The 143,549-nt window shown below is 44.5% G+C and overlaps 4 protein-coding genes and 1 long non-coding RNA gene across 12 annotated transcripts in view; 3 read left to right on the top strand and 2 right to left on the bottom strand.

Annotated features, from left to right (window-relative positions):
* LOC143839630 (beta-1,4-galactosyltransferase 3-like) overlaps positions 1-11,469 on the top strand; it is a 19,458-nt gene extending 7,989 nt beyond the window's left edge. For all 3 annotated transcript variants that reach the window (XM_077341905.1, XM_077341906.1, XM_077341907.1), the window contains exons 3-7: positions 2,527-2,762; positions 3,747-3,937; positions 4,654-4,776; positions 9,138-9,242; positions 9,911-11,469. In XM_077341905.1, coding sequence (XP_077198020.1) covers positions 2,527-2,762; positions 3,747-3,937; positions 4,654-4,776; positions 9,138-9,242; positions 9,911-10,067 — 812 coding nt within the window. In that variant the 3' untranslated portion in view covers positions 10,068-11,469. The remainder of the gene's footprint in view (positions 1-2,526; positions 2,763-3,746; positions 3,938-4,653; positions 4,777-9,137; positions 9,243-9,910) is intronic.
* An 856-nt stretch (positions 11,470-12,325) lies between these two features.
* Positions 12,326-53,542, bottom strand: B4GALT4 (beta-1,4-galactosyltransferase 4). Of its 3 annotated transcripts, XM_077341904.1 has the most exons (9): positions 53,396-53,479; positions 47,356-47,473; positions 40,539-40,719; positions 31,948-32,398; positions 29,613-29,845; positions 26,112-26,299; positions 22,663-22,785; positions 13,451-13,555; positions 12,326-13,020 (listed from the first exon to the last, which is right to left on the bottom strand). In XM_077341904.1, the coding sequence occupies exons 4-9, from the start codon at positions 32,231-32,233 to the stop codon at positions 12,879-12,881; spliced, it is 1,077 nt and encodes a 358-aa protein (XP_077198019.1). In that variant the 5' UTR covers positions 32,234-32,398; positions 40,539-40,719; positions 47,356-47,473; positions 53,396-53,479; the 3' UTR covers positions 12,326-12,878. The 3 variants fall into 3 exon arrangements, with proteins under 3 accessions (XP_077198019.1, XP_077198016.1, XP_077198017.1); XM_077341901.1 differs by lacking the exon at positions 47,356-47,473 and having other exon boundaries at positions 53,396-53,542; XM_077341902.1 differs by lacking the exons at positions 47,356-47,473; positions 53,396-53,479 and adding an exon at positions 41,000-41,178.
* Positions 53,543-83,470: 29,928 nt separating this feature from the next.
* SMAD9 (SMAD family member 9) lies at positions 83,471-119,362 on the top strand. 4 transcript variants are annotated; one of them, XM_077341898.1, is made up of 7 exons: positions 83,471-83,799; positions 105,611-106,199; positions 109,344-109,589; positions 111,668-111,805; positions 113,990-114,211; positions 115,320-115,576; positions 119,094-119,362. In XM_077341898.1, the coding sequence occupies exons 2-7, from the start codon at positions 105,788-105,790 to the stop codon at positions 119,235-119,237; spliced, it is 1,419 nt and encodes a 472-aa protein (XP_077198013.1). In that variant the 5' UTR covers positions 83,471-83,799; positions 105,611-105,787; the 3' UTR covers positions 119,238-119,362. The 4 variants fall into 4 exon arrangements, with proteins under 4 accessions (XP_077198013.1, XP_077198012.1, XP_077198015.1 ...); XM_077341897.1 differs by having other exon boundaries at positions 83,471-83,803; XM_077341900.1 differs by having other exon boundaries at positions 83,475-83,803; positions 111,668-111,778.
* Positions 119,363-120,062: 700 nt separating this feature from the next.
* LOC143839627 (uncharacterized) lies at positions 120,063-126,111 on the top strand. The gene is made up of 2 exons (XR_013231804.1): positions 120,063-120,997; positions 121,115-126,111. It is a non-coding gene; the product is annotated as an uncharacterized LOC143839627 (long non-coding RNA).
* Positions 126,112-130,978: 4,867 nt separating this feature from the next.
* Positions 130,979-134,633, bottom strand: RFXAP (regulatory factor X associated protein). The gene is made up of 3 exons (XM_077341896.1): positions 133,986-134,633; positions 133,081-133,188; positions 130,979-132,637 (listed from the first exon to the last, which is right to left on the bottom strand). The coding sequence occupies exons 1-3, from the start codon at positions 134,493-134,495 to the stop codon at positions 132,527-132,529; spliced, it is 729 nt and encodes a 242-aa protein (XP_077198011.1). The 5' UTR covers positions 134,496-134,633; the 3' UTR covers positions 130,979-132,526.
* Between the last annotated feature and the right edge of the window lie 8,916 nt (positions 134,634-143,549).

The following is a 143,549-nucleotide window of genomic DNA, read 5'->3' as shown; positions in this document are numbered from 1 at the left end:
TAATAAAGGGATTACACTTTGTAAATATATAAAGATTTGGTTTTGGAAACCTGGACTGTCTGTTTTGGGATGAGGATTTGGGATGGGACTTGATTTAGAGGGCTTTTCTGTCCTCAGACTACTAGAAAAAATTATCCCTTGTGGATCCTCTGGAATCTTTATGTAGTTTATCATCTATCTTAATCTCTGTTTTAGTTAATGCAAGAACTACCTCATTTCACCTCTGCCCTTTGCTTAACTGTGAGTTCTTATATTCTTAACTGCAGGTTGCTACTGTTTTCCCCAGAAGTTTTTGGCACATACTGAAGCCAGTTCTCCTGGCCACTCTCTCTTCTCCTAGCACCAGATATAGTAAATTGAGTCTACAGTACATCTCATGCAAGGTGCAGACAAGGAGCTTTAATATAATAGCCTGAAATATCTTTTTTCTTCTTCTTTTTATTTATTTTTAACATGTAAGATAAATGGCGGCGGTGGTGGGGAGGAATGAAATATATGCAATACTTCCTTGTCAATTTATTTTATTGTTGTTGTTAGTTATGAAGTCGTGTCCGACCCATCACGACCCCAAGGACAATGATCCTCCAGGCCTTCCTGTCCTCTACCATTCCCTGGAGTCCTTTTAAGCTCACACCGATTGCTTCTGTGACTCCATCCAGCCACCTCATTCTCTGTCCCCTTCTTCTTTTGCCCTCAATCGCTCCCAGCATTAGGCTCTTCTCCAGGGAGTCCTTCCTTCTCATGAGATGGCCAAAGTATTTGAGTTTCATCTTCAGGATCTGGCCTTCTAAGGAGCTGTCAGGGTTGATCTCCTATAGGACTGAACGGTTTGTTCACCTTACAGTCCAAGGAACTTTTTATTTATTTATTGCATGTATATACTGCCCTCCCTTGAGGTTCAGGATGCATAATTTATAGCTTGACCAGCATTTAAAATTGTACTGATATTTGTGTTATTTACAAGGGGGAAATGCCTTGGTTTTCTATAAGTGAGTTTGCAAATATACCCAATACTAAGGAGGGAGAGAGGGAGATGTAAACTGCTACACCCTTTGCCACTTTAACACTTGTACCATGGTTTTTGCCATTTGTGGAATGAAAAATTCAAATTGACTACAGAACAGATATGAATTGCTAGTATCTAATGCTGTAATTGCTTACATTGTAGGCATTCTGGGTGACTAAAACCTTGTTTTGAAAATTGTTTCATTTCTTCTAAGACAGAAAAGGTTTCATAGCTGTTACTTTTTTTAGTGCTCTCCAAAAAGTCCCTCGGGATTTTTTCCTGGAGTTGTAGGTTGTATAACTTATAACATAAATGCCTGCATGTATAGATACTTTGAAGTTTTAAATTCAGACAGCGGAATTATTTTGGAGTTGAATTTTAAGTGCTATTTTAGCCATGATTTTGAAATGCTGCCCTTCATTTCATATTCTGCAAGTGAAAGTGGTTTTCCCCTCTTCCCATGCAGTGTGCTGGGTCTCAAGGTTTCTTTTTCCCATCCTTTTAAAATTGTTCCATGCCTCAAGTTTCTGCATTGAAATATGAGCTACTAGCACTTTGCTCCCTATGGTAAAAAAAAAAAATAAATAATGTGAATCAAACTCTATCCCGCAAAGTGATTCGAAATATTTCTGCACTTATATTGTCCTCTTATAAGTTAGAAGTGGGAAATTACAGCATTTTGTGAGGCCTTCTTCTTGTGCCCTGGCCATCATTAGACCTTTGTAAGGACAGGAGCCACTCTTTGCTCTGTACAAGAATCAAGCTCTTACCTTCAACTGACTGCATTTTACCCCACTTTACTGTAAGCAAAATTGATTCTCATACCAGTTTCTTGCAACTAACTATGAACACAGAATATCATTTAATGACGTGTCGGTCTCTGCAAACTTCATGTGATGTCCTCGCTGCGCTACTTAAATGTCATCTTCAGTGACAATCTGGCATGGCTGCTCTCATGCAAGGAAGATCAGGATAGCAGAGAATTAGTCAGCGTAGGCTTTGTATCGTGCCCCTGGCACCCAGGATTCTCTTGATTGTGAAAATGGGACAGTTTAATTTAAAAATATTAATTGAAGCCCTGTGACCTCACAGACCTCAGGAAGCTGGACTGTATACTTAATAGCTCTTGGTATTCAAAGCAGTCTTCCACTGTAGCACGTTTCCTCCTTGAAGAAATATATATATATATATATATATATGGGAAAACATGCTGAAATTGAAAATATGCATGGATTTCATAAGAGAGCCTGAGGAAAAGAGTAGCCCCTTGCCTGGCTTCTCCTCTGTAATCTGAGCAGTTACACATGGGTTTTCTTTTCATTCTGTAACAGTGTTTTTCACATGTTTGTAAGAACCCTTCCTCAGAAGGAGGGTATTTATGACTAAATACCACCTGTTTGAGGAAAAGGTGTATCTCTCTGAATGTAAGCAGCTATTGCAAGCTTGTTGGTTGTCCCACTTGTCATGGTTGTCTTCTTGTTTTGTTCTATTCCCTGCCCCCACCCCATTTTCAAATGCAGTCGGACCCTTAAGAGTCACCTTTAATGTACTACCCAGTGAAAGAGCAATCATCAGCAAAAATCCTTATGTCCAGCCAGGTGGGCGCTACAGCCCTCCCCACTGCCTGGCTCGTTACAAAACGGCCATCATCATACCACACAGGAACCGTGAAAAAGAGCTGCGCCATTTGCTCTATTACCTCCATCCTTTCCTCCAACGTCAGCAGCTTCAGTACCGCATCTACTTGATTCACCAGGTAAACGAAGACCAAGGACACGTTGCTTGGCTCTTGCTGGGGAGTGTAGATGACTTTTGAATAAAATGTGCCATCCTAAAAGTCTTTGACGTATAGTGGGAGGGGGGGGAATGGACACCTCTTTTTGTGTGCATATGTACACAAGGCTATTCAGGAGCTTTATAAAGGCAAAAGCTGGTTTTATTTGCCACTTCTGCAGAGTGGAAAGATAAAATGTCAGAGATAATGCAGATTTACAAATGGCATGTGAGTTTTTCTTTAAATTAGTTTTACCAGGCAGGGAGAAATGCCATGAACTCAGATTAGTCCAAGATTTCAGCATGTATCTTACTGTGACAATTACATTTTCTACCCATGTGATGTTTGTGTTCCCCCCCCCCCTCTATTTCAAAACACATATCAGAAACTGCAGTAAAGAATGGACACTAGTTGGAAGGAAGCTTCCCCCCTTTAGATCTTAAAAAATGTGTTTTGTATGCATATGTGAAATTGAGGCTCTTGTTAGCAGCCTTGAGTAATTATCTCTATCAATGAGAGCTTCCCAATTTTGTGATGTCTTGCATGTCCTAAAGGAGGCTGAAATCTGAGCAAAATACTGGGTTAAGAGCTCTTCTTAGCCTCAGTCTGCTCCTATCGAGTTTTGTTCTTTATCCTTCATGTTCTCCTTTCACTGTTCATTGCTGCTTCTGTATACTTATTTCAACTTCCTTGGTCCTGAACTTCTCTCTATCCCAGGATCTCTTCCTAGGACTCTGTCTCATTCCTGTGTGAGGAAACCACATTCTGAGGTATTTCCCTCCTTTTGCAGAAGTTGGGCTACAACGTAATTTAATTTCCTCAGTAACAGGTTACTCCACGCTGTCACATAAGATCAGCCAATCAGGCCAGGTTATCGCTGCCACATGCACAATGTAGCCTTGATTTTACGAGATATTTGTCACGTCACTGTTGCATTCAGTAGTGAGTTTCGGATTCTCTTTACAGGCTGGAAACGGTCCATTCAACCAAGCAAAGCTCCTTAATATTGGCGTCCGTGAGGCCATGAAGGATGACGACTGGGACTGCCTGCTGCTCCATAATGTAGACCTTGTTCCAGAGAATGATTATAATCTCTATGTCTGTGATGAATACTACCCCAAACACATGTCCAGTGCCATAGACAAGTTACAGTACAGGTAATTTATTACAACAACAATTCTCAGTCATTTGGGTAAATATATTTAGTGCAAGGCAATGGCTTCCTCATACCAGGAGTAGCCTTAGCAAAGAAGAACGGATTTGTGCTTTGGTATGCCCTCCCATTTTCCCAATTGATACCTGGAAATCATTTCAATTACCTTTCATTTCAAATCCTTCCTTGGCCACCAGGAAGAGACATAGCGGGCCAATAACGTGAAATTTGGGAGAGGGGGTGTAAATCCGTACAGAATAGGAAAAACTCTTAAGTACAATTAGTCACTGTTAGAGTTTTAGATCCACTATATTAAAACCTTTTAACAGAATTGTGGTGAGCATGAGGAAGCACCTCTCAGTCAGTCACCGGGACATTAGCCAGACAGCTGGATGATGGGAACAGGTTTCTTATAGAACAATTAGGTTGGACACTTTCTCTCCATCTCTGTGATGGAAGCATCACCGCTCACAGGAGCTCTGTGGAAAAGTTGTAGCATGGTATTCTTCTGTTTGCCAGTCTTAACCATGTCAGTGTCTTGTGGGAGCTGGGGCTTTGATCCCCCAAAGTGATGCTGATTTTCATGGTGTTTCAAGACAGAGTGCTTGAGTGTGTTGTACAGCCACAACCATGCCAGATCTGTGTAAATATTTCCAACAGTGCAATGCAAAGATAGTTTGCAAAGTGCCTAAGATAAGGTTTTATTCTGCTTGCCTGCAGTTTGCCATATTGGTCCTTCTTTGGCGGAGTGTCTGCTTTAACCCCAGAGCATTACATGAAGATGAATGGGTTTCCAAATACCTACTGGGACCGTGGCGGTGAGCATGATGACATTGCTGAAAGGTACTACCTAAGGCCAGCCAGGAGAGGGCCCTTGAAAAATGTTAGGCCACGCTTTATTCTGACTCTGATGTAATAGCTGGTGGGAAACACGGGGCCATTTCGCACGGCTTCAAAATAGCACAATGGTTGCTAATTGAAAACGCTACTAATTTGCCTTAACGCACGACGTCGCAGACAATCTGCAACACTCAATCAGCAAAAAGCGCTTCGTTGTAGCGCTTTCAGGGGAATCCAGAAAAGTGGATTCACCCTCCGGATAGCGATACACTCCTGCAACCAATCTGCAACACTAGCGCTAAAGACCTGTGCGTTACCATTGTTGCGGGTTCTTCAAAGTCCCTCCTCCTGAGCCTGTCCTCCAAACTTCCGGCGAAGCGATCGCCATTTTTTTTTCTCCGAGCGAGCGGGGATAAACGCACCAGCGAGCCTCTTTCTGTTTAGAGGCTTCCCTGGCTTCAGTCCTTCACCTTTAGTCACTAAGCACAAACCACATAAAAGCCCGTTTGCTGAAATAAAGTCCCTTTATTTTTTACACATAATTCAGCCGAAAATCAGGCCCGTGAGAGGGGGGGGGATTTTTTTTTTATCACTCGAGGCAGCGTGCCAACGATCATACAATCAAACGACAGCTCACATTAGGCAGCTGGATGGGTCTCTCCGTTGCAACGAATCTACCTAGATTCGTTGCTATGGGTCTGTTCTTTTTTTTTAAACCTTTCTTAAAGGGAAAGGGGCTGTTTGGGAGCATGCTAACGGCTGCCCATTGGCTGCTTGACGGCCAGGGGCGGGACGAGCTTGGCAATAGCGCTTCCTTTCTAGCGATTTCTGCCGAGACCGGAAGCCTGTGGGAAACGCTAAAAAACGCAACTGATTCCACTACAAAGGCAGGTATGCATAACGACGAATTCCACTATTTTAAATGGCGATTTTTCATTCCGCAAACAATTTGCAACAAAGATCCCCGTGCGAAAAGGCCCACGGTGTTTGTCTGCTTTAGAAGAAGGCGGGAGAGCTGTCATTCTGTTGCTTATGCTGAATAGAGAGACAAGCAGGGTCAGCAGTTGTATAGGAAGGGCACCATTAGACAAGATATCTGAAATCTCAACTTGCATGTCATTAAAACTTTTCTAAAAAGCCCAAATTATATTGTGACTTCGGACATGGTGTTTTGTGCTTAAATCCTATGTTCGGTGTGGGAGGGTAGTAACCCATTTAAGAAACTTTTAAGAGGGAAAGACCACCGCCTGCATCTGTTTCATTTAGAGCAAAGGACCCCCTTTTCCTTCACAGCTACTGCCACATGCTACTGTCATTTTACCCAAAATAACTAAGCCATCCTGGTTAAACAAAGCAGTTGAAAGTGAGAGCATGTGGTAACACTAAGGAGGTTCAGGAGACACCACAATACGTCAGAGCATTATAGAGACGTGTCATTACAGGTGATACTTACCAGGGGTTTCATAAAGGGGGATAAAACATTATAAGAGCGCACCGTAAGGGAGTACCCAAGGAAGTGACTGCGTAGCAGAATTTCGTAGCAAATGTGGTTTGAACACTTGTCACTTTAACAAGAACCCTTTCTCCACTCTACAACTCTTTTGCACTCTAGATAAAGGATTTCCACCGACCCCCCCCCCATGAGCTCTAGAGGGGTCCATGGAATGTCCCCTTCTTCCTTAATGGACTTGGCCACAAATCAGGGAACTGCCCACCTCTGCCCAGAGGGCTTGATGGGTAGGCCATGTGTGTAACAATCATGTGTGGGGGAATCAGTTGTGGTATGAAGGGTTCAGGCTGTCTTCTCAGCTCCTGCCCTTCTTTCCAGTCCATGAAAGGCAGAGCCACTGTAGCAGAAGTAGGGAGGGAGCAAATGAAGGTGAAGGATTCATGTATTTATGTCACTTCCCAGGGCATGGCAGGGAGGCGTGGCCATTTGACATAACTTCCAGGGGTCCCTGAAGCCTGAAAAATTATTTCAGGGGTTCCTCCACAGTCAAAACGTTGAAAAAAGGCTGCTCTAGATGTAGTAGTGAGTAGTTCATGTTGTGCTTGGTTAATCAGTGCCATCTGAGGAAATTCACTATGTAGTTAATTAGTTGTAGACTTTTATGGCTGTCTTGAGTCTGTTTTTAAGAGGCTTCCACTAACTCCATTGGGTGCCAAAAGTGTAAAAATCAGCCACCCACTCCAGGGCTGCCGTCCAGAAAATTAAACTTCTGACTCTGTTACTTTTTAAAACAAAAAAGAATCCGTTTGCTGTGGATGCTTTTCGAAGCACAGAAGTTTCAAAAGCGGCTTGTGATAAGAGCAGCCGGAGGTGGCTGTTTTGAAACTCGAGATCACACCAGAGGGACTTTGGATTCAGGCTTGAGTAAGAGGATACTGAGTGACGCTACAAAGACATTGTTTCTTTCTGATGGTTTCATTAAAGATTAGCCGGTTGCTAGCTTGATTAAAAGCAACCAAAATTCATGCTGAGGCTGATCCACTGTTGTCACAGTAATCAAAACCTTGAAGGAACTGAACAGAATCTTTGCATGTTTTCCATTATTGGATGTTGTTGACAGATTATAAAAATATAAATGAAATGTTTTGTTCAAACAAAGGGAACCCTACCAAGTATTATGCTGCTGAGCTGGGAAAGGTGAATGAAAAAGCATGACACAAAAAAAGAATGTTAAAGTATGCAGCCTTTGAAATGGGCATTAACTCTTTATGTCAGGAAATATGCCCAGTTTGTTGTCACTTAGCAGAGCAGAAACCATGGCCTCTGTGCAGTCCCACATCTGTTGCAGGTATAGATGCAGCTCCACAAAGGACTAGAACTTGCAGCAAAGAATTCAAAGTAAAATTTCCTTCCTTTGTTCAAAGGAAAATCTTTGCCTCACTCCCCAAGCCTCAGATGGGAAGGGGGTCTGTCCTCCTCTGACCATGTTAGGAGCAGCTCCTTCTCTGGAGAAAGAGAGAAGGAGGTGTTTCTTTTTAAACAAATATTAGAATTGGTAATAGATTTTGGTCATCTTTCTCTTCCCCCCCCTTCAGGTGCCCCCCCCTTTATTCAGCAACATATGGCAGAGCAGCCTTTCATTAAACACTAGTGTAGGTGTGAGGGGGGCACTCACAGTGACAGACATAGTTTTTGTTTACTGTGGTTGGGTGATGTCCATAAAACTGATTACTGCCCTCATTACGTTCACCCAATGGCCAAAAAGAAAGGGTGTGAGCACTTTCCTTTGGGAAAAATTAGTACTGATAGGTTGAGTGGATTCAACTCTGCTTTAGGGTCTTGATTATCAATGCTGTCATCATCAGGAGCTTGAGATGTCATAACAGCTTCAACCTCTCAGGGTGTATTCTGTAGCTGTGTAAGACAACTCTGGAAAATAGAACAAAGGCCATTGAATTTAGTCTGGCCCTTTGATAGCATAGAGGTTTTTCTTCCAACATTTTTCTACCAACATTTGCTTATCTGTAATATTTGAGCCAGAAGTTTTCCAATTCCCTATATCTCGTTTTGGTCCTTTGTTGTTACAGGTCAAATTAATTCTGGAGCATTTGGGGGGGGGAGTTTCCCTTAGCTCAGCTTCTGTGTATTGATCTTTTCTGGTTGAGAGAGATCTCTTTGGCTGAACTGTCACTTCACTTTCCCATAGATGTCTGGCATAATTCTGTGTTATTCCTTTGATCACCAAGAGACTGTCCATTCCACTTGCATAGAGAGGAGGTGGTTTCAATATTGTCTTTTTTGCAAGATAACCACCTTGCTATCTTTCCTTTCACATCCTCAAGATGGGCCATTTCTTTGGCAGGGTTATATTTCTTGTGCTGCTCCTTACTCTGCCTCCGCTTCCCCTAAAATAATGATTTTTAAGGGAGTGCGTTTGAAACTTCAAGGAGCTGATTAAGAAGTCCGGTCAGCGTGCAGAAGATGAACAGCCCTTCCACATCCTATAGCAGCCTGTTCAAAAAGACCGTTCTTGAAACAAGGCTCCTTTTCTCCTCTTGGGCTGGATGCTAGCGGCAAAGGTTCATGCTGCAGTGCACTCTGCGTCACCACTGAAAGCTCACTGTGGGTTTTATGCTGAACAGATATGGACTTGAAGAAAAAGGTTTTCTCTTGTGCTGCTTCCTAAAGCAGCCCAAGGTCAGGGAATCATCATACCTGGTCTAATAACTGCCCCCTAATTTCCCCCCAAAGAGTCCAAACCTTTGCAGACCTTCAGGGTGCAGTGTAAGTCTGAGGAGATGTCTGTAGTCCTTCTGTTTTCCGGCAGAACTGAAATTAAGTCTTGCTTTGGCCATGTTGAGAAATCTTTGGAATCCTTTACTAATGCTCCCTTCCGATTTCTTCGTGTCAAAAGGATTAGGTTAGCAGGACTGAAAATAGTTCGGACCCCACTGCATCTTGGGCGTTACAGGATGATGGACCGTGGACAAATTTCTGCCTATGCTGAGAATGTTAAAAGGCAAGTGTGTGTGTGTGTGTGTGTGGGGGGGGGGGATTCCCCCTTGCCATGGTCACATTCACCTAGAACTAGTCTCCTGTTAGACAGGTCTGCTGATATATGTGGCAACCACATCAACTTTTTCCTACAGTTATCCTTAAATTATGGTGTTCATTTTACATGCTACAGGGGAGCAGCATTAAAGGGCTTGGAAGATCACTGGGTCTTCCCCGCCCCTTTTTTCCCCCTGGATGATCACCATCATAGTCACTGCATCCTTCCCACTTGCAACATGGAGTCTAGCACCTGCCAGGAAAAATGAGTCTTGGCAGCTGGCCCCTGTCTTTGTTAAATTTAATTGTTATTGTATGGGGGGGGGGTAAATTGTGGTTATTATTTTTTTAATTACTGTATTTTTTATGATTGTTAAGTCGCCAAGAGTGGAGACCAATAAATATCTAAATAAATAAATAAATAAAATACATAACTATTCTTTCCAGCGGGAGAGAGAAGTCTTTAAAGTCACTCAGCTAGTTTTAGGGCACCGTAGGGTTCTGCACGTGAGTGGCTTTTGCCTACCACTTGACTTCCCCGGGGAAAATATCTTTGGGGGCTTCATGTACCCGACAAGCTGGTTTGTGGGAAACAAGGCATTAAGATTCACACCTTTCTCTTTTTCTTTTCCTCAGGCCTGCTGTATTACACACTAGAACAACATGGAAAGATGATGGAATGAATTCTCTAGAGTTCAAAGTCGTGGCCAAGAAGCAGCCTCCTCTTTATACTAACATTACTGTGGATATTGGGGACCCGCCAATGCTGCCGTCGCTGAACAAAGGAGAGTGAAGCTTGAGATTGGGACAATATCTGGCTGCTTGGTCATGCCTGCAAACACAAAAGTTATGAAAGCGGATTTCTTCACACTGAACTTCTGTTCACAAGACGGAAATGAGAAGTGGCCAGGAATGGCAACTACAGCTATCAGCTGCTCTGTGAAAAACACTCAAGCATTGTGAAGTGTCATGACTACTGAGGCTCCGCACTCTTCTCTCACTACTTGTACAGCTCTCCTTCTCCAAAAGCACCGTAGAGCATCCAAGCAGCTACACTGTGAAGTGGGTACTTCAGATTACTGTATCCTTTCCACAACTACCTGAGCTGAGAGTAAGATGCTCTTGCCTGCTTGACCTAGAGTAGGAATGTTTTGTTTTTGAGAAGGCTTGCCGGTTAGACAGCCTGTTCTTCTGCACCTTAGTGCCAAGGCTTTAAGGCTGCAGTTAAGTGTTACTATATTCAAAGTGTTAACATTTATTTTTTTAAAAACCCAACCCAATGAAATCAAGCATCTACATAGCGTTATGAAAATGAAAAAGTATATATATATATGTAGTGTTACGAAAAAGTTGAAAAGCAGTGTTTGTAGTAATGTTCCTAAAAAGTTATTTGCACTGTTTCTTTTCACGATTCAGCAGACTCGGTCTGTCCCCAACACCCAACTACCTCCAGAAAGCAACTGCTCACACCCAGTATAGTCACCTTGGGAGTACATCTGAAAACTTCCTGTGACAAGCCATCTGGCAGCATTATATGACTGTTTGCCCCCATAAATTATATATTGCAGCACTTCTGTTGCCAGCTGCTGAGGATTTTGTGAACACCTATAAGATGGTATGTTTATGTACTGCAGTTTCAGAAGAACATGTAGAGAAATGTCAGGTTTTTTTCCTAAGGGATTTTCTAGAGCAGGGGTAGTCAACCTGTGGTCTTCCAGATGCCCATGGACTACAATTCCCATGAGCCCTTGCCAGCAAATGCTGGCAGGGGCTCATGGGAATTGTAGTCCATGGACATCTGGAGGACCACAGGTTGACTACCCCTGCTCTAGAGGACATTACGAAGGTGAGAATTAACGTATAGCCTACTGTAAACAGTGGGAGACTGAACATGTTGTGTTTCAATCTAAAGCAAGAGGGGGGTATTTGCACTGTACACTCAAGAGTTGTCCAGACTTCATGGTGTTACTGAGAATGTGGCAGGCTCAAAACCACTTCTTCCACATGCAAACAGACTTTTTTCTCTCTGTCATATTTAAACCTCTCAATGTATTTACTTGCACTTGTGTTCAAAGCTTGTTCTCTGTATTACAGTGAAAATTAGATATTAACCAAGGAGTTTTTAAAAAACTGGCGACAAATTAAGAACCACAGGTTCAACTGTAATACAAATAAAATAAGCAGGTTTAAACCGGTATGTTTTTCCCTTTTTCAGTTTATCATGGGTTTGTTGATTTCAGTTGCAAGCAGAGTAAAATGTAATGTGAGAAACTAAAAGTAAAGTTGGAAATGGTTTACTGCTTAACAATGGCAGCGAGATATTTTTTTTACAATGCAAACTGTTGCAACACTAGTGAAGTGCTCATGTGGATTTGACAGGTTCTAAAAAAAAAAAAAAACAGCAACCCAGAACTGGCTTGTTTTAAAAAGCAAGTATACTAAAAGCAGACAGTCATAATCATCCCTTAATGATTTCTGCTCAATTGTCAAGGGCACTTCTCTCTTGTGAAGTGATTGCCATCATTTGTGCAGGTTGTACAATGCAGAAACATCTACACTTCACGCTTGTAAATGGTATAAACAAACATCTCTGCCTTTCCCTTACTAATATGTGAAAAGTGCAGTTCTAATGCTAGAGTTCTCTAGTCTGGGCCCCCGGGCTCGCACTGGAAGTAGCCTCCAATGATATGCCTTAAATACTTCTCTGTTGACTATCTGCCTGATGTAAAAACCCTGCAATGTGTTCAGTTCATTCTCCTCAACAAAACAGGTGACACTTTTAACATTAAGTGCTGGGAGGGGCCGTGGCTAAGTGGTAGGGCATCTGCTTTGCATGCAGAAGAACCCACGTTCAAGGCAGTGAAGATAGTCACCGACTCCCCAATGCATAGTCTCTTTCACCACCTCTGACCACATGGATATTTCATTCGTATTTGCTCAGTTCCCACTGATCTCGTATATATGACATCTCCACTTAGATACTGTTAGTCAAAATTAACTACAGAATTCAGTGGGCTTATTTGAGCACCTATTAGCTGACAAGTAACTGGATAGTATAACAGACTGTAGAGATTTTATTTGAGAGAGTTAAACTCTCCCACATCCTTACAGAGGCTGTTACATGATGCTGTCCTGTATCTCCCACTCAACCATTGACGTCTTGTTCAACTGGCTGCAGAAAACCCAGTTTGCCGCATGGTTAATCTGATTTAGAAAAAGGGTTATGTTGGGGGTGAAAAAGCCCTTTGTCTTTGCATCATTGAAAGATGGTGCTGTGTCATCCCTGTATTCCAGTTCCTACTTTTAAAAAAGGTAGAAGTTCAGTATCGGTTAACCAATATTCCCCCCAGGGGAAGGGGTAATGTTTTGTCCTGGAAGAAAAAGACAGTTCCATGTAGACATTCTCCCAAGTCAACCTTAATCACCAGTGCTGTCCTGAAGTCCAAGACAATTTGCTGCAAAACTACCCAGAATGTGGACATTACTCTGTAATGTAGTTCCTACTGGGAAATCTCTGACAAAACAGCCTTTAAAAACCCTGAAGTTCTGCTGACTTGGAAATTCTTTTCCATTCCCACCACATTCACTGTTGCAAGAGAGACTGTTACGATGTCTTGACTGGCATGCCAAAATCCACAGTGATGTTGGTGTACAAAGGATTGTATTCCACTGAGAGCAGCTTATAAGCACAGGAATTTAGACCATCTGTTTTCCATACTCGAGGTACCTGACGCAAGAGATGCATCCTGAGCAAATTGGGAGGGGGGGGGGGGAGAGAGAGAAAAGACAAGTTGAAGACTGAAGCATTTTTAGAACTATGGAAGCAGAGAAGGCTAAATTCTAATCACAGAATGTGCATTAAACTGCAACTTGAAAGGCAACTGACTCCTTTTCTTCACAGGTTTAGGTCTTACCCTTTAAAATGTGCTGACATGGTGGTTTGCCTTGCTCTTCTTTGACTATACATAACATTCCTCCAGTTCCCCCTTCCACATATTCATAATCAAATAAAAGGGCAGGAGTTATGGTCTGATGGTGAAAGTACATGCTTTGCATGCTTAGGAAGGTCACAGGTTAAATCTCTGAATCAAAGATTTCAGACAGAGGCTACAGGAGACCCTGTAATGTAATGTAGGGACCAACAGTTCGACAGGACCATGCCTTGCTCTAACCCACCTCTGTCCGTTTGCCTCATTGCCTCTGTCTCTTGTGTGGAAGATCATGGTGTACTTGGCTACGTTAGGGGATGGTCGGATCACTTTCCACCTCTGCATTTCAACCCTGAAAACAAAGCAGCAGTGAGTGAGCAGGAACCATAAGCATGCCACACAGATAATGGAAAGGAGTTTGGGGGGGGGGGGGCTCATGAAGTAGGAACTGAACCGTGAGCTACTGCCAAAGTTAATACTCATTAGGGACTCCACCGCACATGGCCCTCCAGAGCGACAAGTGCTACGGCCTGCTATTTTCTGATGGAGGGTAAGCAAGGAGCGGAGGCTTTGTACAGAGGCTTTCTGCTTCCACCTCTGCATTTGGACAGGTGACATCAGAAGAAGAAGAGTTGGTTCTTATATGCCACTTTTCCCTACCCGAAGGAGGCTCAAAGCGGCTTACAGTTGCCTTCCCTTTCCTCTCCCTGCAACAGACACCCTGTGGGGTGGGTGAGGATGAGAGAGCCCTGATATCACTGCTCAGTCAGAACAGCTTTATCAGCGCTGTGGGGATGCTCAAGGTCACCCAGCTGGCTGCATGTGGGGGAGTGCAGAATCGAACCTGGCATGCCAGATTAGAAGTCTGCACTCCTAACCACTACACCAAACTGGCTCTCAACTTTCACAGGGTCCTTTAATGGCTGGGCCCATCTATTTGTGCCTTGTGGATTCATTCAGTGCTGCCAATTGGGCTAAGCCACCATCATCACATCGACATAAAGACAATTTGCAGTTCAGCACTTTGCACATAAATTAGGTACTACCATCATTTCCTGTTCCATGTTTTATATTTACACCTTGAATCAAAGAGTTGGAAGGGACCTCCAGGGTCATCTAGTCCAATCCCCTGCACAATACAGGAACTCACAATCACCTGCCTACCTACAGTGACTCCAGTTTCATGCCCAAGTGATACCCCCCTCACCAAAGATCTCCAGAATCCAGCCTAACCTGGAAATTCACCTACCATCCCACAGTGGCGATTAGCAATTCCCTGGGTATGCAAGGAAGGGCCACCAGAGACAAACACTCGCATATCCCTTCCTGCCCACCCACTCACAATCTACCTTACAATCCACAGCCATACTTCACACCTAAGCGTGCACTATTAAGAATCTGTCCCCTTTAATTAAATTTAATTTTGAACACACAAATTTAGATAGGGGAGGTTTCACAGAAGTGCTTGAATGGGAAGGGGTTCTTGGATAGGATAACCTTCCTGGGCACCGATCTGTGCCTCTTCATTGTTTCCCAATGCAAAAGCAACGGTAGCAATACAAAAGCCAGAGACATAAAAACCCCAGCAGAACTTTTAGAGGATTGCATTTAGCTGAAATGCGAAGGTCTGAGCGGTGGTTAATATCCTGTAGTTCTCAGAACAATTAACACATTCTTAAGCTTTGGTCACAGAATATCCCTCTGGGCTGACGGGGAAATGGGCAATGAAACAAGTTATTCCTTAATGCAACTACCTCTCAACAAGTTCCTTGTTTGCCTATTTTCCTTGGTCCACACCCTGAGCAAAAGGAACAGACTCACGCTGTCTGTGCAAGGGCACGTTCTACCAGCTCTAGGAAATGCACACTCCAGGAAGGAGTGCTTTCTAAGTCTCCCAGGTGCCTGCCTTCTTTACCAGAGAGGAGTTACAATTTCCCTCCAGAGTGGACAAGGAGCATTCTGAGGGCCATTCCGCACCAGGATCTATATAGCAAATTGGTTGCAGAACGAAAAAACGCCATTTTAAATAGTGGAATTCGTCGTTATGCATACCTGCCATTGTAGTGGAATCCAGTTGCGTTTCTATCGTTTCCCACAGGGTTCCGGTCTCAGCAAAAATCGCTAGCCAGGAAGCGATATTGCCGAGCTTTATCCCGCCCCTGGCCGTTATCATGCTCCCAAAAAGCCCCTTTCCCTTTAAGGAAGGTTTAAAAAAAAAAAAACACGTTGCAACGAATCTGCGTTGATTCGTTGCAACAGAGAGACCCATCTAGCTAGCAGGTGGTGTTTGAGCTGCCGTTTCATCGTTGCCACGCTCCCCCCGAGTGAAAAAAAAACACCCCCCCGCACAGGCGCGATTTTCGGCCAAAAATACAGTGAAAAATAGGGTAAATAAACCAGCAAACGGGGCTGTGTGTTGCTTCGTGCTTGGTGACTTAAAACAGCTCTGCAGCCAGGGAAGCCTCGCTGGGTGAATGAAAGCTCGCCGGTGCGTTGATCTCCTCTCGCTCAGAAAAAAAAATGGTGATCGCTTCGCCGGAAGATCAGAGGAGAGAGACAGGGGGAGGGACTTTGCAGAAACCACAACAATGGTAACTCACAGAACTTTCCCGCTAGTGTTGCAGATTGGTTGCAAGAGTGTAGCGCTTTCCGGAGGGTGTATCCACTTTTGGGATTTCACTGAAAGCGCTACAACGAAGCGCTTTTCGCGGATCGGTTTCAGGAGTGTTGCAGATTGTCAATGAAGTTGTGCAAAACAGTAGCAGTTTCAATTTGTAACCATTGTGCTATTTTGAACGAGTGCTGAAGACCCCTGAGTTTCCCCAGCGAGATTTAGGGAAGAAGAGAAGGACTCTCCCTTCTGGTAGGGACAATTTCTCCATGAAGCCCATGGCCTCTTTCCAGAAGACCATATGCCAAAGATATCAACAAGGGAAGAAGGGCCGTGGGGACCAGGAAGCTTGAGAAAACCAGCAAAATTACTGATCTCATAGCCAACGGTTCATTTCAGGGTGAAGGGAAATGACTAATACACATGATCTCACACATGAACCCTGAGCTCTCAAAAATTGGGGAAGGCAAGACAAAGGTGTGGAAAGCAGGCCCTAAATCATGGCATGGCTAAGTAGCCCCTCTTTTGTTCAACATGCTCCAGAGACTTCATTCATCCCAAAGTGGTATTTCCACTCTTAGGAGGTGACTGATACTAGCAAAAGAATAAGGGATTCCTTTCCCAAACTGCTTGTGAGGCTGTAATGTCTCATCGATTATTATTATTCATTATACCTTTATACCACTGCTCTCAGCACGATGCAGCAAGGATCCCATGAATACCTTGTTCTTAAGAATACTCAAACTAGAGAGAGCCCCTTCCTGTCACTATAATTCTGGCACTCTCCCACCAGCTTCCAAGAAAGCATGCGACACACAATCCTCTGGATACATGCAGTCCCTGTTCTGTATGGATAGGGCAACATGCATATTTTCCAGCCTTGACACACACCATTGGAAATGCAGATTTCTATAGAGCACACATTTGCACTTAAGGCCAGAGAAATACATGTGCTGCCTTATTCACACAAAACAGTGAATACATCTGGAGAGAATCATGCACAGTTCCCTTTCCATGTATGCTGTGTAGCAACCCCAAAGTCTGATCAGAAAAGGCTCTAGAAGGATGCTGCTGCAAAGCTACAATGCAGACAGTCTAACCCAAACACACCCAACTTGGTGTAGTGGTTAAGAGTAAAAGGTAAAGGTATCCCCCTGTGCAAGCATCGGGTCATGTCTGACCCTTGGGGTGACGCCCTCTAGCGTTTTCATGGCAGACTCAATACGGGGTGGTTTGCCAGTGCCTTCCCCAGTCATTACCGTTTACCCCCCAGCAAGCTGGGTACTCATTTTACCGACCTCGGAAGGATAGAAGGCTGAGTCAACCTTGAGCCGGCTGCTGGGATTGAACTCCCAGCCTCATGGGCAGACACCTTCAGACAGCATTTCTGCTGCCTTACCCACTCTGCGCCACAAGAGGCTCTTCGTGGTTAAGAGTATGGGCTTCTAATCTGGCGAGCCGGGTTCGATTCTGCACTCGCCCACATGCAGCCAGCTGGGTGACCTTGGGCTCACCACAGCACTGGTAAAGCTGTTCTGACCGAGCAGGAATATCAGGGCTCTCTCAACCTCATCCACCTCACAGGGTGTCTGTTGTGGGTGAGGAAAGGGAAGGTAAATGTAAGCCACTTTGAGACTCCTTCAGGTAGAGAAAAGTGGCATACGAGAACCAACTCTTCTTCCCATAGAAAATATGCCAAAAAGATACCAGCGTTGCAGAAGGATCAATGACAGAAGACGGTGGAAGTTGTGCCAGTTTAAGGACTAACAATCCTTTATTCTAGTATCAGTCTTTGTGGGCTGGACTCTCCCTTTGCCAGATGCAGAATCCCAACACAACCCCCCCCCCTCACACACACACATATCCACAAAAGCTTTTGATAGGATAAAAACTTGTTCTCTTCAAGGTGACCTGAGACTCCTGTCTCATCTTCCGGGGGCAGGGGAGGGGGCATAGAGGGCCATCAAGTTGCTTCCAGTTTCTGAAGAGCCTATGTATTAATGCCTTCCAGGGCACCTTATTGTTAACAGCCTTGCTCAGGTCCTGCAGTCTGTCGGCTGTGGCCTCCTTGAGGGAGTCCATCCCCCTCATGTTGGGTCTTCTTTTTTTCCTTCAGCCTTCATTTCCCCACAGTACACTAAAATGGTTATTGCTCAGGAATAAAGTATTCCTTTAGCTATTTATATCCTGCTTTCCTCCAAAGCTGCAGCCCAAATAGAGCAGCTTAGCCCAAGCTTGTGAGAGCTTAAAAAGCTAAGCAGGGTCAGCCACAATGGGAGAAGAAGAGAGCTGGGCTTTTTATACCCTGCTTTTTACTTCCCCAAAAAAGAGTCCCAAAACGGCTTACAAACACTTTCCCCTTCCTCTCCCCACAACAGACTAGGTGGGTCTGAGAGCTCTGAGAGAACTGCTCTGCGAGAACAGCCCCCAAAGAACTGGGACTAGCTCAAGGCGACCCAGCTGGCTGCATGTGGAGGAGTGGGGAATCAAACCCAGTTCTCCAGATTAGAGTCCACTGCTCACAACCACTTTCCCAGGAAGACTGGGGTTGCTACACAGAGGAAGGCAATGGCAAACCACCCCTGCCTGGACAAACACTGAGTCCAGGGGCACTTCAGAGAACACTGGTTTTATTCAAGGCATAAGTTTTCGTGTGCACGCACAGTTCATCAGATACCGGAAGAAGTGCACATGCACACAAAAGCTTATCCCTTGAATACCTTGCTGGTCCCCAAGGTGCTCCTGGCCTCAAACTTTGTTCTGCTGCTTCAAACCAACAGAGCTGCCTGTCTAAGCCCCCCACTGCCTGGGGCCACCATGAATCAGTCGCCACTTGATGGCACATTCTTCTTTTGCTTTTCTCCCCATGGGGGACCCAGAGCAGGCTCTCCCCTCCTTCATCTGATGCTTCCAAGGACCACACTGGGAGTCAAGCTAGACTGGCAGGGCACGAGTGGTCTTTCCCCAGGCTCTGGGCTGGTTGGAATGTCAAAGAAGTGCAATCACTGCTCTGCTGTCTGCATTTTAAGGCTCTTTACACTTAGATGTTAAGTGAAGGGCAATTTGCCTGACAGAGACAAAAAGGCAAAATGAAAACAGACTGCGACTTCTCCTGCCAGACTGTCCATGGAAATTGCTACCCTCTTCTGGATGCACTGAAAAATGCAGCACTGAGGATCTTTCTCTGAGGGTTATTTGGTTTATTTATCATTTACAGGTATTCTGTTAGTACTACTAGCATGCCAAAAAGTCACAGAAGGAGCAGCTGTGTCAGGCAAGGTTGGCATGTCATACTTGCAGGTGGATAGAGACAGTGAGAGAGAGTATACTGCAAATCGAGAAAAGTTTATTTTTTATACTCTGCTTTTAACTTTCCAAAGGAGTTCCAAAGTGGCTTACAAACACCATTCTCTTCCTCTTCCCACAACAGACACACTGTGATGTGGGTGGGGATGAGAGAGCTCTGAGAGAACTGCTCTGTGAGAACAGCTCTAAGAGAACTGTGAATGGCTCAAGGTCACCCAGCAGGCTGCAAGTGGAGGAGTGGGGAATCAAACCCGGCTCTCCAGATTAGCGTCCACCACTCTTAACCCCTACACCTCCTCTAGTGCAGAGGGGTGACAGACAGCTGGGGTTGCCAGATTCATCAGGGTTGCTGGCAGGGTGCTTTCTGGGGGCAACACAAGGTATTTACATCCCCCAAAAGTGATCTCAGCACACTGGAGATATTGGGGGTGATGTTCTGGCTTTGGAGCAAAACTCTATGGTAGAATTTGCTTTTAACCAAAGAGTTTTGCCCCAAAGCCAGGGTGCCATCCCCTGATGTGCCAATGTCACTTCCAGTTGACTCTGGCACGATGCGATAAAATGCGGCATCCTTCTGGCTGGAGGCAAATTGGGGGAACGAGGAGCATCCAGGAAGTGACAAGTCCCTGCCCAGACCAGTGGACCTGGCAATCCTATCGGCAGTAGATTCAGGTCAGACCAACAACATATACAGAACCTGTGGAACTCCCTGATGCAAGAAAAAATGTAGCCACTACTTTAGATGGATTTACAAGAGGGTTATAAAAATCCACGAAGGACAAATTCATCAATGGCTATTGAGGTTCAGAGGCAGCTTCTGCCTGAATACTGGCAATCAGCACTGCCCAGACTCAACCCCTGGGACAGGACAGTTTGCACTGGCTTACAAAAATTAAGCACCATTTCATCAAGCTCCTTCATCTGGCCATCAATGAACAGCAATGTCTCTGATGCTGGAAATCAGCATATACCAGTGTGAATTGTTACTACCTTTGTTTGCAAATGCACAGGCTTTAGTAAAAAGCACTGGGGAGAAAAGAAGCCGAAAATCTAACCCACCCCTCCATATCTAACTGCCAGATTAATTTTTTTTTAAATCACAGCTTTCTAAGTAGTCTCTTAGCTGGGCAAGATGCAAGGGCCACTTGTAATAGCTGAGTAAGAAGAAATCAAAGCATTATCTGGGAAAATTCTAGCTGCGGAAGCAAAGGAGGTGTTAAAAAGCCATAGGGGTTAACTTTTGGGGAAATAATACTACAGCTCAGTATGATCCATTCCAAACATATTTCTGCAGCACCAGGAAGAAGGCTGGTTAAGCAAACAGCCACAAAGGGACAATTGCGCAAATGTCATTGCCCCCTGGTGGCATCAATTCATCACCAGACAATAAAACACACTCCCCAACATGCCCCTTGCTTGCAGCCAGGCAAAAAACCCCAAACAAACAATGCTCCTATCTGTGGGTTTCATCAAGTCTGCAGCATTTGTGTTCTTGCAAATGGCAGCTGTGTTGATTTTCAGGGAGGAGGGCAAACAGGATGGGCAAGCTCTCTGGGGGTGCAATAAAACAGTTCCTGCAAGGAAAAGGCACAGTCCCAATTAAATTGCCAGCTCAGGGGGGAACTAGTTTCCTGAATAGGAGAAGAACAGCGGGCTATCCAGAAACCCAACTTGAAGACACAGGATTACAACACTCGCTTTACCCGAGTCCTAGTATTTTAATATTAAATCTGCTAGAACTACAAATTACCTAGTGGAGAGGGATGAAGCACTAATTATGCACTTATCATTCCCTTGCTTCAGAGTTCATGAAGATGGCACATTATCTTCTTCGGAAGTTGACACTTAGACATTCTGTAAACCCAAACAGCTGCACTTCTGAGCCCTTGCGTGGTTTACTCCAACTGCGCAGCCTTGGGCTAAGTGAGTCTACCTGTCCCATGAATGCATAGAAGGAACTTCATATGACTCTCATTCTACCAGCCTTTCCAGATATGACACCTGACTTGCAAGGACCACACAACTGTCACCACGGCCTCCAGGTCGCATTGCTTTACGTTCCGATGGGCAGCCCTCATTTTACAGGCATGCAAAACTGGTAAGCAAAATAGCTGGTAATTTGCACTCATTTTAGAAAGCACACGTGCTTCAAGAGGGAGCCTATGACTACGGATGTGGAGGCAGATGTGACTGATCCAATAAAATGCCCTGTATTTCAGGTATCAAATCGGCAACATATGTCCCCACTCCGGCTTTCCCAGCACAGCCACCGATCCCAATGTTGCCACTCCTGACAGTACTGAAGCTGGGAATCCTGTTGGGGAGGCAGGAACAGCAAAGGAGGAGGGATGGCTTCCCAGCTGGTTAGCAGCATATCTGCCTGTAAACTTTAAATGGCCTTCATTTTCAATGAGGAGTCCAGGTCCTTCTATCCACTGGGGAAAAATGGCCCTTTCCCTCCTTCCCATCTTAATTCCACATGTGAGAATCAGGAGTTTGAATAAAATATCAGGAATACTCATTCTGTCTCAGAACTGAAATGATATTTTTTTCATTACTTACCTGTACTGTTTTGAATGCTCTGTCGATTCTAGATTTCTTCCTATTCTCACCCCCCCCCACCCCATATTTCTTTAGTGGCTGCATGTTCTAGCACTCAAGGGCATAACTGGTACAAATTTAAGTACTCATCTGCCTTCTGACATCAAAGAGAGCTCCGCCTGCCTCTGTTCTATCAGGATATTGCTCAATAGGACAAGCATTACCAGAGCGTTAAGAAAAAGCAGTATTAATAAGAACAGTACTACACCCTCAGGAGAAAACGTCTAGGTACAAAGAAGAAAACTTCTTTGAACAGTTTATTTGCACCTTGGCATTTAGAGAAAGAATGAGAAGTTTCAACTTGCTAGCTCTAGGGTCAAATGACAAGCCGCAAGACTAACCATCTCACCTGAGCCAGCTGCTTCCAGCTCATGTTCCTTTTTACAGTCTGTACTTTTTGTAAAGGGGGTCTGATGCCCTTCCTTACGGGACTTGTCAAATCTTACACCCTGCCATCTTCAAGCAATAATTGGCTTCCTCTTCACCATTCATTTTAAGGCACCCTTGAGTCATTACCACAAAAGCCATCCACTCCCCCTCAGTCGGTGGTTCTCAACTTTCCTAATGCTGCGACCCTCTAATATAGTTCCTCATGTTGTGGTGACCCCCAACCATAACATTATGCAAGTGTTCTTTCACAGAAATTAAACCAAAACTGACCCATGGCGTGAAGATCCATTGTTCATGGTGGTTTATAAACTTTTTTCCGGGGTTTCTCAGTTCAGTTCTGCTTCTTGTCCCACCATGCCAATCTCACTCTTTTCCAGTGTTCCAGACAGAGGAACGCTCTATCTCGATCTACCCCGCAAGGCTGTTGTGTGGATAGTGCCTCCCCCCACCAAGCTGCTTGCCCTGCCGCGACCCCTGTGAAAGGGTTGCCAGACTCCCAAAGGGGTCCCGAACCCCAGGTTGAGAACCCCTGTCCTAAGGCATTGAATTACCTGAGCCGGAGGTCATCGTCTTCTCCTCCCCAGCCCCAGTAGTTGTTAGAGAAGCCGTTCACTTTGGAAAACTGCTCCCTTGTTAGAGCAGTTACACCTCCAAAGTATCCTTGGTAACGCAACCTGGGAACAGAGGAGCGGGGAGGGGGGAGTTTTTTTAAAAAGCCAGAATACATATTATTTATATCAAAAACATGTTATTTGATTGACCTCCAAACCTCCCTCCCTCTGATGTGGGGGGGGGGAACCTTGGACAAATCTCCAAGGGCCTCTTGAGATGCTGCTTTTTACCAGGAAGATCCATTTGGATCCATCTCTGGCACTTCATGCAAGAAGCACATCCCAGAACCCCCCCCCCCCAGGCCACATGTGCTATTTTTAAACTCCTGCAGAAAAAAACTATTTCCCTGATGCTTTTAATTTCCAAGAATGTATCTTTAGGCTGTCCTGCACCCAACTGCACGCCTCCCAAAACAAAGTGGTTTAGAGCCATGACAGGCGTTAATCTGTTCCCTACACCTGATCCTTGAACCCCAAAGAAGCCCAGTCAGATTACTCTGAATAGCCCTGCATTGTGCCTAGGACAAAAAGAACCTTCCCTAAGGGAACCGGCCTAACTCAGTCACCTCAGAGATGCCACAAAGGCCAAGCAAAGGCAGTAATTCAACATTTTGCTTAATGAGAAGACAGAGGGGACATGTCCTGCCCACACATAAACCTAAAGAGCTGCTAAGTCAACAACCTTGAACACACTTCTGTGTACTGATGGAGATGGGACAGGCAACTGAAAGGGTTCCTTTGATGAAAGGGAAAAATAAGAAAGGGAGCTTCCTTGAAAGATACCAGCTATGTTGAGCCCCAAAAGGGGAGGGGAAAATGTCATTTCTCCCAAGTATGGGAAGGGCTGCCTCTGATCAATGATGAACTGTATGAAAGGTGAGATCAGATCTCATTAGGGCCAGACTTTCTTCTCTGAAATTCTACAACTTTCTCCTAAAACAAATCTAGTCCCTTCCCCTCCCCTCCCCACACAAATACTTTTCATGCTGCTTGTAGGGCCTTCATACTTTGCCTCTTCCCATTATTTCATAGAAGCTTTACTGCTTCTTGATTTTATTTTCTTGTTAAGGGTTCCATCTGAAAACTAAGAAAAGCTATGCAAAGCACTTTAGATACACTGGATAACTTACAGGCCTTATCTGGCTTATTTCATTTCTTTTTATTTGGTATTTTTCATTTATATCTTTCACCTATGGTGTTTTTAACTGTTTGGCTGTTTGAAATACATTGGAAGCTTGGGTTTCTATGCTCCTGCTTTCATGTCTTCTTGTACATTTTTATCCTTTTGGTGTTGGATTGTTCACTGTGCTTAATAAACCATTTCCATTTATGTTGATCAAGTCGTGATTCTCTGTGTTCCCCATTGGCCAGAGCTGGCCCACTGGGCCAAATTATTACCCAAACTTGCAACAAGAAAGCAAAGAAATTTCTTTTCCTTATAAAAGAACAGTTTATTTTTATACCCCGCTTTTCACTACTCAAAGCAGCTTCCAATCGCTATCGCTTTCCCTTCCTCTTCCCACAAACAGACACCCTAGGAGGTAGGTGAGGCTGAGAGCTCTGAAAGGAACTGTGATTGGCCCAAAGCCACTCGACGAGCTGCATGTGGAGGAGTGGGGAATCAAACCTGGCTTTCCAGATTAGATTAACTGATGATACACCACTCTGGCTCTCTGACAGAATACGGGAATTCCACCATGGATAGCCAATGCTGGCTTCCAGGTCAACCACAGGAAGGAAACCACCTGGAAGCACTCTAAGACATCTGAATAGGAGCACCATTTAAGGGCTTGCTCTTCATAGTAGTGATGGCCAATGAGAAGCATAATGGTCAGTTGCAGTGCGAAGAAGCCCACCAGCTGTCTCCTTGTATTCCTGGGCTTCTTAGAGTACAAGAGCCTTTCATCCCCCTTCATAGAGAGATTCAGGAGGGACACCATCAGAATCATCTGGTTGCCTCAACCGCATGTTTCCTGCTGTCTTCTGTTCTTCCACAAATCAAGCCATGTATAGCCTCAGACAGCTCAGAGTACATGAGGAGGAGGCGGCAGGCTCTAACTTGGTCCTGAACTGACTGCAGGATAATCCCCTTGCCAGCCTCAGCATGAACGTTCTTGGAATTACCTTATCGCCTGCTTCAAAGCTTCTAATAAATTAAAAGAGCAAATATGTGCTGCACAAATAAGAGGTGCTTCCAATCTGCACATTATCAGCTATAGGCTCATAAATCTTGGTCAAAAGTCATTATTTCCCAAGTGCTATGGATAGAAAAGGGCAAGGATGGCTAAGCGGGTCAACAAAGAATAATATCCAGGTGGGTAGCCATGTCGGTCTGAAGCAGCAGAACACCATTTGCGTCCAGGGGCACTGGTAAGACCAACAGAGTTCATTCAAGGTATATCCAAGGGTGATTAATGGCAGGGTCTCAGTCAATTATTTCATTTATTTATTTATTCGATTTATTGCCCACAGCTCCCTGGAGGCTTGTGGCACATTACTATCATCTGATAAAAACCCCAATAAAATCTCCTTTAAAACAGATATAAACAGATTACTTACATAAAACCACAAGACAGGGCGGTAAACTCATCCCAGCTCTAACAATACTCAATATTATTTTGGGCCACTTGGAAAGGAGGAAGAGAACAAGGGAGCAGGAAGAATCACAGCCTTGTTTATGTCCCCACAGTTGCAGAGTTGCGACTAGAAACTCTGCTGAGGCTTCTAACTTACTGGGCAGAAGCACCAATAAAAGCATGTCCGGAACGGGGTCCATGGCTCAGTGGCAGAGTATATGTTCAGCAGGCAGAAGGTTCCAGCATCTTCAGATAAAAGGATCAGATTGGCAGTGACATGAAAGACCTCTGCCTAAGACCATGCAGAGCTGCTGCCAGTCAGAACAGGCATCCTGGCCATTATAGATCAGTGTAGGGCATCAGAGAACTTGGAACATCAGTTTCAAGAGAAACAGTGTAAAGTAAAACTTGCTTAACCACAAGTCAGAAAGCCAGGACATTTATTTGGGACCACCATGCTCCTAGTCCCATCAAAAGTGAGGCACATTCTCTTTGAAAATGCCATCCGAGAGAACTCCATACAGCTAGCTAAAATTATTCACATGTTTTAATTGGATCCCACTTCGGTGGAGAGTGCCCCTCCATCCCCATTCCAAAGGCCAGTGAAAGGGCTAGAGGGAAGGCAAGGATGTGCCACGTGCCCCACCCCCACCCCTACATCTGCTTGGGCGAAGAGTTCCCTCCCCAAGGAACTCCTAGACAGAACGTCCACGTCTGGCTTCAATGTCGGGAACGGGCATTAGCACCAAAGTGCAGTGAAAATAAGTAGAAATCGGAGATGCCACAGCTTTCTGCCACCCATCCCTTGCCTACCTGTACCCGGTGCTGTTCCTGCCCACCACCAGGTGTTTGGGTTGACTGCCACACATGTAAGTGTTGTAGTCGTTCTCTGGCACCAGGTCCACATCATGGAATATGAAACAATCCCAGTTCTCATCCTTCAGGCTTTCCAAGTAGCCGACGTTCAGCAATTTTGCTCTGTTAAACTTGGCATCACCAGCCTGCAAACAAGCAACGACAGCAACAATGAAAAAGTGATTTACGGCATGCCCGTCAGGCTAAAAAAGCCCGTTGCCAAGATCCTGTCCTCATCCAACGTTATTTACTAGATCCTTCCCTCCTCATAGCCATTGTGTCCAGACGCAGCAACTGAAGGAACAGGACCTGTGGGGTGGCTAAATGAGGTGGGACAGACATGTCTTAACTAGATGGGCGCAGGCTCCAGTCTGGGCGCAGTCTCAGGCAGGCAGCCGCACAAATCAACTCAAAGTGCTCTGGATAAGGGTGTATGCTGCCAGGTGCGCAAAGCGGGTCCTTGTGGTTGCTGAAGTGTGAATGGAGATGGGCAAGCGGATGTGCATGGCTCACATGTGTTGAGGGTGACTTCTGCACAAAGGTGTTCCTTGCAAGGACCAGATATTGATTGCTTGGGCCTCTCAGGGTTTGCCCATTCACCGTCAAGTGGCTTACGCAAAGCCAAGAACCCCAATAAAGATATGGGATCTGACCTTTCAGGAAAAAAAATACTTGCCGTTGACAGCTCTAAGTTTAACAAAGATATAAATCTGCTCCACTTGAAAAGTATCTGGTATTAATGACTCCGTGTGGAAAAGGGAATCTCTCGATCTTGTGATCAACCCAACAATTAACTAGAATATGAGCATTCAGTTTGCAAAAGGAATGTAAAAATACAGGAAGATAGCATCTTTCCTTTCATGATAATACATTCCTTTCATTATAATACATCACGTAGCATTAAAAAAACAATACAAGCAGAATGGCATCATATACATACACTTCTGATACATTGTTTATTCTTTTGTGCATCATTCTAATGACAACAATGACAACATAATCTTTTTAAAAACTTGGGACCATACTTTCAACCTAGCTGCCCATTTAGAAAAGTTGGTGACGATTGAGAATGAGGGCAGAAACATGAATTCTCCAAAGTGTTCAGAACATGTCCTGTCCCAACCAGCTATTCTCTGCCCAGATAGGAAATGAATAAAAGTCTTCCTGAAAAAAGGTATCATGTTCACTGCTTATTACAAAGCTGGTTTTATAAAACCAAATACTGACGAACAAAAATAAATGCTGGGCCATTCACTGCTTGTGTTTTAAATGAGTCATTATGTATCTTTCTTACTAGGACAGTATGTGCAGGCCTAGACAGCAAGCGGTCAACTTAAAATCAAAACTGAGTTTACATACAAGTTCCTACAATGAACAGATGTAGGGTTAGATCTTGTCCCTGGAAATGAAGATGCCCTTTGCGGCATTACACATAGCCTCAGACCAGGGATCCACTTTGTAACTTCCTGCTGATGTCACCCTCCCATAATCCTCCTTGGCTACAGTATAACCTATATATATATATGTCTTTTCCTTCATAGTCTCCATCAAAACAGCACCCACATGATTACCAGCCCCCACCACCTGCCTTAATACCTTGGGTGCATGGGTGGTATATTTCATATTTTAAGGGGTTGCTGTTTTACTTAGAAATCTTATCATTTTAATCTGTAACCTGTCACAAGCCAGCTTGCCGAGAGCAGCAGGAAATAAATAGGAGATGGGGGGAGGTAGGGATAGATAGATAATAAGAAAGTCAGCCGATTGGTGTCACGCTGCACTTCCTCCCTGCTCATTCACACAAAAACTGGATATGCAAAAGTTCAGGGGAATTCCAAGTTGCGTCTTTGATAAGCACGACTGTAAAACATGAGAAGAATCTCTTAGGCCTCGTAGAACCTCCACCTCATCATCCTCAACCAATTACCAGACACTTAAACAAGCACACAGCACAAACCAAAAATGAACAGGGACCTCCCAGCCTTGTTTATTCAAAGATAATGAATAACTCTCGATTCTCCTCTCCTAGTAACAACGTACAAAGAGCCCTTTTGAGTCAGATGATAAGTCCATATCCTACAACATCCTGCTTCTCACAACAGTTAGCCAGATGTTTCCCTCCCAAAGAGGGCCATGCAAGGAAGAGACCACCACGACTTGTTTCGCCCCCCAGAAATGGGGATTCTGATGCGTGTTTCCTCTGAGCCTGGAAGGCCCATTTACCTACCAAGGCCAATGCCCGTAAGTGATCCCTGATGTGATTCAGAAGTGTGGTCCCTAACATCTATTTGCAGAACGTATAAAGCAGAACTGTTCAGGGTGGCACTTTTAAAAAAGATATAAAGGAATAATAATTATTATTATTAGATAATAATAATTATTATTATTATTATTAGATTTGTTTCCTGCTACTCCCTTGCGGCTCGTGGCAGGTTACAGTATCCTACATCCCCATTAAAAGACAAAACATTAAACATTACCAGCATTACCAAGATGGTGGAGATCGGCAACTCAACTTCCCCCCCTCCCACTACTGGCGGGTGGAGAGGAGGTCCTGATGATGTTCACTTCAGGTCCCAAATTCCTTTAATGATAAAAAGGCAGACTTCTGCAGGACAGCAACTTTCTACAAAGGCAACAGGCTTCTAGCTTCTCTTGACTGTGAAAATTTAAAGCACCCCCCCCCCATTTATACTGCATTAGTTGTTAGATATAATATGTCATTGTTCTCCGATTGCGATAACCAGTTGCTATCTCTGAAGGGAAGGGAAAGGAGAGGATATAAACATTTTAATTAAGAGGTAACCGAATAGATGTTGAGAATTGAGGATTTGCTGTGAAAGTCTGCCTTAAGAGAAAGGGGCAAGGAAAAAGTGTCCAACATAAACATGTATGCTTTAGGCCAGGGGTAGTCAAACTGCGGCCCTCCAGATGTCCATGGACTACAATTCCCATGAGCCCCTTGGGAATTGTAGTCCATGGACATCTGGAGGACGGCAGTTTGACTACCCTTTCTTTAGGCTGATCCTACATTGAGCAGGGGGTCAAACTAGATGGCTTGCCCCAGGACAAAAGCAAGCTATTATATGAGTTAGGCAGACTTTTTTTCAAGGCCACCAGCTCTGAGAATAGCCATGCTTTAGCAACAGTGCATGACATTAATTAGAAAACAGCTTGCTTAATTCATTTGATCTGCTTTAAGCTTTGCAACAGAAGAAACTCATCAGCACTGATATTCACAGGGACTTGTAAGCATTGACAACACACTGAGACAGATTTGTATTAGAGTTGGCCAAAAGAGATGCAGGGCTCGCCTTAGGCAGCATACAGATCTCCAACTGTACACACAGCCACGCCCAGAGAAAGATGCACCCAGGGAGCCTGGTAGACATCCCAACAAGGCAGCAAGATTTGGATCCAGCCCGCCATCCTAGAGGCAGGGCAGGTGTGTTTTCTCACCTGGTGAATCACAAAGATGCCATAGTCCAGCTGCTGCCGTTGTAGAAACGGGTGAAGGTGCTCCAGGAGGTAAAGCAGGTGTCTCTCTCGATTACGGTGTGGAATCAAGATGGCCACTCGCTGCTGGGCTAAGCAGTCTTCTGGATGATGTCGTCCCTTTGACACCCAAGGATTCTCCTTCTGCACCTCTTCCAGGGTGAGAGAGGCCCTGAAGGTGAGCTTACTGGCCCCCCCTATTGGAAAAGGACAGTGATCAGCCTCATTTCTGCAAACCAGAATTCTTTCAGCTTCAAATAGCTAAATTAAGTTAAAGATATTAGCACGAAGATATGGGGGAGGGGCACAGATCATGGTGTTTTACCTCTGAAATTCTCAACTTGCAACAAAACCATTTGAGAATGGAACCCTGGTAAGCAATTAGATTTGCAGGAAATGTTCAGGAGACCCTTTTTATAAGACCACAACTGAGGTTCAATGGAACACTCCTGGAGGGGGCCCAGACCAAGGAATTGGATTGTAGTCGACAGCAATCTTTCCAGTATGTCTCATCTTGCTTTCACAAGACTGTCTTCCACCTTTGTACTATATTGTCTGCACGGTTTGACATATCATGCCTTAACTACAGAGCCAGCTTGGTGTAGTGCTTAGGAGCCAGGTTTGATTCCCTGCTCCCTCACATGCAGCCAGCTGGGTGATAAAGCTGTTCTGACTGAGTCGTAATATCAGGGCTCTCTAAGCCTTACCTATATCTGTTGTGGGAACAGGAAAGGAAAGGCTGCTTTGAGACTCCTTGGAGTAGAGAAAAGCGGCATATAAGAACCAACTCTTCTTCTTCTTAAACTGTTTCCTGTTTGCATGGCTTCTAACACTTCTTCAATCCCAGTCCTATTCCATCATTACTGGATGTCTTGTGTGGACTGTCTGGATTGTTTTCTATATCCTCTAAGCCAGCGGTCCGCAACCTTTTGGCTGCCGCGGACCGCTGCTCCGGAGTGGGGGGAGAGGGCGGCCCGGGGGCCCGCGCGGCAGCCCCAGCGCAAATGCGCGTGTGCCGACTGCTGTGCATGCGCGTTTGTGCGGCAGTCCGCGCATGCGCGTTTGCGCTGCCGCCATACCAGTGGCCGCGGCTCCCCCTCCCGGCCCCTCCGGGCCGCCAGCAAATCGGCCTCCAAAGCGGCCGATGAGCTTGCGGCTCAGCAAGTTTCTCTTCCCCCCCCCCTCCCGAAACAAGAAGCTTGCTGGGCTGCGAGCTAATCGGCCGCTTTGGCGGCCGATTTGCTTGCGGCCTGGTGAGCTTCTCGCTTCGGGGGGGGGGAGGGAAGAAGGAGCTGCGGCCCAGCGCCAAGGCCTTCGCGGCCCGGCATCGGGCCGCTGCCCGCGGGTTGGGGACCACTGCTCTAAGCCACCTTGAGTCTCAGTGAGAAAAGTGGGCTATAAACAAAGTAAATAGATATGCAAAGGTCTCTGCGGAAGAGAAAGAGGCCATACATCCTCCCTCCCACACACACCACTCCCCTCACCACTGTCCCTTATCAAACCCTCATCAACTCCACCAATCAAATTTGATTCAGAGCCAGCCCAGAGCTGCCAGGTGACAGCACAGCCTTTACGACAGGATTCAAGTCCTACACTAAACTGGGAATTGGCAAGTGCGTAACTTGGAAGGCAATGCTGGTAATGGCAGGAACCTGCATGAGTGCCCTTGGCCCCCAGGGACATGCAGTACTGACACATGATCCGGCCACTCCATGCAATTCTGGTAGTCAACCATGACCAGGGCAGTGCACCAACCAGCTTTTGGGTTCCCATGCCGCAGCAATAACATGGATCAGGTTTTAAAAGGAGGATAAAGAGTAAAAGTGCCCTCCCTCATTCCCAGGAGCACCACAACTTTCACGGAAGATCGGTGTGCCCCCAACCATCACTCCAAGAAGCAGAAACCGTGAGGTGTCCTCTCACTCCCTACCAAAAAGAACACTCCAATTGCTCTCTGCAGGCAGGGTGAAAAGGACACTACTCTGGTCTCTGCCACCAGCCACAACCTGCTGCTTGTAGATGCCTCAAGGATCATTTCAGGAAGAAATGGGGTATAAATCTCTAAATATTTAAGACCTCAAACAGAAGGGCCATAACCTAACCCAGGAGGGCAACACCAAGAAGCAGAACGCAGAAAGGAGGAAACGTCATTTCCAAATGCTAATGGAGTTTCAGGCCCACACTAAGCTTGAATCTAACTCAAGCCACAAGCAATGTTCTGAGCAGCCTCTTTACCCCCCGGACCTCTAAAACCAAACTGATATTCTACTCACAACAAAAAAATAGTTGAGCCACTTACGTAGGTAGGGAGACAGAGCAGGACAAAGGGACTTTGCAGTGGGCAGTTTCACAGTTGGTGGCTTCACAGTATAACCAGCTTGCCCATCCAGATCTTCCTTCTGCTCACTGGCACTAGTGGTGGGTTTCCTGAAGCTTGGCACTGCGCTTTTCGCTCGCGGTGTTTCATGCACAGCATTGACCAGGTAAGAGGAGGTGGCCCAGCCCACCACTAAAATGCATGCGGTGAAGAGCATCAGCAGCTTGAGCTTGGAGGAGACGTGAAAGCAGGCATAGCTGCAGCCCATGGCCTGTCTGGGGTTACAGTCTTCTCCCTCGGCACGGACCCCGGTGTAGCCCTGGAGCAGGATGCTTTGAGGAGAGCGGGGGAGTCAAAACAACACAGCGAGTTCTCTGGCGACACATTCTGACTGGGCTCCTCCAGCTTCTGCGCGCATGGCTTTCTAGCCCAACTAGAAACAGAAAGCAGGCATTACAAAAGCTCAACCTGTTCAGAGACCAGGGCAATACAAAAAAAAGGGAAGAAAGGTTCAAAACATAAAGAGATAAAAGCAGAACCTTTCCAAGGCAATTGGTACAATAAATTTTATATATTGATAATTTTTTAAGGACCAACCAAAACGGTTTCTAGATATACTCCTTTTTCACAATTTTTCTTCAGTGGTTGATCCCTTATACTCTTATCAAACAATTTATATATATAAATAGGCCACCGGCTCTGTAAAGTATTGTGGGGAATGTCAGTCAAAAAACAGGGGAATGTGAAAACAGAGTATATCTAGAAACCGTTTTGGTTGGTCCTTAAAAAATTATCAATATATAACATTTATTGTACCAATTGCCTTGGAAAGGTTCTGCTTTTCTGAGATCAGGGCAGGCAAGAAAGTATCATTTCCTACTTCTACTCATCAGCATTGAGACCCTCTCACCCCAGGATAATTCCACAAGCACACAGAATACCAATGTTGGGTACAGACTGTGAGGAAACATGGGGCACAAGAGGGGCAGGCATTGGTCCTTGTGCTGTTACCAAGATGTTATTCCTTACCACACCACTTCCTTCAGTCCGCCTTCTGCTTTGTGAGTCAAGGTCAGTGGTGAACTGTTGGAGGACAGCTATTTTATCTGCTGACGGGGGGGGGGGGGGGGGGCTACCTTTAAAGTCTGGATTTGTGCCACAAGTCTACTGCACCCTGATGCAATATAGCCTCAGAAATTGCATCAGCTAAAGCAGTGGTTCTCAGCCTTCCTAATGCCGCAACCCTTTAATACAGTTCCTCATATTGTGGTGACCCCCAACCATAAAATTGTGCCAATGTTCTTTCATGGAAATTAAGCCGAAACTGACCAATGGCGTAAAGATCCATTGTTCATGATTGTATATAAATTGTTTTTTTTTTCTGCGGTTTCTCAGTTCAGTTCTGCCTCTTGTCCTGCCGAGCCACCTGGAGTACCTGGAGGGAGGCAGCGCTGCTGCGCTGGAGGCACTGCTGGAGGGGCTGGCAGGTGAGCACGGGCACCTACAAGAAGAGCGGCAACAGTGGCAGTGCCCCCCCCCCACCTCGCCAAGCTGCTTGCCTTGCCATGATCCCTGTGAAAGGGTCGTTCGACCCCAAAAGGGGTCCCGACCCCCCAGGTTGAGAACCACTGAGCTAAAGGAAAAGCAGGCATTTTTCAGAATTGACCGCCTGAAAGCTTTACAAATGAGTATGAAGGTACAGCTAGATGAGACACCAGCATAACTATGGGGAGTCCAGCTGATCGGCCATAAAACAAGGAAGACTGAAGAATGGTTTAAAGTGAGGCACAAGAGGCCTGGGGGAGAGAGCTGTGTACATGCTGTGTCTACTTTCACATTTGAAGCCACGGTGGGTCTGGCAAGCGCTTATTTCTGGTCTCTCAGAGCCACTGAAAGCCCTGCTAGAATAACACACCCAAAAGGCCATTTAGAGAAGACTGAGCAAAGGGAAGGTTTTGCCATTGATGCGATGGTGGAAAGTGCTATCTGGTTGCAGCCCCATAAGGTTTTCAAGCCAAGAGACAAGCACAAGTGGTCTGCCACCACCTGTCTCTGCATAGCAATCCTAGACCTCCTTGGTGATCTCCCCTTCAAGAACTAGCCCGGGCCAGTCCTGCTTAGTTTCTCCGAACTGACCATATCGGGCTAGAATGGGCTTTACTACTCATACTGCCCATTTAAGTCAGTCCCAGTCTAATTACAGTAAGTTTACAGGAAACTGCCCACTCCATCCAAACAGTATTGATGCTAACCTTTCCATTGACACAGAAATAAAACTCCAAAGCTTTGCAGCCCAAACAACCCAAATCTGCAAATTCAGAGTAGGATTTTGCATGCTGCACAATTTGCAAAGACTGTATTTTACTAGGGCTAAAAGAACTGAATATGTTTTAGACACAAGACACTCTAAATCAAGACTCGACCTGGTTTTTAAAAAAACCCAACTTATCACAACAGAAGCAACCCCAACACGTCCAAATTAATCTTAGACTTTAGTGGGGAGGGGGATGAAGCTTAGAGGACTCCAATGCAACCAACATGCATTTGTCAAATCTACACCTCCTTCGGCAATTGTGCATTTCAGCATTCCCTTATTGTTCTGGCTAACCTCAAGAGGTGTGAGAGAAGACTGGAACAATACACAATTGACACACAATCAGATTGTGTTCCATCAGACATTAAGAGGAAGACAGGTGAAGGGAGGAGATAGCAGCTCTATTCCTTGTGCTTTGCATACTCAGAACCTGAACGAAGCACCGAGATGACTTCTTAGTACATTCTGGAGTACCAAACATCTGTGACCAAGTCTGTGGCCTGATCCTATCACAAGTGGGTCATATGCCAGTTCAGTAAGAATTTTCATAAACTTGTTGGGACTTGTTGATATTCTTGGTAGGAATAGCCACAGGAACCCTGAATCCAGAGTTCTCTGTCTCTCATGTAGAGAGGATTCACTGTTTTGTTGACAGCCCGTATTCCAAAGAAGTTAACACAAGTTAAACAAATTGGAACATGCAAAGAAGTTAACACACACCAGGAAGTTTTAAAATATCAGACTTCCATGTTTTTAATTAAAGAACTCAACATATCAAGCAGATTACTAAGTTTTGCAGTATTAAATGAGGATTCTCAGTAAATGTGGTATTGGCCTGGAATGCTCAGGATGGAAGTTCCTGATTCAGTACCCAAATAAGGTTCCCAAAAGTGAATTATGGCAAAGCAAAAAGAGAGACAGACAGACAGATGGACTGACTTCAACAAATATTCTCTTTGTGCAAAAGACAAGGTACTTGATGCAACACAGGTACAATGAATATAGTTTGTGTGATATAGCAGTGATAAATATATTCCCAATAAAATACGGTGCATTAAAAAAGAAAACACAGCAGCCACGTAGTTAATGATTTTCTTTTCTCAAGTGAAGTCAGATGCAAAATGAATTCTGTGAACCAATAACTCCAATACAAGATTTTGATCTTGGGAATCTCTGGAATGCTATGTAAACTGCTTCTATTTTTTCCCTTTTAATGATTTAATCCCACTGCACTTGTTTTTCATTTGTATATGAACTTTGGTTAAACAACAAACAATTATCTGATCAAGGGCTGGTTCTCATAATACAGCCAGCAAGAAAGCTTCCAATGTAGTAGGAAACAAGCATACCAGTCAAATTCAAATCAACAGGACTTTAGCATATTTACTTCTCTTCAGATTGTAATTAGCATCTATTTAAAACAGATGTTGCAGAATGTCTTATATAGTATGGCCCTTTGAGACAATTTGGAAAATCAGCTAGTATAAAATGTAGCAGCTCACTTACTAGCTGGCCAAAATAGGTATGTTACATCTATTTCGAGATTGGTTGTTGGTTGTTTTCAAGTTCCATTCAAGGTGCTTTACCTACTCTCCCAAAATCAACCCATCACCTCCTCAGACCAAGATCTATTGGGTAAAGTAGTTAGGATGATCCTCTAGACGTCTTTTTCAATAGCTGCTCCTATTCTACAAAAAAGCCTTCCTGAAGTTTTTTGGAAAGCTTTCTCTGTGCTGTGATCCTGCAAAAATACATAAAAAACAAGAAGACCTTTGATGCTGCCCCCTAATTTTGAATTACAAGCATTGGTTTGGGTGGATTTCAACAGTATAGTGTTGTTATCATCACTGTAACCTACCTTTAGACCCAGCCTTGGAGAAAAGTGGGCCAAAGGGGCTCTACATAAATACAAAAGTCATTTCAATTCAGCTTCTACATAAGCCATTTCATGTTAATAAATTCAGGTAGGAAGCTGCGCTTGTCCAAAGCAACAGAACAAACTTTGTCCAAGGGCATCTTTAAGACTGAAGAAATATAATTCTGGGCATAAGCTTTCGTGTGAATGCACATTAGTGGTGAATATACACAAAAGCTTATACCCAAAATTAAACTTTGTTGGTCTTAAAGGTGACCCTGGACTCAAACTTTTTTCTGCTGCTTGTCAGGTGCTGTATCCTTTCATCCTTCTGTTTTGATCTCCCCCTCCTCCATATGCGGCTGCCGCTGCCTTTCAACCTCTGCCTCCTCTTCTGCCATTTCGAGGAGCAGTTGTGGAGGGTGAGAAGTGTGAAAAGGTGGCGGACAAGAGTGAGACAACAAAAAGGTGAGGAGGGGCTGGGAGGTGTGATAATATGTAGCACTACTCCATTCAGCTGGCGTAACGCTATTTTTACCGATGTGAAAATACCCTAGATCAGGGGTAGTCAAACTGTGGCCCTCCAGATGTCCATGGACTACAATTCCCAGGAGCCCCCTGCCAGCAAATGCTGGCAGGGGGCTCATGGGAATTGCAGTCCATGGACATCTGGAGGGCTGCAGTTTGACTACCCCTGCCCTAGATGTTCCACAGCTACGTACAAAATGACAGATGGATTTTTTTGGCACTGGCCCAAGTATGAAACTCATGTACACAGGCCAGATACTTACTGCCTCCATGTGACCCCTGCCAACCATCCCTGAATAAGGGGCACTGTATGAAATGTGTATAAAGATATAATCAACAGTTATCCCCATTACCACAGCATCTGGTAGAACATGCTGATATTTCCAAAAATCCATGTTTCCCACAGTCAGCTATACCTATCCACAGCTTAAGGTCATGCTGATATTTTGCGTGACATCCCATAACTCAGCCTAGCTGGGACAAATGGCACGGAGGAACAACCTGCATGTGTGAACTGGTCCTAGAATGAGGAAATGACCTTGAATTACATCAACTACAACTACCCGGATAACAACAAGCAATAAATAAATGTAAATATTAACACAAAGATTGTTAAACTCTTTAGTACAAGGAAAACTCATATGCATATAACAAGGTCCAGTGAGTATAAAAAAACGAGATCATTCCTAAAGGATCCAGTTCATTATATCAGTAGAGTTTTTCTTCAGGGTAGATAACGTTTTATGATTTTTCAAGGGGGAAAAAGCACCATATTACAGGTGCATTAAGTGCTTTAAATGGATACCAAAACCAGGTACGTATTAAAGCTTATACACCCTACATCTTAGCTCAGTGATACTGCATAATCATAGTTTAGTATAAGCCGGAGAAGGGTGACTTCAGGCTCATTTTCCTCCCTTATTTGTTAAAGTATTTATATGCTACAACAGCAGGCTCACAAGACTCATGGGGAGATTGCATCTCCCTCCCTCTCATCGCCTAGCTCAAGTGCCTCTGGGCCCCACCCCCCACCACTGAGAAAGACAGCCATGGCATTGCCTAGGAGCCACTCCCAGCATCCTTTGCCACTGCAGCCAGGTCCTGAACCTCTCCCAGCATCCTTCACATCACAGACAATTCCGTTTCACTGGAGGGGGGAGCTGAAAATTTATCTTTGTTAAGTTTGAAGAAGAAGAAGAGTTGGTTCTTATATGCCGCTTTTCTCTACCCGAAGGAGGCTCAAAGCAGCTTACATTCACCTTCCCTTTCCTCTCCCTACAACAGACACCCTGTGAGGTAGGTGGGGCTGAGAGAGCCTTAAGATTACTGAAGAAGAAGAGTTGATTCTTATATGCCACATTTCTCTACCCGAAGGAGGCTCAAAGCAGCTTACAGTCGCCTTCCCTTTCCTCTCCCCACAACATACACCCTGTGAGGTGGGTGAGGCTGAGAGAGCCCTGATATTCCTGCTTGGTCAGAGCAGTTTTCTCAGTGCTGTGGCGAGCCCAAGGTCACCCACCTGGCTGCATGTGGAGGAGCACTTCAAACCCGGCTCGCCAAATTAGAAGTCCGCACTCCTAACCACTACACCAGGCTGGCTTTCAGATTTTTCTGCAAATATAGAGGTCCCCTAAGTTTGCAGAAAAAATCTTTCTGGCATTGATCTGGCCGTGACCTGCAGGCTTAGGAATCTGTAGATGGGTGCCAGACTTCAACATTAGATATACAGATACTCTGCAGAATCTGCCTGAGGCAGGCCAACAATAGGAAGTAATACAATACAATTTAATAGGTTTACAAATTACATAGTAACTCAACTAAAACAAACTAAAACAGCAACAATATAATCCATTACAGGTATGTTAAAATAGCAGCTAGCAGCTTAAAGATCAATATAAAAAAAGCAACATAAAGTGGGGGGTGAGCTAGAAAAGAAAACAGAATTCAGTTAGAAGGCTGTATTAAAAAAACAAAAACATTTTGTGCTGGTGCCTAAAAGACAGCAAAGCAGGTATCAGATGAGCTTCAAGGGGAAAGCTATTCCACAGCGAGTACCACTATGAGAATTCCCTATCCCTGGTTACTGCCTGCTTCACTTCCATGGTCAGAGGGACCAGGGATAATACTCGAAGTGAGGACCTTTAGGCATCCTGGTACCAAAGTTTGCCAGCAATTTCTTTTCTTTTCTAATACATTTTTAAATTAAAAAAATAATATAAAAAGGTCACAAGAGAAAAGGAGGGATTATGTAACTAATCACATATATCAAAACTCATTGTACGCTACCAGTTAGAGAAAAGTAAATGTTTCTCCCCAACATCTCTGAATTACGGTTCACAAGACATTTTCTACAAAATAGGCCTTACTTAAAGCATTTTAAATTTCAAGTTTCATAACTGATGTATTCCGCAGCTATGGTATTAAGTTCATCATGATTCCATATTCCATATTTCATCATTTCCACATACTGGCCACAACTCCCAATATATCCCAGTTCAAAAGTATTCACTTCCTTATACCTTTACGTTCAAAACTTGTTCTCATTCTGCTTCTGCATTGTTGACATGCGTTGCAGTATTGTTTCTCATTCCAAAGCCCATGGGCTGGGGCCTCAAGAGGATCCCAGGGCTCCATCTGATGAGTCACAGGCCCCTCTAGGGCTACTATTTTTTGGAAGGCCCTGTTGCTGAGGTCCAGGTGCCATGCCCCATGCCTCACTTTGCATGCACACTGAGAAGAACAGCCCGGTGACAAGGTGGAATCACTGGGCAATTCAGAGGATTTCTTTTTTAATACAGACACGTTCGCAATCCCTGGATCCTCCTCTTCCTATCACACAATTCTGGTGTCACTTTTGATGTCATGGTGAGCTTACACCTCATGGGGGTCCCTGCTGCCTCCTAAGGGCTAAAGGTGTGCCTTGGGTCCTGAAAGTGGAAGGCCACTGCTGAAAAGCATTACAGGATCAACACTATGAGCCTGAGATCTCTGGACACAGTACAGCTCCCACTTGAGTACAGGCCGACCCCAGTTCATCTTCTCTTGAAAGGAGATTTCAAGCATTTTTCTCACTTTCCTTTGGCCAGAAACCAATAATGGCTGCTCTTTCACCCTTGCAAGAACTAACTGAGCCACAAAGGCAGCCTATGATTAAGCGTTCAGAAATGAGTAAATAGTGTTTTATGTTGCAAAAGCACTAGACGCTACAACAGCCAACTGGATGCTTATAAAGGGCAAATTTTCAGGATCATCCATTTCCTGCTCAAACACCTTCCTCACACCTGATTTTGCCCTGCGACAGGACATTTAGCAGTCCTCAGAGTATGATGATAAAGTATTACGGTAGACCCCCTACCCCTGCCCTGCCCACATACACTGAAAGACACAGGGTACTAACAGGAAAGCGGACAACAAAAATGCTGTAGGAAGACCTGAGGGGTCAGGAAATCACAGCCTGCGCAGCCAACCCGCACACTCACCAAGCGGTAACAACTTTATTCCTGCAGCCAGCATGGCCAGATAAAACGGAACTGGAAATGTAAGACAGGTGAGTTGAAAACATTAACACAGATTATTAGAACAAGAGGGAACAGCAGTTAAGCCTTTTAAAATGAGCTTCTTTCCAGACTTTCAGCTTAACAGCCACAAAGTAGCTCAGCCTAGATCCCACAAAAGTCACTCTATGGCTTCTGCTGCCATCCTTACCTGTCAGGCTGAACTCCTTCCTTCTGTCCCCTAACAAGCATCATCCATGCAGAGCTGCCCCAGAAAAAAGGCATTCTAGTCACAGAGGGAATTCCTCCACTCTTGCCTGTTTTATTTAGTCTGTTTTAATCTTGTTTGAAACGGAGACGGAAGAAGCGCATTGAGACTTACGTGAGCCAGCCGCTGCTCTCCTCTTCTTGTGGCAAAGCTGTTTCGTCTTTCTGGCAGCTGAGATGGCTCCGGTGCCGAAGCAGCGAGTGCTCCTCATTCATGAAACCCCACACCATAAAGAACTCTCTGTTGACTCTGCACAAATTCAGGAGGAGGAGTCTGCTCAAAACTGCAGGAACCGCTGGAAAGAAAAGTCACCAGTTTCAGCCTTTTCCTATCAAAAGCCACTCCCCTTGGGCTTTCTCTTATGTACTTCATTTCCCCCACCCATTTTCCTTCCTAACAAGAGATGGAAAGGAGCCACAATGGGAGGGAACTGGAGGGGGGAGAACCCATTCTCTAGATGTCCACACAAGTAAGACTTGATAGAACCATCTGCCAAACGTGACAAATACACCCCCCTTTCCCCCTTCCCTCCACGCTTCAATTCTTGGGGAAATTCTTCAAGGTACAACACCTACCTTTCATACACTGCCCTGCTTGCCAACATAACCAGTACTACAGAGGTTCTGCTGTGCAACAGCACAGAGAAGAGGCTCCCCTCATCCACCGTGTTGTGAGGGATGACATTTTGTTCAGGCAGAGGAAGGTAGAAAGAGAAACCTTTCTGTTCTGCCACTAAGCAAGTCTGGTATTGGAGGGGTCAGTGCACTCAAAATGAAAGGAAGAAACATTGTAAACTGTTCTTGCATAAGTGAAGTCACGCTTGCAGTAAAGCAGATATGTGCCTCTTATCACACAGTGGCCTGTGCGGCGGATTTACAGCAGCTGTCCTGCCATGTAAAAATGAGCAAATGATCAGGAAATGTTTCCTTTCTGACTCTCACTCTCACACAAAGCTCACACTTTAGATTGGCTCCCTGTGTGCTAGCAATGAGAAACTCCATGGCCTTATCAACAGCAGATAAGATTTTTAAAGGATTTGGCAGCTGTCAAATAAAGTAAGAAGTAGTTTTAAAAGCTTGTGTACACAGAATCTGAAAGATAGGGACATTTCTTCTGGGTCTATTTAAAATATTCAAGTGGCAGAAACATACGCACCGATCTCAATCCAGAGAACAGAAGCCATTCTAGAAATCCATGGGGCAAATAAGTTATCATGGGACATCAGCACGACTGATTTGCTCTGGACAGGGGCCAGTGTCAGCACAAACAATGGTTATCACTGTCAACAATACGTGATAGGGAAAGTTGATATTCCCACCCATATCCTCTTCGTCATGTGACCTGGAAAACAACCTCTCCAATTCATCCTGTGCTGTCTCTTGGCTGCCACCATCTAGCTGATGAGTGGTCACAGGTTGCACAACCTGTAGTCACCTCCCAAAAAACAAGGTCGTTTCTATTAGCAAAAGCTAAGCCAGAGGAATAACACCCAACCCATTTTGAGACAAATTATTTCTTCCCAGCCTGGCTGCATCCCGAACCTATGATTACTTAATTAAATGGAAGCTGGCTTAATTGAAGAGGTGCAACTACCTTGCATAAATGCTCCAAAGGTTCAGCTGCACGAAACCCATGTATGATAAAATGAATTATGCAAATAATGAAAGACAATCAATTAAACAATAACCTTCACTCTTGATGCCAGGGGCAGCAATCATTTGAGGTGCAAAGGCCACCACAGAAACAACCCCCACTGAATTCAGAGATGCTGCCACATAATTATAAATAGGAAGCAGGCTATAAAGCAGAGTTAGCAACACAAGTCTTGATACACATGCACACAAAACCTGATATCTTAAAACTTTGTTGGTCTTAAAGGTGCCAATGGACACAAACTTCCTTCTCCTACTTCAGACCAACATGGTACACACCTGAATTTATCTTGAACTGTTGTTCATTGAGGTGTTTCTGTGTGGGCATGCACTGGGACTGTGCTTGTGCAGGCCAGCCACCAGAGGCTCTATTACCGTTACTCTGGTAATTCTTTAACACTTCAAGGGGAGTCCATCCCCTGCAGAGCTCCTGCCTAATGGTCACATGCTCTACATGGAGGAGCCCCCCCCCCCCCAGTAGTCCTGAGACACCATGGTTTCAGGAAGGGAAACACCACCTTACATCATCATTGATGTCTAAGCCTTTTAAAGTGAGAAGTATATAAAACCTAAGAGGGGTAAACTATTTGCTACTTTTATTGATTTAAAAATGACTATTGACAATCTCTAGGGGAAAGCTCTGGACTAAGCTAACAAATCTAAAATTTGACCAGTGAGTATCATCATATCTACTAAAACAACTCCATAAGAACAACTTTTGTCAAATCAAATACTCAGTGGAGGGAAATTTAACAACAAAAATTCCAATACATATAGGAGTGAGCCAAGGGTATATCTTTGCTCCACATTCATTTAATCTTTATTAAATGATTTACCTGTTTATTTTGAAAAAGTGAATAGTTATCCTCTAGTAAATTAAAGGCCAACTCAGCTTTTATTGTGTGTGGATGACACAGTAATTTTATTTAAAACATGAGTATGCTTAATTTGTTATCTTTGTACTTTTATTAGTTACTGTAATGAAAACCAGTTAAAAATAAACTGAAAAAAGCAAAATCATGGTTTTTGTCAAAACTTGTTATAAATTCCATTGGCAGGTAAATGGAAATCAAATAGAACAGGTAAATCACATCAGATATTTAAGTATAAATTTCAGCTATAAGACCAAATGGGGAAACCTTAGAAAGTTTCCAAAGTCTTAAAAGGCCAGCTGGGTCTTTTGGCCAGGTTTTACCACCCAAAAAACAATAAAAATCTACCAGCTGTCCTTAACATTTATAACACAAAAATAACCCTACAGATTCTATATGGAATTCCAATTTGGATGGATGCATTCAATAGTGAACTAGAAAATAAACAATCTTTTTTTCCGGACAGCTATTAGAAGTTCCAAATTGTGTAGCAAACCATAATCTAGTTTGAGAGCTTGGACAACAGTAATTAGAATACTGCCAACTACCACCTGGTTTCGCATCTCACGTTCTTGGGAAAGGTGGTTGAGGGGGATTAGCTCCTGGCATTTTTGGAGGAAACTTCAGCCCTGGATCCATACTAGTTTGGCTTTCATCCTGGCCACAAGGTGGAGACTGCGCTGGTCGCCCTAATGGATTATATCTGATGCCAGCTGGACCGGAGCAGTTCGGCCATCCTGGTACTTTTAGATTTGTCAGCCGCATTTGATGTTGTCGATCACAAGCTGCTGGCCCACCACCTCACCAGGACGGGAATTAGGACTGCGATGAAAAGGTTGGTCTCCATTCTCTGGAACTGGACTCAGACGGTTGCACTGGGGGAGGAGTTATCTGACCACTTTGTGCTCCCATGGGGGGTACCTCAGGGGGCGATACTCTCCCCCACACTTTTCAACATCTATATGTGTCCTCTAGCCCAGCTGGTTCGGGGGTTTGGGCTGGGTTGTCACCAGTATGCAGATGACACCCAGCACTACCGCCTGATGGACAGCTGTCAGAAACCCCCATATATTTCTGCCATGATTATATTTCTGTTATGATTTAGTGTGTCCATCTAGCCGTACCCATATGCCCTGATGTAACCCACCTGCTTTTTTGTCACACCAAGGTTGATTTACTGCTGTTGTATTTTATGCATACCAACCTCCCCAAAAATTCCTCACCTCTCCCTTATTGCCTTCCTTCAAATTCCCTCCCTGTTTGGTTTCTTTAATTTCCACATCTTCCGATCCCTTGATGCCCTGGCTGTTATCTGCATATTATGACTCCTTTTGAACTGTGCCTGGTTTGAGTTCCCAGGGGAGGGTGAGCCCCTCAAGCTCCTATATCGCCTAACCTATACTTTGTGAATAAGTTCTGACTATGCCTTCAACATAGATGCTCGTACTTCTAATAGATAGTTTGCTTATTTAGAATTTGAAGTCTCTCACAACAACCAGCCGGACTTCCTCCCCGGATACATTTGCCAGTTGTTTGGAAGCAGTGGCTGCATGGCTCAGGCAGAGCCCTCTGAGACTCAACCCCTCCAAGACTTAGGTCCTGTGACTGGGTAGAAGGGGGTAGGATCAGGAAGCATGTCACCCCTGCCTGGATTGGGTGCAATTAACAGCTGTACCAGCTGCCAGGAATTCGGGGATGATCTTTGATACCTCCCTTTCAGTGGAGGCTCAGATAATGAAAGTAGCCCAAACGGCATTTTTCCACAGCTACTAGTGCCCTACCTACCTTCAGTACATTTGGCCACAGTGATCATGCAATGGTCACTTTTAGACTAGACTTCTGTAACTTGCTGTATGCAGGCCTACCCTTGCAACTGGTACAAAATGCAGATGCAAGGGTCCTCATTAAGACCCACATCCAACTGATGCTGCGGTAGTGCACTGGTTTCCTTCTGGGTCAAGTTCAAGGTTCTGGTTTTGACCTTTAAGGCTATACACAGCCTGGGTCCCACCTACCTGAGGGACCACTTATCTGCTTATGTCCCCTGCAAAGCTCTCTGCTCTGCGGTTATGAATTTGCTGGCTGTCCCGGACCCCTGGGACATTTGTGTGGCCTTAACCAGGGCCATGGCCCCAACCTGGTAGAATGAACTCCCAGAAGAGCTAAGGGCCCTTGATGGAGCTCGCTGGGTTCCACAGGGCCTGTAAGATGGTGTTCTTCTGCCAGGTATTTGGTTGAGGCATTATGATATTGCCATCTATTTCTATTTCTATTGTTTAAGGGCTTTTATGGGGTTTTATATTGTAATTTGTATTGGTTTTATAGTGTAAACTGCCACAAGACAGCCAATCCTGAGTGGCGGTATAAAAATCCCAACCCAATATAAATAAAACAAATAAATACAGGCTTGGCTCCAAACCTTTAACTACTGGTTAAAGATCCACTTCCATGTTCAGCCAAAAATGTTACTTTCCAATCTTCTGGGAGACTCTCCCCCCTTCAACTGGTTCAAAAATATTTCATAGAAATTTCAGTCACTTGGTCTAGAGACATACGTTATTGCCCAAGAAAAAGGGTTAACTAAAACTAATATTGCAGAGGATAGAAGACCTGAATGCCCAATTATTAGGATCTTCTGCTAATAGTATATGCTATCCCTGATTCTGGGATATACCTTTACTAGATTATTACCTTCATATCTGCAGATTTTGGACAAATATCCTTTAAAAAGAGGCTTTCCTATTAGAATGTTTAAACTCCTTCTGGTCACATGTCACTCAGGGTAGATTTCTGTGGATCCCTTCTTCTGAAATACTTTGTATCCATGGCTGCAAAGTTCCAGGTACAAAGTTCCATATATTCCTTGAATGCCCCAAGGTTATGCACTGTTGCTGTATTTTAGCTGATTAACTGACGAGATTAAAATTTCATTCTGCTGATGAGAAACACTGATAAAAGCTATATTAAGAGTGAAGGACTCTACACTTATTGTAAAAGTAGCCAAGGTTCTGTCAGGTATTGTAAGAGACAATCTGCCTTTTATGGATGCTGTAACTGTTTAAAGTTTAATTTTATGTTTGCTGCCTCTATTTATGCCAATAAGGGAATTCTGAATCTGACAAAACCCAAGTGCTATGTCCTACCACCATTTGTTACTAAAGCAGCCAACATGGTGGGTAGTTGGTCTTTTGCAACCCCTAGCAAGAAAAAAGAGCCTCTTGTGGCGCAGAGTGGTAAGGCAGCCGCCTGAAAGCTTTGCCCATGAGGTTGGGAGTTCGATCCCAGCAGCCAGCTCAAGGTTGACTCAGCCTTCCATCCTTCCGAGGTCGGTAAAATGAGTACCCAGCTTGCTGCTGGGGGGTAAACGGTCATGACTGGGGAAGGCACTGGCAAACCACCCCGTATTGAGTCTGCCATGAAAACGCTAGAGGGCATCACCCCAAGGGTCAGACATGACTCGGTGCTTGCACAGGGGATACCTTTACCTTTACTAGCAAGAAAAAAAGCAAACATTTTGGAGCCTGTTGCGTCTCTTTAGGGAGTGACTGATGTTGTGAGCCCCAATGTTTACCTCTGTGATTGGATCTGTGCCATAGGCCAATGTGTAGGTTACTGTGATGAGCAAGGCTGCTGGTGAGAGTGCCAGGACTAAGGCGACTGCAATGGATGGAGTGTATACATCTGACCAGGCCTTTGCAGAGAGGCAGGACTTGCTGTGAGACAAAAGGAATGAGCTGTTTGCTGCTTCTTCTTGATTTGAGATTAAAGATACAAGTCAGTTGATGAAGGAAATCATGTTGTTCCCTCAAACAGGCCTTCCACCTACTGCCAGGTGTCAGGAGAGAAATCTCTGGAGTGCAGCCAAGCATGCCTTCTCAATACAAGTGCTGAAACCATGGCCCTGGATGAGTTGAGTGTTAGCCTGCATTAATCCATACATTGGGTAGCATGTATGCTACCCATACATTGGGTAGCATACAATGCTTCCGCTTGGAGAAGTTTAGCCAGAGGCTTCTTGTCTTCATATGGAAGCTCTATATAAGCAGCCATCTTTTCTTAGAGGAACCACTGGTATCCTTCCAGAATTGCAGTATAGCTAGAAATGAGCAGGTTGAGTGCAGCAGAAGAGTAATCTTTTCTACTAACCGCATCATTTTTTTGCCACTCTATCAGCTGGTGAGGAACCTGTGTGCTGTTTCATCTGTATCTCCTCAGCTATGAGGAATGAGGCTGAAGGATGGCTGAATAAGTAGGTATGACCTTCTTGTTACATACTGTATAAATTCTCCACCATTCTGGATGTGGCAGCCAAGTAAGTTGGTTTTTGCTAGAGAGCCTTGGAGATAGTGGCAATACCCTCCAGGGTAAGGAAGGCAATTATACCAGGTGATTCTGCAAAGAGCTTGCCTTGTCTCGAGGTCTTGGGTTGCTGGAGGTCACCTCTATTTCCAACCACTTAGCCTCTTGCATCATTTGTTCTGTGTAGAGCTTCAGATCTTCATCAGGTGACACTGGATCAGGTCCCCTACAGTGTCATCAGGGGAAGAGACCAATTGTAAGTCTGAGCCCACACCAGAAGGGGAGCTAGCCCTCAAAATTTTTCTTGGAATTCAAATGTTCCTATGATGTCTTCATCCACTTCCCTCCCTCAAAGGCACGATTTTCCCTCAATTTTTATTTTCTTTTACTTTTGTGTAGTTGTGGGAAGGTCTGGGGATCAATGGAAGAGCCTTTGCTTTGTATATAGAAGGTTCCAGGTTCAATCCCCAGCATCTCCAATTAAAAACACTGACCTTGATGGACACTTGGATTGACTTAGCAATTTTGTACTCAGGGAGCCAGAAAGGAACATTTGCCCATTACCGCCTTGTGCATTAGAATAGATCACATGATTTCTCAAGAACTCACAATTCTAATTGTTATACATGAAGATGTATGAAAAAGCAGTTTATGAAGACATGCTTCATTTTTCAACTTTAAACTTGGAAGTCTGCAAGAGTAGGCCTTCGATTCTAGTTTTTATTCTCTCCCTCCATCTTTTTGATGTGAAAACATCTTTAGCGGTACCCTAGGGGGAACCATGCAATGGAAGTAATGACGGAAGTGACCTGGTACAGCAGGGAGATGAAAGAAGAAGCGAACCGAGAGGAGGGCCAGCCCTGCCACTGCCACCCCTACAAACCACATGCCTCAACCCCTCCCCAGAGCCCCCATGAGGAGTCCCATGGTCACTTTACTTCCCCGCTACTCAGTCTAGCAATGTCTTAAGCCACTCCAGGAAGTTCAGGGAAAGAGGAGCGCAGTAGCAGGGGAGAGAAAGGCAGGCTTAGCGCAAAGCAGCCACAATCTGTCAGACTAGCTGTTGCTCTTTGGCACCATTTTCTTGCCTCAATGATCCCACGAGGGCCAGCCACAAAGGCATCACTTGGCAGCAGCCCTCCTTCCCCTCCATACTCACCTCCCTCTCCTTGTGCCTAAGTCTTACCGGGGGCCACCAAGTCCCTTTCACCAAGTCCCTTGCTGCCCAAGAGGCACAGAGTGCCAGCAGGCTCTCTGTGGTGGTCTTTGCCCATTCTTCATAAGAATCCACATTACTCAGCTTCTCAGCCTGCACTGAAAACAAGTTCCCAAGGGAAACTGATTTTTTTTTAATCCCTCTTTATCTTTGTTCTAAAAAATGATGTTTTCACATAGATCTTATGTGATAATCCAATTCTCGCAACTCATTATATTCCCCCCCCTACTGAAGCTCAAAAGAGTTCTCACAGCTAAAGTTTTGCTGCACTTGCTTATTAGAGACAACTGCTTATACAAGAACAAATACTGACAGCTTGCCATATATGTGTAGAGTATACCTTTAATTTTTGTACAAAAAAGAAGTTTGTATCTATGAGCTCAGCATAAAAAATGGCTATGCAAGGTTTAGATTTGAGTCCAGGAGCACCTTAGAGATTAACAGGAGTTTCAGGGCATGAGTTTTTGCTAGTCGAAACTCCCTTTGTCAGACAACGGTAGGAATAAAGATCTCTGAGTATTTACCGTATTTGCCGGCGTACAAGGCGACTGGGCGTATAAGACGACCCCCCAACATTTCAACTCAAAATATTGAGTGAGCCCAGTGGGGGGGGAGCCGCTCGCCGCCCGCCGCTCGCCGCTCGCCGCTCGCCGCTCGCCGCCCGCTGCTCGCCGCTCACCGCCCGCCGCCCGCCGCCCACGGCGCTGCTCACCCAGTGGGGGGGAGCCGCTCGCCGCCGCTCGCCGCTCCCCGCCACCCGCCGCCGCTCGCCGCTCGCCGGCGCAGCTCACCCAGTGGGGGGGAGCCGCTCGCCGCCGCTCCCCGCCACCCGCCGCCGCTCGCCGCTCGCCGCTCGCCGGCGCAGCTCACCCAGTGGGGGGGAGCCGCTCGCCGCCGCTCGCCGCTCGCCACCGCCCACCACCGCTCGCCGCTCGCCGCCGCTTGCTGCTCGCCCGGTGTATAAGACGGAGCACCCGGCGTATAAGACGGCCCCCCCACTTGGAGGCATGTTTTTCAGAGGAAAAAAGCCGTCTTATACGCCGGCAAATACGGTATATTCCAGGCAGAAAGTGGGGGCAGTGTTGTAAGGAACACTTGTAAATTGTAATCTGCTTGATTAGAGCAGAAGGGAAATGCTTGGGGGTAGAAAATTAGCATCTGCAAAGAGACAAAAAATCCTGAGTCCCTATGTCAGGTTGAACTGCCTTTGGATGAAAGAACAAAGTGGAAACTTAGGGAGCCTTTGTAATATCTGGTTTATTTGCAAACTAGAATTTAACCCGCTGTAAGCTTAATACATCGGGCGCTAGCGGGGGGCGCAGGGGGCTGTTCCCGGGGCCAGGAGAAGGCCGCGGCCCACCCACTCACCCAGCATCGACCTGGGGCCTTCTCCCAGCCCCAGGAGCAGCCTCGCCGTGTCTGTGACCCACCCACCCACCCAGCAGCGACCCGGGGCGGGAAAGGAGCAGGGACGCCGCATCTTTGACACGGCATCCCTGCTCCTTTCCCCAGGGTGAGGGGAAGCTGGCCGGCGGACTTACCATGGGGGAAGGCTTCTTCCTCCGAGCAGTGACTCCCCGGCTGTCCCAGGTGAGGCCAGGCCAAGCGGCCAATGGGGAGCCGCACTTTGCGCGGCTCCCCATTGGCCGCTCCGCCCTGGATGGACACTCAGAGGGCCCAATCAGGAGCCGCTTCATGGCTCTTGATTGGACCCTCTGAGTTTTTATCCTGGACAGGGCCCGCCCTTTCTCCTCCCACATTGCCCTTACTCAATTATTACTACAGCTCCGCAGGAGTGGTTAAAGATGTACAAGTGTTGCACAATGAAAGAAACAGGCTCCTACTGCAGACTGGACAGTTGCCAATGCAGTTTCAGATGCCACCCAGCAAAAACAATATATCTCTGCAGATAACTAGTCAGCTTCCCATGTTGCTCACTTTAAATTTAAAACATTCCAGCATATTTTGCCTTTCCTGCCTCCAAACTCAAACTGCTCCTTGCTAGATCTGTCCCTCTTCCAGGCCCTGAAAAGAATCTGATTGCCAGGCCAAGAAAGAGATCCTTGCCATTAGGGACCATTGCAGCACTTTAATCATCTGTGAGCAGCCTGGCAGCCGTCCTCTCGCCTGGATGTAGTTTCCAAACCACTTGTCAAAGGCAACACTACATAAAAGATGTTCAAACAATAAGATCTGGAAGTCACCAAAGCATGTAACCTCACTTGAAAGACAGGTGCAATAAACCAGAACACATAATGTCACAGATGTCAGACACACCTTTTTAAATAGCCACCATTTATTTTGAAATACGTACTCCTTCCGTAGAAAAGAGCAAGAGTGCAGTAGCATATTAAAGCCTAACAATATTTGGCTCACTTCTTCAGATGCCAGTAACTCAACAAAGCTCATACCCTGCCACAAGTTTTGTTAGTCTTTAAGGTAAGGTGACCCACTTTTGGAGGGACATCTGTGGGTACCTACAGATAGGTAGGACCGCCTTTTGCCCTATATCCCCCGCAGGGCTTTACGCTCTGCGGGGGCTAACCTACTGGTCGTTCCCGGCCCCAAGGAAGCCCGCCTGGCCTCAACTAGGGCCAGGGCCTTTTCGGTCCTGGCCCCAACCTGGTGGAATGAGCTCCCGGAAGAGCTGAGGGCCCTGTGGGAATTACCAGCATTCCGCAGGGCCTGTAAGACGGAGCTCTTCCGCCAGGCTTATAACTGAGGCCGGGCGGAAAGAAGATCAGCCCCCCCCCTCACAAACTGGCGGTAGAGAGCGTCACCCCCTGCCGTAGATGAGGATGCAGAGAGCAAATGAGTAGATTACGCCATCGCTGTTACAATTACTGTAAATCATTGGTTTTTATTGTCATTTTATGGTTTTAGGGGACGGGGTTATGTAAGCCGCCTCGAGCCTTCGGGGGAAGGCGGGGTATAAATATAAATATAATAATAATAATAATAATAATAATAATAATAATAATAATAATAATAATAATAATACCTGGCAAATTGTACTTATGTTGAAATTAATATATATATATATTACAATACTATTTTTGCATTCTATGCATTCTATGAAACTTTTTGTTGCTCCATATAGACCAAATTTTTAATCAGGAATTCCCCCGGTCAATGGTGTCCCGCTTTAACAATGTTAAAATCTGGTCACCTTACTTTAAGGTGTTACTGGTCTCTTGCTCTTTTCTACTGCTATAGACAGACCCAGATACCTCCCAATCTTGTTATTATTTCTAAACATGACTCATCTGTAACATTACTGGCATCCCTTCTTTACGTAGTTCCATTACATTCCAGAGTACACAGCTTTGCTACATTCCTTGAATTTTCTTCTGATACCCTTAAACCAGGCCTTCCCAACCAGAATTTCATGAAACCTGGGGTTTCTTGACAGCTCTGGAACCATTTCCTGAATGGGTGGGAATTAGTTTGGGATTTTTCTTAAACTGTTAAACATTTATTGGGTGATATGACCATGTATGGTCATGTCGACCTGCCGGCTCCTCCCCCCCAAATGGCCAATGGTGAGCTTGGAGGGGGTGGGAAGGGGCGTGGCTCTGAGTGCCATATATGCTTCCCAACCATATTCTGCACCATTGCGCCATTTCTGGGGTTTCTCAAAGCCTGAAGAATGTTCCAGGGCTTTCAAAACATCAAAAAAGTTGAGAAAGGCTGCCTCAAAACAAATACTCTGTAACACTTTACACCAAATCAGTTTCAGAACCAATGGGATGAAATTAATTGAAAAGAAATTCTGTCTGGACATCCGGAAGAAGTTCCTGACCGTTAGAGGGGTTTCTTAGTGGAAAAGGCTTCCTCAGGAGGTGGTGGGTTCTCCATCTTTGGAAATTTTTAAACAGAGGCTAGTTCTGTGAAGGTTCAAGGGAGTGGCAGGTTACAGTGGATGAGTGATAGGATTGTGAGTGTCCTGCTTTGTGTGGGAAGTTGGACTAGATGACCCAGGAGATCCCTTCCAACTCTGCTATTCTACTAGGGAAGAGAAATATAGGGGTTGTTTGTTTCCCTATCTGTCACACATTTTTATTTTACTCTTCTTCCAAGGATCATTAAATAGTATACAAGCGCCTTCTTTTCTCTATTTGAGCCCTTTCCCCTATTTTAGCATAATAGCCCTGTGAGATAAGGCTAAGAGATGGTGACCAAGTCCAAAATTACTCAGCAAACTTCATAACAAAGCTCAAGAGCAACAAAGGCTTAGAGGTGCCCCTGCTGCTTCAGTCCAACACAGCTACATCCTTCATGGCAGATTGGGGAGCTGAATCTGGATACCCCTCCCAGGTGCCAGCCCATCCCCTACTACACCACACAGGCTCTCAAAGTACGGGCAATCCTCAGTCCTCGGGACAGCACAGCTGCTTTTTATTATGCTTTTTATATTATTATATATTGTTAAAACCACTCTTATGATGCTCCAAAATAGAACACAACTAACCCAGTACTACCCTTTACAACAAGACCACGGTAAGCTCCAGGCGCACATGCCAGCAGCTCATTAGGTCCCCTTTTGTGGAAACGAGATCCCAAAGTTCCTGCTCGTCCGAGCGGGACCTCTGGACGTCTGCCGCCCTCTTTCCCCATCGTCACCCAGCCATCTCGGAGACAGGGTGCTCTGTGCGGCCGCCACATGGGCTCAGCCGCTGGGCATGGGTGGGATCCGGTTTCCCCTGGCCAGCGCCTAAGCATCCCCGCAGGGATTGCACAACCCCCAGCCAGCAGGGCGTGCAGCCCAATTCGACGCAAAGCAAGCCCTTTCTCCCAAGCAGCCGTGCCAAGGCAACTCCCGGGCGCGTGCCCCTGAGCAACACCAGACTCCAAGGGGCTTGCTCTCGAGGAGGCTCGCATGGGCTGGGGCTGCAGAGGGGGGACGGGGACGGAGCGATCCGCAGCAATTACCAGTCCTCGCCGGCCCTGCACTTCTGCCGCCGGAGGTCCTCTCTCCGTTACTTCTAAGGCTTCGGGTATCAACCCAAATCCCCCGCCAACCACAGAGAAGAGAACGGGCCGGTCGCCTGTCACTACCATAGAGTTCCCTCCCGGCAGGCTAGAGCGCCGTAGCCGGCGACCGCACGACGGTTGCCTAGAAACCAGGCCTAGTAACCCTCCAGGACCCTTCTCGGGCTTCCGACCCAAGGCGCGCGGATCGAGCCCTCTGGCGCCTTTTCGGCGCTTGTGCAAAGCATCCGCCTTGCAAAGGCCCCCTAAACTGAGTCGTTCCATCGCCCCGCACACCCATCCCGGAGTTGACTGCCGAACCTCTAAACGCGGATTAGGAATTGAACGGGAGGATTGCAGTTTCGAGAGGAGGGAGCCCTTTTTATTGCTCTCTAATGCAAGGATGACAGAAGTGGCGTAGTGCTTTTTGTGTGTGTTTTCATAAAGTAACACAATGGTGAAATTGAATGAAAGTGCAATATAACCTATTTCGTTGTATCACAATAATCCAGACATTCAGTTTTTGAAAAATGACTGTTGTCATTACTTCTTTGCATTAACAAACGAGTAAATCTCACATATTCATTATACGCTAATGCTATATTAATTGTCTGAATTGGAATGTGTGAAATCACTTTTAGCCCAACCTGAGGAAAAGTTAATATGTCATCTTTGCTTCCACTTATATGGGCCAAGTAGGTCAAACTTTTCCACTGGCGCCATAGAGAGTTTTGTCTTACATTGTTTATTCTCTGGGACACTACTTGCCTCCAATATTTTGGATAATTATTTTCACAGCCATTAATAATTTTAAAAACATTTGTTGTTTATCCAGAAATCTGACAACATAACCATAACAGATTTACCCATGCTCCTATTTCATCCAAGTACAGTGATTTCATTAATTTATTTCTATACCACCTTCCTTTACAGCTCAGGGTGGTTTACAATAAAAGTTTATAACAGCTCATAGTACATAGAACACAATAATTGTTTGAACTTGTAACACTTTGAACATAACAGTACAGAATATATCAACTGTTTGGGTTTGTAACAGTTCCAAATTTGATAGCAATTTAACAATTCATAAGGTGCAGTGCACACAATGTACTTAGCTGTAAGTGTTGTTCCATTTTATGCATGGCCGGATCAGGCACTGCCCCATGTTGTCTCTGTTGGGCATAGCTGGTACTTGGGAGGGGGCTTCTGGGTTGTCTACAGCAGAGCACTAAGCATAGTACTTCCTCAAGGGATCCTGGCCAAAGCACAGCACTGCCAGGAGTTCAAATTCTGCCAGCAGCGCAGCTGCTCCTGATTATTTATTTATTTATATTTTTAAATTTATATACCGCTGCTCTCCGACGGGTCTCGCAGCTGGCTGCGAGATGATAACCTCCTAGTCTGTTTGGACTGAAGCTTGGAAAGGCTGCCTTGTTGGATCAACTGGTCTGTTAGGTGCAAGACTATGTTCTGGTTCCTTCTTTTTGCCAGCAACTCCTGTCAGTGCCCACAGACCTTGCTATCCAGACCGGAGGGCGCTATTGCAGTGGAAATCTGAGTGAACCTAGCTGCAGAGTTCAGGACAGTACCCATGAGATGCAGGCTAGATAATCCTGTAGCATCTTAAATCCTAACAAATCTATTGTAGCAGAACAAAGTTTGAGCCTAATGATATCTTTAAAGCCAACTGAGTTTTATTCTGGGTATAAGCTTTTGTGTGCATGCACACTTCTTCAGATACATTTCAATGTCCCTGAAAAAGTGTATGTGTGCACAAAAGCTTATACTTAGAATAAAACTTTGTTGGTCTTAAAGGTACCACTAGACACAAACTTTGTTCTGTTGCTTCATAGCAACACTGCTATGCAGTTCAGTCCTATGGACTTACTTTCAGTCTAAGCCTATTGAAATCAGTGAAATAGAAGTAAATTATAAGATTACAGTGACAGTTTATCAGATTATATTTTGTGCACTATAAAAAAGGCATCATAAGAGTCACAATAATCCATTGAAAGCCCATTGTCCTGAAAGGGAAACAGCATATGCTTAATTATCCCATTGAAATCACTGAGAGAACTACAACAGAATCCTAACCATGTGTACTCAGAAATCACCCAAAGGAAACACATCTGGCCACAACCAGGGTCAGGGCTTTCTCCATCCTGGCTCCCACTTGGTGGAATACGCTTCCAGAGGAGATCAGGGCTCTGTAGAAGCTAGCACAGTTCTGCAGAGCCTGCAAAATTGAGCTCTTCCACCAAGCTTTTGGTTGAGGCTAACAAACAAATACCATCGACTTGGGCCCCCAGAACCTTCCACTCCTGGATACACCACCAGATCTGATATAACACAAGATGATCCCAAGTCCAAGCACCTCATCAAGGGACAGTTTGTAGGGTTATACCGTTAACAGTTGATTTTACAATGTTTACAAGTTGCAAGTTTTATAATTAGAAGTTAATGAGTTGTTCGTTATGTATGGACCAAAAATTGGATGAAGCTGTGAACCATGAATTTATACTGTAAACCGCCCTGAGCCACAAGAGGGAGTGATATAGAAAAAATAATTAATAAATACAAATAAATGAACTCTGTGGTGTTTAGTTGTGGGTAAAGATGTGAGGCCTTGCAACCCTGAAGTACCTAATAGCAACAAAGCACCTGCCATCACCAGGGCTGAGCAAAAAGATAAAAATGAAAGGCAGACACCCACTCCACATACAGTCCTCCAAGAGACTTAACAAACTTTCCAGGCTTTCTCCCCACCCCCCCTCAAGGGCTTGTTTTCACTTTTCTTTAGAGAATTCAATCCCACCTACCATCTACCTCTCAGTCAGCTGAAACAAACATGGAAAGCTGCACAAGTCTCTCCCTTTCCAGCTTTCTTCACCTGAGCAAATAGGATTTCTCTGGGAGCATCCAGCCTGCCTGCTGAGAGGTAAACCTTGCCACTTTATCAAGCCACAGAGGAAAGAAGGAGCACATGCATGAAGCTTGGCTGCAAGGGTTTCAGGCTTACTTAATTAGAAAATACTGGACATTTGTATATCCAGTGTTTTTTCAGTTGAACTGGACTGTCCAGTTCAAAACTGGATGCTTGGCAACTTTATTCCCACCTTCTGAGATTACATGTCTGGCATCCCCGAAGAGAGCCTTCTTGGTAATGGTATCAAAACTCCATCATTCTTCCCAGGGAGATTTACCTGTCCCCTTCTCTTCCCATCTTCCAGCAGGTGAAGTCTCTTTTGTTTCATTTGGCATTCCCTCAATGATTTGTCCTCCCTTCCCCAATGTTTTAGTTCCTGTTTTTGTGCTTTCTATTTGTTGTAGATCTGGTTTTAATTGCTTTAATGATGTGTGTTGGTTTTAATGGCTTTTAAGATGAGATTTTATTAGGTGTGTTTGCATTTGTTAGCTCCCTTGGTCAGAAATGCAGGATGAAATGTTTGAAAAATAAATAAAACAACCCACCTTGGATTAGGACACATCTCTTTTACAGGATTTAGACGGCAGATCTTTCCTTGCCTGCGCACAGCAAACCAGCTTAAAACAGCTTCTTGCTGGCAACCATGCATCATTTAATGAGACCTAAACCCTAGTGCCAAACCCTGTCATAACCTAGATGCCAGATTCATTCTCACATTAGGGCTGCCAGGTTCTCCTCTGGCTACTGGCAGGGGATAGTGGGTAAGGGTGCCAGATCCAGGCTCGGAAACTCCTAGAGCCTGGGGAGGACAGGGACCTTGGTGGGGTACAATGCCACAGAGTCCACCCTCCACAGTATCCATTTTCTCCAGGGGAACTGATCTCTATACTCCGGGAATGAACTGAATTCCAGGGGGACCCCAAGTCCTACCTGACAGCTGGCATCCTTACCCCACATATACTTGGGGAACATTATTACAACACTAAAGACTTAAGCCAATGTCCTTCTGCTCTCTACATTGGATAAATAAGACAGCCTCTACGCAAAAGAATAAATGGGTATAAATGTGACGTTAAAAAACAAATGTTCATAAACCAGCAGGGGAACATTTTTAACCTCCCAGGACATACTGAGGGTGATTTAAAGATTTTTGTTCTCCTTCAAAAGAACTAAACAAGTAGAATTGGATTCCCTTCACAAATCCAAAACAATGTACCCCCTAGGGCTTAACAAAGGCCATGGATTCCTAATTGACTATAATAGCACACCTATTCCTTCTGCTGTTGCTTATTGAGCTGTCTTTCACTCAGTCGAGGTGAACTGATTTCTCTTTTGATTAGATGCTGTTTTACACTAACCTGTCTTTGAAATACTCCTTTCCACTGCTCCTGCTAAGTTCAGGCCAGTGGATGTAGATTTCTGTGCATATGAAAAAGTGAACCCTGGTGACAGCTGCAGTATGTTTTGTTAGTCTTTAAGGTGCTAAACAATTCCTTTGTAATTTTGCTGCAACAAACTAACACAGCTGCTTCCCTTAAATTAACAACAGAATCCCCACAGTTCAGGTAAACTGGGTAGTTCCAAAACAGGTGTACCCAGCCCCCAATGTGTGTGCCAACAGCAGCCTACCACGCCATTTTGCTTGGCATCCAAGGCCAAATTTCTACCCAAACAACCAAGGTACATGCAGCACTGTTGGTGCCAACAGCTGAGGAGAAGGTAGCAGATATCGGTCCTGGCAATCACAGCCTCCAAAACTTGCAGAGCCCCCTGCTGAGTCCAAGACAAATCCATGAGATGCAGGTAAAGTCTCTGGAGTTTCGTCACCTCCAAATAGGAGAGATCGAGGTTTGGGGAAGGGAGAGATTTCAGTGGAGTATAATACTATAGGGTCCACCTACCATAGAGTCCACAGCTGACGTGGTCAGCCATGAGTTGTTGGGCTCCTGCCTCACCAGGACTGGGATTCATACAGCCCTTCAGTGGCTGATCTCCTGTCTCCAAAACTGGACACAAAGGGTCGCAGTGGGGGATGAGTTATCTCGCTCCTTCCAACTCCCTTGTGGAGTTCCACAGGGAGCAGTTCTCTCCCCCATGCTTTTAAACATCTTTTTGCACTCTCTGGCTCAGCTGGAAGCCATGGCTGGGTGGTTGGAGCTGAGTCGCTTGAAGCACAATCCCTCTAAGTCAGAGGTCCTGTGGCTTGGCAGGAAGGGGGCAGACCAAGAAGCATGCTTACCCAGCCTGGCCTGGATTCAACTTAACGTTGCACTGTCTGCCAGGAAGCAGGGGATGATCTTGGATGCCTCCCTATCAATGGATGCACAGGTCTCAAAAGTAGCCAGACAGGCATTTTCCCATCTATGCCAAGCAAGGCTACTAGCACCCTATCTGTCCTCTGAGTGCCTGGCCAAAGTAATCCATTCAGTGGTCACCATGACTTCTATAACTCGCTCTATGTGGGCCAAGCCTTGTCTTTGACCTGGAAATTGCAGCTAGTGCAGAATACAGCTGCTAAGATCCTCCCTGGAACACCTTAGAGGGCCCATATCCAGCCGGTGTTGAGGCAGCTGCATTGGCTGCCAGTTGCGTTCCGTATCAGGTTCAAGGTTTTGCTGTTAACCTTCAAGGCCATCCACAGTCTGGACCCCACATATCACCCTATGCCCCACTCAGGGCCTTGCAGGGTGCAAATCTGCTGATGGTCCCTGGCCTATGAGAAGTGTGCCTGGCTTCGACCAGGGCTAGGGCCTTTTTGGTCCTGGCCCCAACCTGGTGGAATGAGTTCCTGGAAGAGCTAAGGGCCCTGAGGGAGCTTGCAAAGTTCCACGGGACCTGCAAGATGGAGCTCTTCCTACAGTCATTTGGTTGAGACTGGGTAACAACTAAGATCAGGGGCCCCTCCTCCGATTGGCTGGGACATTAGGCCTTTCCTGCTACTTACATTGTAATCCCCTGAGGCACCAGACAGAGGAAATTATGAACAGATTTTTTTTTTTGGGGGGGGGGGTGAGGTTCAGTGTTTGTAACTGTAGGAAGAATGAGTTTTAAAGTGGGGATTGTTTACATTTTTTTTTTACTGTGGGATTCTATTGTTGTAACCCTTCATGAGCAAGCATGCTGGGAGTGGCGGATAAAAAATCAAATTAACAATAACAATGATATAGCAACAACAACTTGGCCATTTTATCCAGGTGAACTGATATCTCACCTAGAGCTCAATTGTAATCCCAAGAGATCGCCAGCCACCATCTGGAGCCTGGCAACCATACCCAGATCCTAAGTTCATTGTATGCCATCTCTAGGGCATCTAAGGATTCAGTGTATTAAGGATCCCTAGAGAAAGGGCAGAACACAAGCACCTCCTTTCTAGTTATGAATATTAAAACAGAATATAATATTCCTGTTAAAACTATTCAAAATTTAATGTCCTTGCAGACTTGCTAATTAGCTATAGCCTGATTACAAGAAATATCAATCATCCATATTCATTACTGTTAGCAGCAACAGCTTTTGTAAACAGCAAATAAGTAGATTCCTGCAATACTGAATCAGATAGTGCAGTGTTGCTTTTTGCCATTCAGGTGAGAAACATCCACACATTTACCTCTGCTCTACTCCATGGATGTATTATTCACATGTACTCTCATGCACTGTCTTATTGTAGCACAAGGAAGCAGCTCCCGCACTGTTGGCTGACATTTAGCTCAATGCAGGAAGAAAAGATTATGTTACATATTGTATGCAGTCATCTTAGGGAAGGACTTTTCAGCAACCCTCAAATGGGGGCCTTAATATTTAAATCAGACTTCAGCAATTATCATTTCATTCTCAATATGATCCATTTGTAGATCCTTAAATCTAGAGACTGGAGCTATGAACAATCATGAAAGATTTTCTTGCAAATCCAAGAAAAGCCCCAGGTCTGCAGAACAATCTGAATTTTTTTTTAATACATCAGGATGTCAAAACCCCACAAATGAACTTTAAAAAAAATTGCATGCCCGTGCTGGAAGGCACTTGTGCTGAAACAAGTAGTCCTATTGGGAGGCCCAACACTAGCTTCTTGCAGCTCTGCAATTCCAGTTCCTTAAAAACTGGCTCTTGAGATGCTTACCAGAACAATGCAGAGAAAGACGGAAGAAGACACACATATTAATCATAACCCAGGGGTGGTGGTGGGAGGAGAGAGCAATATTTCCATTACTTTGAATGCCCTGGATCCTACTCCTCACTTTACATCAGAGTAGATTTACAGAAGCAATGGTGCTACTCTTGTGTTATGAGATTGCACCCTGGCCATGTGTTCCAAGGCAGGTTTGGGCGACACTGACAGCTTCATCATTCAAGGGACACTGCTGAACTCTGAAGTAAGACCCAGGAAAGGAAACTGGAGCAAGGAGGGGGCTTTCATGTGCCAAGAAAGGGCACAGATGTTGAAGGGCACAGGGGCTAGAGTCCAGGGCAGGCTCCTCTAGAAGCATTCCTCTCCATGCATGCTTCCTTGAATGTAAGCCCCATGAGTTCTTCAACATTAAGCCCACTTGAGCCCTGACCTGGACAATTTTGTCATATAAAAGAGAGGGGGGTGTTGTTAAAGGATCCAGCATTCACTGGAGCTGCATGCTTGATGCAAACGAGGTAAAGGAATTCAAAATGTGTGTGTGTGTGTGGGGGGGGGGGATAATCAGAGAGACCATTCAAACGTTGGAATAGAGGCAACCAGTAAGGGGAGAGACCTCAGTTCCAATGTGATGAGCAGGGAATGTACTTGAACGGGGATTGTGCAGCCCCCTTGAGGCTGCTGAAACATTGTACATGCACATACACACAGAAACTGGGGAAGAAAACCTGGAAAATCAATCCTCATTGATGTGCTTGTGAACAGATGGAACTATGATGGGAAAAAATGGGGGGCAGGAAGTCCATGTGAACTGATCGCACTGATAGCACAATCATAGAAACCACTACAATGCCAAGAAAAGCTGAAAAGCAGCTTCAGTCTGGAAAATGCTTCTGTCTCAGGGGTTTTGTAAGAATAAAATGGAGGAGAATGAAGTAGGCTGCTTTGGATTCCTATTGGAGAGAAAAGTGGGGTATAAATGCAGTTTAAAAATACAGCTGATGAGGGGGGAAGATAAAAAGTAGATAATCTGGCGGAGTGGAAGGAGAAAAGGAAGTAGGATAATGGGAGAGGGTATCGGGGCTTTGGGGGAAGCGAAAAAGAAAATAGTGGGGCTGCCGAAAATCGGATTCCTCCCTTATAATTCCTTGGGTGTCTCGAATTGTAAAATTATACTAGCTCTAATTGTTTCAACCACATGCAGCAGTTTGCTACCACCTTGTGGTCATTCTTAAACAATGTTAAAATATGGCCAAGCCGACAGAAGATTTTTCATTACAACATGTAGGACCCACTCAAGCAAATGGCAGATTAAGTTGTGCCACATTCGAAGAACCCTGTTAAAGGATCTCAAATAACAAAGCACTCCAAAGACCATTCTTTACCAATCAAATGTGCTCCTGCAGTCATGGCCTTGTAAAAATAAACATTCCAGGGTAACATGATTTAAAGGTCTTATTCCACAGAAGACAAAACTGTTTAAATTGCTTGAATTTACTTTTCCCCATAGTAGATTCTGATGTAACTTAATGAATAGTGGAATGTAATGTAATTTGGAATGATATGTATTTTTCAGGCCAGGGGGCTGGGGAGACTACATAGCCAAACACCCCACTTCAAAGATACCTACATGCTTGACAGGAGGAGGATAAAGAACAGTAACAGGATCTCAGTAGATTGCTCTTGGCATTCCACAGTTGAAGATGCATCAACCTGCTAATCCCCAATTTTGACAATTTATTCATTTCATTATGTTCTTCCCCCAGAATTGAACCCAAACAAATATTAACCTTACAGGCTAAGCTTGTTATTCTTGTTTGGTCCCTGAATCTGTGAAATATCTTCATTATCCTGTTCACTAATTTACTGCTCACCCCTTACATATGGACTGCTGATTTCATTTTGTCTGAAGAAGTGTGTATGGACACAAAATCTTACACTGAATAAATATTGGTCTGAAACAGCCTCTCACCTTTCTTACCATTGAGAAGCCACTGAAACCTACTTCAGGCTCCAAGAAACCCCAGAAGTGGTGCAATTGTGCAGAATATGGTTGGGAAGCACAGCTGTGTGCATGCCTTTCCCTTTCCCATCCCCCCCAGGCCCATCATTGGCCATTTGGGGGGTTAACATGACCATATATGGTTATATCACTCCATACATATTTAACACATTTTAAAAATATATTAAAAATTAATTAACTCCCACCCATTTGGGAAACCCTTCCATGGCTGTCAAGAAACCCTAGGGTTTCATGAAACCCTGGTTGAGAAAGCCTGGTCTGATAGATGCCATTGAACTCAAACTTCGTTCAAAAGAAACCCTGTGTGCATGTGTGTGAAGGGCCACCAAGTTGGAGCTGACTTACGGAGATCCCAGGAAGGCAAGTGAGAAGCTGAGTTGATTTGCCCTTGCCTTCTTTTGCAAAGTCAAGAATCCCTGCCCGCACAATATTTTTTTAAAAACAAACACCGGGTGGTGCTCATTAACTGATTTGTCACGTCTGCTCTCACTTGCTTCCATATATGTCATAAAGGTAAAGGTAAAGGTATCCCCTGTGCAAGCACCGAGTCATGTCTGACCCTTGGGGTGACGCCCTCCAGCGTTTTCTTGGCAGACTCAATATGGGGTGGTTTGCCAGTGCCTTCCCCAGTCATGACCGTTTACCCCCCAGCAAGCTGGGTACTCATTTTACCGACCTCGGAAGGATGGAAGGCTGAGTCAACCTTGAGCCGGCCGCTGGGATTGAACTCCCAGCCTCATGAGCAAAGCTTTCAGACGGCTGCCTTACCACACTGCGCCACAAGAGGCTCTATATATATGTCATATATATATATGTCATAGAATCATGGAATTGGAAGGGACCTACAGGGTCATCTAGTCCAACCCCCTGCATAATGCAGGAACTCACTACTACCTGCCTATCTACAATGACCCCAATTCCATGCCAAACTGATCCCTCCACCAAAGTATTACCTCCGACACAAAAATTGAAATGGCTTCTAATGAATCACAGGACTTTTGAGAAGGGTTAGAGAACCTTCCCAGAGGGCCTTCTGCTCAGGTCAAGCACAAGTCCAAATTCTGACGTGTCTCGGGATGGGATGAAGGTTTGGAGGGATTGAATATTTTTCTACTGTCCCTCTTCCCACCTCGATATCTCCCATGTCCCTGGATTTTTGGAATCCCTAGTCCATCCTGGGCCTCCCCCCACTCCTGCCCATTCCTACTGATCCCAGTCCCAATAGCCTCCAGAGCCCTCCCCTCTTACCACCCTCCATGACAGCAGTCCCTTCTGTGCCTGGTCACTTAATCCATCTCCCCATCTTCAGTGGGGGCTCTCGATGGCTCAATAAGGTCACTCTGTAGGGAAAGTTACAACAGCCCTGTCGTGGATGGGAAGAGATGAACGGGGGCAACAGTGGCCCCAGCAGTCATAGTCAGTTGTGATGTATTCTTCTTCTGACATTGTCCCAGTGTTGTCTCTCTATTGGTATATTATTGGCATGAACAAGTTACATGTCTCTGCTGTGTGGATCATGTTTCTTCTTCTGCTCATGGACTTTGTGCAAGCAGATGTTTCAGTGGAAGAGAAGGTCCACCCCATGGCACCAAACCTGCACACAGAATCCAAGCTTCTTGTATTTTGTATAGCACAGCACTGTGCAAATTGAGAGCATAGCATAAACAACAAATAGTCGTAATTGTTTCATGTATATTTGTTTCAGGTATAACTTTTACAAACTACAAAAAACATGCAGCATTAAACAAGAAAACCATTAGTTTGTGTCAGGCTTTATCAACCAGGGCTTCATGAAGCCCTGGGGGTTCTTGATGGCCCAGGAAGGGTTTCCTGAATGGGTGGGAGTTAATTTGTTTTTAATATATTTTTCAAATTTGTTAAACATTTATTACATGATATGACCATATATGGTCATGTTGACCCCCTTCCCCCATCCAAAAACGGCTAGTGATAGGTCTGGAGGGGGTGGGAAGGGGAGGGGTCCATGGTGGGCATATACAAAGCTCTGCTTCCCAACCATATTTTGTATGATCATGCCACTTCTGGGGTTTTGTGATGCCTGAAGATTGTTTCAGGGGTTTCTCAATGGTAAAGCAGTTGATAAATGCTGGTCTATGTAGTGAAAAGTGTTCTGACATTATTATTAAAATATTTCATAGCGTACTATAAAGATTCTTGTAAGAGTAGATTGGAGCACAGAGGGTGGAAAATCTTTTATTTAAACTGGTGTTGAAATTACACAACTGGGTACAGTACAACCACAGAGGGCTGATTTTAAAACAAAATTTAAAGTGTCACACAAAACACAAGTGTCAGAGGCACAGGAGAATGCCTGGCGCTATTCACTGCAAATGATTTAACTGGTGCCTGTATCACCCATTCAGCAGGATAGCCCTGTAACAGAAGAGTAGCTTGGCAAGGAGATATTTACGCTGTTAAAAATTCTTACCATTGGTTGCAGATATAGTTTAGTTAAAAAAAAAACAACCAGTTGTGTGGAGAAATCACAGTGCAGGATATTGGAAGTGATGGTTTGGATTCCTCACCTCCTTGCACAAATGGAAGAGCCTTTTGCACACACACAAATGGGGGAACACATCCAGTCATGATTTTTAGATTCTTCCTTTCAAGCTCTGTATCACTGCTTTCCTTATAGAAGGGAGAAGGAGGTGGAAGAAATCCATTCTGTATACTAAGCTCTGTTCACAGTTCTCTGAATCTCAGACAAAAAAAAATGTTTTCTAGAACTGTTGTCTTTTCTGTTCTTATGCTGCCATTTTGTTTTGATAAGGCTATAGAAAGAAAGAAAGAAAGAAAGAAAGAAAGAAAGAAAGAAAGAAAGAAAGAAAGAAAGAAAGAAAGAAAGAAAGAAAGAAAGAAAGAAAGAAAGAAAGAAAGAAAGAAAGAAAGAGCAGGATGTGGTGTGTGGCTTATGTGCAGGAAACAATGTAATATTATTTCATAACTTATCCCCTGACATTTGTTGTACCGGTGTCTTGTTAGACAATGGTTGACATTGCACAGATGTGGAATTTATTACAGACACATTGCTGAAGTATATTTATTCAGATGTCCTGTTAATGTTGGCTTCTCTCACTAACCAGCATTGCTTCCTTTGCCCTGCAATGTTTGAAATAATTATAAAATATATACCAGAAGCAAGGGCACAAATCCAGAAAAGGGGGTTCTTATTTAAGCATTGGGAAGTTTTACTATGTCTTTGTGTCTCTCTATGACCGTTTACACACTGGAGGTTTCATGCCAGGCTGCAGTCTGGAGTTTTAGTCATGGCAGGTTGCCCCACCTCTTCCTGCACCCACATGGGGGAGCATTTAGCCTGGTGCGCCTCATCCGCCCCCAATTTGTGCTCCTGCACGGGAAGTGGGGCAGTGAAGTTCCCAGTACATAAACGGTCTATGTGCTGGCAATCATGAGCGTCTCTCTTAGTAGAGTCCTTTCTTTTTATGACCTATACTGCAGGCTGCAGGCTGGAGTTTTAGTCATGGCAGGTTGCCCCACCTCTTCCTGCACCCACATGGGGGGCAATTGGCCCGGTGCACCTCATCCCCCCCAATCTGTGTTCCTGCACGGGAAGTGGGGCAGTGAAGTTCCCAGTACATAAACGGTCTATGTGCTGGCAATCATGAGCGTCTCTCTTAGTAGAGTCCTTTCTTTTTATGACCTATACAGGTCGTGGAGAACTACAACTAGTAAAATGAGTAAACTACCATTGGTTGGTAATTCATACCAGAGTGGTAAACCTAGCACAAGATTCATTATGAAAGCAGAAACAATGAAGACAAATTGTAAATTTTAATTTGCAAATTTATAGGAACTAGTTACGATTTCTTTTGCTTATGCATTTGTGTTGGTAGTATTTTAATTTAAAATATGATCACGTTCACTGTCATTTTTTTCTGTACAGTTTCTACACTTTGTACTTAATCTTTATTTATCCCAAAGCCCATTTGATTAGAGGCAAAGTACTTCTCATAAGCTTTGAATAGCCAAAAGCATGAATACCTGTGTAGTCAAAGATGCTTTCAAAACAACTTTCATTAGGGTCAGTGCCCATGCATAACTAGGTTTAGAGGCTCTACCACTAATCATGTTCATTCACCATATTGTGTCTCACACACACACAAACACACACATACTTTCTGCAGTCTTCAAGCTGCCTCCCACCATGGGATCCAACTCAACAGGCATGAACGCTATCACATCCTCCTAAGGAACTACTTGGCCGAAATTTTGCAATAAGCTTTCTGATACTCCAGTGATGTGAGCAGCTCCCTGTATTCGTGCTGAGATCTGCGTGCATGTGCCTTAAAAACACATTCCAGCCTTCCCCCATTCAGAAATTCCTTTAAAACTCCACAAAATTGAAACTGCGGCCACCCCCACCCCCAAAAGCAAAACAAGTCAGTGTAAAGGATAAAGGATAAATACTAAAATAGGGCATCAGCCTGATTGAAGCATGTAATCTTTTATTATTTTTATACTAGTAGTAAAGCCCGTTGCATTCTGTAATACAACGGGCACTAGCTCATGATTTGGTGTGGGTTTAGTGACTCATTTGGCAACACTAAGGAGAGGTTTCTCTGTGCACAGCAGTCTGGACCCTAGTCAGGTTTATGAACAGTAGGTTGTCGTGAGAATAAAATGTAGGAAGGGAGAACGATGTTGAGTCCCCACTGGAGAGAAGAGCATCAATCAGTCAATCAACTGGTGATGTATTAAGGCTATGGAAGATGGATATCTAGTGAAGCAGATGTGGAACTATAGAAGATCTACTGCATATCTCATCATTGGCAACTACAACCAGGCTCCAAATTGCCTAATGGTATACTGTTTCACACCAGCAAGAATCATACCCAGAGATCTTTTGTATTCTGTCATACATAGAATTCATATATTACATAATAAGTGTGAGAGGCTGACATTACACATGAAAATGCTCCCTGTCTCTGTGGAAAAGGATTAGAAATGTGAGTGTAGTTTCCCACAGAGAGTCAAAGAAGGAATCTGTTTGCTGAGTCATCTCCATTTAGACTCATGGCACCATCTCTAGGGTGTTTAAGGGTTTTAGTGAAACTCTGTCTCTCTCTTTCTCATCCTGGCAGTTCTTCAGGCCAAACAAAAAGGAGGACAGCTCTCATTTCTTTTTCAGTTTCTTTGAGATGACTGGAGTGATTCCAGTTAGTGGTTTAATTAAAGTACCATTCCAAAAGCCAGAAGATTGGTGCCAGTTAGACCTTTCCCCACCATCTCTGAATACTCCAGACCAAGGATTCTCACAATTTGTCAGAGTTAAATTCTTCAAGGAACTGACTACTGAGTAAACAACATGTGCTAATGTATGTGTTTTGGCTCATGTAACGTGTACTCACTTTGTATCTGTTGCCTGTATTTTAATTACATTAAAACGGGGAGTGACTTCTGTGTTTACATGGCACTGAGCAATTAGTTTTCATTCAGATTATCTCCAGGCTTTTAAACATTTGTTTTCCTTAATTCTTATATCCTGCTGATGAAAGACCCCTGCCTCTATTTGTGTGTACTGGAAAGCTTGGGCTATGAGAAGCTATTCCTATCAAAACAGTGGCATTAGAATATAAATGAAAGGTGAAGATTGACAGATATGCAGATGGTATAAGAGAGATGACTGAGTAATCCTTCCTGCCTTGATTATGCTATTCCATGAACAACATTTGTAAATGAAATCTAAATAGCTTTGATAATTTATCTCGTAAAATCATAGTCATGCTTTACGGCCAAGAAGGTGTGAAGGACTCCAGGAGTTTAAAACAGAACTTCGGTCAACATTACTGGGCTATCTAAGCTCTTCTCATATAGACAGTGTCTTTAAAAAATTCTGTGCTTTGGTCAAGAGTACACGTACATTACAAAATATGTTTTTCCTCATTCTGACTTCCTAGGGCCAAAGGCTTGTGGAACATTATGCCCTCAATGTTTTATAGTTCAGACAGCTGATCTAAGATGCTGCCCCACGCCTTTGGGTTCGTGTGACCAATAAATTCTCCTTGGGGTGTACCCATAACTAATCCTAGTGGGTACCCTTTGGGCTAGGTAACACAGGTGGAGGGAAATGGCTTGTCCAATATTTGTTATTATACCGTGATGCAAGACAGATTGCAAGTACGGCAATAACTTTCCAGTCAGTCAGTAAGAGGATTACAACAATATGATGACATCAGTCAACCAGAAAGCAGCTCCCAAAATCTTCAGGGCTTAAAAAGCAGCATTTTGGCTTGGAAGCAGAACCAACTGGGGCCCACAGGAATGTATCAAGATGGCTGAAATATATTAAAACTTGTTTGTTTCTGGTTAATCATTTTTGTTGCTGCTGTTTAAGCCAGTTTAAATTTCCAAGAACTTTTAAAAATCAGCCTTGTGGAGAATGCATGGCAATCCTTATGGTAAGTGGACAATCTCCCATTCCTTTTGGGTTGTCTGTCATCACAGGGAGCACAATTAACACTCAGTTGCACTGATTTAACCAGAGGACTGGTTTGCATCTTGCCCTCACAAAAACCAACTTGAGAAACCTCAGAAAACACCTGCTTCTGAAATTGAAACCTGTTTATTTGTTGCCTGTCCTTTGAGAAATCTAACATTCAGGTTTTTGTAGCATCACATGCTTTTTTGTATATCAATTGCTTAGCTATCATCTAGTTTATTATATCTTTGTTGGGCAATGTCCTGGCCAGATCTGGAGATGGGTGTTAATGGGCTTAGACAAGGGAATTAATGGGTCTAAGAAAGGGAACTATCATGTCTCTATAATTCTAGCTTCTGAGTTTGGAGGAAGATATTTCCCTGGCAGAGGGGCCAAGCATGAGTCATATGTGTGAGTCAAAGAAGTTTTCCTAGGAGTCCCTGAGAAAACAGGTTTTAGCCAGGCCACTGAATTAGCAGTACAATAGTGTGGGGGAGGAGGAGAGCAATTCTTGAGTCAGGTGGTACCTGTGATTCCCAACCTATAGTGAAGGACAAGCTGAAGAGGGAGGTCCAAGATGGAGTTAGTCCCAGCAATGTCTTGTCCAGTTTTTACAGGATCTGGCTTTGGCACAAGTCTAGACTATTGAGCATTACTACTGGTTGTAGAAAGACAGGGTGCCAGCCTGTGAGGCAGGGGTCCTGTCATACTTAACTTTTGAGTCTTTTAGCTTCTTTGATACATGTCTTATTTTGCCGCCCCTTGCTAAGTGAGATGTTTATTCACTATTGTGTATTCTAATAAGCATAGGAATAGTTTTTGGAACAGTTTTCCTGTAAAGGACAACATAACACATAAGCACATGAAGCTGGCTTCTACTGAATCAGACCATTGATCTATCAGGGTCAGTACTGCCTACACAGACTGGCAGCAGCTCTCCAAGGTCTCAAACAAAGATGTTTAACATCTTTATGCGCACTCTGGCCCAGCTGGTACGGAGCTTTGGGCTGGGTTGCCATCAGTACGCTGATGACACCCAGCTCTATCTCCTAATGGACGGTCACCCGAACTCCCCCCCCGGAACCATTTGCCAGATGTTTGGAAGCAGTGTCTGAATGGTTCGAGCAGAGTCGCCTGAAACTCAACCCATCCAAGACGGAGGTCCTGTGGCTGGGGGGAAGGGGGTGGGAACAGGCAGCGTGTTTACCCATGCTAGCAGGGGTGCAACTTACCATCATGCTCCAAGCTAGGAATTTGGGTGTGACCATTGATGCCTCCCTGACTATGGAGGCTCAGGTCAAGAGAGTAGTGGGCCAGGCATTTTTCTATATTTGCCAGGCCCAGCTACTAGCACCCTACCTGTCCTCTGACCACTTAGCCACAGTGATCCATGCGACAGTCACCTCCAGAATAGATTTCTGTAACTTGCTCTACGCAGGCCTACCCTTGTCCCTAACCTGGAAACTACAGCTGGTGCAAAATGCAGCTGCCAGGGTCCTCACTGGAACATCTTGGAGGGCCCACATCCAGCCGGTGCTGAGGCAGCTGCATTGGCTGCCAATTGCTGCCCAGATCCGGTTCAAGGTTTTGGTTTTAACTTTCAAGGCCATACGCGGGTTGGGACCCACATGCCTGAGGGACCGCCTACCGCTCTATGCCCCCCGCAGGGCCTTACGCTCTGCGGGTGAGAACCTGTTGGTCGTCCCCGGCCCGAAGGAAACGCGCCTAGCCTTGACCAGGGCCAGGGCTTTTTCAGTTCTGGCCCCTATCTGGTGGAATGAGCTCCCGGGTGATCTGCGGGCCCTGAGGGATTTGTCAGCTTTCCGGAGGGCCTGTAAAACGGAGCTCTTCTACCAGGTCTATGGTTGAGGCTGGGGTCAGCGAATCAGGGACATCACTCCCCCCCTAGGAGTTGGAGTGTACGCTACTCCCCTATCCTTTCCTCTTCACCTCTTTAATAATTGGGGGAGGGATGGGATTTTTAGCCGTCATGTTAGTAGATTGATGTTTTAATGGGAATTTTAATGGGGTTAGTTGTTGTGACCCGCCTCGAGCCTGTCGGGAGAGGCGGGAAATAAATCTAATAATAATAATAATAATAATAATAATAATAATAATAATAATAATAATAATAATAATAATAATAATAATAATAATAATAAAAACAGAGATCTATCACCTGGTTCTTTTAACTGAACATGCTGGAAATTGAACCTGGGGCTTTCTTCATGCCAAGCAGAAGTTCTGCCACCAAGCCATGACCCCTCCCATGTCTGATCTGAAACTAGTTACTTAACCTGGGAAAGATCTACCATCAGTGAAAAACTTCCGGGTAGTAAGACGACTACCAGTGCTGTTAATTGATGCTGTTACATTTTAATAAGTTTTAAATTGTGTAATGTTAATGTTTTATAGTTTTAATCGCTGTATTTATAGTTGTGTGTGTACATCGCCCTGAGCCAGTCTCAGAAGAGCAGTTTAGAAATCTAATTAATAATAACAACAGTTTTTAATTGTACAGGGGACTAAAGTATCCGCCTGGCCCTTCAAAACATTGTGCCATCCTGATTAAAGGGTGAAAAGTCCATTATCATTATCTGTATTTCCAGGGCTATAAACTACTGTCTCTTGAGTAACCAAGTCTGTCTTCATTCAGCATTCCGATAAGATGTTATTACAGTAGCTATTTTAATCAAATCTTGGGCTATTACATTAGTGCAGAGTTATAAGGAGATTTCTTGGCTGTAAAAAATCTTTAGTAGATTATGGTGCCCTTAAGTCTTGCGATAGAGAGATGAAGCTAAGGCTGGAATTAACGCATTTGGTCTTTTGTTGTTCTCCTTGAAGATAATTACCAAGTTCATTTATATGGGCGTTCCTGAGTAGTTTTTAAATAGCTAAATTTACAGAAGCAAAGAAGTAAGGCAATTAAAAAATATACACACACAACGCAGTGGGGATGATTTTGTTTAGTACCAGGTTCTTGGTGCCCACCCTATTCCTATATGTAACCCACCCTGCTAAAAATGGACATATATGACCCACTGCCTTTATGTTTTTCTCACACACATAGAAAGGCACATTTCTCCTGGTACTCTTGGTCTCCAAGTGCAGCATGGGGTAATGCTGGCTTATTTCTATAATCTGGAGAACCCCTTTAGGGCAGAATATTTATGCTCATACAGCTGAATGCTTTTCTATCCAAAGTTTTACAAGGGAAATTAGCTAAAATTCCTTTTGAAAATAGGTTTTATGTCCTTGCAAACTAAATGTTCCTGACACTATGTTTTACTTGATTGTCCTTTGTACATGGTCTAGTGGAGGAGAACTCATCAAAAAGACCTGATCTGTCAATATCTACTGAGTGATCAGGAGGACGCTAAATTCACTTTTATTATGGCTGATTTTTTGTCTACAATTTTAAAATCTAAAATGACTGGTGCACTATAGAATCATAGAATCATACAGGTCATCTAGTCCTACCCCCTGCTCTACGCAGGATCAGCTCTAAGCATCCTAAAGCATCCAAGAAAAGTGTGTATCCAACCTTTGCTTGAAGACTGCCAGTGAGGGGGAGCTCACCACCTCCTTAGGCAGCCTATTCCACTGCTGAACTACTCTGACTGTGAAAGTTTTTTGATTATTCTATTATTCTATGATTATGCTACTTGTTTCCCTTGCTTCTCATTTGTTTTATGCCAATAACAGTATTGTGTTGTGGGAGACAGGCACATGAGTCCACTTAACACACAAAATGTGATGCTAATATGGTCTTGTCTTCTGCCACACTGAGAACCGAATCTTCTTCTCCCCCCTTCCCCCTTGTGCTGAAAGTCCCCTGGTTCTCCTCTTTCCTGAGCAAGCAATTTTTCACTGCTTGGTTTGAGAACCCAAAGATATGACACATTGTAGCCTACAGATTTCTTCAGATTGAAGATTGCGCTAAACCCTAAATGATCTGCTTTGTGGAAGTGCTCTCCGGATGGCCCACAAGTTGACAAGATAGCCAGTAACGCACTAGACCTAACCAGGATTGTGAATATTCATGTCCAGAAGATTGCTTTGCACTTCCCAGAAGAAAGCAACGAAGAGCCTCACAGCTTTGACCCTCAAGATGCTGAATGTCAACTGTGGAAAGAGAGATGTGAAAAGTCACAAGCTGCGCTTCATATTTATTATACATTGTTCATCTGGTTACATGCATGCAACACAACAGCAATATAAGACATTGGCTCTTGATGGGTTCTTGACCCATTCCAGTCTAACGGGTAGTGAGGGCTCTGGCTGCCCTCAAGGACAATCTTTAGTGGCAGCTGGAACTAGGCAGGTCAGCACTTGACAGCAGCGTTCAACACTGTCAGTCAAGGGTGCTTAGCTGGGGATTCAAGGCACAGCCTCAAAATGGCTGCAGTCTTTCCTCCAGTCTTTCCTCCAGGGTAGGGGACAGAGGGTGGCACTTGGGGAGAGAACTTGCCAGTAGCACACCCTGATATGTGGGGTCCCACAGGGAGCTATTCTCTCCCTGATATTATTTAATAACTGTATCAGCCCCCTTGCCCAGCTGGTCTGGAGTTTCAGGCTGGGTAGTCATCAGTAAGCTGATGACACCCAGCTATTTCTGTTGATGGATGGCCATCTCTCAACATACCCAGATGCTTTGGCCAAGTGCCTGGAGGTCATGGTGGTTTGGCTCAAACAAAGTTGACTGAAGTTAAATCCAGCTAAGATGGACGTCCTGTGGCTGGATTGACATGCTGATGGTAGTATTGTGCGGCTCCTGGCCCTTGATGGAATCCATTTAACACCTTTGACTACCTCAAGAGTCTGAGTGTAATCCTTGACACCTGCTTATCTGTGGAGGCCCAGGTGACAGATGTCACTCACTGGGTGTTTTACCACCTATTACAGGCACAACAACTTGCACCATACTTGTTGGTGTCTGACCTAGCCATTGTGATCCATGCAATGGTCACTTCCAGACTAGACTTCTGTAATGCACTCTATGTAGAGCTGCCCCTAAAGCTGCTCCACAAACACAAACTAGTGCAGAATGCAGCAGCTTGGGTCTTTACAATAACTCCATGGAGAGCACACATTACATCTGTGCTCCCCCAGCTGCACTGACTCCAGATTGGAGACAAAATCAGGTTCAAGGTTTTGAACAGGGGTAGTCAAACTGCAGCCCTCCAGATGTCCATGGACTACAATTCCCAGGAGCCCCTGCCAGCATTCGCTGGCAGGGGCTCCTGGGAATTGTAGTCCATGGACATCTGGAGGTTCGCAGTTTGACTACCCCTGGTTTTGACTCTCACATTCAAAGCCCTAAACAGTCCGGAATCTCTGTATCTTCATGACTGCCTCTTCTCCTATACCCCCAAAGAGCATTAAGATTAAGCTGTCAAAATATGCTCAGGGTCCCCCGCACCAAAGAAATAAAGCTGGCCTCAATTGCACCAGAGCTTCTTCGGCCAGTAATCTCCAGTAATATCCCAACCCAGAGAAGGAAACCTTCAACTGTTTCTCAGACTGCAGCAGCCTGGATTTTCCAGGGAGCTTCCGGAGATGGCTGTAGAATGCAAAATGCATCGACTAGTAACTCTAATACAGAAAAACTGCGTGATGAGAACAAATTAGGAATTCCTGTGATGCATTTCCTATCTCTCCCCTTTGCCCAAGTCATGCAGAGGTGACATTGAAGGATTCCTCGTTAAGGATGGATTGCATTTATCTGATGATGTTTTAATTAGGCAATATGACAGCCTCTGGTGTTCTTTTTCTTGCCAGGAAATCAGGATTCTAAACCATAGTTTAACTTTGGATTTAAAATTGAGTTTGTTGGTTGGAGAATAGACCACTGGTGGTCACTTTTTCAGATGAAATGATTTTTATACTTTTCTTCTTGCTGATCGTTTTAATTAAACCACCTTTAAGGTAGCAAGATTCTGCACTCTGGTATGTTCAGCAAGGCAGAAGAAGATGTTCTAGTATTTTAATAAGGTCATAATTACTATTAATTGTCTATTTCTGTACCAAATATCTATTTTATGCTTCTAATGTGTATTATGCATTGTTGATTTTCTTGACAGGTGATCAGAATAAACCAAGATAAAGGCATCAGCTTCATTTAACTCTGTGCCCACTCCTCTCTGTCCGTCTTAGATAGCCTTTCTCCATTCCTTCCAACATTACCCTGCCTTCCCTTCTATCTCTTTTGTTATCACTGCCTGTGTCCCCCACCCGTTCATAATTTTGCCCAACTTCTGCTTCCCTGTCCACTTTTGTGTATCTTCCTTTTTCCACCCCTCCGCTCCATCTTCCCACACAGCAACTCTACAGTCTCTTGAGCATAGTAAAGTAGCAGAGCATTGGATCTATTCAATGTCACCTTGAACAGCAGGACAAATGTCCATTGTGCCCAATTAATAGCTGGTCCCTGCCATTATATCCCGTGGAGACCATCCTCCCCCCCTCTCAAAACAACCGAGTTCAGGCTCCTTAACATTTGGCGCACTGCATCACTGACCTTTGCCCACCCATAAACAATCATAATCTGTGAAAATGTCTCACTGGCACAGCCCCAAGGGCTTTGGGTAATGGATATCTGTGCATGATTTCTTTGCCTTCCGGCAGCTATTCTCAGTTAGAGAGAACCATTACGGCTGGTAGGGTGAAGAGTTCATTGAGTCCGTGTCAACATGCATGCTGTGACCGGTGGCTCTTTCTAACATCATGAATGAAACTCAGGAAGCATCGAAGCCGTAGTGATTTTGAATCAGTGCCAGATGAGACAGTCAGAAACATACTTTTTTTTTTTTTTTTAGCCAGGCAAGTACCAGAAGAACAGCTTAAAAGACATAAACATACAGTGGAGACAGGGAATGAAATCAGTGGAAACAGAATAATGAAACATGGGCATTATTCATCATATTAGGGTTACTTAGGGCACCAGTTCCCAAAATTGATGGATATTAAAATGCATAAAAGGGAGCATTCTTTGAGTCCTTTCAAACACTGCAAAAACAGAGGAGGGTGCCAGTGCTACAAATAACGTGCCATAATTGTAGAGCAAAGTTTGAGTCCAGGGGCACCTGTAAGACAAACAAAGTTTTATTCATGGTATATGCTTTTGTGTGCAGATAGTATCTGAAGAAGTGTGCATGCACACAAAAGCATAGACCTTGAAAAACCTTTTGTTCAGCTGCTTCAGACCAGCATGGCTCCCCACCTGAATCTACTGCCATGTTTGCATTCACATAAGGGAAGGCACAACTGCTCTCACTGCTTAGGTGAACTGATTTCTCAGTGGAGCAGCTCACTGGAAAAGCTGGAACTGTTTTCTGTTGTTGGCACCAAGAATCAGCCCAACCCTAAACTGAGTCACGTGCAATTTGGATGGCACCAAACGTCTCTTTTATTTCCTCTGATTTCTCAAATATTAATAATCAGAAATGATGGCTGAACCATAAGTTACCTTTCTTGCCCTGAACAGAACATGTATTGTTCTTTTAGCTCTTATCCTCCATGGTTACTATTTCCTATTTGCTATTAGTTTAGCAAGAAAGATTAATTTACCCTGCATTAGTTTGGCTGCTATAAGTTCTTGGAGCAATCATTTTTGCACTAATGGGGCAAAATATATAACAGTTACATTTCACCAAGTCTGGGCCTGTCTTGTTTTAGACATAATTATTGATTGTTCAGGAGGCTTACAAACAAACAAAAACTTTATGACAAAAATATGCGACAATCAGATTGTCGCCCATTATGTAGGAAACACATTCCACATTATGGGCGCAGTGGCAGCAGCTGGCCACGGCTGATGCTGAGGCTCACAGTACCGCAGCTCCACGCCCTCCTCTTTCATCCGAGCAGGAAGCCGGGAGAAGGAGACCGGGGTCCTCGGCTGCAGCCTTAGGAGGAATGGGTGTGGCAGCTGGCAAGGCCTGGCACTGAGCCCTGCTTGCTGCATCTCCACCCATCTTCAGCGGCCAGCCCTGCACTGTCGTGGTGGAGCCAGCTGTGGAAGATGAACGGAGGAGAAGGTGGCAGTGGTGCAGCGAATGGGGAGTATGGAGCACGGTATTTTACCACTAATACTTCTTTTTCTGAAAGGGATCACTGAAACCTGTTTATCTTGTGGAAACAGAAGTGGAAGAGGAAGAACACTCCACAGCAGAGGCTATCTAGCATGCATAGAAATTGTTAATAGGATTGAAGCTGCAGCTGGATTGGGACTTTATTGTAAATGTGGTACTACTGGATTGGATTTTGCCATCATAGGTAGCAACAGATGCCTTTAAAACAATCTCACATACTTGGGTTAACTGGCATTTCCTCTGATATGAACAAACCATTGCGCAGTGCACAATAAGAATTTTTTACACACATTGTTTTGAAATGATACTTCCATCTGTATACCATCAGGCACTACTCCAGTAAGGTTTCCAGGCTGCAGCCAGCAACCCCTTGGGAGCATATAGGGGAAAGGGACTGGCACACCTGTGTGATGTCAGTACGCTGACATGAATTCTGGAAGTGACATCATGAAAGGATTTGTGAAATTCTATGACAAAACCACAGGATTTTTTTGGGTTGGGCTTTTTGTTTTGTTTTTGTTTGTTTGCATACCCTAGGGCAGCCTTTCTCAACATTTTTACCATTGAAGAACCCTAGAAGTGGTGCAATCATCATGCAGAATATGGTTGGGAAGCATAGCTGGGTACATGCCCCTCCAGGGACCCTCCTCTCCCCACCGACCCCAGGTCCACCACTGACCTTTGGGGGGGGGGCGGTTGACATGATCATATACAGTCATATCACCTGACAAATGTTTGACAAATTTTTTAAAATATATTTTAAAATTATTTAACCCATTCAAGAAACCCTTCCTGGGCTGTCAAGAAGCCCCAGGGTTTCACAAAACCCTGGCTGAGAAAGCCTGCCCTAGAGCATCCCATCTGATTTTCCCTGGAAATTTTCCCTGCATTGGTGTAGTGCTGACACATGCGCCCATTTCCCCCATTCAATTTCCTGTTGGGAACTTTAGGTAACCTGTTGGGCTTTGCAGGTACCATCCCTTCAGTCACAGAAGGATTAAGCTGCAGTTTCTGAAAGTGAAGAATAGCAAGTTTAGCATAGAACCAATCAGATGTAGATTCCTCTCACCAAAAAGTGGGAAGTTTTATTCTTAATGAAGTGACCTTAATATTGACTATTGGCTAATCAATGTATTGTACTGGAAATAGTTTGTGCAATTCTGTAAGTACACAAGGGGTGGGGCATTGGGGAAAAACTTCCATTCAATCCTTCTTAGAGAAGGGAGGGAACAAAGGAACAAGATGGAATAGATCAGAACTAGGAAGATGAGTTGGGCTGTTGTTTTCTTTCCTTGTAATGCTCTCCCTAACTCTGAAGTAAATATTTTTTTCTTAGAAGTTAAATACATGTGTCTGTGCCGCATTATTTTGGTGCACTTCATTTACCTTGCTAAATATCCAACACAACCCTATGCACCAGAGCTTTACAGTTCTAGTATGGCCAACTGAATGTTCTTGTCCACACAGGCCAATTCAGTTGCAAAAGCACAACAATCCTTTATTCCAAGACATTTGTTGAAAACTACTGGGTTGGAAACGGAAGTGAGTTGAATTGTGTGATCAAATCTGCTCCACTTGCAAACAGAACAAGGTTTTCGTCCTGTAAATAGTAGAATCAATGCAATATGCTGGCAATGCTAAATTACAAAACAGAAAGACAAGGTATATTGATGAAATATACACTTTCACTTGCACTATTAACGTTTGAACTTTTGACCATTGCTATCATTTGTGGTGTATATCTGTTGTTCATTTTGCATGTTACGTTTTCATGATATTCATGGAAGTTTGGTCCTGATCTGAGTAGCCTGGGCTAGCTTGATTTTGGCAGATCTCAGAAGCTACGCTAGGATGGCCCTGACCAGGATTTGGAAGGGAAACTGCTAAGGAAAAATAGGGAGGCAGGCAATAGGCAAAACCACCTCTGAATGCCTCTTATCTTGAAAATCCTGCAGGGTTTCCATGTCACCAGTGACTTGATGGCAAAAAAATAGAAATTCAGGATTGAGCACCTGTACCTTATTTTTCCATCGACCATATTTGTTATTCAGTACAAAACCTACATTAACTAGAATATACACATAAATGAAGAATGACTTTTATTTGTATCCTGCAATAACAAGCTTCACCTAGGCACTGAGAAAAGCAAGTGAGAGATGCACACTGAAGAACTGTTACAGTGCAATCCTGAAGAGTATTACACACTTCTAAATCCATTGAAGCTAATGGGCTGAGAAGAGTGTATCCTAGTTAAGGACTGCACGGCCAGACTGCTACATTAATAATCCAGCAATGAAAAAAATTACTACTTAACCTGGATATCAACCTGGTGTCATTTTTCAAATTGCATATGAAAATAAATTGCGCCATGCAAAGCAAAACGAGAAGTTTCAAGGAACAAGGAAATGCAAATGTAATATTAATTAAAACCAACAAATCGATTGATTTGAACCAACAGAGCTGGAAGAAATCCAAAATTCCTTATTCGATGTCTGTTCCATATAGCCCAAATCAAATGATGACAAAGTCCTACAGGAAAAACAGAGGTTAAAACAACTAAAAAGGATAGGATAAGGCAAGAGGTGTTCAGGGGTAGCTTGCCACTGCCTAACTCCATGTAATGCCCACTGGTATTCCTTGACAGTCTCCCATCCAAATACTATCCAGGGCTGACCTTGCTTAGCTTTCGAGATCTACCAAAATTAGGCTAGCCTGGGCTATGCAGGCCAATGTGGATATTAATTGCAAAACAGTTTTTAAAAGGTCGTTATTCTTCATCGCTTGAACAGATCATCAAATCTTAAATCAGATGGTCCTGACTTAGCAGAGGAATCCCAAATTTTGATCAAATGTCAATTAGGGCCATTCTTATTAGGGAGCTACATTATTTCCGCCCAAAGGCTGGCAGAGACAGATTTCCTATTGTGTCCATTCATTTGTACTGCTGATATAGCACCAGACTTGACTGACTAGTTTCTGTGGTATCTGAAAATGGCTTTGGTAGACTTGGCAATATTTATTTTTCATGTAGCAAAGTGCTAGCAGGGGCTGATACCTCAACTGCCTTTTAAAAAAGAATTTTTTTTATCTCAAGTAATTTGCTTTCATTTTGGCCTTCAAAGAATGAGGCCATGAAGTGTTTTTCTTCTGGAGACAAACCTAAGATGCTGTCAGCAAATAAGACATGCAAGGGAAGCTTGCAAGAACCAAGCTGCCAAATAAAACAAAAGATGTCAACATTAACACATCTCCTTGCAAGAGATAGGATGGCACAAGGTATGCTTTGCAAGAGATCAACAACCCAGTGCAGTCCGATATACTCTCTAAACCAGCCTTTCTCAAACTTTTTACCATTGAGAACACCCTGAAACATCCTTCAGGCTTCAAAAACTCCCAGAAGTGGAGTGATCTTGTATAGCCTCTTTTTGGAGGGGGGCTGGATCTCACCCCAATTCGTTCCTTCTTGGAAGCCTGGGCCCACATGATTTTTCTCCATGCACATCATGCGATTTCCAGTATTGTTTTTGTTAGGAGATCTTCTTTTTCCACTGGTTGGATATAAGACAGACAATGTAACTGCCCTGAAGATGACTCCTGGCGTACATGAGCCTTGTTCACAGCCTTACAGAGAATAAGCATATGTCCTGCATCTATGTGCATATATCTATGTGTAAAAAAGAGCTAACAAGCACTGACTTTACAAGTGAAATGGGGGACCAGTACCTAGACAAATACGGAGTTTAAATCACTTATTTAGGTGTGCATGCGTTAAATGAGAATTGAAGAAGGGCTTGCTTTTTGAATGCTGCTTTTCACTATCCAAAGGAGTCTCAAAGTGGCTTATGGTCACTTTCCCTTCCTCTCACTCCAACTGACGTGAGATAGGTACGGCTGAGAGAGCTCTAAGAGAACTGTGACTGGCCCAAGGTCACCCAGCTAGCTGCATGTGGAGGAGCAGGGAATCAAACCCGGTTCTCCTGATTAGAGGCTGCTGCTCTTGGCCACTATACCACACTGGTTCAATGCATGGATATATAAAAATCAAGGATATTGTATGCGGATTGAACATGTGTCTGCTGCAATTTGTGAACAGGGCAATGGGGAATTTAACAAGGATAATCCTCATCTCACTGTCTGAGCATTCTACGCCATTCTGACTTTTCCTATATAGAGTGTCAGTCAGTCCTGAATGGTTCAGTGGCAAGAGTATGGTGATGATCAACAATGAAACCAGCTTATGTTACATAACATGCCCATTTGGTAATGGCAAAGCAGTCACAGTTAGGGAACATAAGACATTTTTAGTGGGGTTTGCTAGGGTACACAAAATCATGTTGCTTTCGTGATGCTGTGTCTATTGTAGGGAGAGGAAAGGGAAGGCAATTGTAAGCCACTTTGAGATGCCTTCGGGTAGAGAAAAGCGGCATATAAGAACCAACTCTTCTTCTGTGTCACAAGCCTCTCCTGCACACGTATATGTGTATTTGTTGCTCCAAGCACGTCGCAATTTTTTAAAAGAAGAAATCCCTATTCCCAGGAACGATGGAGAGGGAGGTGGATGTGAGAGCAGCACAGCAGAGCTGACTATAGCACGTTTGATCCTCCATACTGGATGCCAGCTGGTGCATCGCGGTTTTTAGGTCGGTGAATCCACTTTTTGCTATTCCCAAAGTCACACTTTAAAATGGAGGATGTAACAAGCCAATTGCTACCCAGATACTGGATGTTGGTGACGTCATGAGCAGGGGCCGGAATATAGCGACTTCTTTCAGCAAACATTACGCTACATTTATCAGGTGCGGAAATCCCCTCTTTAGAAAAAGAGCTATACAGCCAGCCCTGTTCTCCATTGCTCTTTGGCTTGGAGGTGTCACACATTATATTATATGTGCACAATTTTATCTTGTGCTGTACATAGTGTTGGCCCAAGCAATTCCAGGAACAGCCTGCTAGAACGAGGAGACATATAGTTTAGGGCAGTGGTCCCCAACCTCTTTATCACCGGGGACCGGTCAACGCTTGACAATTTTACTGAGGCCCAGGGGGGGCAAGTAGTCTTTTGCTGAGGGACATCGCCACCGCCTGAGCCCCTGCTCCACTTGCTTTCCCGCCGGCACCCCTGACTTCCCGCCACCCACTGGGGGCACTGCCAGCAGCAGCTGAGCAGTGCAATGCAGTACCACGCTGAGGGAGAGCCCCAGCCATGGCGGCCGCTGGAGAGCACCAAAGGTGAGCCGGCGGCAGAGCGGCAGGGCAGCCGCAGAGGCAGCAGCCGGGGAGGAGGATGAGGAGGAGCCGCGGCCCGGTACCAACTGATCCCCGGACCAGTCTTGGTCCCCGGACCGGGGGTTGGGGACCACTGGTTTAGGGTATTCCTCAATCAAAAGGGATACTATAACCAAGAAATCAGAAGGAGATTGCAAGTAGGAAGGATAAAAAGATAAGGCTGTCTCACCTGCAACAAAGATCAAGATCATTCACACCATAGTATTCCCTGTGACTGTCATTGTTGTGAAAGTTGGACAGTAAAGAAATGTGAAATGTGGGGTTGGAGAAGGAGATACCATTAACCGGCAAAAGGAAAAATAAGTGGGCTCTACATCAATTCAAGCCTGACCTCTCTGTAGAAATTAAACTCAGGCTATCATACTTCAATCACATTATGACTAGATAGACAAGACTCACCGAGAAAGACAGTAATGCTAGGAAAAGTTGAAGGCAGCAGGAAGAAATGAAGACCCCAACATGAGATGGATTGACTCCGTAAAGTAGTGGCAGTCAAACTGCGGCCCTCCAGATGTCCATGGACTACAATTCCTATGAGCCCCTGCCAGCAAATGCTGACAGAGGCTCATGGGAATTGTAGTCCATGGACATCTGGAGGGCCGCAGTTTGACTAACCCTGCTGTAAAGTAAGCCACAAGCCTGTTTGCAAGGTGTTTGGGAGGTCATTCATTCCTAGTGTTGCTGTTAGTTGAAAACATCTCAAAAGAACACAACACACACACACAGTTTACTTTTAAGCTGAAGTGGTGTGCAAATTCCCAGTCTCAGCTGCTCACACCTTCATTCTGAATAGGTAAATGATAAACAGAAACTATTTTCAGATCGCATTAAAATCCCCCGTTCTCTTGCTTAGTGTCCTTGAGTCTCTCTCTCTGGCTAACCTACCACACAGGGTGGTTGTGAGGATAAAATGGAAGAGGGGAGGACACTCACAGGGCTGTTGTGGGGTCCAAAGCTGCCCTGGACACTTTGGCACTGAAACAAGCGAACATGGGCGTGCGCGTGTGGGGAGGCTGCAGGAAGCCGCTCTCGTAGCCGCGCGTCCCGGGGTCCCGCAAGGCGGGTCAAGCGCGCAGGGGCCCCGCCGCCCCTTCTCTCCCCCTGGCTGGGCCTGTGCGGCGGCGGCGGCGGCGGCGGCGGGGGCTGGAGCGCGCTGGCGGGCGAGGCTGCCTCCCAGCCAGGCCGTCAGTCAGAAGGGATTCCTGGCCGCGTTCCAGGTCGGCGCACTCATACAAGCTCGGCGGCTCCCGCCTGACTGACGCCGGCTGGGGCTGCTCTTGCGCTTGCCATCGCTCTGGCCGCCGCCGCCGCCGCGTCCCTATTGGGGGAGGAAAAAAAAGAGAGAGAGAGAACAGCCAGCCAGAGGCACCCAAGCCCCGCGTGAGCCGCTCGCTCCGGAGGAGTCGGGGCAGGCAGCGGCAGGGAGACGACGGCGCGCCACAGGCAGCCAGGCAGGTAAGCGCCGCGCTTGCTGCCCCTCCGCCCTCCAGGGGGGCTCCCGGCGGGCTCGCTCGTTCCCTTGGTGTGCGCTCGGGGCGCTCGGCCGCCTGCAGCCGCCTCAGATGAGAGACTTGCAAACTCCCTCCCCCCCCCCTTCCCTGGTTTGTTTGGGTTTTTTTTTTTTTTTTTTTGCCTCGCCGGCGCCGGTCTGCCAGGGCGGCAGCGGCGGTGGCCGGCCTCCGCCTGAAGGTGCTCAGCCTCCGAGGGGGCTTGGGCAGCCGCCGGCTTCCTCTTGGCGCGTCGCCTGCCCGGGGTTGCGTTGCAACGGTCCGGAATCGGCCCCGTCGTGCCGCCGCCGCGGCGGGCCGTTCATGAGCAGCAGCCCTGCCCCGAGGGGGAACGGCCGAAGCCAGACTCGCGTCTCTCGCTCCGCGCGCCCTCCCCGCCCCGCGATCGCGCCGGAGACGGAGGTCATCCACGGAAGCGGAGGAGGTGCCGTTGAGCAGCCCTTGACCTCCGGCTCGTCTTTGAACCCGGAGCTCGCTCCGCATTCTTTGAAAGAGGAGGAAGTGTTGAAGCAAGAAAGCGGGGATTCCGCGAAGGACTCGCTTCGCTTCCTCGCGCTGACACGCGCCCCCTCCCCCCCCCGGCTTCTGTTCTTTTTAGCTTGCAAAATGCCAGATCCTTGGGGGGGGGGGAGCGCGCGGAGCGGGGCGGGCGGAGAATAGATACAGGAGACAAACTGACGCCAGCATTGTGATGGAAAGGAGGGACGAGAGAAGCAACGTTTTTATGGCTGGTTAAACGCTGCCAGGTTCTTTCCAAACCTCTATTTTGATTCCCTTTCCCTGCTTTCTAAATTAAGAGAGAGCGCCTTTTGCAGAAACTTTTTTTAGAAGGTTGGTTTTTGTTTTTTGTTTTTTTTGTAATGAAGCAGCTGGACCATCGCTTGTCATGAAAGATGGTCATTTTTCTTCATTCGTGCAGTCTGAACAACTAAATGCTATCTTTCAGGCTTAGAATTTACAACATCAGTTTTAATAGTTAAATCGCAGTTTCCTGCCCCAAGTCGTGCATAGGTTAAGATATTAAATATATAATTTTTCCAACAATGCTGGGATGACCCAATTACTAAATCTCTTCAGAGCTCCCATCAGTAGGAGCCCATACATATACGTTGGAACTTGAGCTTTGAAAATGTACTTGCTTTTATGTCATTAAGCTCCTGTGTGGGTGGAAAGAATATGTTTTTAATATTCCCACAAGGATCTCCAGTGCCAATGATCAGTCAGGAATATTCAGACAATGAGATAAGACCAGGAGACCTGGAGTGGTACTCCAGGGGCACTTTAGAGTTTATTCCAGCATATTGTGTTGTGAATGTTGTGGGACTCCTGTTTTGTTTTGCAGCCATCTGAGATTATATTCAGCAAATAGTTGAACTTCTGGAAGTCAAGGAAGAATGCATATATAATAAAACCTGTTCCACAAGGCATACAGAAAGGGGGGGGCACACACAAATTACAAGCCAGGAGCAATCTTTCGTTGAATTAATCTTCACATAACTCTGAGACCTAGGAAAAGATACACATGTTTTTGGAATGTAGTCAAGTTTGTGGCTGTCCAGGAAGCACTGCAGATAAAAGAAAGATGCCATATTTCGTAGCAGAAAGACAGGTAAAGACCGGTTTCTTTTTAAAAGACAGTTTTCAGAAGAGTTTACTGTCTTTGTGTCTTCTACAGTGCTAATATTATAGGAGTCTTTTAAAGACAATAAATCCAAGAGCAGTAGGCAGGATATTGGTCCATATTCAAATAAACCTTTTTGGGTCCCCATCATTGTCAACCTGCTCTGCATTTCCTCAGTCATCTCTTTAAAAAATGAAAGTGCTTGAATGTTGATTAAAATGTGTAAAGACACATGGAAAGCTCAGAGAGCGCATTTTTTTTTACTTGTCATAACTGGAAGGCTTGTCTGTGCTGTTGTGCAATTCACCAGTGGTGCCGTCAGGGCCACACTTTGGGTCAAGAGTCGATAACCCTGACTCATGAACTCAACTTGAGATCCCCAAAAACACACTACAAGGACCCGTGTGATGTATACCTTGAGATCCAAAGGGGGAAAGGGGGCATAAGACCATTAAGACCATAGTCTAAAATTACCTAACTGCATCACTGCAGTTCACATTAATTTTAATGGAGCTTATGCATGAGAATGTTCCAATGGATTCCCAAAGGATTCCCCTTGTAGTTTTTCCTTCCATCATTACATCTGTTTCAAAGTACCAGACAAATTGCGTCTCTAACTTATTGCTCTTATGATTGCTGGTCTGCAGTAGAAGACCGAGCCCAGTCGCACCTTCAAGACCAAGACGATATCCAGCCTATAAGCCTTGGAGAATCATAAGTCCCCTTTGTTGTATCTGACTAAGTGAATGGCTCTCAAAACTGTATTCCTTGAAAACTTTGTTGGTCTTTAAGATGCTACTGGGCATCAACATGGAAGTATAGAACACTTGTCCTAGGAGGTCAATGTTTTGAGGGACGTATGGACCCAATTTGAATCAGTATCATAGAGCTTCAACACCCCCCCCCCCATTTTTTTTCCTGGTTTGAAATGATCCCTTGTGTCAAAAGTTCCATGTAACAATGGCAACATGCAAGTTTCCCAGGAGGGAAAATAGCAGCTTCCCAGCGCCATTTCAAATTGAGGCAATATCATGGGGGGGGGGGAGAGGTGTAAGTAGGGTTGAAGCTTCTTTTCGTCACATGCCACTGTCCTAATCTGAATCTGAATTCCCATCACATATGTGGTCCAAAGCCCTCATGTTGATATCATCTGACTGTTCCAAATAACCTTGGTTTGTCCCAGTGCCAATCTTTGCATTAAGCAGATGGAAAATAAAATTTTAGAGCACAGATTAGAGGGGCCTGTAAAATTACAATATACCAAAATTAATGAAGCATAGAAAATATTCTGTGCATGGATCTGCTAGGTGAGTGGCAAAGCCAGCAAGGGATTTTCAAGGCAAGTGAAAAGCAGAGGTTGGCTGCTGCCTTCCTCAGCAGAGCCTTCCTTGGTGGTCTCCTATTCAAGTCCTGGCCTTGCTTAGATTCTAAGATCTGATGATATCAGGCCATGCCTGTACTGCCTTCCCTCCTTGATAATTCTGTGAGCCTCAGTTATGGCATGATCGATATATCACTGGAGTTGTAATTGTAGCAAGATACCTTCCTTCATAACAGCTCTTGAAAAAAATCCCAGTAAGCATTGCTTCTGAGCAAAGTTTACCAGTTCTATTTCACAGGTCTTGCTCGGAAACCCTGTATACAAATAATGGAAGAAGAGAGAACAATAATTGCAAAAGCCTTCTTCCTGTTTTCATCAGAGGCGGTGTGGTGCATTGGCTCAAGTGCCAGATCTGGAAGACCCAGATTTGAATCCCCAGTCTGCCATGGAGGCTTACAGGGTGACCTTGGGTTAGTTACTGTTCTCAGCTTAACCTACCTCACAAGGCAGTTGTCACAGGGATAAAACTGGGGAGAACAGAAACTAAGCTGCTTTGGGTCCCCAGTGGGGCAAAAGGTAGGATATGAATGAAGTAAACAGACACTGTTGTATGAGGGACCACAGCTCTATTGCAAAAGAGAGAGAGAAATCAACATGACAGTGCTTGCACCAACATTCAAAAACAACTAATTGCCCAGGCTAGTAAGATGGTGCTTTCACATCCAAGAACCAGCTTAGTGTAGTGGTTAAGAGCAGTGGTTTCTAATCTGGCAAGCTGGGTTTGATTCCTTGCTCCCTCACATGCCGCCAGCTGCATGACCTTGGGCTCCCCACAGCACTGATAAAGCTGTTCTGACGGAGCAGTAATATCAGAGTTCTCTCAGCCTCACCTATATCTGTTGTGGGGAGAGGAAAGGGAAGGAGATTGTAAGCTGCTTTGAGACTCCTTCGGGTAGAGAAAAGCAGCATATAAGAGCCAACTCTTCTATATTATGAATTGATTGATTGACTAGCAGTTCCGTGTAAATAAGAAACTGTGCCTGTACTTCTGCTAAGTGGCCCTCTTGCAAGAGCCCAGGCGGCTAGCAATCCTAGTTTGTTGCTAGCCGCCATCTCACCCAGGTGCCATCCTAATGGTGCATGGAACAGGGGGATTGTAGCAAGATCCTGGGTAGTAAACTTGTATAGGGGACCCTCACACTTGGACAGCATCATAACTGTCTGAAATGAATAGTGATGGTGACTTGGTGCAGTAACATTTTTAAAGCATTATTTTTATTGGATTGAAATGATAATTTACAATATGTTTTATTTTGTGGTTTACGGTCTTGACAATAAATTAAATTTGAGATTGATCTTCGTGCCAGTGTGCAGTGATGTCAGTTTTGCATCTTGAACTGCCCATCATTTCCCTACCAACCTCCATGCTCTGTTCTGTTTAATAATAGCCAAGGCTGGATGGTTAGCTCAGGTAGCAGGTATACTGCATGTGAGACATGGAAGTTGCTAGTAATGTCTAGCCCAGGGGTAGTCAAACTGCGGCCCTCCAGATGTCCATGGACTACAATACTCATGAGCCCCTGCCAGCATTTGCTGACACAGAGTCAAGAAACAAACCTGGCAAATGTCATGGAAATGTTACAGTTGTTATAAAAAGTGAGGCAAACGTGTGCACTTGGCTTGCACTCCCTTTTTGCTACCTTTTTCTACTTTGTCCCAATATTATACAAGGTCCCCCTGCACAGCTGCAAATGGACACATAATGCATAAGTACTATTCTGAATGAGATGGAGAAGCACAGGAATGGGGACATGTTTGTATTTATGTACCTTTTTCTACTTTGTCCCAATATTATACAAGGTCCCCCTGTACAGCTGCAAATGGACACATAATGCATAAGTACTATTCTGAATGAGATGGAGAAGCACAGGAATGGGGACATGTTTGTATTTATGTATAATTCTGAACGAGACAGTGAAGCCCTGGAATGGAGAAACACAATTGTCCTTTATATTCAGAATTGTCCCAAGCTTGCTTACTGATGAGAGTGGCATCTTTAGGTGAGGGCAGGGCTGGATTCCCTTACACCAGTGTTGGGGAAGAATGGGAGTGACCAGGGTAAGAGCATTTCTATGACATAAGTCATCATGCCAGTGAAAAGAGAAGTGTGCTAGTCGGAGCTGAAAAAGTACCCCCCAAAATACCAAGATGGTATTTTTCTGGTATTAATTGGTAAAGTCTTTTGGACTTTAAATGCCTTTGGTGTTCACTTGTGGTCCTGCAACTTGTAAAAGGTATTTAAATTTTAAAGGTATTTAAAGTATAAATGCCTCCCCCCCCACTGGAAACAATGGAGGGGCACCTACTTTGGGGGCTCACCTTGGATCCAGTCTTTTTAAAATTTGGTGGTTTTTTTAAAGATAGCCACTAGCAGCCGTGCTGCAAATTTGGTGCCTTTACCTCAACACCTCCCCCTCAAGCCCTATCTGTTTATTTAATACCATACTTGTATTAGGATTCAGGAATATTGGGAAATAATGAAATTTTTCAGGTTCAGGGTTTTTTGTTTGGTTGGTTTTGCACACCCCTGATAGGAACACCCCAGCTAGTTGGGCAGTGAGCTGGATGAGTCCCTGCCAAGGCTCGTTCATTTTTCTTCCCTCTGTCTCTGCTTAGAACAGGGGTAGTCAAACTGCGGCCCTCCAGATGTCCATGGACTACAATTCCCAGGAGCCCCTGCCAGCGAATGGACATCTGGAGGGCTGCAGTTTGACTACCCCTGGCTTAGAAGCATCAGGAGGACTCCATCCTAGACTGATCCTCACCAGCCAACTTAGTAATGGATCTCAAGGTTCCAATATGTCCCCCCCCACAGATTCCTTGGTATTGAACACGCTTGTCTTAAATTCTATAACTGCTCCATTGTTTTAAAACCCCACTCCCATGTTTGCAATGTTTTTAAGCACCACACTAGCAAAAATTTGAACAGCTACTACTACCACTTTTTTTTGCCATCAGTTTGCAACTAACATGGCGACCCAAATGGGTTTTCAAGGCAAGAGGCATTCAGTGGTGTTTTGGCATTGCCCGCCTCTGATATTCCTTCATGGTTTCCCATCCAAATGCTGACCAGAGTTGACCCTGCTTAGCTTCCATGATCTGATGAGACGGGGCTATCCGGGTCAGGTCATAACTAGTATTGGCAATGTCCAATGCTTGCTCCATAGCATAATACCGTATTTGCCGGCGTATAAGGCGACTGGGCGTATAAGACGACCCCCCAACATTTTCACTCAAAATGTGGAGTTTGCCGCCGCCGTGAGCCCAGTGAGGGGGAGCTGGAGCTGGCGCCGCCCGCTGCCCGCCGCCCGCCGCCCGCCGCGAGCCCAGTGGGGGGGAGCTGCTCGCCGCCCGCCGCCGCTCGCCGCTCGCCGCTCGCCGCTCGCCGCTCGCCGCCACTGTGAGCCCAGTGGGGGGGAGCCGCTCGCCGCCGCTCGCCGCCGCTGTGAGCCCAGTGGGGGGGAGCCGCTCGCCGCCGCTCGCCTCGCCTCGCCACCGCTCGCCGCCGCTCGACGCTCGCCGCCGCTCACCGCCGCTCGCCGCCACTGTGAGCCCAGTGTCGGGGGGGGAGCCGCCCGTCGCCCGCCGCCCGCCACCGCATCCAGATTGAAGTGCACCCGGCGTATAAGACGGCCCCCCCAATTGGAGGCATGTTTTTGAGAGGGAAAAAGCCGTCTTATACGCCGGCAAATACGGTAATTGAATTTGGTTGACCATTCCGTAATTGGGGTGCCAGTATTCTCTACTGTGTCTTTTGAAAGCTTCTGTAGATTATGATTTCCATTTGCTAAATTAGTTCACATTTCCCCCCTATTAATTGTGTGTCATCTGTCCAAGTTCCATTTTTGTCTAGGGATTATTGCATTCTCTGAGCATTCAGGATTTATTAGTTTTATTATTATTATATATATATATATGGGGAAATGTGGTCCATTTAAAAGCCTACAGATGTAAAACTTTGAGAATGTGATGTGTTTTTCTGAATGTATCATAATGGCCTATTGGCACGGTCTCTGTGAAGTAATGCTTGCGAGAAAGTGATACTCGACTTCTGTTTTGTCAGTAATTTGCCCTTAGTAGATGTAGTGGCTAAAATTGAACAATCTAAAAACAATTTTTTAATCTGTTTAGGAATTGTGTAGCCCTGCACAGATTGTGCAGAAGGACTGTCAGTTGCATATGTTTCCACATCCTTGGTATTATGCTTAACAGAACTGCATGTGAGTGAAATAGTGCTGTTACTGGTGCTGAAAGGTTGTTTGCATGAGTGAAAAGATAAAATACAGTTGGAGCTTCTTGTGTGGCTCAAGTCAGGTTACCCCAACAAATCTCTCTCTCTCGCTGGACCTAACCCAGTGTACTACCATGTGGTGGTGCAAAATGCTGTCAGGTTGCAGCCAGCTCATGGCGACCCCATAGGGCAGGGGTAGTCAAACTGCGGCTCTCCAGATGTCCATGGACTACAATTCCCATGAGCCCCTGCCAGTGAATGCTGGCAGAGGCTCATGGGAATTGTAGTACATGGACATCAGGAGTGCCGCAGTTTGTCTACCCCTGCCCTATGGGGTTTCAAGGCAAGAGATGTTCAGAGGTGGTTTGCCATTGCTTGCCTCAGGGTAGCATCCTTGGACTTGCTTTGTGAGCTTCTATCCAAATACAGACCACAGGCAACCCTGCTTAGCTTCCAAAACCTGACATGTCTGGGCTTGCTTGCACCACCTGAGTGCCAGTATACACAATGGGCTTTTCATCTCCTGCCAGCAAAGAGTGATGTGAACTCCAGCAGCACCAATCACCTGTTTTTGGGAAGAAGTCATGGATTCATTCTCTCATGGCCAAACTGATGATGAGTGTTGTCAGATGTTAGTATTGGCTGTCTGTAAATGTAGAATGGGAGTGTGAAGGTCCTATTCTGCTGAAGAGAACACGAAGACCTGTGTCTTAACTCAGTGGTCCCCAACCCCCATCTGGGGACCGGGACCGGTCCGTGGATCAGTTGGTACCAGGCCGTGGCTCCCCCTTGTCCTCCCTGGCTGTTGCCTTGGGGGCTGCCCTGCCACTCTGCTGCCGGCTCACCTTTGGTGCTCTCCAGCAGTTGCCATGGCTGGGGCTCCCCCTCGGCGTGGCACTGCGGAGCTGCTGCTGGCAGCGCCCCCGAGTGGGTGGTGGGAAGTCAGGGGTACTGTCGGGAAAAGCAAGCGGATCAGGGGCTCAGGCGGCGGCATCCCTCTGCAAAAGACTATCCCCCCCCCAAGGCCTCAGTAAAATTGTCAAGCGTTGACCGGTCTCCAGTGATAAAAAGGTTGGGGACCACTGTCCTAACTAATCCATCTTCATATCTCATGCGGGGGTGAAAATTCTTTGGGCCATTATGCACGTGAAAAATACAGTGAAATTATTACCTTTTGCAGACACCATATTTTTGACATTTCTTACGACATTGTCAACACCCAGCATCCCAGCAGCAAACCAGTAGCTACATCCTTCATGTTAAAGTGCTAGTTGGGGAAGTACATAGAATGGATTCTCCAAACTCTGTAGCACTAGTGAGAGGAGAACCACCAGCAAACCAAACAGTAAGGAAATAGCACTATGCAACTATGATTAGAAGCATAGGGGTCTCAACAGAGAAATTTTACTTAAAAAATAGCTGCCATTGCGGACTCTTTAAAACATGGAGAAAGGTGATTGGCTGCCTGCCTTGACTGACAGGCGGACGAGAGTCATGGGTAAAGCGCATTGCTCTCTTCCGCCATTTCAAGCAGGCATGCAGAGTGCCAAGAAGTGCGAGAAGGCGGCAGAGGAAAGCAAGAGAGCCACAAGGTGAGGAATGGCCGGAGGTGTGTTATTTTTTAACATTGCGCCATTGTACTGGCATAATGCTATTTTTTTCAATGTGCAGGATTGCCCTTAGTTTTTGGAGTTGAAATATCTCCCTGTCAGTTCCATTGTCCTTTTTTTATATTTCCTTCTACAGGAACATAATTTCCAGCCACTCAGCAATCAAAATGCTGCTCTCCTAAGTTTGTCCCTGCTTTGATCATCTGCAATTACTGAAAAAATACATTAGCAACTAATGTTGAAGACCTAAACATCTGAGTAGGAAAAATGCTTGCAATGTCATGGTTTTATTCCGGTGATGTTCATGATATTGCAGTGTCATGATATTCCGGTGACAAGAACATTATGTACTTCCTACGAACATTTATCCTGGGAGCACTCACTGGACTGTAAGATATTTAAGACATCAAGAAGTGCCCCTATGGTACTTGATGTAAGTAACTGTATTTTTTGTTGACATCGTGGGACACACTGTGTCTATGGTGTCATTTTTGTCAAAGGGCAAAAAGCCCCTGAAAGTTACTCACCCTGCTCTTCATCAGCATAAAGATACTCTAGTACAGTGGTCAGTGGTCACCAACCCCCGGTCCAGGGACCTGGACCGGTCTGTAGATCAGTCAGTACTGGGCCGCGGCTCCTCCTCGTTCTCCTCCCTGGCTGCTGCCTTGGAGGCTGCCCTGCCACTCTGCCACTGGCTCATCTTTGGTGCTCTCCAGCGGCCGCCATGGTTGGGCTCTCCCTTGGCGTGGCACTGCGCAGCTGCTGCTGGCAGCACCCCCCAGCAGACGGTGCGAAGTCAGGGGTGCCGGTGGGAAAGCAAGTGGAGCAGGGGCTTAGGCGATGGTGGTGACAACGTCCCTTGGCAAAAGACTACCTTCCCCAGGCCTCAGTAAAATTGTCAAGTGTTGACCGGTCCCCCGTAATAAAAAGGTTGGGGACCACTGCTCTAGTAGACTGCTAATGTCTTCTTGGATGGCTCAAGCTAGCTCGGTCGTGGAAACTAAGCAAGATTGTCCCTGGTTCGTACATGGATGGCAGACACCTCGGAAGTCTATGCTTCTATGTAGAGGCAGGCACCAATTGACTTTCTGCAGTTCCGAGGTTCCTATAAAGTCAGTGATATTTACATGATATGAATTGCAGGATTGCCCAGTAAAGCAGTAGCCTGGAGAATTACTGCAGAACTTGCTCTGGATGCTTCATAAGGCTTGGATTTTGTATCTAAACTAAACACCCACTTTCTTCTTCATGGCAGACTAATGAAACTCTAGGGACTTTTGAAAGCAGCTTGTAATGCAGCACAGGCAGCTGCCGTTTAAGTCCTAAAAGGCCTACCGGGAAAGCAAACCTCCATAGGGTCCCTTGGAAGAGGCTCCTTGGATCAGATATAATGCCCCAAAGAGCTAGAGTCAAAAAAGAGGTAATATGGAGATGGGCAGAATCCTTCAATTCCATGGAACATCATCATCATTATTATCACTTTATTTTTATAGCCTGCCCTTTCCAACAAACTCAGGGTGGGTATGTTTTGCTGCATTAAAATGATGCCTTGCTATCTGAAGAGGGTAAAAACCATCCAGTAGTTAATTGGGGATGGGAGAACCGTATTTTTCTCAGTAGACATACAAAATACTAATGTGACAGTTCTACTCCGATGGAAATGTGGAACAGGAATCATAGTGAACCCTCAGGTGTACAGTTACCTTCAGATGGCTTAGCATTTCTGTGTTGCTTTGCAGTAGCACATTTAAGTGCCTATGCAATGGACAAGCTCTTTCTTCCAAAGAAAGCAATTACTTACAGTATGGGGTATCTGGCAGCGTACAATGGGACAGACCCAAGGGGAAATTCATGAGCTGTTAACTACAGTGTGTGTATAGTTACCACCAGTTCTCCCCTTCAAGGACTTCTGTCTTCAATAACTCCTTGGCAGACAGAAATTCAACAGGTTCTGCTTTCACTGACACACTATTATAGGGAAGGTTGAGTTCTTTCTAAATCATTCAGATTTCAAAGATACAGCAGGCCTTTCTGGTGAAATGGCTGCAATCCTGGAATGGCCCTTTGACTTTTTTTGCCTGCTTAGCTGTTGCTGATGCCACCCTTGAGAGCAGAAAGTGAAACAAAATGAAAACCCAAATACAATGGGGTAAAATTGAGCTCGGATATTCCTGCTGCAAGCTAGTGTTCTGTCAAGTAACTGCATCAAATTTCGATGTTTTTCCCATTTTCCTCTGTTAAGCATTATGCCTGGAGGCTTTTATATGTAATTAAAGAACGGACCAATTTTATTTACTTATTTATTTATTTATTTATTTATTTATTTATTTATTTATTTATTTAGATTTATATACCGCCCTCCCCGAAGGCTCATTTTTGTTTCAGATCACGGCCTCTGTTTTTGTGATGTTGTTTAAAGAATCTGAATGCAGAAAATTCTCAACCAGAGCAGAGCAGGTGGCCATAGGGACAGATTGGCATACAGGAAAAGGCTTTTCTTCAAAGAGTAGAGAGGGAAGGGAAAGGAGAGCGGAGGGGGATTGTGTAGTTGGAACACACCATCCCCCCCCCAAAATTTCATGCTGCTGAAGCTCTTGTGGGCAGTTATCAGCTAGTAGAGCAGACAAATAGTTTTCTTGATGTTCTGCCCGAACCCTCCTGCAGGGTGGAGTTTTAGAATTGCTCAGAATATGAAGAAAAGCTGCACACAGAATGCAGAAGAATTAAGTGCGTTTTTACAATTTATGCAGCTATCACAGGGTGTCTGCTACTCAAAGGAATCTTGTAGAGCGAGGGGTAGGGGGCTGCAGCCCACTGTTAGATAGATTTAACCCATTGAATAGTGGGTTGCATACACAACATAACCCATACCAAAGTTGTTACCTTCTACAATCCAACAAGGCTTCTCTTGGGTTTTGGCACAACAGACTAATATAGCTCCCCCTGTATGATTTGTATTCAAATACAAGAAAGTTTAAAAATCTTATTGGGCATTAGGCCATCCCTTGAACTAGAATATGTGCAAAGCGGGGCTTTTGATCCTGTTGTTTTGGTCTGCTACAGGAAGCACTCACAAATTATAGCAGGGTGCCCAGGTCGCTGTGTTAAAGTGAGACGTGGTGCTGAGAATTGCCTTTCTCTGCCCTGGCAGGTCTGCACTTTTAAGCACCTTTAACATTTGAGCACACAAGTAGAAAATTCCCTGGGAAGTGCAGGACCTTTTGTGCACTGGAGGCTCTGTGCTGAGCTGCAGGCTGGACTTGGAGCCGGGGCAGTTTGCCCCGCCTCTTCCTGCTCCTGCATGGGAAAGCATTTGGCCTGGTGCACCTCATCTTCCCCCGATTTGTGCTCCCGCATGGCAGCCAGGACAGCAAAGTTCACGCTGTGGAAAAAGTCCAGGGACCCTATGGAAACCTGAACGACCTTGAACAAATAAACAACATAGCTGCAAAAATCCATTACGTGCTTATGTATATCTTTTCAGTGCTGTGTAAACCTAGCTTAGAAACAAAAGCATAGCACTTCAAATTAATTTTTTGGGTAGAGACCGATAACTTTGCAGGTATTATTCCTCTTAAATTCTTGTGGCTATCTAAATTGCCACTCTTTGGATCCTAGTAATAGCTCTAGGACAGTATCCTGCTCCCCCCACCATCTGCCAGTAGACAAGAGTTTAGTGCGACATCTGTCTAGACAGCTCTCTCCTGAGCCTGCGGACCGATCTGGTGCTTTCTGTGACACTGAGACCGATGACATCATCCAGCAGCCTTTTCTAGCCTGGTATTTAAGTCACTTAAAGGGGGGATCTTACTAGCCCAGTAAAACACCTATTAACTCACTCCTATTTAAAAAGAAAATATCCTGTACCTTAAAAATAAAAGATTTTTTAAAAACCTCACATTTATATTAAAACAGTTTTTCACATGTTTCTTATAAACACATACCCCTTTTCAGTGTGGGGGGGTGTGATTTGGTTCAGCCAAGCTAAAAAATAAGCCGAATCGATACTGATTCAGGTTTTTTTTCCTGCCATTTCCTAAGCCGAATTGCAATTCTCCTGTTCAAATCATGAGCCCACCTGCTAAAACCCAAATCGATTTGGGCTTCCCAAATTGATTCTATTATACCCTATGGAGCTATTAGAGTCAATGTGAAATCTAGCCTAAGTCTATTCAGCGATCTGGTGTGCATGAGATTTGAGGTTAAGGCACCAAATATGCAGCCTAGCTGATGGAACCGCTCCTCAAAATAACCCCCAAGTTTCAAAAAGATTGAAACAAAGTGTGGCTAAATTTTTGCAAGGTCGTATGAAGTTGCACCAGGATAAGAGTTAGGGACAACTTGTAGCATATTTATTATTTTCTTCCGGGTTCTTTTTCTTCATTTTGTCATTTTATTCCACTTTGACCTAGATATCTCTGTATCCTAATTTTATTGTATCAGTTTTATATGCCAGTAAAGGATTTCTGAATTTCTTTCTTTCTGAAAGATTTAATTAATATAGCAGAGTTTTGCCCAGTCATAGAAGTGTTCATTTTTAATTTCTGCTCTGGGTTTGTAAAATGCAGATTAGCTTGGGTGAAACTGACATCCATATGTACATTGCAGCCAAGCAAAGGGACTGCAGAGCACTGGGAAGGTGATGTGTAGGTGATCTTAGAGAAAGGTGCCTGTGGGCAAGCTTCCCCCCGAGGGAGGAGGGGCCTGGCCACTAACAGTTCTTCTCAGCAAGCATTTCTTGTGCCACCATGTTTACACTATCAGGGGAAAGGTGAGATTGGAAATTGGGGACGTGAAGCCTTGGCTTTTTGTTTGTTTGTAGACTGAAACAGATGTCCTGTAACCAAATTTATTCCAGCATAAACTTTTATGAGTCAGAGCTGATTTCATAAGATTCATGGACGGTATGTTCAGAGTTGTTATTTATAATTAGAGTTACAAGCAATGGACAGAAGGATGTAGAGAAGTATTACAAAGGTCAACTTGAAGTAGTAACTACAAAGAGATATCAACATAGAAATCAATGCACAGAGTGAGGGAGGGCCACTCCTAACTGTAGAAGATGAGCAGAGTAGAATAAACATGCAATCTAGCAGAGGAATTGTTTGTTGATACCTTTGCAGTATCTTCTAATTAAAAATTTACAGATTGATTTATTACCATACTTTGAGGGTTTTTTCTTACATTTCATATGATTTTTAATATATTATCCTGGCTTTTAATTTATTTTATTTTGTTGTATACTATTAGGGACTTTTTAGTCGACAAGTGGTCTATGAATAAGTTTCATTAACTCTGCCATCCTAGGTAAATCTACTCAGAATCCTACTCAGGTCTGTTCAAGGGGCTTGCTCCTAGGAAACTGTCCTTAGGATTGCACTGTAACTAAAGTGTATATATATATATATGGCATTTTTCTTCAAAGGAAGTTGCCCCTGAATGTAACACCACTCCCTAAAAGGGGAAGGGTTATATGCCTTTTTCTGTTGCTGTACTTTAATGTATAATTAAAACATAGCCTCTTTTCTCAGTGGCATATGTTTTTCCACATTCTGATTTCTCTTGTAGATCTCCTTCGCACCAGCATTCTGAGTCAGAGAGCAGGACTCATACATCTCCCAGGGGCAGAAGTGTTCCTTACATTCCTTTTGTTTGGAGAAGCTGATAATCCTCTCAATGCAACATCAGTGGCCCCTCCAGAGGAGAAAGCCGTGTTAGTCTGTTGCAGCAAAAATAACCAGGGATCACACTTTGGATAGTGCACTTTCAATGCACTTTAGAAGCAGATTTTCCTGTTTCACGCAGGAAGATTCAGCTGCAAAAACTATTAAAAGTGCATTATCCAGTGTGTGCAGAATAGGAATCTTTTTGCAACTTCATCCATGACAATTATGAAGGACTGATGATAGGTGTATTACACCAAACAACAACTTTGTCACATTTTCTTTCTAATTTGCAAAGGTGTTTTGGTGTAAAACCTTCGATGGACAGAAATATTTCTGTAGTAATGCGTTAAACATTTTAAAGTTGGCAGCCCCTCACAGGACTGCATTTGCCTTGCCATTTCTGGCAGCAGCAGTTTCTTCGGACTTCTAAATGACAAGTAAACAGATGACCTGACATAATCCAGAACATACTAGGGATTCTGGAGTTCTGTCTTGACCAAACAAGGTGGACTTCCACCATAATCCCAGCCTTCCCTAAAGTTTCTTGTCCTTTCCGTGTTTGTTGCATAGTAGCCAAAGTTGTACATTTTGTTCTTATGGTTCCAGACAGAATGGATGGGTATGTATCACACATGTATGCTGTCAAAGTCTGGAATATTCAACATTTTGAGGATTTTGGAGGCTGCTTCCTGCAAGCTTTTTGAGGCACTATAGAAAAGAAAAAAACTAAGAGTTTAGAATGCTTCCAGCATTCTGGAATATGTTACATCAGATGTGGGAATTGTTCAGATGGGCTAATGCTGTCAGCCTCCTCTAACTTACCTTCCCTACATCCCTCACTCTGGGCCACTGGTTAGGCTGGGGACAGAGTGTGGCTCAGTGGTAGAGCATTGCTCAGTAAGCAGAAGAACCCCAAACCCTGGTATCTCTGGTTAAAAGAATCAGGTAGAAAGTGATGTCAAAGAGGACTGCAGCTGCTGTGTGCCCTGAGGGAAGAGATGCCATTTCTGTTCTGCCTCTGACTGACCAGCATTTTCACTTCCTATCCATTTCAGGGGTTTCTGCTAGATAATTTCATTACCATGCCATGTTTTCAGATGTGTAATTCATGGTATGGGTAGATGTATTCATCCACTGAAGTCTCAAAACCATTTCTAGCAATTTAACGTTTCCTTGGTGGATGTGACTTGGGGTGTCATGTAGAACTCTAGACTTGTTACGGAAAGCCCAGCTCTAACGTGACCCCTGTCTTTTGTGTCTAGAGTGTCCTGTTGCTCCCTGAACAAAGAGCGTCGCAATAGAAAACGTTCTATCCTTCCAGGGGCCTGACATCATCTGTATGAGAAAATAGTCTCTGGAAGGACGTCAGTAACAATTTCTGCTTAAACTATCTATTACCTCTTTATTTTCTGATTGCTGTCATTTTATTTCCCACCAGTGCAATTATGCTCATGGTGTACCTTGCTCATTTTGGCTGACTCACTGTGGCACACAGTAGGCTGCTGGATGATAAAAGCCACTTTGTTGAGAGCAGCGGAGGCTATTGCCAACGGAAGTCCAGTCCTTTTGTTCTCCGTAATGTTTTCAAAACAGAACAGCAAATCCACAGGGACCCTCAGTCAAGTCTGCCTCGTCAGACCTTGCATGATGCAATTTAGCAACTCTCTTTTTAGAATCTCTCATTGATTGTGGTTGTGTCGGCTCTCAGAATGCTCTTATTTATTTCTCATCTCAATTGAATCCCACCTTTTCTCCAAAGAGCTAAAAGCAGTTTACATGGGACTATTCAATTTTATCTTCACAGCCATCTTAGTTGCATTCAGACACCATTTTAAGGTAACTGATATTGTTAATGTTGTGCACAAGCCTAGCTTGTTGCTGGAGGGGGAGGGGCTTGTCGTGAATGCCCCTCAGCCCTTTTAGCTGCAGGAAGTGCAATGAAAAAATACAGGTTTAAAAGAAACTAGTCACTCAAATATAAGGGTGAGTTAGGGCCACATTAGCCATTACAGCATCCATGGGGCCATCCTAGGAACACTGAAGCTGTTTTAGAGCTGAACCTGGACATTAAAAATTGGTGCAGGAGTCCAGTCCTGATCCGACCTGGAGCACAGAGGGACCAGGTAGCCTTGTCACCCCTTCCCTGCTCCCTTTCAAGTGAAAAAAAGTGTGAGAGGGGGAACAAGATTCCCTGGTTCACTGTGCTGCCAGCCCATTCCTGATCAGATGATTGCAATGATTTTTAATGGCCTAGTTGAGCGGTAAAATGGTGCCAGTGCCCACAGGTTGGACCTGGGAACATTGTAACATCTAGTTGGACCTTTAATTAACCAGAGCTAGTTCCATCCCGAAAACTATAATTCTAAGCCTAGATGAAACTGTGGTTTAGGATTCCAGTTTCTGCAGGGGGTAAACGAACTCTGGTTGTTGCAGACCCTGGTTGTTGCGTTTTCATGTCATGGGTATTCCACCACTGTACTCTGTAAAAGGAGGAAGGGATGAAGTATGTGGGGGAGCCCAGGAACAAGGCCTTACTTGTCAACTATGTCTGTTTAAAACCTGTCAGGTTAGCCTGCTGGCCTCTGAACGAGGAACTAGCAGCTGCAAAGGGATTTGTATCTTGGGTTTTCACATTCAAACTCCCACACAGGCTCTTGTACTCTTAGGATCCAAGATCCTCTGCCAGTGCAAGGGCTTCGAGAAAATACAGCTGTATGCTTTTCTGGGATTTTTAAAGGAATCACTGAAAAAGAACAGATAATTAAGAAGTAGATGTACCTTTAGGCTTCTATTACACCCTTCACAGACCTACTCTTGTTTTATTTTGCCTAAATCCCTTTGTCCTAAGTTTCTCTTCTGCTAACAGTCATAATAGTAAAGTCTTGCCGATGTCATTAGTGACCCGTTTGATCTGACTGAAAAATGATAAACATGTTTATTTAAAACCTTGTTGGAAATGGAGTTAAAAGAGTCAGAGGACAGCGCTCCCCAACAGAAATGTTAGTTTTAAGATCTGACGATTGCCTGGCTGTGAAGTTACATTAACTTATCAGGATGGAAACCTTGCTTACGTCTGTTAACCATTGTGCCTTCAGATAAATGGAGTGACCCCACTGATTTGCTGCTGTTTTCTCTTTTATGTGATTTGATTAAAGTTCGTACCCAGTGGCACCTTTAAGACCAACAAAGGTTTATTCAAGGTATAAGCTTTTGTGTGCATGTATACTTCTTCAGAATTGTAAGACTTCCCGTTTCAAAGGTAGTAGCAGACTTCCCACCATCACTCCTCTTTCAGTTTACTTCAAGACACTGGAATCGGCCCATAGCTCTGACAAAGGGAGCTTTGAATCTCAAAAAGTTTATACTTCAGTAATCTGGTTGGTCTTTAAGTCCTGCTGGACTTGAATCGAGCTGTTCCCCTGCAGACCAGCATGGCTCCCCTCTGAAACGAGTCCATAGCTATGTGTGTGACCCCATGTACTAGTTCCTGAGCATAAAGGATAATTTAACTCACTGGTTCCTAAACTCTGTCAGATCCCACTCATGGGTCACAAGCTTTTTCTGAATAAGTTGTCAGCATAAAAAGTGTGTGCTTGAATTCTAGGTGATAAGACTAAAGGTGAATTTTACAACATCACCATATACTCATTTAGCCCTTAGACCTGGAAAGACTTGGGACAGAGTGTTTAAATTCATTACTGTTTGTGGAGTGATTCTCAGATTGGATTAAACCGGAAACAAAAAACTGTTGTCATATTGTAGTTTTCCCCCCAAATACCAAAACCCAGGTGTTTCCTTCTACAGGGATTGTAGTGTTGAAATAATTTGTTTTCAGGGATTTTAGGAGCTGAAGGGTATTTAAGGTATTTCCATGCGTAGCCTTTTCTGTTCATTGAATACCCAAGGTGGTTTATAGCAATAAACACGATTTCCAAACCATTTAATTCAATAAAATGAATGATATTTTTATGTCTGGAGCAGGCTTGTAGAAAGAAAGCCTCTTTCCAGAAGTAGGCCTTTACTCTGATTTAAGTTTTTCAAAAAAAGTCCTTAGCAGGCATTGGGCTTCCTCTCCCTGGTATTGCAATACACATTTCCTTTATTAAAACCTAAAAAAGCAGTCAACTGGTGGCAGTGTTCCTCGATGTCTACTCATAAGGACTGCTTCCAGGGATCCATATTTATGTATTTTAAATTTTTATTTGCCCCCTTTCTTCCTTACGGAGTCAAGGAGGCTTATTGCATACACAGAACATACGCATTACAAGCCAAAATTTTAAAATCACAAACCAGGGTTGTTAATAAGCTTAACCAAATACAGTCCGAAATGAAACTATCTTCAATTGCTTCCTAAAGGATGAGGGCCAGGTGCATCTCCCTGGGGAAGCTGTTCCATAATCATGGGGCTGCCACTGAAAAGGCCCCCTCTTATATAGCGACCATAGAATCATAGAGTTGGAATGTCCATGGTCATCTAGTTTAACCCCTGCAGAATGCAGGAAATTCAAACTTCTTTGACTTATGGGACAGTCGGGACAGCTTCTCCCTATGATCTTAAGTCCCAGGCAGGAACATATGGGAGAAGATGGTCAGGAGTGGGTTGGTAGTGTCATTGCTATAATAGTTGGCCCTGACAAGCAGTCTAGCTGTAGTATTCTGTCCTAGCTGCAGCCTCTAAATGCCCCTCAGGGTTAGCCCCAAGTATCACTGTGGCTCTGAACTACCATGGCCATCTAGGTTTTTATGATTTATTACCTGCCACTCCCAAACAACCAGCTCATGGCAGGTTACAGTAAAAAAAACCCCACAATAAAACATAAAACCCCAACTCTTAAATAACAAGGCATACAACAGATGTCAGCAATCCACTCCTCTGGACCCTAGAACCCATTTTAAACCCGTGTCTCAGGGGAAATAAACAGGGAGATCATATAGTGCTATAGTGCTATAGTTATAGTTGCACTGAGAAGGTTCCAGGTCTTAATAGCTCTGGCCTCAACCAAATGCCTGGCAGAAGAGCTCCGTCTTGTAGGCCCTGTCGAACTAAGAAAGCTACATCAGGACCCTCACCTCTTCCAGGAGCTCATTTCACCAGGTCGGGGCCAGGACCAAAAAGGCCCTGGCCCTGGTTGCGGCCAGACATACCTCTTTCGGGCCAGGGACCACCAGCCAATTTTTACCCACAGGGCTGTGGGCCCTGAGGGGGGCATAGGGCGACAAGGAGTCCCTCAGACATTTGTTTGCTGCCTCAACTCCTAAGAGAAAGGTGAAATATAAATACTTCAATAAATAAACATATGCATACTCTCATTGCAATTCCCATCAGTTAGTTCAAGGCTTGCTTCCTGAGTAAATCCCCGGTGTATCTCAGTTACTATTTAAGGAACAAAGTGCTGATGAATTCTTACAAAGCTGAAAACTCATAAACTGAACTGCTAGTCAAAAGCAAAAGAGACTAAATACAAGCATTGCTGCTACTATACATGAAAGAAAGGAAAATTAAGGAAATAAGAGACCTATCACGAGTCTCAATGAAAGCTCATATCCTGACACAAATTTTGTTGGTCTTTAACGTGTTATTAGACTCTTACTCTTTCCTGCTGCTACAGACAAGCATGGTTATTCATTAGGATCGACAGCTCTGGTTTGGAAAATATCTGGAAACTTAAGGGGTGGAGCTAGGAATGGGCAGGATTTGGGACAGGAGGGGTCCTCAGTGGACTATAATACTCAGTGGAGTCTCTCCCCCAAAACCACCATTTTCTCCAGTGGAACTGATATCTTTAGAGAGCCAGCTTGGTGTAGTGATTAGGAGTGCGGACTTGTAATCTGGTAAACCGGGTTTGATTCCCCACTCCTCCCCCTCATGCAGCTAGCTGGGCGACCTTGGGCTCACCACAGTACTGAGAAAGCTGTTCTGACTGAGCAGTGATATCAGGGCTCACCCAGCCTCACCTTCCTCACAGGGTGTCTGTTGTGGGGAGAGGAAAGGGAAGGCAAATGTAAGCCGCTTTGAGACTCCTTTGGGTAGAGAAAAGCAGCATGTAAAAACCAACTTCTTCTTTTTCTAATCTGGAGCTGACCTATTATTTCCAGGGCTCCCAGGTCCTACCTGAGGACTGGCACCCCTACTATCCATCCTGATCAGTACTTACATGCAAAAAAAATCCCCAAGAATGCTTCTTGATCACAAAACTCTCCGATTCTAAGCAATAAACACCCTTTGGGTTGCTCCTTTTTTGCTTATGACTCAAATTTGAAGCAGTGAATAAACACAGCAAATACTGGTTGTTCTTGCATAAAGTTGCATAATGCAGTGGTCCCCAACCTTTATTAGGCTGGGGACCGGCAGGGCATTGGGTCACGCCCGCAGGGACCGCGCCCGCGCGGGCCACGCCCATGCTTTGGGCCGCGCCCGGCCGCACCCGCGGGCCGCACCCGCGGGCCGCACCCGCGGGCCGCACCCGCGGATCGGGCCGCGCCTGGCCGCACCCGCGAGCCGCACCCGCGGGCCGCACCCGCGGATCGGGCCGCGCCTGGCCGCACCCGCGGGCCGCACCCGCGGGCCGCACCCGCGGATCGGGCCGCGCCTGGCCGCACCCGCGAGCCGCGCCCGCGGGCCGCACCCGCGAGCCGCGCCCAGCCGCGCCCGCGGGCCGCACCCACGGATCGGCCCGCACCCGCGGGCTCTGCCCACGGATCGGGCCGAGCGGGCGCGGCCTGCACGGGCGCGGCCCGGCCCTGATTTCCTCTCCCCGCCCTCCCACAGTAAGAAGCTTCCCTGGCCGCAAGCTTGCGGCCTGGGAAGTTTTTTACTGCGGGGGGGGGGCGGGGAGAGGGAGCCGCGGCCCGGCGCCATGGCCTTTGCGGCCCGGCGCCGGGCCGCGGCCCGCAGGTTGGGGACCACTGGCATAATGTATTCCACTTCTAGTACCTGGATTTGAAGAAAATTTGAAACCAAAGATGTCTGAGAGTGATATCTGAGAGGGCATCATAGGGAAGAGATTTGGAGATCCTTCCCAAATTATTTCTCCTGCAAGCTTTCATAAGAAGTGGCATAGACACCCACAGCTAAATGATAGTGGTTTGTTTTTCAGTTGAGGTCCTGTTGAATTTTGCTAGCAGTTAAAAGTCTAGTTTTGACATTCATACTTGAAAAACAAAATGAATAGTGTCAGAAGAGTGCAGAGTGTCAAAATTTCAGTGTCCCCCAACTAAATCCTGTTTGTTTGTTTTTAATTGCAGACTTCTTCAACATTTGAAGCCATTTGAGATGAAACATTCCGAACGACCTTCAAGATAATGTGTGAAGGATCCTGATTTTGCAGGCTGTTGCCCTTCCTCTATTTTCATCCAAGCCTTGTTGCGGGGGAGAGATACTTGGGCCCTGCTTTGCAACTGTACATCTCACCTCCAATTCATATGCACTCCAGCACCCCTATAAGTTCTTTGTTCTCCTTCACCAGCCCAGCAGTAAAGAGACTGCTGGGCTGGAAGCAAGGAGATGAAGAGGAGAAGTGGGCAGAGAAAGCTGTTGATTCCTTGGTAAAGAAGCTGAAGAAAAAGAAAGGGGCCATGGAGGAGCTGGAGAGGGCACTGAGCTGTCCTGGACAGCCCAGTAAGTGTGTCACAATCCCACGCTCTTTGGATGGGAGATTACAGGTGTCTCATCGTAAAGGTCTACCGCATGTCATTTACTGCAGAGTGTGGCGCTGGCCCGATTTACAGTCTCACCACGAATTAAAACCCTTGGAATGTTGTGAGTTCCCCTTTGGCTCCAAGCAGAAAGAAGTGTGCATTAATCCCTACCATTATCGACGGGTGGAAACCCCAGGTAAGTAAATCACCTATATCATTTCAGTCAAGGTGATTACCGCATTGGGTATCACATAACGGACTGTAACTCCTCTGCTGTTATCTGGAAAGAGGTTTTACTACTGCATGATAAAAACATGGTTCATTTAAACCTAAAAGGCTTATTTCAGCAATCAGATAGGAAGTACATTACAGCATAATAATGTGAGGAGATCCAGTGTTGCTAACTTCTGGCAATTTGTAACTTAGTTACTCCTAACTTTAAGAGTACCTATAGCAGTTAGGAGCCATTGAATTGGATCCATGCATTTCAGACTTCTAATTTATGCTGCTATGGAAAGGGAGTTCTCCAGCCTCCAGGAGTGGAATTTCATGCTTTAGGAGGAGGGAGAAGAAAAGAAAGCCATGTTTTGCGGATGGAAATCCTTCTATCAGTGGTAATTTTCAGTATGATCCCAGTCCAAACTATGGTTAGCATGATGAGAATTGGAGTTGACCATGTCTGGGCAGAGTTTGTAAGATAAAGTGTTTGCTTTCCTGTGGGCATGACTTGAAGTTCATCTCTACTGTGCAGTTGGCTGGGTTCCTGCAAATGGGTTACATTATGCCACACACATCAATTGGGCTTCATGGTCTGTAAAGACACAATCACTTTTCCCACTAGTCCAGTTCACTCCAATGTTCTTCCTGCTATTCCAATTGTGAACTGTCCTTTTAGAAAGCTGAACAATGCCATTTATTGCCACCCAATGTCAGGGCTTAGCAAGTGGATTGTGCACTTTGTGCAATGATTTTTTTTAAGTAACTGTGCTATTTGATGTTTCAAATGTGGGTGATCCAATAAACAGCTATTTTTTTTCTTGTTTTACATCTTCATTTGCCTCTCATAAGCTTTTCTAATATTTGCCCTTGTCCAAGGTGCTGAAGTTTTTGCTTTTTTTTTTTTTTTAGCTTCCCACTGAATTTACATTTGACTGCCCCAAGGCTTGTACTTATTTGATGTGTGATTGCTGGTGGTTTTTGTAATAGCAAATTAGGTTCAGACATCTGGGTTGTGGTAGACAGAGGAAAGTGCTTCATGAGCTGAGTGATGGTTACACAGTGGTACATGTCTCTAGAATACAGGTTTGACACTTCACTGTATTTCATCTTTAAGATGTGCTGGTGACTGCTAAAAAGTGGATCTTGCCTGTATTGCAAATATGCTCACCGAGCTTGCCACTGATTTGGAGCCAACATTTACAACCCGTTTAGTCCTTCTTGTGCAGCTACAAAACCTGTGTTGCCTACGTGAACAGGCCCCATCTCTGTATACTGGCAGCCACTTGACCCAATTTTGCAAAAACTATTCCCAAATCAGATTCAAGAAATCTGCTGAATCAAAGTTTCGGAACTTCGATTACTCCACGCCCAATCCTTTATACCTCTTTTATTGTCAGTTATTTTTCATGAATTCTTTATCCCATTCTGATCATTTTACTGCTGTTTCCCGAAGTAGACACACCTGATTTCTGCATTCATTTTGGGACGAAATAGAATCCATGAAAATTCATGGCTAGATGGTTACAAGGAAGCCCTCGAAAAAAGGAGCCAGTTCGGCTATTCCAGAGGGTGTCCATTTTGTACTACAGTCTTGCTAACAGAGTCTTCAAAGGGACTAGCAACCCTTATTTATTACTGAAGGGGAAGCAATCCAACATCTGCATGCTTCCTCACCTTTTCCCTAGCTGCTAGGATGAGAGGGTTTTGCAGTGTTTGCTGGTCTTGCCCTCAGAAGCTAAGTCTGCTTCAGGGGTGGGGCTGGCCCAGAAGAGAATGTCTGACTTCTGTACCACCCTCAACCCTCTGAGCAACATCCTGCATCCTCACTTCCTTTGATGCTAGAGCTTACCCTTCCCTTGAAGAGAGTACTGGTGACCCTTTAGCAGTTTATGAAAAACTATTTCACTGTTATAAACCAATGAACAATATGCATTTTAAAACGGGTTTTGGGCTGCCATCTAAGGAATACAACCTATTGTAGAGGAGCTTTGACATTCTAAATGTGTTTTCCAGTTTACTTCTAGATCCTGGAGTCTACTTCTAAATCCCAAAGCTGTTTATTTGTGTCTTGTTGAAATCTAATCTAAACTCATCTGTTGGAAAGACAGCATTTAATAATTAATATTTGCGCAGATATTTTTCTTGACTGATTACTATTTGTCAGAAAGATTAAAGAAATACTCTAATATTTCACAATTTAAGGCTTCCTGTAGGTGAAGTGTTCACGATATGATAGCTGGGAAAGGAAAGCAACTGTGGCTTCTACAGGTTTCTCAGCCTCCTGGCTTCACTGAGTGAGCTCCTACCATAGTAGTGATTCCACTATGCCCTAGAATCAGTGGTCTCCAATCTTTTTTATCACTGGGAACCGGTCAACACTTGACAATTTTACTGAGGCCCGGGGGGCGGGTTAGTCTTTTGCCGAGGGACGTTGCTGCCACCTGAGCCCCTGCTCCACTTGCTTTCCTGCCGGCGCCCGATTCCCTGCTGCCTGTTGGGGAGTGCTGCCAGCAGTAGCTGCGCAGTGCCACACCGAGGGGGAGCCCTGGCCATGGCGGCCGCTGGAGAGCACCAAAGGTGAGCCGGCAGCAGAGTGGCAGGGCAGCCCCCAAGGCATCAGCCGGGGAGGAGGATGAGGAGGAACCGCGGCTCGGTACTGACTGATCCATGGACCGGTCCCGATCCCCGGACCGGGAGTTGGGGACCACTGATCTAGGGGTAAGAGGGCCTTGAGCTGTGGCTTCTGGTGGTTCTACTCATGAGGCAGCCTCCTGGCCTATTGTGAAGGACAAGAGGCTGCACACCTTCTTCACAAATAAGATGCCATGCCTGTGTCTGTCTGAGAATCCTGAGGGAACGGTTCTTGAAACATGAAAGTAGGCATGGGGAGAAAATAGAGAAGTGACATCTGATAAAGAGAAGACACTTTCTGGAAATGGAGAAGAGAATCTGTGAGTTCATAGGTCTCTCACTGTGGAATTCCTTACTGCATTTACAGTTTCTTTACTCTGAGTTAACATGTTGAAGTCAGTGTTTGAGGAATAGTGTAAGAGGATGAGGAGGGAAAGTGTCAGAACTTAGAAACAGGCTGGCTTGTAATGACTCATTTCTCTTGTTCTAGTGTTGCCTCCTGTGCTGGTCCCGAGACACAGTGAGTTTAACCCACACCTCAGCCTCCTTGCCAAATTCCGGAACACGTCCCTTCACAGTGAGCCTCTGATGCCTCACAATGCAACCTACCCTGATTCTTTTCAGCAGCCTCCTTATCCAGCATCACCCAATATGTTCTCTCAGTCACCAAGCAACGCAAGCTACCCTGACTCTCCAGGAAGCTCTTCTGCACCAGGAAGTCCTTATCAAGTCACAGGTATGCCCACCCAGGTATCAAGTCACAGGTATGCTCACCTTTACCAGTTCCCAGTGCTTTCTCTGGTTAACAAGGAAATTCGCAAAATTTTCAATGAAGAAAATTACCTCTGTGTCTCAAGGACATGACAATGATATTGCTATGATAGGTGGAGGTGAACAGGGATGTCAGAGATTTAGAGGAGGGAGGCAGTATATATTGGGAATAACTATATTGGAGCTCTTGTGGTACCATCACTATCTGTACTGTGCGTGTGCAGAGATTTGTCTAACCCCGAAGAAGAAGAAGAAGAAGAAGAAAAAGAAGAAAAAGAAGAAGAAGAAGAAGAAGAAGAAGTAGTTCTTATATGCCACTTTTCTCTACCTGAAGGAGGCTTAAAGTGTTTTATACTCGCCTTCGCTTTCTTCTCCCCACAACAGACAGCCTGATATTACTGCTCAGTCAGAACAGCTTTATGAGTGCTGTGGTGAGCCCAAGGTCACCCAACTGGCTGCATGTGGGGGAGTGCAGAATCAAACCTGACTCGCCAGATTAGAAGTCCATGCTTCTAGCCTAGATAGACTCATACCCCCACATGCACACTTTGGCAGTATAGTCCATACTGCACATTGTGTGAAATGGTACTTTGGTACTTCTTTTGTCCATTCTTAATAAACTTTCAGACAATGCAATTGCATAGTAGCATATGACAAAAGAAACTCTTCTCCCTGATGTTTCCCTACCCATCATGTTTTAAAACACTTATCCTTTAACCCCCGTTATCTCTGTTTCTAAACCAAGATGCCCCAGACACTCTCCCTTTCTTAAGTGCTGAATTTTCCTGCAATATTCTTTTTTAAGCAAAGACCTATCATCTTACTGCTCACAATTACTTAGAAGCCTTTTACTCACCAAATAATTTTAATAAAACTTCAACCTCTAATGTCTTTGAATTATTCTTATCATTATGTTTTTTTTACACTCTGAAAGAATTCCAGAAGGCTGGTAAGACAGGACTTCCTTTTGCAGAAGCCAAGCAGATTCACTGTCAACTGGTTTATATTTCTTTTTATTTAAGCTATTATACCTTTAGTAGTGCTCTCTGACAATGTAGCTTCAAAAACGGATTCTTGTTACACTCCTTGCCCTCATGTAGTCACTAGACTTGTTTTAATAATAAATTACAAATTGTTGTTGAAAGCTGAGTGATTTCACATTGGAGTTGCTGCCCTGTGCTGTCTTTTTCTCTATCCAGGACAGCATTGTTTACTCAGGCTGGCAGCAGCTGCCCAGGGTCTCAGGCAAAGCTTTTCCCAACACCTGCTATTTTTATCTATGGCTTTTACCTCACCAGCTTTTAACTGGAGATGCTGGAGGTTGGATTTGGGATGTTTTGAATGGAAAGCATGCATGCTGCCACTGAGGGTCAGTCAAAGCATGGCAATGCCCATAGGTCCATTTTAAATGGATTAAAAAATTCCACAAGGCTTCAGTCCTGATCAGGCCCACAATACAGCAGGCTGAGGCACTCTTGTTTCTTCCTTTCCACCTTTTCAAGTGCTGAAATAGCCATTGTGTGTGAGTATGTGGCCATTTTGGTTCTTGAAAAGGTGGACAGCCCCCTGCCCCCCATGCTGTAGGCCTGCAGGTCCTCATGGCATTTTAAATGGCTTTAAAATAATGGGGCAGACACCATCTTGTTATGTCTAGATGCCTCAAGCCCTTGGTGAATGCCATATGGTCTCAGATATTTGTTAATTGATCATTTAGTTCTAAGACTTTCTTCCCTTGTCAGCTCTGATAATTGAAGAAACAGATAAATGGATATTTAGAAATGCCGTTTCTAAATAGTTTTTCTACTATTTACAAACTTTATGCATATACTTTTGTTCCATTCTTAGTCTTAAAAACTCACAAGACCCTCAGAGTTATGAACTCCATATATAGAGGCTGGTTTCACCCAGGGCTTTCGCTGAATCAGCCATAACGTTGACAATAAGGAAAAGCAGAAGAACCAACACTTGTTTGTGAACAGTGAACGCATATGCTAATCTATTAATGATGTGACAAATCTGGTGTCTTTTTGCTGTTCTTCCCAGTTGAAACACCACCTCCTCCTTATCATGCAAGAGAAACACCAGGAAACCACACTGGACGTTCTGTACACCCACCCGCAGATAGCCAGTTAGTGCTGTCTTTGCCCAATGGAGGTAAATCTGCAGATGAAGAACACGAGAGTATGTAAATACTTGTATTGCTTTCTAAGGGAAAGACATGGGCGATGCCTGATTGATAGTCCTTTGACTGAAATGCCTGAAATCATTAACAGCAATGATACTTCACAATGGCAAACATGGTGTTTGGCTGAAATCCCCAAATCGTTTACCCCCCAAAAGTCCTTAGTGTAGATCTATTGCTTTGCCTGGAATATTTTTACGATCGCACTATGTTAAGTGGTTTGAAACCTTTGGTGTTAGGGGGAGGGGGGTTTCGTTCACAGGACAGATTGTGACGGTTATTGGGCTGGTTTAGAAAGCCCAAGGTACCAGAACAGACTCCAGCAAAGCTTTTAGTTCATTCTCTGGAGGGCTATAGAGATGAAGACTCTGTCATCTGTGTGCTTTGCTAGGACATCTGGCACACCATTTGTGTCTAGAGAAAAAAAAAATTTTTAATTACCATCCCTGGCTCAGACCAATGCTCAAGCCCTGAATACAAAGTTTATGCTTTCGCCAGCCATAGCTATTCAATAATCTCTGAACAGTGTTGTGGAGCAGAAAATTTTCCACTGCTGTAGTTTTCTGTGGCCAGCTACTGCAAACATTTTATTTTCATTTCTATAAATGCATTGTATAGTAAAATTAATCAGTCATTTCATAAAAATTCCAGACAAACTGGACAGGTTCAAAGTTTCCTGTGTGCAGAGGGAGGATACTTTATCCTGCCCAGAGAGGTCCAGCCCTTTTGCTTAGGCTTCACCACAGCCTCTTGAATCCATCTCATGCACCTTTTCCCTGAAGAACATACAACCAGCTCAGAGTGCAGGTATTGTTTTGTTCATGAAGCATAGGAGATCAGTTTGTACTTCTTTGAGATTATCAGGACCCCCCCTGGAGGTTGGCATCTCTAGCAATGTGTGAAAGTCAAATTTAGGCAGGAGCAGGGTGGGTCTAACAGATATGTCAATTCTGGTGACACAGGAAGAGGCCTGGGAACCTCAGTTCCTGTGATGGAAAAGTGCCAGTGTGTGTAGCATCACTAATAAAATAAAATGCTTATTAATAAGTTAGTTACATTTTTGAGTGTGCAATATGTTAAATAGCAAACAATTCGTGAGCAAAACAAGGAAGTATTCATCTCAGCTGTCATAAAGCTCACCATGCAAAGCAGCAATTCTGTTCAGGGAAAATGATCAGTGTGATTTGGATGTGTCCTGGGGAGATCTGCTCTCTTGCCAAAAAGAGATTTTGTTCAATCCCCCCTCCTCACGGGAGTCTCCCAGCTTGCATGACTTTTTGTTTACCCGAGTCCTGCAAATTTATGCATAATCTTTTGGGGAGTCATAAGGGATTGCTGGAACAAGGGAAGTATGATGGTATAAAGCTACACGATCCTAGACTTCAGTTGGATACTGCTGCAGGAACATGGAGAAAGAAATACTTTTCTCCCTTTCTCACAACAGAAGCAGTCATGGACAGTCAATGAAATTAATGAGCAGTAGACTTATAGATCAGATAAAAGAAAGTATTTTTTCACCCAAAGAGTAATTACCATGTGGAATTCACGGCAGCATGTAGTGGCTACATGCATTGACACCTTCAAGAGGGATTGGATAAACATGGAGCAGAGGTTCATCAGTGGCTATTAGCCACAAGGTATAGATGAAACACTATGTCTGGGGCAGTGATTCTCTGTATTTGTGGTGCTGGGGAGCACAGTGTGAGGCCTTCTGGCCACTGGTGGACCTCCTGATGGCACCTGGGATTTGACCACTGTGAGTGTTGGACTGGATAGGCCATTGGCTTCTCTTACGATTTCCACTGGTGGTTAGTGAGATGCATTTATTTGTCTGAAATTATATGAGGAAGTCACTTGTGCTCACGCGATCAACCACCTCTAGGCAGCTGGCAGTAATGTGGAGAAGAGGAGGGGTTAGATCACTTAGGATAACTGCTACAGATTATTTTCCCAGGTTACAATTGCCACATGGTAAATTTTCAACAGCTGCTAGGTGGTTGTAAGTTATCAGAATATTGCAAGAAAGGTTTGGAATGGTTTAAGTTGGAAAATTAAACTTTCTCATTGAGGTTTCTTCTGATAATACACCCGTGATCATATTTGTTTTGCTGAAGAGACAAGAGCTCTGCTCTTTTCTGGTCACTGTGAGATTACCCTTCAACCTTCTTGTCTTCTCCTTCTAGACTTCCGCCCCGTTTGTTACGAAGAGCCACAGCACTGGTGCTCAGTAGCCTATTATGAACTCAATAATCGAGTAGGGGAGACTTTTCAGGCGTCTTCTCGAAGTATACTTATAGATGGCTTTACAGATCCTTCAAACAATAGGAACAGGTTTTGCCTTGGACTGCTGTCTAATGTAAACAGGAACTCTACTATAGAAAACACTAGGAGACACATCGGAAAGGGTAAGAGCAAACCCTGCTTCCTTGTGAGACATTTAGAACTGTAATATTATTGCTATGATGATGATTGTCTTTGGTAATGAGAAGAACCCATGTTGGAAGAACCAATGCTCGGACCCCTGTGCAACTCAGCCTCATTTATCCACATGGCAGGGGTAGTCAACCTGTGGTTCTCCAGAGGTGCATGGACTACAATTCCCATAAGCCCCAGCCACTGTTTGCTGGCAGGGGATCATGGGAATTGTAGTCCATGGACATCTGGAGGACCACAGCTTGACTACCCCTGGCTTAGGGCATGTTTGAAATGTTTTCTCCATAGTAAAACTGGTATACTTTGTATGCTGCAGGAGGCTCCTAGGAGATTTTACATCAGTGTATTGTATATAGAGTATACAGCTTAGTGAGTTGCTCAAAAACTTAGGTTTGGGTGGCTTGCCAGGATGTCAGTGAAAATTTCATTCTATGTTGGAATTTGTGCAGAGATATCACAGCCGTCTTCAGAGTGGGCGGGGCTTAACAAAAATGAAGGGAGGTACATTGAGAGTAAAGGCCAAAGGGGAAGGATAAGGAATAAAAGTAGCTGGGCTGGCAGAAAATCAGAAGTTCAGATAAACCTATTCTGATGCTGTCTGAGTTGGGGACTGGTACTACATAAGCATCTAATTATTAGATAAGGACTAGGGTCTGAGAGACCCTGGGATCGTATTCCCAGTCTGCCATAAAAGCTTGTTGGGTGTCTGTGAGCTGTTCACACATGTGCAATCTAACCTACCTCACAGAGCTTTTGCGGCAGGTCCGCGCATGCCCGTTTGCTGCCGCACATGGTGCAAACACACATGTGCGGACCTGCCACACGTTTGCAGCTGCGCATGGCGCAAACGCGCATGCGCAGACCTGCAGCGCGTGCGCATTTGCCGGATCGCCCTCCCCTCCCACCGGTCCGCAGCCTAATAAAGGTTGCGGACCACTGCTGTGAAGCACCCTGTAACACATTAAATATTGTGCATAAAACATTTTAGAGCTACTCTTTGTCTTTGTCTTTTAAGTCCAAATCAACCTCTGGATCAAGACAGCAGAGAAGTACCCATTCTTTCTTTCTTCCTCTTTGAAGGTGTTCACCTCTATTACGTCGGGGGAGAGGTATATGCCGAGTGTGTGAGTGACAGCAGCATCTTTGTGCAGAGCCGCAACTGCAACTATCAGCATGGCTTCCACCCAGCCACTGTCTGCAAGATCCCCAGCGGCTGCAGCCTGAAGATCTTCAACAACCAGCTTTTTGCTCAGTTACTCGCCCAGTCAGTCAACCACGGCTTTGAGGTGGTGTATGAGCTGACCAAGATGTGCACCATCCGGATGAGCTTCGTTAAAGTAAGGGTTTCTTTTCTCCCAACAGGCAACTCTGCTACCAAACGGCATCATCAATTCCTTTTATTATAGGCGTATTTTACTTGCAGGTGGTTCTTTTAAAAGTTCTGCCATTGAGAGATACAAACATGCGGCAGAATATAAGAAATGAGCCAACTGTTTGCAAACAGTAAATCATCTCCAAGCAAGAAGCTTGTTCTATCTCCATAATGAAGCATCAGCTGTTTCAAACAGAATGCTTGTTACTGATAAAACTAAGAGACATTAAAAATATGAACGTTATGATGGGATGGTGATCTACATATTGCACTTCTCAATATGGGGTGATTTACAGCCTGCAACCAGTTGACTATGTGCTTATATTCAGTTGTTTATAATCCATTTAGATACTTGCCGAACAATTTGTTTTGGGTTGGGTGAGGGCAATTTCCCACTTTTCTCGTGTGTATTAATGGATACAAAACAGGTATTTCCATTAGGTGTCTGAAATTCTGAAGGCTGTGGACAACTTGTATGATGCAAGAAAAAATATGCTGAAAACAATCATGAAATGAATGGTATTCTTGGTCTCCATTGTGGACCGGTAGGGAAGGTAGGAGTTGGTTCTTGGAGTTGCTAGGAGGCAAACCAGGGAAATGGCTTCCGTTTCCTTAGCAAAAAGCTGCTGGGTCTGCACATTAGTTCAATATAGTGAGAGGCATCATTGGTCAAAGACGTACAAGAAACCTTGCCAGATAGCCAGTGTCTCACTGTCCCAGTCATCTGCAGAGGGAAGTAGGGTTTATCGTAAGTCTTTCCCCCCATTGCAGAAGAAGCCAGCACTAGCACAAAATCTGCAGTCCTTCAAGCACTTCCTAAATTTGTTCTAACTGAAAAAAGAATAAAGTGAAAGAGGGAGAACAATTAGAGAAATTAAGGGGAAAAGACTGACAGGAAGGAGGAAAGGACTGAAAATAAGGAGACAAGCAGAAATCACTTAAATGATTGTTGAAGACAAAGATTCCCAGTAAAACTGAGAACAACCCCCCTCCCGATTATTGTTGTGAGTTCTGTATGGTGTACAAGGAATACAAAGGTGAGGTTTGGTGTTTTCAAATGCCTGGAGTCACCATAAGTCAGCTGCAACCTGACATAACTTTATTCAGTACTTCACTGGTAGCTGAAGCTTTTCAGGCCTGCCTGAGGGACCACAAATAAATGCATGAAACAACATTGGCTCCTGTAAAATCTTTGGAGTGTATGTGCTGAAAGTCCTCTCCGGATATAAATATGTGACTCGGATTCAGTTTAAGCATGTTAATTTTACCCTAGATACCCATGGTTAAATCTTGGGATTTCGTTCCAGAATCCACTTTGTATTCATTTGAACTGAGGAACTAATAGGGCAATAAGGCCAAGGTATTTGACATCACAATTAAATTGTGACAGATGATGAATATCCAATGAAACACACCCTCTCATACCTTCCAGGGGATGGGATTGATCACAATTTAAAAAGGGGTGTCCTGATATTTCCCTGAGTTCAGTGATTGCTCTGGATCAGACATCATCTGCATTCAAGATGAGCTTCAGTTCAGTGCCCCACTCTTTGTCACCTTTAATTCCCACTGATTGCCATATGGCACAAGCCATGGGCTCTAGAGCTAGTGTGGTCTAGTGGTTACAAGCAGAGGACTCATCTGGAGAACTGGGCTTGATTCTCCACTTTTCCACCCCTGCTGGATAATCTTGACCCAGTCACAAGTCTTTGGCACTCACTTGGAAATGTGTCATAAAGGATTTCATCTGCCATCCTAGACAACTGCACTGTACAGAGCTCCAAGGTTGCAAATTACTGTCTTAAGAAAACACACTAAGCAGTGCCGTGTAGCTTATGCTCAACAAATACTAACAAAAATTAACCTGGAACTGTTTTCAGACCACTACCACCAGAGGGGGATGGAGAATCACTTAATGAGACAAGAACTTCAGAACAGATGTGAGACTGGTTCAGCCACTGATTCATGCCAGAAACATCAGCTGTGCAACATATAAATCTCCAAAGCTGTTTTGCATTTTCAGAGCAGAATTGCATTTTCAGAGCAGAATTGCAATAGCAATTCCCATGCTGAAGGCGATTTATCTGTACAAATTGGAGTGCTTGTAAGCAAAAAGTTGTGCAGTAAACAGTTATTGACAGTAAACAGTCTGGGTTAGAACCAAAGTAAAGCAAGAAAAGTCACACTCATGGAACAAGATTTTCCATCCTCCTTGCTCCTGCTTCAGCCAAAGGACCTTCTTGAAATTCTGCTCAAGGTCAGGGAACCGTCACACTTATCATTGAGGCGAAGTAGGGGTCCATAGTTGAAAGGTACCCTCTCCACCAATGCAAATACTGTTCCACTAGTGCAGTTGCTGTTACCTCAGAGAAGGAGCACTTTTGCAGTCATCTTTGCATTCTAGAATGGTTTGGTCACATGGTTGCCTTTGCTTGCCTCTTGCACTTCAATAGTCAGTGTGTCAGTAGAGCTCAGTATTGCTGGAATTTGCTCTTGGTCCATTCAAAGTCTGTTGGAATAGAAGAAGTGCATTATGGTTCCTTCAAGGTGAAACCATAAATATCAGGACAATTTATGTGAATAAACCTGGGGTGAGTTCACCAAACAAACCCTATTGAAAAATATTTCTTTTTGCATTAATTACTGAAAGCTCAAAACACAGTGCATTTCCACAAAAGCAATGAACTCAATCACCTGCAAGTCACTGAAGAGCTGCTTAAGTGATGTGCAGCAAGTGTACATAATGGCACTCAGGCCATACTGAAGATTTGTTACAGCCCTGGTCTCTGTTGGACCTTACCTAGACAACTATGTAAGATCAAGAAGTTTTCTCAAATATAGAGACCCTGACTGTGGATCCCGATGGTTGTTTTCTTATCGCAGATGGTTTCAAAAGTTAGCCATCTTCATCTTCAGTAGAACAAATAGATTCAAATCAAGTTGATTTTGGGGATGTCACTTTTTTATTCACTTCCAGTCATGTTCCTGGTGTAAACAAATCTGATTGGAAGTGAATAATTTGATACTTAGCTCTGGCTAAGCCATAAATAGGGTAACCAGACCCCCCCCCGGTCAAGGCAAGAGTCCACCACCACCAGGACCTGCCCCTTGCCAGTCAGCTGATCAGTGGAGGGATGCCACATTATGGGCATCACACAGGAAGTGACATCATTATGTCAGCAATGTCCAGGCAACAGTCTGGTATTAGGGAAAAAACTCTGCAGTGGAAGCTGATTTCTTCATAGAATTTTACCCAAATGCCAGAGTGTTGCAGCACAAGGACATCACCAGGAATTTGCCATGGGCCTTTTTTCTCTTGGCAAGTCTTCCACTCCTGCCAGTCAAAGAACCCTAGCCATAAATGACTTTATTTTCCTTTTCAGCACAGCAGGAATTTTTGGACTGAATGTAATAGAACTAGACCATCTTTGATGACTTAAAGGACAAAATAGCAATCACCTTTTTTGATCATTTCTTTGCAGGGCTGGGGAGCAGAATACCATCGGCAAGATGTCACAAGCACTCCGTGCTGGATTGAGATACACCTCCATGGACCATTGCAATGGCTAGATAAAGTGCTGACACAAATGGGTTCTCCACACAACCCAATCTCCTCCGTTTCCTAAGAATCATCTCTGTAGCCTATCCAAGGGATGAATGCTCTGGCAGGAAGTTGCTGGTAGAATTCTCCCATTGCAGCAACCCTGGATTTCTGTATGTAGCTGTAAATATATGAATGTGTATATACATAGCCTATTATTGGAAGGGTGGTATTGGTGAATGTGTTATGGTCCATTGTGTGATTATTAATATGGTGCCAGTCTGATCCATTGTATTGCTGTTTGTGGGGGGAGTTACAGGAATCCGGGGTCAACAGGCATGTCTTTGGTTTGAATAAGGCCGGTGTTTATGTATATATTGCTTAAAAACTTCAAAGCTCCACCAACAAAAGCAAAACTCTATAATTGACATTAATTTTGCACGTCCAGAATTGTCATGAGAAGTCCAGATCAAATTTCCTCTAATCAGCCTTCTGTTTCAAACCCTTGCCAATCACAGGCTTCTGAAAGTCCACATGGCTCCAGCCATATCTTTTTCTGGCATTCATACCTGGTAATAATCAAGGCCTGGTGCCCAGCCATAAAGGTCCCACTTAACTGTTGTGGCTGATTGCATGGATAGGCTCCTACTCCATGCATCTGCTCAGTGTATTTCCTTATTGTGTTCCATTCATTTCCCTCTTTCAGTCCTGTAGAGCAGTGGTCCCCAACCTTTCCGAGGCTGGGGACCGGCAGGGCATCGGGCCGCGCCCCCGCGGACCGCGCCCGTGCGGGCCACGCCCGCGGATCGGGCCGCGCCCACGCCGCGCCCGCGGGCCGCGCCCGGGCCGCGCCCCCGGGCCGCGCCCGGGCCGCACCCGAGCCGTGCCCGCGAGCCGCGCCCGGGCCGCGCCCATGGATCAGGCCGCGCCCGCGGATCGGGCCGAGCGGGCGTGGCCCGCACAGGCGCGGCCCGGCCCTGATTCCCTCTCCCCGCCTCCCGCAGTAAGAAGCTTCCCGGGCCGCAAGCTTGCGGCCTGGGAAGTTTTTTACTGCGGGGGCGGGGCGGGGAGAGGGAGCCGCGGCCCGGTGCCATGGCCTTTGCGGCCCGGCACCGGGCCGCGGCCCGCAGGTTGGGGACCACTGCTGTAGAGGCAAAGCTACACCTAGCAGTGAAACTTTTGATCACTGATCCATACACACGTGCAAGATTTCACAAGACATTTCTAGTCTGTGTTTGCAATATTTGAATGCTTAAAAATGTATTTCTAAAGTCTGGCTAGGTTAGGCTTGATTTCCCTTCACTATTTCTGTACTAAGAGATTGGCGGGCGGGGGGGGGGACTTTTTAAAACACAAGGTAAAAGTTTTTCCCAAACCTCCAACACACCTCTGCACACAGGAGATCACTTGATACATTATTTTATTGAACAGAAGGTTCTTTTGCTCTAATTTCCCCCATAAAACGCTATATAGGTTACCTGTTTCACAGTCTTAATTAGAAAAGTGAATGTTTCCTGAAATCCTGGCATACCTGCTGTGTTAAGAATCAAACACAGGCCTTTTTTTCTGCACCCTTAAGATGTATAATATGTGATAATCACAAGATAATCACAAGAAACTTGCCTCTGAAATTTTAGGCATCAAACATAATGGTAATGACTGTAAAATTACCTGCAGTGTGAGAGTTTCAATCAGCCACTGAACTAAGGAAAAGAAAATATAAAACCAGGACAGAGAAGCAAATTAAAGATGAAAAACGCATGAAACGGGCCATTTGCTTTCCCTTAAAAAAATAGCACTGGGTCTGAGGATTCAGTCTTTGATTCAGGGTCTCCTATAGCAGGGGTAGTCAACCTATGGTCCTCCAGATGTCCATAGACTACAATTCCCATGAGCCCCTGCCAGCAAACACTGGCAGGGGCTCATGGGAATTGTAGTCCATGGACATCTGGAGGACCACAGGTTGTCTACCCCTGTCCTATAGGACTGTTCAGACTGCTTCTTGTTCCTTTAATGACTTTCCAATTTAAATGGTACCTTTTGTGTCCAGAAGTTGTCATATAGCGCTTTATATTTAAAGAACCTGCTCATAAACAAGTCATTCTTTGAGGCTGGCTGCTTGAAAGACTGAAAAGCCATTTACTGTTGCCAGGAAGGGAGGGGGGATGATATTTATTGATAGTTGGTTTAAGGAAAAGATTACATAATTTTGTAAAGGTAGTTGAGTATCAAAAGTCCTGAGAGGTGGGATATAAATTGAAGTATAAATAAATAAAACAGTTCAAAGAGCATTCAGGTTCTCCACGGACATCGTTGCCATTGGGGAGTTACTAGCATTCAATCTGTGTCATTAAAAAAAAAACACACCACATATCACAGTATTCCAGTCTGCTATTTTCCTATGAAGAAATCTGCCTGTAAAATGGACTCATATAGGTAAAAGGTACACAAACCAATGATGTTATTGAATCTTATCAGTGGCTGCAAGGGATCCATATTCCCAGTCTTTTTCTCCATTAATTATCTTGATGCGGTAATCTAGATTTGCTGCGGGGAAAATTAAACTATTGTTCTTGAGTCATCGAGTTAGATTACGATAATTATATCACAATGAACTGCCAGACATTACAAAAGGAATTTGTGGCTAGATCCCATTCTTGCAGCGCAAAGGTCTATTCACAGGCCAAGAGAAATAGAAGATTTTTTAAACTGCTGTTTTTCTTGGGATATTGGTAGGACTTAATTTGAGGCAGGGAAGGAACGTAGCCCGGGAACATATATATTAGCCATAGGTATCATATTTGGGCACACACAGAGAGCCTTTTCATTCCCCTTTCAGTAACTACAATTAACCACAAACATCTGGCATTACAGTGGGTGAGTTTAGAAGCCAAAAGATGCAAGCTTCATGCAAGTACTGCTCAATTTAGAAACTAAGTATGGAGCGATGTTAGCTTTCTGAGAACTGTGCCACCTAATAAGTAGCATTGTCAGTGATTCTGTGTTTACTGATGGTTGGAAGACATTTCTGGAGGGGCAGCTGCTTCACTGTTGCATCAAAAAATAAACAGGAGCATCGCTGTATCTTAGAGACACAGATGTTTTCCTCTTAGCATTTCGCTTTCACAGATTAAGAGTCCATTTCAGTTTTTTATATCTAGAATCAGAGTTGGAAGGGGCTATACAGGCCATCAAGTCTAACCCCCTGCTCAGTGCAGGATGAGCCTAAAGCATCCAGGATAGGTATCTGGATAAGTAATCTTTCATAGATTCAAGGGTGTTTTCTCAAATGCAAGGATCCCTCACTCTTACAGAGCTAGGGCACTCAGCAATCCGCCAAAGGGAAGTTAAAGCCTATTAAGACTAGAATTTTATGTAATTGATGATGATTACTCCAGGATTACAGGTTAATGGATGAGAATATGCTGTGGCTCAGTTGTATGTGATTTCTTGCTTTGCCTGCACAGGGTTCCATATTCAGTTGATGGCATCTTGAGTTTAAAAGATTAAAAGACCTCTGCCTGAGACCCTAGAAAACCGCTGCTAATCGGAGCTGACAGTACTGACCCAGACAGACCAGCACTCTAATTCAATGTAAAGCCGTTTCATCTCAGTTAGATTAACATCAGGGGGACCATGTTGAACATGCTGAGTTTACCAAAAAGGTATTTGGGGCAATTTTCAGAGTCAGGAATATACAATGTAATGTGAATTCTAGGTTAATGGCAAGGGTTTTATATCTCTTTCTGGTACTGCCTCTCTCAGGGGAAAACAGGAGGTAGCACCTCGTTCACTTTCTCACTGGTACTCTGGGATAGCCTATAGCAGCTTACTTGCACAGTGAGTTGAAACAGGCTGGACAGTATGAGCAGTAGTATAGCATATTATATGGCGGCTATTAGAACCTTGCAAACATGCATTCTAACCTACTAGACTCATCCAAGAGCACCACTGTGCTTTCGGGGGGCAGGGAGTTTGAGGAGAAATGCTGCTCGTGATGTATATTTGTATAATAGCTTTATAATTTATTAAATGCCACACATCTTCTCTTCTTGTCCAAGAACTCTCAGCCATGTCAACCACTCCTAAATCTATGTGCCATAAGGACAGTGTGGTTAGAGTCTTGCAGTTGTCCGTAACTGCTGCTGTTCCTCCTTTGACAGTGGGGGGGGAAATAGGACCTAAAGACCCTGGGCACACGTACATAACAGGCTTCCCACCGTCAGGTCAGTGTGTTCATGATAAATTGGAACCCTGGGACAGAAGTATGTATTTTAGGTACCTACGCTCATTCAACCACAAACAGTAGCAAACAAAGTTTTGCATATCTCATACTGGATTGTGTGCTTCGGCCAGCGCCATGGGAGGTGGGAGGCGCTGGTTGCTTCGGGCTGGAACGGCCGCTTCGGATCAACCCTAATCTCATATTCTACATTAGGAAGGCAGTTGGGTCAGGCTGAGAGCACCAGTAAGCACACTGGAGGCATCAGCTATACCAGTTATTGCATTGTGTTCTAAGTTGGTACTGTGAGTCCTCCTCAACATATACTTGCATCAAGGAGTCCAAATCCCTCAAAACTAGTAAACTAAGCAAGGTCTTCCCATTTCTCTAATGACATAGATGCAAAGAAAGAAGATGGACTTCGCTGATCCTAGACAATTACTTTCTCGGTAGTCCCTTCCAGCTGTTGTGAATGCTACCTGCCAGTGGAACCACATGAAGAAAAATGTTCCCAGGGTGGAGATCTTATTCACCACTGAAATTAACAGCACTCCCCTTGAGCCACAAATAATAGCTGTTGGGTTTAGGATTTCCCCATCTGGCTTCAACTTTTACAACAGTAAACAAATAGCAAGGAGTTTTATTAAAAGCCATTTTGTCCAGAAGGAGCAGCATATAAAATTGAAAGATTAAACACTGAAGACAGCCAAGCTAATAATTACAGTTCCCCTAATCCTGATGCAAGGCTAAATCCACAGTTCTCTTTTCTTCAGTCATTAAACTCTTCCTATAGCCAGATAATAGAGCCTCTTATGGTGCAGGGTGATAAGGCAGCCAGCATGCTGTCTGCAGCTCTGACCATGAGGCTGGGAGTTCGATGCCAGCAGCTGGCTCAGGGTTGACTCAGCCTTCCATCCTTCTGAGGTTGGTAAAATGAGTACCCAGCTTGCGGGGGCGGGGAATGGTAATGACTGGGGAAGGGAATGGCAAACCACCCTGTATTGAGTCTGCCAAGAAAATGCTAGAGGGCGGCACCCCAAGGGTCAGACATGACCCAGTGTTTGCACAGGGGATACCTTTACTTTTACAGCCAGATAATTAATTAGCCCTCACCCCTATCGAGTTCAAGAAAATCAACTTACTAGAGCGTTTGGTGCAGCACGGATTTCGAATCTGATGAGCCAGGTTTGATTCCCCGCTCCCCAACATGCAGCTAGCTGGGTGACCCTGGCCTCACCACGGCACTGATAAAGGTGTTCTGAAAGACCAGCAATATCAGGGCTCTCTCAGCCTCACCCATCTCACAGGGTGTCTGTTGTGGGGAAAGGGAAGGGAAGGCGATTGTAAGGCACTTGGAGACTCCTTCTGGAAAAGCGGCATATAAGAACCAACTCTTCTTCTAAGTAGTTCCATTTTATTCTGCCATACATCCTCCCCTTCTCATCTCTGTAGAGACCGCAAAATATAAGAATTGGAAAGATAATTGATGCTTGGTACTTTAGAACAGTCCCAAACAACTGTAAGTAGGCCATTAATCCTCCATTAACAACTGCCCTTTGAAACTTGGTTAAAGAAGTCCTACTCATCCACCTTGTGGATTTGGAAATGCTCCAGTATGACAAATGTATTCATAAATACTGATGTTTGTGTCCCCTCTGCCAGTTCCATTCCTTAAATGGGATAGGAATTTATCATGTATAAATCACACACACATATATATATATATATAATAATGTAAATAAATTCATAAATGTTTGTTGAAACTATTGACCTTTTGCAATGTCAAATCAGTTTAAATGGTTACCTACAGAAAATTATTTTCCTACATAGTGGAAAATTAATTCACTGAGCAACAATATTCAGCAATATTCTATGGATATTAAGAATAGTTAATATTGCATCATTGCCGCTATTGATATTGAAATCTAGTCTTTTGTATGATATGAGTAGATGTACTCTAGTATACTTGGTAGGGACAAGGCTGAGTACATACCATTGTATCTACTATTTAATCTTGAGAGGTGAGGAGAAACTTCTATTCTTTCAAGGTGAGCTCCAAAGCATACCAAGACCCCATATTTAATTGTAACTTCTATGCATGTGGCTTTGTAAGGTTCTGTTTTTTACTACCAGTGATACTAATCAAGCTGCAAGGAAAATAGAGCAGTTAGAATGAAATGCAACATACAGTTTACTCTGATCAGTCCCTATGGCTGTGATCCTATGAAAGAGTTCATGCTCACTAGGTAGTTTCTGCCACAAAGCATGCTTCCCTTCTGCTAAAATCTCTGCACCCAGTGAGAAACATTTGTTTGTGCAAATTAAAGTTGTAGCAGAAGAGAAATTGTGCTCCACAGCACAGACTGCCTAGTGCTCACACTGAAGTTGCTCCAAGAATCCAAGACTCTGGCTTTGCCCGTCACCTTGTTTCCAGCCCAAAACTGTTACCGAAGAACTGCTTAAATTCTTGAGGATTAACAGCATGTGCAGACAATAAACATCACCCATGTCTTTGCTTCAAGAGATGACATCTCAACACTTGAGATTTCAAAGCCCCTCTAAATTCTGCAAGACATTAGGAGGGTTCTGCAGCCTTGCTGTTAACAAAGTTGGTTTTTCTCATTAGGTTGGCCAGTAAATAAATTTGACATGCCACAGTGAAAAAATTCTTTGACTAAAATTACTCTGTTGTAATGTGTTATCTTTATTGTTAATAAAGTTACTCCTTGATTAAGTATACTTGTTTTACTTTGGTGTTGTTTTCTAGACTTGGAACAGATATTTATTTTGACTGGAGAGGCAGGAGCATACTACAAAGGTGTGAAATCTGCAGGATATTAGAACAAAGTTCACTCAAAATAGAAAACTGATAATATCAAAGCTGGAAGATACTGTTAAGAAGGAAAAATACTAGGCAATGGAACAGGGGTCCCCAACCTGCAGCCCCTTGGGGTATTTCCTTCAGACAGACACGGTTCTTTCTTTCTGGAGAGGCAACATCTACTGCCATTCGTCCTGTCCCTTTCTTGCAAGAAACCCACACAAGAGCAACATGGTTCTTTCTGTCAGCCCCCTCATAGGTCTTATCCTCCATACAATTTTGCCCATTCTGGGTATATACCTAGGCACCCATACCACTCAGCTTTTTCACTCTCCCTCTCCATGCATTATCACGTTGAGGGCTATGTATTTATGTAAGGAAGATAAATCAGCTGTGTGAAAGGGTATGGAAGAAATTGGGCCTGCTTTTGCAAAAAAAGTGGGGAAAGGTCAGTATAAGAACTGGCATTTCTGTTTTAAAAGGATGCTAAATGTTTTGATGCTGAAATTTCTAGAGGCTTCATCCATCAAGTGGCTTCCAAGGTTATGGTAAGGACACTGTCGTGGATGGGTGATTCAGTTCAGATATTCCCAAAAGAACCTAAATCAATGCTGATTTGGATACTTTTCGGAACTGTCTGAGCTGAATCGCACATTCCTACACATTACACCTGCTGCATCAGTGGTGACCAAATCACAATTTGACCACGATTTGGACAGTTTAAATGACCCCCTTTGGCAAGCAGTTGATGTGTCATCCACTGACAGAGAAGACTGGGGGTGAGGCATTTAAAGGGCCCAAGCTACTTAGCATGCCCTTTAAATGTGTCATCACCAGCTGCTTGGTGGGCCCTTTAAATCTCCCCCGCATTATCTGGCACAGGCCAAGTTACTGCTACAGGCAAAAGCATCCTTTCTTCCTCAACAAGAGTGGTTGCTCAGCCTTCTTGCCTTGCTTGCTTCTGCCTCTCCTCCCCCACTCACTTCAGCTAAGAGTCTTTTCATGCAACTGTGATTGTAGCCCCTCTGGCGAGTGGCCCCTCTGGTTGAAATGGAAAGTGCACTCTTAGCAGAGGGGCTGATGGGATTCCCCTTCCCACAGACTCCTTGAGGCAAGTTCCCTTCCCCCTGGCTGCCATTTTGTTGATCATGATTGAGGCTTGGCTGGCAGGCTGCATATAATGTCTGTGCACGCTGCATATAATTTGAAGACAAATTAATGGCATATGCTCTGCCCTGTGTGGGATGGTTAAAGTAATGGGAGAAGTGTGTCCTCCTCATAAGATTGTTGTGCTAATTAATTTGCATCTATAATCACCAGGTGTGTTGGAAGAACTAGAAGAGCAGCATAGGTCAGAAAGTTTTGATTTTTCCCCTTTGGTATTAGATGAGAACAATAACAGACAATGCTCCACTACTGTGGGATAGATTCCAACTTCAAAATGACAGAACAGCTGTATGCCAATGAAGTTTGAAGGTGTATAAATCAGTAGATTGGATAAATTTGAAAAGTGTAACAACTGACAGTGCAGGAAATATGATGGAAAGTAAAATTGGCATAGTTGCAAGAATTAATGAAGAGATATTGAAATCAAATGGTATATTGCCCATGCAATTTCACTGCATTATCTACCAGCAAGCCTCATATAGTAAGATTCTTCAATATGATGTATCCAGCATTAATTACATCATGCATCATGGCCTTACTCATCATCAGTTTCTAAATTTTCTCTGAGATAAATGCAGAATATGAAAATTTGTTCTATCATACCAAAGTCAGGTGGCTTAGCAAAGGCAAAGTCATCAAACTTTTTTTCAGGCTACATCGTGAAACTGATGTCTTTCTCAAGGAGGAAGGAAAAGGTCAAGAAGTAATTTTTGACTGTGGATGGATTTTTGATTTGACTTGCTTAACTGATATCACAGAGCATCTGAACATATTGAATCTAAGATTGCTGGGAAAAGGAAAGCTTATGTGTGACATGTATTCTGGCTTAAAAGCTTTTGAAGCAAAACTACAGTATTTGCTGGCGTATAAGACTACTTTCCCCCCCTGAAAAACATGCCTCCAAGTGGGGGGGTCGTCCTATACACCGGGTGCACTTCAGTTGGGATAGACATAGCTGCCCATAGTACTGTAATGTAATGTAACAAACTCTATATTTTGAGTGGAAATGTTGGGGGGTCGTCTTATACGCCCAGTCGTCATATACGCCGGCAAATACAGTAAACATTTTTGTGAAGTAGGTGAAGATAACTTTTCAGTCTCATGATGCAAAGAATTAAAATTTGAGGACGACAGGAATATACAATTCAATGTTGAAAGACACATCAAAGCACTGAACCTATTGCAGGGGAAATTCCAGAACAGATCCACTGATTGCTATAAGAATGGAAATGTTTCACAATCCATTTGAAGTAGCAACAGTAGATGCAAATATCTTTTTTAGATGGAACTAATTGATTCTATTTTGAGCTACCTGGTATATTTATCCACCTAATGAAATTTGCTGCAGACATGTTCAGTCTTTGGAGCTACAGGCATCTGTGAACAAACTTTCTCCCCAATGAAAATTGTGAAATCCAAGTGTAAGTCAAGACTTACAGATGAACATTTACCTAACGTCTGGCACAAACCCTGACTTGGACATTAATGCCTTGGTTAACAGAAAAAAGCCACAAAAATCACAGACTAAATAAGCATGTGAAACTAGATGAAAGGATTCCGCAGTAAAATTTTGTTCAAAAATGGATTGCATTCAAGTTAACACTTTTTCATGGACCTCTGAATATTTACATTTGATCAAAATATGTGGGTTAACATTTTTAAGAGACCCCTTGTTAGGCATCGGGCGCATCAGAAGATTGGGAATCCCTAAGCTAGAGCGACAAGCTGCTTTTGCCTGCTCACAGCTTGCCTCAGAAGGATTGCTTGCAAAACCAGCTCTCAGCCTGCTTCATAGCTGATAATAAAGCCTGGCAATATTGCCAGGGTGTGATGCAAAACAATTACGGCAGAATACAGACATATGACGACGTTCACAGACACATGTAACTGGTTGTGCACACACATAAAAATATTTTGTAGACAATATGCATAAGTTTAGCATTTCTATACTGTTCACAATAAGATAAATCTCAAGCTGTATGAGCCATTTATAATGGATCTGCTACACTACAATGAAAATATGTGAAAATTCAAACTGAAGTTTTCTCATAGGGATCTTTCAATACAAACAATGAATTGCAGAACTAAACAACACTATTTCCATTCTAACAGGCAAGCAACAAAATAAAGTGATATTCATCTGAACCATCTTTTTAAAAGCCCAATTCAGCCTTTGATTTTGTTCTAGTTTTTATTTTATTTTCCTCAGAGAAGAGATTTGATCCATTGTTTTTTCCAACATTGGACATTAAATGTATAAAAACATTTTACAGTCACTTCCATAGCGTCTAGTCCACATCGAGCTTAAGCAGGATGTACTTTTTAAAGACCACACCAGTTACTACACACAAATCAAAAACGTGGGAGAAACAGTTAAGGATAAGCACTTTAAAGAGAGAACTGCAGATGACAACAACATACACAAAGCTACAACCAGTTTGGACAGGCCAAGAGAACCTTGAAAGCTATCCTTACGCCACATCTATTTGTAAAGATTGGTTAAATCATCCCTACCATGCAGAACATTCCTCACCACTTAGAATGCTTCCATGACATAACAAGGAATGGGGCCTTCAACTAGCCCACAGTAGCCATAGCATGAGAAATAGCCCTTAAAACCAAGGTTTGCAAGTTCTGTTTAGAAAACATTCCTCATTCTCATTTCAACTTCAATGTAGGTGGCAACTATTGTCTTGTAGCAGGATAATTTTTACAGACACACATGGGATCTTGGAACTACCCTGTATAAAAGATTTCAATTCCTTGGCACCTGGGTCCACTTCTACCATTAAAAATTTATGGAAGTATATCTGTGCAAAAGAAGAACACACTCACTGGAGACCACATCAGTTAGGAGATGCTCAGTTACATTTCTAAAAGGTATCCATGTTAATTCTACTCTAAACTCATCATCTGAAAACTACTGAAAAGGTACCATAGTTCCTGTTTCCAAGTGAATGCTAAAAGGTATCTCATAATTTTCTTATTTGTCCAGATGAAGCAGTTCTCTAAATTGTGTGTGTTCTTCCTTCACAAAAGTATCTGTCATCTATACTTGTACTCGGTTAACTATAAAGTAGCTTTCAGTACACTTTTCACAAACAGGAGACAGGAGAGCTAACTACTCTCAATGAATGAAATGCTATCAAATTATTAGAGTGAGAAGAACTATTTTTAAGCTGTAGACATTCTTAAACTCTACTGCAAAAGAACAGGACCCAATTAGTAATAAAATGCTGGAACATTTTACCCACCCCATACCACAGAGCCAATGAAGTGCAACAGTATGGAAGAAATACAGCAAGAAGAAAAACAGAAGACTGCTGCTAACATAATCTGCATTAACTATACCCTTCAGGTGGAATTTGGAACATGTTACCTAGGTTGTTATCCAATCAAACACTAAGAACTGGTAAACACCAAGAGCATTTTAAATGTACATACTATTTACCTCTCAACACAGTATACAGTTCCTTTCTCTTGAAAAAGCATGCTAGAAATGAGAGTAAGTTAAAAAGTATTGCTACGAAATCATAGAGTTATTAAATAAAAATATCAAATGGTGAAGCTTATTTCTTGACATGTCTCCCATCTAGGTGGCGTTTCCATCTCTGACCCTTTCCTGAAGAATTCTGGGCTCCATGGCAAAATGGCAGTGTTGACATCCTTGAGGGACTCAAATCCTATTATTTTGTTTTCTGAGTTCTGGGAACAAAAGGAATTTTAAAGTATCAGGGTGGTTGGGATATGGTTTCCCAACAAAATTCTCCCAGTACAGCCCTTGCTACCCTCGAACAATGAGCAGGTGCACTGTTATGACGGGGGAGAGGGGGGGAATTCCTCAGTACAACTTTCCTGGATTTTCCTCACCAGTGCAGTTTTCAGTTTTCTTAAAACTTCTTCATAATAAGCTCCCGTGATCCTGTGTCCTTTGCTAAAATAATTTTGTTGGGAATAAACTCATTGATGTACAAAGTGGAATACTAGTAGCAATACTTTTTACCTTCATACAACAGGGATTATGCCTGGCATCTGCAACTAGTCAGGTTAACACGATGTTAAACAACACCAATGTATATACAAAGGGTTGGCTCCTTCCAGGTATTTAATTGGTGCAGAAGGTGGAGAGCCCTCTTTTGATTCCTGAAAAACTATTCAGGGCATTTTGTGACTCAAGTGGGCAAAGCACCACAAGGTCAAGGCTGCAGTGAGGAAGGGCAAAATTCCTCCCTACCCCCCTTGCAGTTGCATAAAACCTGGTAGGATCCTGCCCAATATATTGAACAGAAATGTTTTTCCCCTTAAAAATCTGATTGCAAAAAATCTTAGATGGCATACCTATTATCAAAAAAGACTAAAAAAAGCCTAAACATATTCAGAAACAGGCTGAAAAATACAAAAATGACTTTTAATACATCCTTGAACATTTTTTTGCTCAGTGGTACAAATAAGTCTTATTAAAATATAAAATTAATACAAATAGGCTCCAATGAATGCCTTTTAATGATTTATGCCAGTAATATACTGAAATAACCATACTAATTCTTGAAAACCATGTTTACAAAATGTATACAAAATTAATACCAACATGGGATACATTATAAATTAATGTAATAAGATGACAATCAACTAGTTTGACCAGCAGGACAAGTCACTAGCACTGGAGAAGTAGGCCAGAACTTGCTAAAACTTCCCCATAAATGCATGAGCCCAGCACTGCCCCTAAGTACATCCCTGAGCAATAGATGCTACCGGATTGGCTCCAAGTTTCACATTTTACAACTTCCACAGAAAGTAAGTATTGCTTTCTTTAATAATTTCCATTAAAGAATAGCCTTTCACATAGCAAAACATTTACGCAATGATTTTGATTTAGTCTGTTCACTTATATGCCTCCTTCTCAGAACAGTTTCAAAAAAATAATGGAAGATTTCCACGAAGGAAGAATCCATAAAACCTAATACAAATTTAAAATAAATACAAGCCAAACACCGTTGCTGAAACACAAAGGGCAAATGGACAAGTCAGTAAACCTGGAACAATCTGAGTAGCAAGTAAAACCACACTCCATAATGACAACAGTGCAGTGTTCTGTTAATGTTCTCTTACAACAGTTAAAACGGAGAAGTTATTTTCCAAGAAAACGCTTCAAGATCCTCCACTGTCACACAGGTGCTCCAGAGAACTGTTGTTGCCTTTGCTCCAAAGCTTGTTGACTTAACAGCTGCTGTCGTTTTTGTAAAAAATGGACAACTTCTGGACTTCTAAGAAGTGACTAAAAGAGATGAACAGCTTTAAGTTAGATATCATATATTCCAGTTTCCCGCAAATTTCCATTTCTTAAAAAAATGGAATTTTGGAACTCTACACTTACTTCATTTAATTTTAACTTTTGGTGATGTAGGTATATGACTGAATAGAAATATTTTATAGTATAAGCATAGTTTCTCTTTTTGAAGGTAATAAATGTTAAGATATTTAAAACATGCATTTCCCCCTTAGTTTTAAACTTTAAAATGTGGACGCTTGAAAACACATGCATCGTAAAGCAAATTAAGCCACTAGTTGGGCCCACTGATTTCCTAATGTTTAAAGCATATAACAAAATATAATGCATTCCAATTCTAATGTATAAAACCTAAATTGCTTTTTTTAAGTAAGCATGCTTAAGACCCTTGTTGAAGCTTGAATTTTTCTTGCTATGTCTGGAATATTTACCAGTCTTTTGTGGTTCAACACTTGCTCCAAAAGCGTAGGCTTAGCTGGCCGATCACCAATAGAACCTGTTCTTTGCTTTGACGCAGAACCTGCATTTTCAGTGCAATCCTGAGTACAAAATAAAGAATAAAAATTAACTCCTCTGTCATTAAAAAGCACATTGAGACAAAAACCCTACCACAATACATCAATCTCGTCTTGGAAAATTCCAGCAAATTAATAGTGTGGTCCTAAATGGAGTTATACCCTTCTAAGCCCGTAAGTCCATTTTTCAAGATCACGGGAGGTAATGGTACCGCTTTACTCTGCTCTGGTTCGGCCTCAGTTGGAGTACTGTGTTCAGTTTTGGGCACCCCAATTGAAGAGGGATGTAGACAAACTGGAGCGTGTCCAGATCAGGGCAACAAAGATGGTGAGGGGTTTGGAGACCAAGACATATGAAGAAAGGTTGGGGGAACTTGGTCTGTTTAGCAAGGAGAGAACACTGAGAGGGGATCTGATAGCCGTCTTCAAGTATTTAAAAGGCTGCCATATGGAGGATGGACTAGAATTGTTCTTTCTTGCCCTGGAGGGATGGACCAGAACCAATGGGATTAAATTAATTCAAAAGAAATTCGATCTAAACATCCTGAAGAAGTTCCTGACAGTTAGAGCAGTTTATCAGTGGAACAGGCTTCCTCCGGAGGTGGTGGGTTCTCCATCTTGGCAAGCGCAATCCCCGGGGTAAAGTGTGCTTTGAGCATCTCCTGCTGAGGTTGCTCTTAAAGGGGAACATGGGGGCCTGCCCCTTCCCCAGCGCTGGGCCAAACGTCACTCCTCCGCCCCACACGGACACCGCCGCGCCCCCTCCTCCTCCGCATCTCTTGACGAGCGGGCCGGGGCCTCCTCCGGCCGCCTCCCCTCACCTCCACTCGGCCGCTGCCTCCCGGGGGGGCGGCGCCTCCCCCTCCTCCTCCTCCCCCCTGCGGGGCGGGGGCTGCGGCGGGCCCCCCGGCTGCTCCTGCTCCTGCTGCTGCCGCCGTTGCCGGGGTTCCACTGCCGCCGCCGCCCAGGGCCTGGTCGCTCTTCTTGCGCTTGTACTTGTCCTTGTACATCTTGTTGCGGTGCCTCTTGCACATCCAGGGCTTGCGCTGCTTGGCCACCTGCGTGGTGGTCTCGCTGCAGCCCTGGTAGGTGCAGCTCTTGCCGCCGCCCGCCTGCCCGCCGCCCTCGTCCTCGTCGTCCAGGTCCTCCAGGCCGCCGCCGGGGCTGCCCGCGCTCTCGCCGCCCGCTGGCTCCCCGTCCGCCTCCGCCTCCGCGTCGCCCGCCGCGGGGCCCAGCTCGTAGAAGAGCATCAGGCTGCCCGGGGCCGGCGGCGCCTCGGAGGACGCCTGCCCACCCGCGCCCGGGCCGCCGCCGCCGCCGCAGGGCTGCATCACCAGCAGGGTCAGCGGCTGCGGCGAGGAGGCCGCGGCGGGGCTGCCGCTGGCGCCGCCCGCCACTCTCCCAGCCAGGCCTCGCGAGGCTCCGGCGGCCACAGCCGCGCCAGACGAACGGCGCCGCGCACGCGTGCTTCTCCGCCCTTCGACTGCGCAATCTCAGTGAAGGGTCACCCCGGCAACGCGCATGCTCAAGCGGGCCACGCTACAGGCCGCCGTCACCGCGCAGCTGGAGCTGAGGCCGCGCGTGCTGGCTTTGTTGTGCCGCGCGCGTTTTATTTATCTGCTGACAACACCCTGCCTTTCCTCATAAGATTAAACATATGTTTTTTATCGTTCAGGCGGCGTAGCAATGCAATAGGGTTAGATGTACAAAACACGAAAGCAGTGCTCCGCCTCCTGGGCACATCCTATAATGCAGAAAAGGGCACCCAGGCAGGAAGAAATGCGGTTTAGAAATGCGGGTCAAGGTCGTTGTGATTTCATTGATGTCATCGCGTTTCCTAAAGGGCAGTGTTTTGGGTTCTCCAAACATCATCCCGTTGCACATCTCGTGTTTCTGGGGAAGGTGGTTGAAAAGGCGGCCGCAGACCAACTGCTAGCGTTCCTGGATGAAGCATCAGTTCTGGATCTATTCCAGTCAGGTTTCCGCCCTTGCCATGAAGTCAAAAATGGCATTGATTGCCCTGATGGATGTTCTCCAATGGTAATTGGACCAAGACAAGTCAGTGCTAATGGTATTGCTTGATCTCACAGCAGTGTTAGGCCATGAGCTTATTGCCTGCTGCCTCATCGACGTGGGACTTCAAGGGAACCCCTTCAGTGTGTTACCGCTTTTCTCCATAATTGAGCTCAGAAGGTTGCAATTGGTGATGATTGATAACAGTACTGCTAACTTCCTTATGGGCTTCCACAGGGTGCGATTCTCTCCCCAGCATTTAATATTTGTATGCACCCTCTCACCAAGCTAGTTTGGAGCTTTGGACTTGAGTGTCACCAATATGCAGATGACACCCAACTCTCTCCTGAGGGACAATTGGCCAAATGTCCAACCGCATTGGCCCAGTGCTTGAAGGTGGTGACAAAGTAGCTTAATGCAAGCCATCTCGAACTGTACCCTTCAAAGATGGAAGTCCTCTGGCTGGGTAGGAAGGCGCCAGAGCAAGAAGCGCATCTACCCAGGCTTGGCGAGGTGCAGTTAACAATAGCACATTCAGCCAGGAACCTGGGAGTGATTTTGGATGTAGGCTCAAGGTATTTTTTCACCATTGGCAGGCTAGGCTACTTGGCCCTGGAGTACCTATGTACAATGCAACAGTCACCTCCAGACTTGAATACTGTAACTTGCTGTATGCAGACCTACCCTTGAACCTGCTTCAGAAACTACAACTGGTTCAAAATGAAGCTGCCCAGGTTCTCACATGTCCATGGAGAACACATATAAGACCAGTGTTGCAGCAGCTGCATTGGCTTCCAGTTGAATTCCGGTTCTGATTCAAGATTTTGGTTTTAATCTTTAAGGCCTTACATGGTCTGGGCTCCACATATCTGGAGGACTGCCTCTCTGAATACATTCCCCAAAAACCTCTTTGAACAATACCAACCAGCTAAGGATCCCTAGCCCTAAAGAAATACGTTTGGCCTCAACCAGAGCCAGGGCCTTTTCTGCCCTGGAATGAGTTCCCAGGAGAGATTAGGGCCCTGTCTGAACGTTCTGAGTTCCTCAGGGCCTGTAAGATGGAGCTCTACCATCAGGCCTATGGTTGAGGTCAACTAGATAATAGCTACACCTCCCTCCCTTTCTCCTCCAATTTCTCATAATATGCAACATCTTGCTGACTACAAACTCTTACTGATCTCAGTCATCATAACTGATGCGATCAGTGATTAATTGTGGCTTTAAAATTCTTAATTTTATTGAGGTTTTTAGACTCTATAAACCAACCCGAGATGTTATATTCAAGTGGGGTGGTATATAAATTGCTGAAAGAAAGAAAGAAAGAAAGAAAGAAAGAAAGAAAGAAAGAAAGAAAGAAAGAAAGAAAGAAAGAAAGAAAGAAAGAAAGAAAGAAAGAAAGAAAGAAAGAAAGAAAGAAAGAAAGAAAGAAAGAGAGGCCAAAATATTACTGTTAGCAAATAGGGTCATTCATCCAAAGGCAAGTGAAATGTCTTTTATCAAACAATGTAGTTTGAGCATTTTGAGTAGAGAGGGGCTATAGCTCATAGGACAGCTCATGAGGGTGCTTTCAAAGGATCACAGGTTAGCAGGGGAAAATCTCCAAAGGTCACAGAGAGGCACTGCCAGCCAAAGGAGAAGGGAGAGAGTGCCAGGCTGGATGTCCGACTTGGAAGAAGAGGACTTCACAAGGGCTTAAGTGGCATGTTCCTTGCCTGCAACATTTGCTTTAAAATGAATAGGAGACTTATGGTACCTAACAGATGGACAGGTTTTAATTTCAACAAACATTTTTTTGTGGACTGGCGCTCACTTCCTTAGGGATCTGGTCTGTGAAACTACACAGGAATAGAAATGTGTTAGTCTTTAAGGGGCTACAAGGTTTTGTTTGTTTTGGCTTAACAGAGCTACCCCCTCTGGGATTTGCTTTTAAAAATTAACTACAAAAGCAACAGTATCTCCCCCTCTTAGTACAGTAGATTAAAAAAAAAAATACACAAAGTGCTTTTCTGTGCTTTTGTCAATTAGTTGTAGCATAAAAGACAGTGTAAAGCAAGGTTACAAGCTGTATATATCCTCAAGGTTCTTTTTAAAACAGAAAACCATCTAAATGCAAATTACTTCATAAGCTTTTTTTGTACCATTAGCAAATGCAGGCACACACCAAGAACATTATTTAGGTTTTTACAACACTGCTTTGAATGATAGGTGGAAGATGTGAGGAAATGCAACATAAATACCGAAATGTTGCTACAGCCCAGTTCTAAGCAGAATTGATTACAATGGTCTTAATCTGTATCCCACTCTCTTAAAATTACATTTCACAAAGGATTTCATCATCCCACTGTCTTCTTGGGTTTTAAATGCTGCCGCTTGTACTGCTTCATAAGACTCACAATACTAATGCAACTGTGGATGATATAGAAAGGAATCTATCTGCAGACACGAAACCAGAAAGTAACTTACATTTCTTCCTGGCATGCTGTACTCTCCCCAGTTCTCTTGTTGACATAATGGATCTGGTTGCCAACTTTTAGAAATGGTCTGTGCTCTTCTGCTTTTCTGTAGCATCCTGACTCTGCTAACATATGGGTGAGTGATGGAAGGAGTTTTACCATGATAAAACCCTTAATATTAACCATTAAAGTAAGCAGAACATAATTCTGTCTCTAGGGTTACCAACCTTCATGTAGGGCCTGGAGAGTTCCTAGAATTACGGCTGAATTCCAGATGACAGTCATATCCCAGGAGGAGGGGGGAATTGGTTGTTTGGGAGGATGGTGTGATATGCGTGCTGAGCTCCCTGCCTTCCTTTAACCCCATCCTCACCAAGTTCAACCCCCCCCCCCAAATCTTCAGGTATTTCCCAACCCAGAGTTGGCAATTCTGCCCCTTGTCAGCCAATGGCAAACCATAACTAAATGTCTCTTGCTTTGAAAACCCTTATAGGGCTGCCATAAGTCAGCTGTGGCTTGATATCTCTTCCCCCCTCCCCCCCCCAAAACAAATCCATCACCTCACTCATGTTCTGAGCAGGCATTTGGGAGGATCTCTGTTTTGAAGCCCACGAGCTGACCATCCCAAATATCTACAAGGTATTTTTGAGAGCTAGGAGTCTGCCTTTGTACTAACTTTTACTAACACCAGCCAAAGGGTCACAAAATAGTGAACAGAAGGTTCAGCAGACTTAGATGTTAAGAAACACCCTATTTATTTATCATATGGTGTGTGTATTTGTATCTTATTTGTCTCTTGAGAAACCTATATGCAGGTCAAGAAGCAACAGTGAGAACCAGGCATGGAATCACTGATTGGTTCAAAATTGAGAAAGGAGTTCAGTAAGGCTGTATACTGTCGCCTTGTCTATTTAACTTGTATGCGGAGCACATCATGAGAAAGGCGGGGTTAGAGGAGTCACAAATTGGGATCAAGATTGCAGGGAGAAATAACAACCTCAGATATACAGATCATACCACTCTAATGGCAGAAAGCGAAGAGGAACTAAAGAGCCTGTTGATGTGGGTGAAGGAGGAGAGTGCAAAAGTTGGCTTGAAACTCAACATCAAGAAAATGAAGATCATGGCGTCCGGCCCTCTCAATTCCTGGCAAATAGATGGGGAAGAAATGGAGATAGTGACAGATTTTATTTTCCTGGGCTCCAAGATCACTGCAGATGGGGACTGCGGCAAACAACAACAATGGTGTGTGCAGTATAGCCAGGAGATCCCAGGATTTTCTGGCCGCCAGATAGGCAAGGGATGTTCAGAGGTGGCTTTCCATTTCCTGCCTCCATGTAATGACTGCTAGTGTTCCTTGGAGGAAATATCGCCCAAATCCTTGGAGGTCTCCCATCCAAATACTAGTTGAGTTGTCTCTGCTTAACTTTCAAGATCTGATGAGATTGGGAAATACCCTATTCCTAAAGAAGGTGCTTCAATCTTCCATTGTTTCCAAAGGACTAAATTCAAGCCAGATAACTGCTGCAGTAGAAACTGAAGGGGGGCATTTTTGAAAGCCCAGAACCAGTGCAGTGTACAGAGTGCCCAGCAGAACCCATTGCCAGCTGATGTCAAGCATAGGATCACAGTCCAGCAAAGGTGTGTTGACAGCAGTATGGGTGGGGGAGGGCAGAAACTGGCTATTCCATTCATACTTTGATTTCCATTTTTGTTATAAGGTAGGAGGCAAAGTGATCACTTCATTTCTTCCTTGCACTCCCACTCCAGGTGGGAGTGCAAAGCCACTACTGCTACCTCCTCACCTCATTTCAAGAAAATTACAGTGGCTGAATAGAAAATGCCCATGGCATCTGAATCACCCTTCATGCAAGGGAAGATAGACAGTAGGGATGTTTGGAGGTGGTTTCCCATTTCCTGCCTCAGTGTCATGGCTCCTTGTATTGGGGTAAGCTCCTCGCTAGTAATCTTCAAGCCGTGTCTGGACAGATACTTATCATGGATGCTTTAGGCTGATCCTGCATTGAGCATGTTAGTTGGACTACATAGCCTGTATGGCCACTTCCCACTCTAGGATTCTATGAACCACTACCTCTTCATCTCAGGAATTATTACCTCAGTTTCCCTTGCATCTGTCATTAGAGCCCAGCAGGACCACAAAGTTGGGCAGAAAGTGATATATCACACAATGTGGTCATCTGACACTACCTAATCACACACTCTATGGCATTTTTGATCCTGTGGAATTGTTGAGCCTTCAGAGTTCTGATAGAGGGTGTTGGGAGCAGTTGCAAAATGGCTCCCAGAAGAGGTGGAGCCAGCTACCTCAAATATCCTCTGCTGATTACCTTCATTCACACCATGCTGTGCTTTCCTGGAATTTGCAGCCAAAGCAGTGTTGGTAAAAATCTGCACATCCTATCAAATGGCCAACTATAAGCCTGGCTTGGCAAGTGGCCCCACCTGGCCCCTCCAACTCACTTAAAAACTTTTGACAGGCACCAGGAAAGCTAGCACAATGTTACGCATAGGCACCACATTGGGGGACACTGCTTTAGGGCCATTTTGAAGTCTCGGCTTGCATCTACAAGTACAGCCTCTACAAGTACAAGTGAGGAGTACTTTTCCATGCCAGCCACTTTATCTCTGAAACTATTCATTCCTTTCTGTTAAATTCATTTAACTTCAAGACATAAGGCACCTGACAAAGAATATCCAAGTGGTTCCCTTTGCAGCCAAAAATAATTAAAACTCTCAACAGTTTCCTGCCCATCAGTGGCTCCAAAAACCTGCCAACTGCTGCTCTCTACCTCACGTGGGTGCCTGTTACTTTAAACACACAACCATGCAGCAGGGGGGCCAAGGCAGATCTAATGGGGGTGGGGATATAGAACAGGAACAGACTTTTGCCTGAACCAAGGTCAGTGGGAACAAGCGTGAGATGCATAACTTCTGTGCACTGCTACTGTTTCCACACTTTTCACAATAAACTCTTCCTGCTGTGCCCGGCTCGCAATTTTCCAATGCGTTTCACTAGGCGAATCCCTTTCAAAATGTCTTCTTTTATTGCCTGCTCATCTCTGTAACAGCACAATACTGGGTAGTAGTTTTCATTTTGGCGTATCACGAGTCCAATCCCAATATAATGCAACATGAATCTCATTTCTATTTACTTTATTTGATATCCATATAGATCTCTGTGCTTCCACCCCAGGCACCTGGATTGTATTGGCTCTTTCCTGCTTAAAATTCACCATAACATGCATAAAAAATAAATATGCAGCCAGATTGCACATCAAAACAAAATAGCCTCCTGTTTGGAAAAATAAGAGACTAGCCTTTATCATAATCCATCCTAGCAATGCCCATGAGTTTAATATACTCCAGCTCTGTATGGAAAACAACCACTGATCAGAATAATTTGAGCATTTGGAAGTCCTTCTTGAATACTAGTGAGACCACGCTTGGTGTCTGTAATTAAGCTACCACGTGGCTGCCTCATGCAAGAAAAAAAGAAAATTCTCTCCAATGAGGAACTGCGACTGATGGAAGAGGCTCCTTCCAGCCCAGAAGCCAACAATCGTAGAAGTGATCCAAGCACATGTCTCAGCTATGGTGCCAGGTAATTAAAACATCTTGGGAAGCTGTTTCCAGAGGAGCACTGTAAAGACTGGCTGTGGGTAGCCTTCTGGCTCAGTAAATTAAGAAGAAAGCAACAGCTTTTGAAATGTCAGAAAGCACCTTCACATAACAGGCTTCATAGTTCAATTAAAGCATGCTGGGATTAGATTGCACTTCCCCCCCTTCCCCCCAGCAATCAAAACATTGCAGTCCGTCCCATCCCCCCCCCCCCACTGCATAATTTGTACTGTGTAAATTAGGGTTGCCAAACTCCAGGTGGAGCCTGGAGTTCTCCTAGAATTCTAACTGTTCTCCAGGCCATAGAAATCAACTGCCCTGGAGGAAATGGTAAGTTCAAATTGTGAATAACATTCTCTGTTTCCTCCTCCTTCAGAAGTGGTTCTTATATGCCGCTTTTTTCTATACGAAAGAGTCTCAAAGTGGCTTACATTCACCTTTCCTTTCCTCTCTCCACCATAGACATCCTGTGAGGTAGGTGAGGCTGAGAGAGCCCTGATATTTACTGAAGAAGAAGAGTTGGTTCTTATATGCCGCTTTTCTCTACCCGAAGGAGTCTCAAAGTGGCTTACAGTCGCCTTCACTTTTCTCTCCCCACCACAGACACCCTGTGAGGCGGGTGAGGCTGAGAGAGCCCTGATATCACTGCTCTGTCAGAACAGTGTTATGGTGAGCCCAAGGTCACCCAGCTGGCTGCATGTGGGGGAGGCAGAATCGAACCCAGCTTGCCAGATTAGAAGTCCGCACTCCTAACCACTATATCAAGCTGGCTCTCCCCAAATCCCCCAAAATTTCCTAACCAGGGATGGAAAATTTGATGTAAATATGTATTTATGAGAAAAATATATGTACATAGATGATTAATTTAATTTATGGTTGCTAGCTTTAGCTTGGGAAATACTCAGAGATTTGGGCCAGGGGTAGCCTGAGGAGGGCGGGGCCTGGAAAGGAAAGGGACGTCAGTGGAGTATAATGTCACAGGGTACACCTTCCAGAGCAGCCATTTTCTCCAAGTGAAATGATCTCTGTTGGCTGGAGACCAGTTCTAGGAAATCTCCAGCCACCACCCTGGGGTTGCCAAGCATAGAGTGTCAGACGAGTATGTGGGGAAATTCAAGTTCAGATCTCCTTTCTGCCACAGAAGCTTTCTTTTAACTGTGAGCCAGTTAAACTAATCGGCCTAAATTATCTCACAGGATTTAAAATGGAAAAGGAGGAAAGAATGTTGCTGTAAGTCCCTTTAGGTCCTGTTGGGAGAAAAGTGGCATCAAAGGCAGTCAGCCCTTATCCCTAATAGTTCACTGTATCTCAGGCAGCAGATGCTGGAACTGGTTTGTGCCAGTCGAATAGGAGATGCTAGCTAAATGGACCAATGATCATGTGACTTGGTATGGGCTGGCTTTGCCCATTGAAAAGGAAGAATGGCAGTGACCCCTTCCCAATAATAGCTGCTACTAACACATGTGCCTTTGCATCACTTGACTTAATTCACAGAAAACAATTCTGGTAAGTCATTTGTACATATCTGGGTCCCATGTACGTTCTGCATTTCAGCTAATGAGCAGCTGTGACACAGGCAAGCCCCTGTCATTCTGAAACCAGAATTACTGTGCTATTGCAGTTCAAAATTTCATGTGGATTCAGAATCGGCTGGCCCAGTCCCAACTAAGGGCACCTGCCCTTTTGGAGATGATAAATACTCCATACAATTAAAAGGGAGGGAGTAGGAAAGGAGAGGAAACTCATTTGTAGCATTTTGGGTTTGTTGAAGCACACGTTACAGATATACAATAGTTGCTAAAATTGCTTCCATCTGCTCATTTTGGCTTCAAATGGAAAATTGGTATTTCAATACAATAACGAAGTTTCTCCATCCCTTTTTTGCTGAAATAATTGCACTAAAACAGAGAATACGATTCCTCCCACCCCATCTGTCTCAAGCTTAAGCAAAATCCCATTGGAATCAGTGAACTTTCCTCATCCTAGTTCCCATGGGAAGGCTACAATGTATATTAACAAAGAGCGACATCATGTTCTCTTATAGGTTATGTTGTGATTCATTTTGGTCTATGTTTTTGGATACTTCGTGCTGCAGTCTACTGGAAATGAAAACTGTAAGCTTTTGCTTTTGTCCATGAAACCTTCCTTTTTCTTGAGTGGTTATTTGTTTTGAAGTAAGTAAGGGAGGTCTTCTAAGCAGATTTACTCAGAAGTAAGTCCCATGTTATTGAATGGGGCTTAATCCCAAGAAAGTGTCCACAGGATCACAGACTGAGAAGG

This window comes from Paroedura picta, chromosome 6 (genome assembly GCF_049243985.1).
Source record: "Paroedura picta isolate Pp20150507F chromosome 6, Ppicta_v3.0, whole genome shotgun sequence".
Lineage (NCBI taxonomy): Eukaryota > Metazoa > Chordata > Lepidosauria > Squamata > Gekkonidae > Paroedura > Paroedura picta.
The sequence above is the reverse complement of the archived record's forward strand: the minus strand, read 5'-3'. Positions and strand labels throughout refer to the sequence as shown.

Excerpts from the sequence above, each read along its gene's own strand:
- B4GALT4 (XM_077341901.1), bottom strand. The coding sequence starts at position 32,233 with ATGGGCTGCAGCTATGCCTGCTTTCACGTCTCCTCCAAGCTCAAGCTG. Across the intron at positions 26,300-29,612 it reads GCATCTTTGTGATTCACCAG|GCTGGTGATGCCAAGTTTAA; the intron begins GTGAGAAAACAC and ends GCTTGTTTGCAG. Across the intron at positions 13,021-13,450 it reads AATGAGGCAAACGGACAGAG|GATGCATCTCTTGCGTCAGG; the intron begins GTGGGTTAGAGC and ends CAATTTGCTCAG.
- SMAD9 (XM_077341898.1), top strand. The coding sequence starts at position 105,788 with ATGCACTCCAGCACCCCTATAAGTTCTTTGTTCTCCTTCACCAGCCCA. Across the intron at positions 109,590-111,667 it reads AAGTCCTTATCAAGTCACAG|TTGAAACACCACCTCCTCCT; the intron begins GTATGCCCACCC and ends TGTTCTTCCCAG. Across the intron at positions 111,806-113,989 it reads TGCAGATGAAGAACACGAGA|ACTTCCGCCCCGTTTGTTAC; the intron begins GTATGTAAATAC and ends TTCTCCTTCTAG.
- RFXAP (XM_077341896.1), bottom strand. The coding sequence starts at position 134,495 with ATGCAGCCCTGCGGCGGCGGCGGCGGCCCGGGCGCGGGTGGGCAGGCG. Across the intron at positions 133,189-133,985 it reads GAGGCAGCGGCCGAGTGGAG|GATTGCACTGAAAATGCAGG; the intron begins GTGAGGGGAGGC and ends TTTTGTACTCAG. Across the intron at positions 132,638-133,080 it reads TGTTGAACCACAAAAGACTG|TCACTTCTTAGAAGTCCAGA; the intron begins GTAAATATTCCA and ends CATCTCTTTTAG.